Source organism: Geotrypetes seraphini, chromosome 11 (genome assembly GCF_902459505.1).
Source record: "Geotrypetes seraphini chromosome 11, aGeoSer1.1, whole genome shotgun sequence".
Taxonomy (NCBI): domain Eukaryota; kingdom Metazoa; phylum Chordata; class Amphibia; order Gymnophiona; family Dermophiidae; genus Geotrypetes; species Geotrypetes seraphini.
The window spans coordinates 5,513,587-5,617,631 of NC_047094.1; the positions used below are offsets into that span (position 1 = coordinate 5,513,587).

Genomic DNA, 104,045 nt, shown 5'->3' on the forward strand with positions numbered 1-104,045 from the left:
CCTGATGAACACTCTCCCTCCGAGAGGAGAGAGTCCTCCGAATAACCCCACAGATCAGGGTCCCTCATCTGAAAACTGCGGTCCCGGGAGTCCGGTGTGGAGGGTTCTAGGTGTCGAGTTTTATGCATCGACTTACCAGACCTCTGTGAAACGGTACCGGGAGATGTTAAAGGCTGAGTCGGCGCCGAGGTTTGAACAGCCTGGTGTAAGGATCTCGGTTCCGGCGCTAAGACCGGCATTGATACCGAGGAAGTGGTATGCATCGGTACCGACAAGGTGGATGCTGATAAAGGAGGCTGCTCCACTGCCGGTACCAGCGGCTCAGATCGGACCGGGACTGGAAGGCTCGGTGTCAAAAGAGCAGGGAGCAGCTGTTGGAGTTGTTCTTTGAGCTGGACCTGCAGGACAGCGGCAATGCGCTCGTCCAGTGAAGGCACCGGTACCGCTTTTTTCTTCTGCGGTACCTTGGGTGCTGCTCTACACTCCGAAGAGGAACCCGATGTCGAGCGGGCGCCTCGAGGTCGGCAGGATTGGGCTCGCTGCCACTGAGACCGGAGGACGCTCCAGCGGGGAAGGCTTCTTAGCCGGCTTACCTGAGGGATGCGATGCCGGCGCGGTATCGCGCGGTGTCAATGAAGTAGGTGCCGACTGCGTCGGGGCCGAAGCCGGAACCGGTGCCGCTGAATCCGACATCTCGGTACCAAATAATAATCGCTGTTGGATTTGGCGATTTTTTAAAGTTCTCTTTTTAAGAGTGGCACAGCGGGTGCAGGTGGACGCTCGATGGTCAGGACCAAGACACTGTAGACACCAGTTGTGCGGGTCTGTGAGTGAAATTGGTCGAGTGCACCGCTGGCACTTCTTAAACCCAGGTTGAGGGGGCATGAAGGTAAAAACGGCTTCAGCCAAATCGAAGGCCGAGGCCTCGATGGTGGCAACAGGCCCCGCTGGGGCGAAACCGAAAAAATGAAAGAAAACACAAATTAAGTTTTTTGTTTTTTTTTAAACAAAGAAAAGAAAATAAAATGAGGGAAATAATATTTCGAGTTTACGCGAGCGGGAAGGTGAAAGAGAAAAAAGTTTTCAACAGCCGTTGAAAAGTGCGTCTTCTTAGCTCCGCGGAAACTAAGAAACTGGGGACCGCGCGCCTCTGTCGGGCGGGAAGGCACTCGCGCGTGCGCGGTGCGGCCTGCTAGAACTTTCCAAGTTCTTAGAGTGCAATCACTCTAAAATTGTTCATACCGGGGCTCCGTCGGTGCCGTCACCCATCAGTCAAGAATATGCTGCCTGCTTGTCCTGGGATAACAATCATATCTTGCACATGGAACTAACCACCACCCTGCATTCAGAATAGATCATGCAACCAAAATCAAGATGACAAATTGATACATGCCTGAGACTACAGATCTCAATGGTGGTGTGGATTGCAGTCAAACTGGACTGTAGGACCGAGGGGACTGCAAGATTCTGAGGTTTAAAGCCTGCATCCAAAATATTATGAACAGCCTATTACAAATCCCTCCATCGAGTTCACTTCTACAGAAACAGATTTCTTGTTTTTTGAACAGCATGTAATCTCCATATGGAGAATTAGGTTCTTACCTGCTAATTTTCTTTCTTTTAGTCCCTCCAGACCGTGCCACAAAGATAAGGGGGAGGGTGGGAGGGAGATAGATGCGGCGGCGATCAGTAGAAGGGAAGGGGCCACGCGCGTTCCCTCCCTTAACTGCAGAGACAAGGCCATTCACCGCTCCATGGGGCAGTGAATGGCCTTGTCACCGTACCCGCAGTGAGCACTTTCTTTTTCCCTACCGTTTCAGCGGGTTACCCGCGGCTAGCAGCCACTGTGTCATTCTCTACTGCTCAATGTCTCAGTCTCCACTTGCTGGCAGAGGAGTGTAAACTCATCCATTCTGTGCCAGTCTGGAGGGAAACTAAAGAATTTCCTATTTTTTTTCAACTTTACTTGTTTTAAATCCTGTTGAAAAGTTTCCAAATTTTGGTCAAAAAACCTTAGTACTCGATAACCCTTAATGGTTGAGAGATATTGATCCAGATCTTTGAGTCTCAGCAACCATCACAAGGGTAGTTTTAACTATTCAAATCATTGGGTCCACGTTGTTTGTATTTTTTCATGTCATTCCTTTTGTGTAGGGATGTTTTCTAGTGATTGTTACTACCCCAACCAACGTCACTCAGCAAACAGGACTGACCATTGACCATGGGAAAGGAGAAGGAAAAAGTTCAGGCCTCAAAACAGCACGAAAGCCTAACTGGTCAATGCAGAGCTAGGAAGCAGGATGCGTTTGGCAATCGGCACCAGAAGCTTGTTGTAAAACTTTATTTCAATAAAAATCCTTTTTATTTTTCAAAATCAAGAGAGAAAAAGTAAAGGGAGTTGTGTTTTGAAGCCCTTTTTTGGATATGTACAGTGAATAGTTTTACACAGTCCTCTTCTTTTCAACTCCAGGCCTTTGGGAAAGACTGAGCAGAAGACGCTGGATGGTGACTTCCGATTCTTGCTCTTACATAAGTCCTTATTTACTTCCCAATGGCAGGACTCGTTGCATTTTGTTTCTGGAAAACTGCAATTTTGTCCTTGAGTTCATGTTGCTCCAAAGGGGTCAACACACTGCAGGAAACGATTAAAACCTGTGCAGAGGAAGAGAGGTTCAGTCCAAATGAGCCCACATTCACAACTACCCCCAACTCCCTGCAATCAAAATGCAATCAGCAGCTGTCACCAGCGGCATAGGGAGGGTGAGAGGCGCCCCTCCCCTGCCCCATCCGCTTTTTCCCCACCCCCTTCCTGCTGTGCTTCTCTCTTCCCTTCCTCCGTACTTCGTCAACATTCCCAGCACGAACAGTAACCGCAAGCTGCTGCTTGGGCCAGCTCTTCCTGATATCACTTCCTAGGCACAGATCCAGGAAATGACGTCACAGGAACAGCCAACGCTGGCGTGAGCAGCAGCTTGAGGTTGCTGCTTGTGCCGGGAATGTTAAAGTGGTACGGGGAAGGGGCGCATGGTAGGGGGTGTGTGTGCCAGCATCCCCACCAAGACGGCACCCAGGGCGGACTGCTCCCCCACTCCCCTTACTATGCCACTCCATTCACAACATTTCTATCCCAACTCAGCAGTCTGAAGAACCAATCTGGTAATCAAACTAAGGCACAGCCCCTACCACTGAGCCAGAAGACTGGCTCAAAATTCATTATAAAACAGATGAATTAAGGAGAATTTGATAGGTCTAGTTTGTCTGTTGCTGCTTTTTTTGAGGGGGGGGAGGCAGGGAGGAGGAAAGGAAGTCAAATTTGCAGGTGATTAAGGGGACATTTGAGGATGCTGTCCCCCATGCCTCCTGCAAAGTAAACCTATTCAAAGTCTAGTATAACTAATGTCAGATCCTATCGGGTAAAACTCAAGGACTCTTGGTCTGGTCTCCTGCAGAACCTTCTAAGTTCAAATGTGCAGCAGGGAGATGTATGGAGTATGTTTTCCACAAAAAAATACTTGAAGAGAAATAAGCTGCTCTTACTCTCATACAATGCAATTATTTGTTAGCATAGAAATGTGAAACTTGGGTAGCAAATGATATCAATATTTGGTTCGTGCTCATTTTTTTCCAAAGAATCCCAGGTTTTTCCCTCATCTTTTTGGCACCCTTTGGACTCAGTCCTTGTGAATTTGAATGTGGTCATGAGGCATCAGTGACACCCTGCCAGTTATGAGAAGCAGGAACCAGATTTAGGAAGTGAACGTGGTCAGTTGTAGGGGAAAACACCCTCCAGGGTTTCAAGACTAAGCTGGACAAGTTCCTGCTAAACTGGAACGTACGCAGGTGAGGCTGGACTCATTTAGAGCACTGGGCTTTGACCTGGGGGCCACCATGTGAGCGGACTGCTGGACACGATGGACCACTGGTCTGACCCAGCAGCAGCAATTCTTATGTTCCATTGGTCATAAAGAGTGCCTGCGGGTTACATGGCAGCTTTGGCAACTAAGCCAAGCACCTGTAAGGCAAAGAATGTAATGGCTTCTAGCTACCTATAAGCATCTTGTAACCTGAAGGAGTTTTGTCTCTGCAATGTTTGTTCATCTCCTCTAACTATTAAGCACTTGTGAAAAGAATGGATTTGAGGACCTTTTGGGCTTCCTTCACCCACTATATTACTATACAAATCCACCCTCCTAGTCAGAGGATTAACACTGCAGCAGTAATGGAGAAAAGTGGGAATAAATCCCACTCAACCAATCTCTCCCTGCTGCCTGTTCTCTCCGGCTGTACGATCCTTTTATGTCACAGAGACCAACTAGAGAAAAGTGGCAAGACAAAAAGGCTGGTTTTACTGGTTAACAGGAGCAGCTTGCCACACTGGATTCAAAGATACGAGGGAGAGGAAGCACTTACTCTGTTCCTTAGAAAATTAGCAACATACGGTGTCCATGGACATCTGAAACACAAAACCAAAAACAGTTAAATTCATTTTCTGATGTGTCTGAAAGAGGAAGGCATAGAGTATTCTGGACCCTGGTGCGTTTACAAAAATTAGATCGCTCTAAGTCTAATAGATGTTGACATTGTCATCTTGAAGCTGGTACATTGGATCGTTTATTGTTCTTTTGTCCTCTAACACATAATTTTTGGAAATCTATTTGGAGTCAAATTAATAATTTACTTGAGAATCCGGTAGCGCTTTCATATATGATATGATATTATTTGGCACATCAATGAGGATAAAGAGTCAAATATCCTCTAAAAACAATAAGTTATTACTCATAATGACAGGAGTTGCTATTCAACAAATTACTAAAAATTATGATAGATTAAACTATAATTTCTGGTGGAATTCGTTGTGCCAAATCTTTAAAATGGAGAAAATATTAGCTATTCAACAGGGACGCTATAATAAATTTGATGATGTTTGGGAGCCATTAGCAAATTATTGTAAGGATTGATTATATTTAATAATTTTATTTATTTATTTATTCTTCTTTTATTTATTGAGGTATAGGGTGGGGGGAGGGTGGGTTTATTTTTTTAAATTATATGAAATTATTAAGTTATAATGAAGGGAGGGTGGAAGGGAGGATTTATATATTATATTTCAATATATGTGTGATAAAAAGTGATATTAAAGTTTGTATGATTGTATTGTATTATGAAACACTTGTTGGAAGTATAAAAATGAATAAAGATTAAAAAAAAAAAATAAAATTAAAAAAATCCCTAAATTCCCATCACTAGTTCCCAGATCTTTCCATTCAAACCTACTTTAGCATATGAACAAAATGACAAGATTTGACACAAAATAAAAGGAGTTTAAGGTCAAATAACTAAGTGTGGCAAAGCCAGAGTCTGAACATGGTGAATGGGTAGAAACTGCACCAGCTCCTGGACTACTGCGACAAGGAGGAGGAAAAAGGCAGACTGAGCTTTGCAAATGCAACACAGTGTAAGACAGGTGTGCATTCACAGCACCTGCTTCAAATCTCTCCCTATACATCCTTCAATAGAAGCAGAACAAACCAAACTTACTGGCTGAAATGATCCAGGATAATATTCATGATGACAAAGGCAGCAGAACGCACCACGGCATGGTTATGGGTTATGAATATGGTGATCAGCTGACTCACATACACAGGGCCCTGGTTATTCCACCTGGTCAGAATTTGAGGAAAAGGAAATGGATTTGGATTATATTCCAGCTTCCACATCAAACGCAATTGAGAGACAGTGATCCTGCTTTCTGACTGGTTGAGAGAGCAACCAGTCTTCCCCCTCTTTTTTGGTTCAAGGCTGCTTTCCCCCTCCCCTCTGTTCCCTCTGTCGCGGTCCCGCCCCTGACGTTAGCTCTGCAGGCTGCCGTAATTAACTTTCAACTGTGATAGGTCCAGAGGGAAGAACGGAGACGAGGACAGTTGCAATCAAGAGGTCTGAGGTCCTCACAGTCACTGTGTGCGGGAAGCAGCGGAGGTAAGGCTGTGCCCATCATGAGGGCCCCAGTAGGATGGGGGTTGCTTTAGAGATGCTGGATCGGGGAGGGGGAAGACAAAAGGACCTTAATGAGGGGAGGGGGAAAGCAGCCTTGAACCAAAAGGGAGGGGGAAGACAGGGCAGATCCGGGACTACTAGAGGGGTTAGAGAGGGGAAACACCCTGAACCGAGGAAAGAGAGATGCCAGACCCTGGGGAGTAGGAAGACAGAATGAGAGAGATAAAGACCTGAACCAAAGGTGGGAGGACTCAAAATGTTAGCAGAAGAAAGATGGAGAGAAGGAGAAACCTGAACCAAAGGGGAGGCAGAAGAGAGGGGGGCAGATGTTGACTATGGAAGGTGCAGACAGAGGGGGAAAGACCATGAGGAAGAACAGAGAGATGCACGATCATAACGGAGGAGGGAGATATGTTGCCAATAGGGGTGAAGGAGAGAGGAAGAAAAGTTGGACTCCTGGAGGGACAGAGAGAGATGTTGGTTGGGGAATGGAACGAGGTCTGGAGGACCCAATATATAATAAAGAAATATGGGGGTCTTTTAGTAAGGTGCGTTAGCCGATTTAGCGCGTGCCAATCCATAGAATGGGCGCATTAGCACTTGGAATGCGCTAAGTCGGCTAGTGCACCGTAGTAAAAGAGGGGGTATATGTTTCGTATTTGACTTGGTCATCTGAAAAGTAGCTCGCAAGCCCCCTGGTGTAGGGTGTCATCTAGACCCTTCTCCTGATGCTCTAGGGCAGAACAGCAGATGATTGAGAAAGTCTCGACAGTATTAGCCAGCGATGGAAAAAGAGACCAGCACCCAAAGAAGGGTTTTGCTGTAATTCATTTTGCCTTTCCTCTTCTCCAGTGCACATCGCAGCAAACACCAGCTTTCATTTCCTATCCTTGAATAGTCACAGAGACCCAGATTAAATTTCTGCACCTGGCTCCTGTATCTCATTCTGGCAGAGGTAGAAATATTGCACAGATTGGGGAACTAGTCAAACCAACCAATCAAGAGCAAGACCTAGACTGCCCTCTGGAGGGATCCACAGTTTGTGCCTCTCACATAGAGATCTGTCCCATTCCTGTAAGCTCTGCCTTAGCCGCACAAACCTCAAACACTTATGATTTTAAAGTGTTCGAGGCTTGTGCAGATGAGGAAAAAGCTTGCAGGAATGGGACAGGGACGGGACAAATTTGTCTCTGTGTCATTCTCTATCTCTCAGCCAGTATCCTATTGTAATGGTTGTGCAAGATGGAGGGAAGGGGCAGATAACTGCAAATAACAGGGAGAAATCATGAGGGGGGGTGTTGAACTTTTTCACATCACTCTATTTGCAGGGTAGTTTCCATATGTCTTTATTTGGGATCCATTTATGACATGAAGCAAGAAATGCACTCTTATAGTCAATAATGTTTCCGTTAACCCAGGTTGAAAAGGGGAGGACACAAAGGTGATGACTGGGTCAGGCAGTTCTGTTTGAAGGCTGGAGGGGAGGAAATCCTTGTGTTTTGTTAAAATGTGAGTGTGATTACAGAAGCTTAGTTGAAATTCAATAAAAATAAAGCAAACAGAAGAAAGAAAGAAAGAAGAGACAAGCTCTTGCTGGATAAAGAATACACTGAGTGGACTAACCCAGGGAAGGAAGCGCAGGCATATAATTGCATATTAAATTATTTATTTTAACGTAATATATTTATCTGACATTACTTGTGTGTTTAGTTAATTATTTGGGCAAAGGTAAGATGAGAGGTTCTCTGGGGAGGTAAATGGAGAAGGGATCGAGACATAGGGGATGGAAAAACAGACAGAAGTGAGGCTAGGGGAAATCAAGAAGCAAAGGAAGAGGGAGGGGATTTAAGAGGGTGGAAAGAGAAGGAAACTGAACAGGAAGATACTTCTTTGAGGGGAGGGAGAGTGAGATGATCCTCACTCTCCCCATACTCCCACCTTTTCTTGTATTTGAGATCCTGTCACTCCCTCACCCTCTCACTCTCTCTTTATAGCTTCTCACACACATTCTCCAGCTCCACCGTTTCACCCTGTCTCCTACATTAGTTTCTCAGCTTCTTCAAGCCAAGTATCCCCTACGTCTAACAAATATCAACAGACTACTCAAGCTCAAGCTCCACCCCAGCCCTCACCCCCCTAATCATAGTCCTAATTGTAATGCAATTTCTTCCATCCATTTTTCATATACACACAATATAATCTTATTTAATACATAATGGTAACTACAAAATTAAAAAACCACAAAGCACACTATATGCAGAGAAATTGTTAATTATCATTTATATTTGGGGGTTGTTCAAAGAGGTCAAGGCAGATGATGTTAAAATATGCAATGTCACCCCAGTAACAACTATAGAAAAATAGACAAATATAGTGCAAAATATAGACAGCAGATATAAATTCTCAAAACGGACACATTTTAAGCACTAAATTGAAAATTAAATCATTTTTCCACCTTTGTTATCTGGTTGCACTTCCTTCTGACTGTGGATCCAATATTTCTTTCTTTCTGCCTCCTGCACACATCCCCTCCTCTGGACCTCATTTCCTTCCAAAAACCAACATCTCTCTCTGTCCCTCCAGGAGTCCAACTTTTCTTTCTCTCATTCCCTCCCTTGCTGCAATGGGAATGGGAGAAGGAGAGGGAAAGCCCCCTCTACTGCTACATCCAACATTTCTCCATCTCCCATCCCCCAGATCATGTGCACAATTTTTCTCCACTGCCTACCAGCCCCATGCAAATTTCTCCTTCTTTCACCCCTCTCCAGCACCATGCCACAACTCTCCTTCCATCACTATGCCCAACATTCCTCCCCCTTGTATCCCCTTCAATCTGTCCCTCTGTTCCCGCTCCCTCCACCACTGTATCCAACATTTCTTCAACTCATCCTTCTAATTCCACAAGCATCTCTACCTCAGTCCTTTCTCTCTATGCCCAATTTTCCTCTTTCTTCCTTTCTCCATGTGCACCATCTCTTTCTCTCACTCACACACTCATGCCCAACAATTCTCCATTTCTATTCCCTCCCTCCCTCTTATGTCCCAAGTTAATGCCCCTTCCTCCCTCCCTTGTGTCCCAAGTTAATGCCTCCACCCTTCCTTTTGCGTCTCCTTCCTGCCTTCCAGCCTTTGTCCCAAATTCATGCCCCTCCCACTCTCCTTTCTCCCTTTGTCCCACTATCATGTCCCATCTCTCCCTTACTTGCTCGTTTCAGGGCCACCCGGCTGGGCTGCTCCTTCCGGCCTTCAGTCACACGCAGGCAGCGGCTCTTACATGTTGCACGTGGCTGACCCACAAGCCTTCCCTATGATGTCAGCTCTTCCCTATGATGTCAGCTCTGATGTTGGAGAGAAGGCTTCTGGGTCAGCCACATGTAGCATGTAAGAGCTGCTGCCCACATGCGGCTGAAGGCCAGAAGGAACAGCCCAGCTGGACTGCCTGAAGTAGGTAACTGGGATACCCCACTGACCCGGAAGGTTTCCCTCCGATATTAGCTCTGACATCGGGTTGGCTTTGCCTGAGGGGGGGAATGCAAGAAGGAGGGCATGGGATCCCTGGCGGTGGCTTCAGCGGAGAGGAGCAGGCAGGAAGGAGGGCATGGGATTCCCTTGGTTGGTGGCCGTTAAGGAGGAAGGGGGCAGTAGATCCGTGAAATGCTGTGTACCCCCAACAAGCGGCTCAAGTACCCCTAAGGGTACATGTACTGCATGTAGCGAAACTCTGTCCTACACAACTCACAGGGGCAGTGGTCCCACAAATGTTTTTAAAGCTGTGGCACACTAAACTTGGCATGCATGGAAGCCCTCCAAACGGGGCCAAGTCAGCAATTACAATGCCGGTGGGGGGTGCTGGAGGAGAGGTGCCAGCAAGGAGGAAAGGCACCAGTTCCGACTGACTGCCTACAGGACGTGCCTCTCGCCGCAAGAGGCCCATCCTGTAAGCAGTCAGCCAGCGCCTCGCAGCAGGCACACAGTTTGCGATACATTGCCATAGGCTCTCAAATCTCTTCAATTGCTCTCTTCCCTCTCACAAATCATAGTTCATCAGATTCCATCACTTTCTCATCTCCCCACATCCATCCTCTCACTCCACCTATAACCTCTCTTCTTCTCCTCCCGATTCCTTTTGCTGATGCTCCCATGATCAGGTCAATTGTCAGGATGATAACGACAACAGTGGCAATGTAGCATCTCCAACCATGTCCTTCTCCTCTGCTGCCTAGGTCGCCAAAGTATCTTGAACTGCATTAATCACAGTAGTACCATGCATTTCAGAGTGCAAAACTCTGAGCCTGACAGCACAAAAGGAAAAGCAAGCCAAAACTGCTAGTGTCTTTCTCCTCCTTCTCGAAAGACTCATACAGAATAAGGAGGAGAAAGAAGAACCCACGCTTTGATACTTGGGGACCAGCAATAGAAGAGAGGGATGTAGCCTGAGGTGTCACACTGCTGCTGTTGTCATTGTAACCTTGGGTAGGAAGGACCACAAATATTGCCAACAATTCTGCACTCTGACCATAGGGTGGGCTAGGTAAAGACACTTGTCAGGCTGGAAATGGTCTTCAGGCCACATGGACACCAGTAGCAGCAAGTCCCCTCTTCCATATGTAGCACCGTCATCATGACACTAGCAGCAGGATGTACAGTAAATTTTAAACAAATTAAAGCACAACCTACTCACATTCTCTGTGCAAACAGGCTTTGGCTATACAGCTCTTGTTTAAATGCTGTGGAAAATTCATACAGCAGGTTTTCACTGAAACTAATACCTTCCAGCAGAAGCTTCAGGGCCCAGATATTGCTCTAAAGAAAGGAGAAGGCAAGTACTAGTGCAGGAAGTTTCAGACATGCCCTGCCCATTTCTGGCAATGCTATAAAATATCAACTATAGTTAACCCTCCACATCCACAGGGTCTAGTGCTGCAGATTGAACCAACTGCGGTTCTCTTAATCAGGACTCCACCCCTGGTATACCTTCGCACCCTGTCTTCGACCCTGCTGAGTCTCTGCAGCAACAGCTGAACTCAAAGGCTGCAATCTGCACCAGGCCTTTCCCTCTGACTCGGCTCACCCTTTTTGACACAACTTCCTTGATGGGCCATGTCAGAGGGAAAGCCTTGAGTATGGCTGCTGGCTTTGCTGCATGGATCCAGGATGCGAAGGTACACCAGGGGTAGGGGACCCGATAAAGAGTGAGCTACAAGATTCCAGACTATGCTGGGGGTGGGGGTGGAGGAGATGGGTATTGGGGGGGGGGGGGGCGCTGACTGTATAAGCTTTCGGGCTGAAGGCCTCCTACTCTCATGTAATCTTTAACCTAAGTTTATTTCTAGTTGACTAATATGGTCTTTCTCTTCTACTGAAGTACTGTCAGCTCCAGCCACACATATAAATACAAAATAACCTCCAGTGCTGGCCATGTACATTTTGTTGATACTTTTAAGTGTTATTTTAAAAACCAAAGATGTCAAATACAGTGCTGGCACACGTTATACAGATACTGATTTTGTACTCTCAAACAACGTTATATTCTTTCACAAGAGTGGAGGGGTAGCCTAATGATCTGAGAACCAGGGAAGCCAATGCTGACATTTTGGCCTTCCGAGTTAATCAAGAGATCCAATTGCTCGCATTCAGTCTGACAGGTTCCAGAAAAGAAGTTAAGATTTTGCAGTTGCTAGATGTCAGGATAGTTCTTCTCAGATACCTCAAAGTGACCAATGAGTTTCAACTATCCGATCATTTGTTCATCTTAACAAATTCGAGCTGGCGTGGAAGACCAGCTTCCAAGGCTTCCATTTCAAGATGGATTTGTATGACAATATCTTGTGCGTACATCGGGAGTGGATAATAATCCACAATCTCATTGAAAGCACACTCCACTAGGAGAGTGGCAGCTTCCTGGGCGGAGCCGCCCAAGGAGATTTGTAGGGTGGCGACATGGGCCATCATCCTTACTTTCACAAAGTTTTACAAGGTTGATGTAACAGCTCGCCTGAATACAGCTTTTGGGTCCTCAGTGCTTGCAGTAAGCTCATCTGTCCCACCCCAAGCTCTAGGGACTGCTTAGGGATCTGCTCCCATTGCACTGGAAAGAAAGATCAGGTTCTTACTGCGATAATCTTCTTTCCTATAAACGGGAGCAGAGATCCTGAATCCCGCCCTTCAGATATTACTGTCGCCTGGTTCCTGTTTTTGAAGAGTGCTGTGATAGACTGTTTGAATTCCCCTTTCAAGCAGGGTCACAGAATGCTGAGGCTTCTGAAGTCCAAAAGTCTATCCAGAGTATGAAACACCTTAACTGTTAGTGCAGGTTGTACTCAGGTAAGTGGCAAATGTTATTCCACCTAGTTTTGTGTTTAAATGTTTATATCATGTGGCTTATGCATGTTACTTACAGAGCAGAACAGAGTTATAACTATTATGCGGGGAGTTTCACTGTGCCCCTCTGTGTGTTATTTGTTAGTTAACGCAATATCCAACAAAGATCTCACTCAACCATGTAAAAATGGAGGAAAAAAAGCCTGAGAAGTCCTGGGGTGAAATCATGCTGCATGGCACTATGTGTTAACACTTCATCTTTAGGACCAGAAAAACCCACCATGTACTTAATTAAACATAACGTGTGATTTGGTAAATATTTTTACATGATAAGATTTTGTTGGATATTGCTGTGCAATTTTCAGACTTCATTTGCTCATTACTCTGTGGAGTCCCCCAAGCGTCTGTCCTGTCTCCGCTTCTTTTAATCTTTTTCTAAGTCCACTGGCTCTTTTAATTCAGCTGTGCTCGTTTAGCTCATTTTCTTAGGCAGATAATATCCTTCTGGATTCAACAATCTCCTTTTTTCCCCAAATCTCTAATGTGATCAATACAGGTTTCTATTTTTTTCGTAAGCTTAGGACAGTTTGGAATTTGGCAAACGGAGAATCGCTTTGCACACTGTTTTATGCATTTAGAAATTTGAGAAATGATTACTGCAATTCTAGCTATGCTGGTATAACAACATCTAATCTTAAACGTTTACAGACTCTTCAAAATACTGCTGTAAGAATATTATGCAGTGCAAAAACGTTATGATCATGCCACCTCTCTACTAAAACAGTTTCACTAGTTACCTGTACAGTACAGGATCCAACATAAAATACTACCATTAGCTCTAAGTATGACACTCTAACATTCCTACTCATTTATCAACACTGATTATTCTATATACACCCACTCGTACTCTGTGGTCTCTGAAGGACAGTAGACTCATTATTCCCCATTCCTCTTAGGCCAAGTGGGAGTCCACTAGAAATTCAGCTTTTTATATAGTTGCACCTGCTCTCTGAAACTCTCTGCTCCACCATCTTCGAATGTAGCAATCACATTCTCTTTTTCATGCTGCACTGAAAACTTACCTGTTGGCTAAATTGGTTCTCCTGAGTGATGAGGGAAGAGGCACAGCGCTGGAGCACCAGAATGTAAGATGATTAGCTTATTTCTTTTATCAATTTAGTTTATTGTATACTGCCTTAACTTGTTCTACAATAAAGGCAGTATATTAAATCTAATAAACGATAATCAATGATTCTTCTGAAATCTCTCATATGGCCAACAAAAGGAAAGCAAATCACTACCTCTAAAAATTGGAAAAAGTTTGACTCTATCAGTTCAGGTTGGCTCTTAGGAACAGACTTGTTCTGTGTTGAAATTGTTGACTTACCCCAAAAGCAAACACCATTTCGAGAACAGAGTTCAGCATATAATGGCCATCAAGGTCCAAAAGTATCCGAACCACAGCTTGCACTGCAAGAATGAGCTCAGCTTCAAAATTCAGCTAATTAAGAAAATGTCAAACAGAAACAAACATGTTACTTATAGAAACCATTTTGGATTTACATATACTAGGCAAATGTTATTTCTCATCTGATGTGGCAAGACTGGGATTTGAACCCCATCCTTGAGCAACAGTGCCACCATTGTGTGGGTAGGACTTACTGAAAAGTAAATATAAACACGCCTGAACCAATGAGAGGCCAGTGATTAACTAGTGAAGATGGGGTAGTTCCTGATGATTAATTACATCTTGGCCCTGTGAGTGGCTGGAGCTAGCACCTTGCTCCCAAGGAAATGGACTTCAGATGAGAATTGTCACTACTGTCTTTTCATGTTATTTCTTTAGATTTAGCACATACTTTTTCAGAGGTACCTCAAAGCCAACTGCTTACCCTAGGGGTGCCCAACACGTCGATCGCAAAGGCAATGCCGGTAGATTGCAGAGCCAGTGTTCTCCCTAGCATTCCCTCAGTCACTTTCTCATCTTTAAAGTACAGTACTGTAATTACGGCAGCCTGCAGAGCAAACGTAGCAGGCTTTTGTCAGCCTCTGTAGCATGTTCCCTCTGTGGCGGTCCCGCCCTCGACATCAGAGGAGGAGCGGGACCGCGGCAGAGGGAATGTGCTACAGAAGCCGACAGCAGCCTGCTACGTTCGCTTTGCAGGCTGCCGTAATTAATTTTCAACTGTAGTAGGCCCAGAGGGAAGAATGGAGGTGAGAAATGACCTGACAGTCACTGTATGTAGGGAAGCAGCGGAGGTGAGGCCCCGCATGTCGGGGTAAAATTATGCCTGTTGCAAGGACCCTGGCGGGAGAAGGATTGCCTTAGAGACACTGGATCGGGGGGGGGAGGCAAAAGGATCTTGAGGAGGGGTGGGAAAGCAGCCTTCAACCAAAAGGGAGGGTGAAGACAAGGCAGATCCTGGACTACTAGAGGGGTTAGAGAGGGGAAATACTCTGAACCGAGGAGAGAGAGATGTCCCTGCCCTGGGGAGGGGGAAGACAAAGAGAGTGAGAGAGACAAAGACCTGGACCAAAGGTGGGAGGACTCACAATATTGGCAGAAGGAAGAGAGAGAGAGAGAGAGGGAGAAACCTGAAACAAAGGGGGAGGCAGAAGATAGGGGGCAGATGTTGGACTATGGGAGGTGCAGACAGAAGAGACAGAGGGGGAGAGACCCTAAGGAAGAACAGAGAGATGCAAGATCAGAACAGAGGAGGGAGACATGTTGCCAATAAGGGTGGATGAGAGAGGAAGAAAAGCTGGACTCCTGGAAGGACAGAGAGAGATGGTTGGGGAATGGAACAAGGTCTGGAGGACAGAAGAGATGCACTTGGTATATATATATATATATATATATATAAATAAATATGGGGGGGTCTTTTAGTAAGGAGTACTAGCTGATTTAGCGTGTGCTAAATGCTAACATGTCCATAGAATATAATGGGTGCATTAGCACTTGGCATGCGTTAAATCAGCTAGTGCACGTAGTAAAAGAGGGCGGTATATGTTTAGTATTTTTATTGTTGGTCGATCATTTTGACTTGGTCATTTTAAAAGTAGCTCGCAAGCCAAAAAAGTGTGGGCACCCCTGGCTTACCCTGTCCTCAGAGGTAGAAAATGACACAGAGCTAAATTTGTCCCTGTCCCGTCCCCGCATATTTTGTGGCTGTCCCTGTCCCATTTCTGTAAGCTCTGCCTTAACCGCACAAGTCTTGGCCACTTAGGATTTTCAAGCGTTTGAGGCTTGTGCAGATGAGGACGGAGCTTAGGCATTGGTGGAATGAGGCATTATGACATCACAGTCTGAGCTCTAGAATGTTGCCACTTAGGATTTTAAAGGGTTAAAGGCTTGTGCGGATGAGGACGGAGCTTAGGCATTGGTGGAGTGAGGCATTATGACATCACAATCTGAGCTCTAGAATGTTGTACTTAGGATTTTAAAGTGTCTGAGGCTTGTGCAGATGAGGACGGAGCTTAGGCATTGGTGGAATGAGGCATTATGACATCACAATCTGAGCTCTAGAATGTTGCTACTTAGGATTTTAAAGGGTTAAAGGCTTGTGCAGACGAGGATGGAGCTTGCAGGAATGTGGCAGGGACAGGAAAAGAACTCTCCTGGATGGGATGGGGAAAAATTTGTCCCCGTGATTCTACTGTATAAAAAGTGCCTAATCATTTTTTAATTAGTTCAATCGGCACTGTTAATTGAACAGCACCATTAAAAACCAATTAAAAATCATTTTCAGATAGGTGCCACGTAGGAGAGGTCAGAGGCAGAATCTGGGTGTGGATTGCCTTAGGCCAAGAAAACCCTGGTTTAACATTATGACGCCTACCTTGAACTAGGTGAGATTCTACAACAGTCCCTAGCAGTTGATTGACAACCATGCACCTAGCTGCTAGGCAAGATTTATAGAATCAGGCATTAATGCTATGCAAGTTAACGTACTCAGTACAGAGACTCCACCAAGTATAATAGGTAATGTTTTAAATACAGTGTATTAACTTGCATTAACATAAGCTAAGGTGTATTAACTGTGATAATATGTTAATTTAGGTTATTAGTTTGCATGATGCACTATAGCAAATGGAGGATGAAGTGACCTGTCATCTTTCTGTAATGCGATTTAGTATTGCTATTTTCAATGAAATTAAAATAAAAAGGTAATGTGAACCAGGCTACTTTTATTCCTGTGGTAAACGTGTATGGCAATAAATTTAGCCAACCTTAGGAATAAATAACCCTGTGTTAATGAAGGAGACTGGTTAGGTGAGATGACATCGATGTCAGTCACCAGAAATGACTCTAGCAGCTGTGCAGGCTCAGGGATTAGCCTTCAAAGACTGAAAGACCGTGGGAAACCACCAGGATACATTGTTCAGACAGCAGACAGCATGGGCCGAAGGAGATACACACACCACTGGCAGCCAAATAGAGGAACGAACCCAGTGTATATATAAAAGCTTACAAGGGAAAACTGAATGGGTAGTTTGATATGGATCTGTTGCTTCAGGTCTTCCAGCACACCAAGTGATAAATGTAGAATATCCTAGAAGAGAAACGCAACTTATTATTACAACACACTCATGTATTATTCTGAAATACAACAAAGTTAATCCATGGGTTCTATATTCATAATGCTGATTAACTTAAAACATGTGGATATACATGTGAATTTATGGCCCATCATATTTAATTTCGATCAAAATTTGAGTTTCACATCTTTGGTATATTAAAGTGAGAGAATTTGACCAATCTGGTTACCGACACCAACATACAATTTTGGTTTCCTTTTGGATTATATGCGGACACTGACATTATCATTTCATGTTCTTTGATGGCCCCCTTGGATCACAAAACTTATTTATAAGAACTGGCACGTTGTAAACTCTTTCCTGTGTTTATGGAGCTGGTACTTGTTGCTTTTAAGCATGGCAAAACATTGGAAGAAATAGATCTACTGCAATAAAAAATCAGCAATTGGTGATCATCATAAACGTGACGACACTAGAGGGACCAACGTGGACAGATCCCCAGACTCATCGCAAAATAACTACCTGAACAAACCTTTTGCAGTTCTTTTAATGGTTTATACTGGTAGAACGTCAAGGCCTGTTCCACTAAGATTAACACAGGACAGATTTCATAAGGTGAACAAGGCGACATCAGCACCATTAGTTCAACATTGGTTTGATAAACCTGAAATTTTAGATTTGCAGTGATGAATACTGGGCACCGTTTTAATTGGACAAGAGGGTGGTAATCTTGAATATGGTCGAATTATAGGGAATAACAATGGATTTACTATTTAAATTCTCCCTACAGGCTTAACGTCAAATTAGAATGGATGATACTTGTTCAACTCTAAGTTTACAGGCTGGTTATATGTCACCTGATTCTTTAAATAGTAAAAACACCATCACTATCTTTAAATCTCAGGAGGAAGAGATTATATTATATTAGAAAAATTTATAACCTGCATATAGTCTTCAATGTGAGTAACAACAACATATCTGGCAATTATTCCATGAATTCCAATCAAAATAATCATACTTAACACTGCAATCAAATTCTCAATTACAATTATGGGCGTTGCCAGCGGGGTGTAGCTGCACCCCCTGACCGAAAACAAATGCAATGCTAAATACTTGTAGCCAGCCCTGCCAAAAGCCTTTCCTCTGCCACATCATTTCCGATGGAAAGGCCCTGGTGTTGTAAGTGAAACAATGGATATAAGGACAGAGGATCGCTTGAATGGGCTGTGTATGTTGAGTGTGCATCGAAAGCTGGCTTGAGAAAGAAGAATAGAAAAGAAAGTTCTGGAAAGGTTTAGCAGATAGAAGAAAAATTGGATCATTTATTATACTATTGTCCCTTGATACTGCAGTTTTGGAGAATCCAGTGGCTTTATCGTATGATACTATTTTATTTGGTACACTTATGAGAGCTAAAAGCCAATTTTATCAATAAGAAATAATAAGCTACTTTTTGTAATGACAGGGGTTCCCTTGCAACTCATTTTAAGAAACTGGAAAAACTGGGACAGGTTGAGCTACACATTCTGGTGGGAATTTCTATGTTATACCTTTAAAATGGAGCGTTGCATGGCCACACAACGGGGACGTTACAAGAGCTTTATGGATGTTTGGGAGCCATTGGCTAAATTTTGTAAGGAGGAATAAATGAGTTTTATTTTAGAGACCTGTAAACATCCAGGGAGGGGGGAGGAGGAAATGGAATGGGAACTTGATTTAGGGATTTCATGAAGAGTTTTATTTTACTTGTATATGAGGTGGGAGGGTGGGGATAATATAATTGTACGTTGAAGTCTAAGTTCCATTGTTCTTGTTTTTAAGTATTCATATTTGTGAATCATTTGTTGCACAATTGTAGTTGAAAAACTTAATAAAGAATTAAAAAAAAAAAAAAAAAAAAGAAAAATTGTTTTAGTATACATTTTTTTTAATAGCTTATTTTGTCATGAACAAAATTGGTGAAGAGTATTTTTTCTTTTGGTCTACTTCTCTGTGCCAGAGCCAGAGAGAAGGCTGCACACAGCTCCTTCGAAGATGTCATGGTCAAAGCAGATGTTCTGTTTCTATCTGCTGGGTGAGGAGCACAAATTACACATCCATACTGGTCTGAAGGAAGATGTTATTTCCTTTTGGTGGATAGAGATTTTATGCTGCTCTGTTCTGCACAAAGAATTTGAGAGTGGGAAGGGGCAAAATCATTTCTTCCTGAATTAACTTTTTGCCATCTCAAAGAGACCTGTGGCTCTCTCCAACCCGAGCCTGGACTCTTATTCAGTAAAAGATTTCTTGGCTTTTCGGTCTAAAATGATTTTAGCATACCTTTTGGAAAACCACTGCTGGTTCAACACACGATAGTGGTTCTAGCTCTCCATTCTCTCCCAAAATGGTTTTACTGCACCAGGTCTGGATAAGACTGCTCCAACATTTTGGCTAAGACGCAAGACATTTCCATCATTAGAAACACAAATGGTCTCAAATCTGCAATAATAAAGATTTTTTTTTGGTGTGGCAATGAATTATAAAAACATTAGAAGCATTATGCTACAATAAAAGTGGAAGTATAATAAACTGTTCCTAACTCTCCCCCCCCCTCTGTCCTCAACACCCCCTTCTGAAAAGCTCCTCTCTATGTGGTAAAGGAGATAATTCAGGTGGTTCTATGCAGCGAAGAGAATCCCCCCAGCAGACACTGGTCAGTTTTATAGCAACTGCAGCAGTCACTAAACAGACTATTATTTTTCAGCAAAGCAATCTTCTGATGTTTCCAAAAGACACCTCAACAATGTGTCCTGGGTAATGCATGTGTCCTAAGCTCATACAGAAAATGCATATAATTGCTAGACATTTTATAGAATATAACCAACTCAATCTGAGCACTTCCAGAAAGTTAGTGGCATTCGCAAAGCACTTGCAGCCATCAAATAAGCTGAAACCATACTCCACAATCTGTCAAGTGTCTTGGGATCTCCAAACTTTAAGCCAGTGGGATACACCTAGCTAGTCAGGTTTTCAGGAGACACACAATTAATATACATGAGGTACATTTCTATGTTAAGGGGCAAAGGGGGAGGGACTTGTATACTGCTTTTTCTGTGCAATTTAAGTGGTTTGCCATATTTCTCGCTCCATAAGACGCACCTGACCATAAGACGCACCCACCTGTAGAGGAAGAAAAAAACAAGAAAAAAAATTCTGAACCAAATGGTGTGCCCTGTACCCTGTCTAGTGGTAGGCTGGGCAGGGTACAGGACACGTCTAGTGGTGGACACGTCTAATGGCAGCCAGCCAGCCAGTGCCAAGCCAGCCAGCTCCCAGCCAGTCAGCTAACCCCAAGTCAGCTAACCCCAAGCCAGCCAGCCAGCTCCCAGCCAGTCAGCTAACCCCAAGCCAGCCAGCCAGCTCCCAGCCAGTCAGCTAACCCCAAGCCAGCCAGCCAGCTCCCAGCCAGTGCCAAGTCAGCCAGCCAGCCCCAAGACAGCCAGCCAACCAGTCCCAAGCCAGCCAGCCCCAAGGCAGCCAGCTAACTAGCCAACCCACCTCAAGCCAGCCAGCCAGCCCCGAGTCAATCCGGCCAGCCCAAAGGCAGGCAGGCACCCCCCCAGTATCTTTTTTTGGCATCCTGGTGGTCCAGCGTGCTTTCTGCACTCCTGCCTTGATTCCCTTGCTGTCTTCCAGCAGCATCAGCGACACACGAGGCAGGCACGTGCGTTTTGCGTGCCTGCTTGGTCCCTCCCTACACTCCAAATGGCTGCCTGTCAGTTCTCGTCCCGCGAGAACTGACAGGCAGCCATTTGAAGTGCAGGGAGGAACCAAGTAGGCACACAAAAAGCACGCGCCTGCCTCAAGCACCGCTGTGCCGCTGCCGGAAGAGAGCAGGGGAACTGAGGAAGGAGCGCAGAAAGTGCACTGGACCGCCAGGATGTCAAAAAGAGGTATGGGTTCTGTTTTGGTTTTTTTTTTACATGCGATCCTTATTTCCACCCCCTTTTTGGGAGTGGAAAAAGTGTGTCTTATGGAGCGAAAAATACGGTACATATTTTAGACAGGTACTTATTTTGTACCAGGGGCAATGAAGTGTTAAGTGACTTGCCTAGAGTCACAAGAAGCGGCAGCAGGAATCAAACTCAACCTCAGGGTGCTGAAGAAGCTGCTCAAACCACTAGGCCACTACTCCTTAAAGTGACCAAACAAGTTGAAAAGGTGACAGCAGAAACCATAAGAATAATTGGGTGCAGAGAGAGAAAGGAATAGCCAGCAAGAAAAAAGGGATGCGAATGCTTCTGTTTAAGTCTCCGGTGAGACCTCAATTAGAGTACTGTGTACAATTCAGAAGATCACACCTTCAAAAACATATAAACAGGATGGGCTTGGTCCAGAAGGTAGCTGCTAAAATGGTCAGTGGAGTGAAGACAGATACCACCTCATAAAAACCTTTAATTTAGCTTTTTGCAATTTCATTGAAACAGAGATCTTATGAGCAGATTTCACAATCTCACCCCATTGTGTTTCATCCAGATCAATTCCCAAGTCTCTTTCCCAACCAGTCATATACTTCAATTTACCAAATGAGCTATTTGGAAGGATAAATTTTCTTTCTTTTAGTCCCTCCAGATCAGCACAGACGGATGGGTTTACACTCCTCTACCAGCAGGTGGAGACTGAGAACACATTGACTTCTGGCAGTTCCATCTACAATCAGTCTAATGAATAGCCAAGCAGGAACTAACCAAGAGCTTAGGAACTGTGAACTTATATATAAACACAACAACTCCACTCTCATATAGAGAAGACAAATTAATTGTCCGGATTGAACACCAAGGCACTGTTGGATACTGACTAGAACAAAAAAAACTTCAATGTCCCCAAAGTTTGCCAGCTAAACCAAATGCTGCTGCTCCTATTACACTCCCCAAAACCAAGAAAAGATACCGCAGAAAAAATGACTCTTCGCGAAAAACCGAGTAAAACAACAGGGAAGGCTCTGATCCAGGCTGGAGGGACGAAAAGAAAGAAAATTATCAGGTAAGAACCTAATTTCTCCTTATCATCCCTCTAGACCGGCACAGTTAGATGGGATGTACTAAAGCGGTACCAATCACGGCTGGGACCCCTGAAGAGCTGCCACAAGGACACTCACCAAACACCATGTTCCGACACGCCTGAAACATCCATGCGGTAGTGACAAAGAGAAGACAAACTGTAGCTTTACAGATATCCAATGGGAGCACAAGAGAACTCTCAGCCCAAGAAGCTGCCTGAACCCAAGTGGAATGAGCTTTGAGAAAAGCCAGAACAGTTTTCTTCTGAAGTAGGTACACCGAAGCGATAGTCTCCTTGATCCAGTGCGCAATCGTAGCTTTAGAAGTACTGTCCCCTTTACAAGGGCCCCCCTAGAAGGACAAAGAGACAATCCAACTGACGGAATACATAGAAACATAGAAATAGACGGCAGATAAGGGCCACGGCCCATCTAGTCTGCCCACCCCAATGACCCTCCCTACCTGACTCTGCGAATAGATCCCACTCTGCGAATAGATCCCACATCCCATTTGGCCTTAAAATATGGCACGCTGCTGGCCTCAATGACCTGAAGTGGAAGACTGTTCCAGCGATCAACCACCCTTTCAGTGAAGAAGAACTTCCTAGTGTCACCGTGCAGTTTCCCGCCCCTGATTTTCCACGGATGCCCCCTTATTGCTGCGGGACCCTTGAAAAAGAAGATATCTTAAGAACATAAGCATTACCTCTGCCGGGTCAGACCAGGGGTCCATCGTGCCCGGCAGTCCGCTCCCGCGGTGGCCCCCCAGGTCCATGACCTGAAAGTGTTCCCTACCTAACCTAAAATATCTATACCCTATTCGCTCAATGTCTTGTAAGGTACCTCTATCTGTACCCTGTAATCCCCTTCGCTTCCAGGAAGTCATCCAGTCCCTTTTTGAACCCCAGAATTGTACTCTGTCTTATCACCTCTCCGGGAAGCGCGTTCAAGGTGTCCACCACCCTCTGAGTGAAGAAGAACTTCCTTGCATTCGTTATGAATCTGTCTCCTCTCAGTTTTTCTGAATGACCTCTTGTTTTAGTTGTCCCTGCTAGTCTAAAGAATCTGTCCCTCTCCACCTTCTCTATGCCTTTCATGATTTTATAAGTCTCTATCATGTCCCCTCTCAGTCTCCGCTTCTCCAGGGTAAAGAGCCCCAGCCTGTCTAACCGTTCGGCATATGAAAGGTTCTCCATACCCTTTATCATCCTCGTTGCCCTCCTCTGGACCCTCTCGAGTATTGCCATGTCCTTCTTGAGGTATGGCGACCAGTATTGGACGCAGTATTCCAGATGTGGGCGCACCATTGCTCGATACAGTGGTAGGATAACTTCCTTCGTTCTGGTAGTGATACCTTTCTTGATAATGCCCAACATTCTGTTCGCTTTTTTTTGAGGCCGCTGCACATTGTGCCACCGGCTTCATTGTGTTATCCACCAATACCCCCAGATCTTTTTCTTGGCTGCCTTCCCCGAGTACCCTCCCTCCCATCGCGTAGCTGTACATGGAGTTCCCCTTCCCTATGTGCAAGACCTTACATTTCTCCACATTGAAGCTCATCTGCCATTTTTTTGCCCACTCACTCAGTTTGTTCAGGTCGCTCTGCAGTTCTTTGCATTCCTCAACAGTTCTGACCCTGTTGGAGAGTTTTGTGTCATCCGCGAACTTGATAACTTCGCACTTTGTCCCTGTTTCTAGATCATTAATAAATATATTGAACAGCAGGGGCTGTCACAGAAAAAGTGGAGGTGCGACGTGTGCCAATAACTTTTAAAGAAGGAATGTTAAGATTGTATTGAGATATAGATCTTAAAGATCTCGGAGGGTCGTATGGAATCAAAACTCTGTCTATGAATGCTGGTGTATTGGTCTGCATAGTTTTGAATGTCAGAAGGGCGATTTTATAAGTTACCCTGTGTGGGACAGGCAACCATTGGGCATTTTTAAGCAAAGGGGTAACACGATCATATTTCTTTGCTCCCGAGATTATCTTAATGGCCGTGTTTTGAATAAGCTGCAAGCGTTTTAAGTCTTTGTGATAGATTCCTTTTAATAGTGAGTTACAGTAGTCCATTTTTGATATTACGAGTGCATGGATCAGAACGTTCAGGGAATTAATATCAAGAAGAGGGGCCAATGATCGAATCATTCTTAATTTATAAAAACAATTTTTAACCAATGCACTTATTTGTGGTCGAAATGTTAGCTTATTGTCTATAAGGAAACCTAAAATTTTTGTAGTTGTGATTGGTGGAAGCGGGATGTTTTCGATGATGATTGGAGAAATTAATTGTGCTCCCTCTTTTCCGGGGAAGAGGAGAGTATTAGTTTTTGATATGTTTAGAGAAAACTTATTAATATTTAACCAGTCGTGGACTTTACTTAATTTATGATTAATTGCCTGAATCTCGGTTTGATTATTTGGATCAATGGGGTGCAATAATTGAAGATCATCGGCGTAGGCGTAAACCCTATTGATTGACAGAGGGTCAGAAGAGGGGCCAAATAGATATTAAATAATAGAGGTGATAAAATAGAGCCTTGTGGAATACCAAAGTTAGAATGATAGGATTTTGATTCTGAATTATTGAAATGTACTGTAGAAGCTCTTTCAGAAAAATAAGAACGAAACCATTCGAGGGCTTGATCGACTACACCTATAGAAGAAAGACGTTGCAATAAGAGATGATGGTCGATGGTGTCAAAAGCTGCAGCAAGATCTAAGGAGATTAGAAGGACGGATTTATGATGGTCAAGATAGTAATTTATGGATGTAGTGAGACCTAGTAATGAATACTCTGTAGAATGGTTTATACGGAAACCAGTTTGATTTGGATGGAGTACATGGGTTTTTTCAACATAATCAGCCAATTGTTGAAACACGATTTTTTCGGTTAACTTGGATAGAAAAGGTAAGTTTGCTATAGGACGATAGTTAGAGCAATTGTCTAGATTATTTTTTGGGTCTTTGATGATTGGAGATATGATAGAATGTTTCCAGTCTGGTGGAATATTAGCTGTAGATAAGCAAGTGTGGATAATTTGAAGAATATATGGCCCAAAAACTGTAAAGTGTCGTTTAAAAAAAAATGGAGGAATGGGCTCTAGTTTGGAGCCTTTAATATTAATGCAGTGTAAAATGTTTTCAATGGCTTTCAAAGATGGAAGGAGAAAATTGGATAGTGTAGCGTGAAATGTCTGGGTCCTAGTTATCATATTGTCATTTTCAGAAGGACTAGTTAAGTTGGTAATGGGAAGATATTTTGTTAGTGATTTTGGATCTGATCAAAGTAATTTTTTCTTGAAAATAATTTGCTAATGCTTGAGCTGTTGGAGATTCTTCAGTTAGGCTGAATTTTTCATTTTTGAAAACTGTTAGTTGCTTAAGAATTTTGAACAAGGTAGATGAGTTATTAGTATAAGAAATTTTTCTAGCATAGAATTGTTTCTTAGTATTATTGATTGATTGCCGATAATACTGTGAGTGTTTGTTATAATTGTCTAAGTTTTCCTGGGTAGGTTTGGATCGCCATTTGTGTTCCGCTGACCGCATTTGTTGTTTTAAAAGGCCTAAAGAAGCATTAAACCATGGGTATCTTTGTTTTTTTGAAGAAATTTTCCTAGTTACTAACGGCGCTATTTTGTCTAATAGAGATTTGCAAGCCTTATTCCACACGGTTACTTGTTCGATTAGAGTTTCAGAGCTAAATTTTTCTGAGTCTATTGTAAATGCTGTTGGAACAAGTGAATGATCTATATGTTGAAAGTCTCTTATAGTAATGATTTTAGGGGCTGGAAAAGCAGACTTAAAGGATGGCAATGATAATTTGGTTTGAATCAAGTAGTGATCTGACCAGGGGACTTGAAGTGAAATAGGTTGTGAAAAATTGGAACTTAATTTACTGGGAACAAGAATCGCATCCAAAGTATGACCGTGTTGAATGTTGTCGGGTTTGCATGCAAACTTGGCAGGGCATCGATCGCTCGGCCAGAATCAGTCACAGAATCAGCCAACAGTGATCCAGTCGGTATTACTGACTGACTTTAGTGCAGCTAGCCCAGTGGTCTCAAACTTGTGGCCCACCAGGTACTATTTTGAGGCCCTTGGTCTTTGAGTTTCTTGATCATATGTCTATAAATTACAATATTATTATTAAGACTTATTATTATCAAGGCTTAGCCAAAAGGATTCCGTATGACCCTTCGAGAGTTCTTAGATCTACTTCACAGTTTACCCTTAATGTCCCTTCCCTGAAAATAATTGGAACTCGCCGTGCTCTTATTTTTTTTTGTAACTGCTCCAATGACTTGGAATTCTCTTCCCCTATATCTAAGATTGGAACGAGATTTGCAGAAATTTAAAAGCAGTTTAAAGAGCTTTCTTGTTAAAGATGCCTTTAACTGAAAATAAAATGTCTAACTAAAATGTAATACTTATCAACTTTAGCAGTTTCCAAAATTAATAATTTTAGCAGTTTCCTAATTCGACCTTTATCTTCGCCAGCAATCCTCTTTTTCTCACCCCCCTTATGTACTTTTTCTTTAAAATTGTAGTTCTCCCCCTCTTTCCTATTATTTCCTGTGGCTTTATAAAGCAGTTACCCTAGTATGTCCTGTAATGAATTATGTACATTTAATTTCTTAAAATGTTAATGTCCTTTTATTTTTACTATTTGTACAACACTTTGTACTTCTGGATAAGCGTTTAATCAAACAATATGAATGAATAAACTTGAAAGATTTATAAAGTTTTACCTCATGCAAAATTATCATTTCTTTAATAAGACATTAACTATTTTTTCTGAGGCCCTCCAAATCCAAAATGTGGCCCTGCAAAGGGTTTGAGTTTAAGACCATTGGGCTAGCCCAATGTGTTCTCAGTCGCCACCTGCTGGCAGAGGAGCATAAACCCATCTGTTGGTGCCGATCTGGAGGGACAATAAAGAACGGCTCTATATACATGTGAAATCAAGCTCTTAGTCTCTCTAAACTGTAACCACAATTGCTTCAATGCATACAAAGATCTTTTCAGGAGAATATTTCAAGCTCCCATCAACAATCCATGCCTTATTGGGAGGAACTGAAAGAAGTCCGATTCACGGATACCATCATTTTGTTATAACTGTTCAAAGGTTTTTAATTGCTCTTCCTGAACCAGTTCATAAATGCCCTTTGGCCTTCCAAGAACCAAGTCTAGAGCTAGATTTATCATAGGCATTCCCCATCATTATATTCAATGGCACGAGCATCACTGCATCAGAACAGACAACCTCACTCCAGGTCATCACAAGATGCCAGACCGGTCCTGATTTTGTAACCCTTTGCTAAAGGAATCTGGCTCCTGTCCTTCAGAGTACACTGGGAGGAGGGTGGGGGGGATGTGTGTGCAGTTGATAACATGGAACTGGTTTTGACTCCGCTCAGTACAGCTTTGTCAGCATGCCCTGCTTCCTTCCCACCACTGTATAATACTCACATTCCTGTACAGCGTCTGGTTGGTATACAACATCTGTATTGCAAGTTTTATTGTAGTGCCACTCTTCAAGGCAGAGTCTATGGGAAAAGAATAAGCTTAATGACCTTTGAAGAAAAAGCAGAATGCTTGTAGACTCAATTAAAGCTGGCTTTCCCCCATTATTACCATATTACAAATCATTTTTAAATGTTTTAAAGCCTTTTCACTTGTTATCTGCATTTCTGTAGTATCTTTCTACTATATAATCACAACTCCTTATAGAAGTCTAGATACTCAAGCCATTGCTTCAACTAAAGTCCCCCCTCACCCGACACAATCTCTATATATGGGAGTACAGCTGGAGAACAGCATTGGTTACTTACTTGGGTGTATCAACCATTGCTCCTGACTGAGCAGCTCGTTGCCAGAAGGGTAGCTTCTCGTTCTAAACATCTTCAGATAGACTGCAAACTCTGCAGGTGTGATACGGCAAACGATACAGCAGTCAACTGACTTCCAGTTCAACAGCACTTGTGCAGCACCATCAAAATCTCCATATTTACACATATAAAAAGGAATTTTGTCTTTCAGTACTTTCAACCTTGAGAAATAAAATTTAACAGAAGTGTTACTTCCAAGACAAGTGATATGTGGCAGTTTATTTTTTGAGTACGGTATTGGAGTTCAAGAAAGGATTGGACAACTTCCTGCTGGAAAAAGGGATAGAGGGGTATAGATAGAGGGCTACTGCACAGGTCCTGGACCTGTTGGGCCGCCGCATGAGCGGACTGCTGGGCACGATGGACCTCGGGTCTGACCCAGTGGAGGCATTGCTTATGTTTATTCATTTTTTCATCTAACAAGTGCAACATAAAATAACAGTTAAACTTATACAATATCACTTGAGTATCTATTTTTATCAATTTCACAATTAAAAATAAAAATAAATCCCTCCTTCCCAACCCTATTATTACACATGTGATTACATGAGAGGTGATGCCTGGAATGCGCTCCCGAGAGAGGTGGTGGAGAGTAAAACTGTGACTGAGTTCAAAGAAGCGTGGGATGAACACAGAGGATCTAGAATCAGAAAATAAGATTAAATATTGAACTAAGGCCAGTACTGGGCAGACTTGCATGGTCTGTGTCTGTGTATGGCCGTTTGGTGGAGGATGAGCTGGTGAGGGCTTCAATGGCTGGGAGGGTGTAGATGGGCTGGAGTAAGTCTTAACAGAGATTTTGGCAGTTGGAACCCAAGCACAGTACCGGGTAAAGCTTTGGATTCTTGCCCAGAAATAGATAAGAAGAAAAAATTAAAAAATTTTAATTGAATCAGGTTGGGCAGACTGGATGGACCATTCGGGTCTTTATCTGCCGTCATCTACTATGTTGCTATGTTATTGTTCTCTATTAATCCAACCCATCAATATATAATTAAACGTCCTCCCACCCCACCCCCACCCCTGTACAATTATATCAGCTGGGGAAAAATGATAATTTATTCATTACAATACTCTATTAATGGGTCCAAACCTCCTGAAAATTATTAAAATTTCCTTTCTGCAACGCTAACATTCTGTCCATCTTATACATAGGACACAGTGAATTCCACCAAAAACTGTAATTTAATCTATTGCAGTTTTTCCAATTAAATGTAATCTGCTGAATGACAACTCCTGTCATAATAAGTAATAATTTATTATTATTTGCAGAAATTTGACTTTTCTTCCTCATTGACATTCCAAATAAAATAGTATCACAGGATAAAGCCACAGGATTTTCTAACAAAAAATTTATTTGGCCCCAAATCGATCTCCAAAAAGCCAAAACGAATGGACAGTAGAATAATAAATGATCTAAAGTCCCTGCTTCGAGATGACAATGGCAACATTTATTTGACTTAGAGCTATCTAACTTTTGTAAACGAACAGGAGCCCAGAAAGGTCGGTGCAACAGAAAAAAACAAGTTTGTCTCATAGATGCTGACATTGTACAACTCATCCTCCAAGACCAAATTTGTGGCAGTTTTATAGGAAAAGAATACCATTGGTATTAATTGTCTAGTATCAAATGATAATGAGATAAAAGTTAACCTAACTGCAGCTAGTTATGAACAGGGAGAGCAAGGGCTTACCCAACATAGCCTAAGGTACTTTTTTCAATACAGATGCTAACAACTGGGATGGTTAACAAGACTAAGAATGTTCTAATGCCCTTGTATCACTCCATGGTGCAACCTCATCTGGAGTATTGCGTTCAATTCTGGTCTCCTTATCTCAAGAAAGATATAGTGGCGCTAGAAAAGGTTCAAAGAAGAGCGACCAAGATGGTAAAGGAGATGGAACTCTTCTTGTATGAGAACATAAGACTAGCCTTACTGGGTCAGACCAATAGTCCATCAAGCCCAGTAGCCCATTCTCATGGTGGCCAACCCAGGTCACTAGTACCTGGCCAAAACCCAAGGAGTACAATATTCCATGCTACCGATACAGGGCAAGCAGTGGCTTCCCGCATGTCTTTCTCAATTACAAACTAAGGACTTTTCCTCCAGGAACTTGTCCAAACCCCTCTTAAAACCCGCTACGCTATCCACTCTTACCACATCCTCTGGCAACACGTTTCAGAGCTTAACTATTCTCCGAGTGAAAATTTTTTTCCTCCTATTGGTTTTAAAAGTATTTCCCTGTAACTTCATCGAGTGTCTCCTAGTCTTTGTAATTTTTGACGGAGTGAAAAATCGATCCACTGTCTCTTTTCCAAGCTGAAGAGCCCTAACCTTTATAGTCTTTCCTCATATGAGAGGAGTGCCATCCCTTTTACCATCTTGGTCGCTCTTCTTTGAACCTTTTCTAGCGCCACTATATCTTTCTTGAGATAAGGAGACCAGAATTGAACGCAATACTCCAGATGAGATTGCACCATGGAGCGATACAGGGGCATTATAATATTCTTAGTCTTGTTAACCATCCCTTTTTTAATAATTCCTAGCATCCTGTTTGCTTTTTGGCCGCCGCCACACATTGGGCAGAAGGTTTCATCGTATTGTTTACAATGATACCCAGATTCTTTTCTTGGGTGCTAACCCCAAGGTGGACTCTTACATTACATTACATTAGTGATTTCTATTCTGCCAATGCCTTGCGGTACAAGGCGGATTACATCAAAGTTAACAAGAATTACATTAAAAGCTTGCAGGAACGGCATAAGCGATGTCATAATATTTACTTAAGAAGTACCAAAGAGTTGTCGAGATCTTAAGGTGATAAATGTTGGGTAAAAAATTACCAAAGAGAAGACAAGATCTTAAGGAGATAAGTATTGGGTAAATTAGAAGCATTTTAGACTATGTTGGGTAGATAGAAGAACATTAGAGAGTATTAAGAGTATAGAGAGGGTTGGGGGGTTGGGTAGGGACTGGTTGTGCTAGATGGGTTTTATGTATTTTTTTGAAGAGTATGGTTTTAATATCTTTCTTGAAGGTTTTGTAGCTTGTGGTCGATGATAACCGAGTGGTGATTTGTCTGTCCAGTTTAGCTGCTTTGGAGGCTATTAGGTTGTCATATAGTTTTTTTCGTTTGACATTTTTGGATGATGGGTGTGTGAATAGTGAGTGGGTTCTCCTGTGCCTGGTTGAAGAGGATTGAGTTAGTCGGTTATTCCAGTAGGTTGGACTTTCTCTGTTAATAGCCTTGAAAAGTAGGCAGTAGAATTTGAAGTGTACTCTTGCTTGTATTGGGAGCCAGTGTGAGTCATGGTATGCCTCTGTGATATGGTCAAATTTTTTCAGTGAGTAGACGAGTCTCAGGGCTGTGATTCAGGTTATTCTTCCCAATGTGCATAACTTTGCATTTGTCTACAATAAATTTCATCTGCCATTTGGATGTCCAGCTTTCCAATTTCCTAAGGTCTGCCTGCAATTTTTTACAATCCGCAAGCGTTTTAACAACTTTGAACAGTTTAAATGTCATCTGCACATTTAATTACCTCACTCGTCGTTCCAATTTCCAGATCATTTATAAATAAGTTACATAGCACCAGTCCCAATACAGACCCCTGTGGCACTCCACTGTTTACTCTCCTCCATTGAGAAAAATGACCATTTAACCCTACCCTCTGTTTTCTATCCGATAAGCAATTCACAACTGAACTTTGCCACCTATCACATGACACTTTAATTTTCTCAGGAGCCTCTCGTGAGGAACTTTATCAAAAGCTTTCTGAAAATCTAGATACACTATCAACTGGCTCACCTTAATCCACGTTTATTCACAAACCTTCAAAGAAGTCAAGCAAATTTGTGAGGCAAGATCTCCCTCGGATGAACCCATGCGGACTCCGTCTCATTAAATCATGTTTGTCTACGTGTTCCACAATTTTATTTTTTATAATCGTTTCTACTATTTTGCCCGGCACTGAAGTGTGGAGCCCTTTTTAAAAATCAGCATTAACATTAGCCACTTCCAATCTTCAGGTACTATAGACAATTTTAGCAACAGGTTATAGATCACTAACAGCAGGTCAGCAATTTCATGTTTGAGTTCTTTTAGTACCCTGGGATGTATACCATCCAGTCCAGGCGATTTATCACATTTTAACTTGTCGATTTGGCTTAGTACATCTTCCAGATTCACCAAGATTTCTTTCAGTTCCTCCACATCATCACCCATGAAAACCATTTCCGGTACAAGTAGATCTCTTACATCTTCTTCCATAAAGACCGAAGCAAAGAATTCATTCAGTTTTCCGCTATGGCCTTATCCTCCCTGAGTGTCCCTAAAAAGGTTAGGGCTCTTTAGCTTGGAAAAGAGATGGCTGAGGGGAGATATGATTACAAAATCCTGAATGGAGTAAAACGGGTACAAGTGGATCGATTTCTCACTCTGTTAAAAATTACAAAGATTAGGGGACACTCGAAGTTACAGGGAAATATTTTTAAAACCAATAGGAGGAAATCTTTTTTTTCACTCAGAGAATAGTTAAGCTCTGGAACGCATTGCCAAAGATTGTAAGAGCAGAGAGCTGGTTTTAAGAGGGGTTTGGACAAGTTCCTGGAGGAAAAATCCATAGTCTGTTATTGAGAGACATGGGGGAAGCCACTGCTTGCCCTTTATCGGTAGCATGGAATATTGCTACTCCTTGGGTTTTGGCCAGGTACTAGTGACTTAGATTGGCCACTGTGAGAATGGGCTGCTGGGCTTGATGGACCATTGGTCTGACCCAGTAAGGCTATTCTTATGGCTGGGAAGTGGGTAAAAGCCCCATGGTGAAGATTGTGATGAAGCACCATTCAGTCAAAGCCCAGTGCTTCCTTGTGTCCTAGAAAGTGGAAGCACCTATCGTTACAAGGCTTCAAAGAAGGTTTGGATAGGTTCCTAGAGGATAAAGGAATTGAGGGGTACAGATAAGAGTAGCGGTAGGTTATAGGGATAGTCTGGGACCATTGCTTAGGCAATGGGCCTGATGGGCCGCCGCGGGAGCGGACCGCTGGGCGAGATGGACCTCTGGTCTGCCTCAGCGGAGGCAACTTCTTATGTTCTTATGTTCTTTTCAAGGAGTCCATCATACATCCCGAGGGAAACACACTGTTCTTGGGTGACAGAGGGTACAGAAGGTTAGAGGGATCCAGAAACCTGTCAGTGCTTTTTGTTTTCCCCTCCCTCAACTCCCGGACTGCCAACATTCTTGGAAAAGAGCTGCTAGCTGGCACAGCAAAACGTGAGGAGAATGAGGAATTGGCAGCAAGAAGGTTTGAATACTACTACTAATAGTAATCATTTCTACTACTGACAATAGAAATCATCTCTATTGTGCTTTCTAGATGTACATAGCGCTGTACACATTATGTACAAGTACTTTCTCTGTCCCCAGAGGACTCACAATCTAAGGTGTTATTTGTACCTAATATGCTCATGGGAACTGAACCCAGCTCACTGCACTATCCATTAGATTAGACCTCCATTCCTATACTGGAAGAGAAAGCACAGTTACTTACCGTAACAGGTGTTATCCAGGGACAGCAGGCAGATATTCTTAACGTATGGGTGACGTCACCGACGGAGCCCCGGTACGGACACTTTTAACTAGAAAGTTCTAGTTGACCGCACCGTGCATGCGCGGGTGCCTTCCCGCTCGACGGAGGAGAGCGTGGTCCCCAGTTAAGATAAGCCAGCTAAGAAGCCAACCCGGGGAGGAGGGCGGGTCCTAAGAATATCTGCCTGCTGTCCCTGGATAACACCTGTTACGGTAAGTAACTGTGCTTTATCCCAGGACAAGCAGGCAGCATATTCCTAACGTATGGGTGACCTCCAAGCTAACAGAGGGGGAGGAGGGATGGTTGGCCATTAGGAAAATAAATTTTGTAACACAGATTGGCCGAAGAGCCATCCCGTCTGGAGAAGGCATCCAGACAGTAGTGAGTAGTGAACGTGTGAACTGAGGACCAAGTGGTAGCCTTGCAGATTTCCTCAATGGGCGTGGAACGGAGGAAAGCCACAGAAGCAGCCATAGCTCTGACCCTGTGGGCCGTGACAGCACCTTCCAGTGAGAGACCGGCCCGAGCATAACAGAAGGCAATGCAGGCAGCAAGCCAGTTGGAAAGCGTCCGTTTAGAGACAGGACGACCTAAACGGTTAGGGTCGAAAGACAGAAAGAGCTGAGGGGATGAGCGGTGAGCCCTGGTGCGGTCAAGATAGTAAGCAAGGGCATGCTTACAGTCCAGCGTATGTAGCGCCTGCTCCCCAGGATGAGAGTGGGGTTTGGGAAAAAAGACAGGCAAAACAATGGACTGGTTGAGGTGAAAATCCGAGACCACCTTGGGAAGGAACTTAGGATGGGTGCGCAGAACCACCTTGTCATGGTGAAAAACAGTGAAAGGTGGGTCGGCAACCAGTGCATGCAGCTCACTAACCCTCCTGGCAGAGGTGATGGCAATGAGGAAAAGCACCTTCCATGTGAGAAATTTGAGTGAAGTTGTGGCAAGAGGCTCAAACGGAGGTTTCATGAGGGCTGATAAAACCACATTCAGGTCCCAGACGACTGGAGGAGGCTTCAGAGGTGGTTTGACATTGAAGAGGCCTCTCATGAACCGGGAAACCAGGGGATGAGCTGTAAGAGGTTTTCCGAGGATAGGCTCATGGAACGCAGTGATGGCACTGAGGTGGACTCTGATGGAGGTAGACTTGAGGCCAGCGTCGGACAGAGAGAGCAAATAGTCCAGGACAGTTTCCACCGCCAGCGAGGTGGGATCGTGGTGATGCAGTAGACACCAAGAGGAGAACCTGGTCCACTTCTGATGGTAACATTGGAGGGTGGCCGGTTTTCTGGAGGCATTCAAAATATGACGGACAGGCTGAGACAGATTCTCTGGAGAGGTCAGCCCGAGAGAAACCAAGCTGTCAGGTGGAGCGAAGACAGATTGGGATGTAGTAGAGACTGATGCTGCTGTGTAAGTAGAGTAGGAAACAAAGGAAGAGGAATGGGCTCCCTGGAGCTGAGCTGGAGCAGGAGAGAGAACCAGTGTTGGCGAGGCCACCGAGGAGCGATGAGAATCATGGTGGCATTGTCTCTGCGGAGTTTGGACAGCGTCCGCAACATCAGAGGAAGTGGAGGGAAGGCATAGAGAAACCGACCCGTCCAGTTGAGCAGGAACGCATCTGGGGTCAGACGATGAGGGGAGTAGAGTCTCGAACAGAAAAGGGGCAGTTGATGGTTGTGAGGAGCTGCAAAGAGGTCTACCTGAGGAGTGCCCCACCGATCGAAGATGGAGTGGAGTGTGGTCGGATCTAGAGTCCACTCGTGAGGTTGAAGGATGCGGCTGAGACTGTCGGCCAGGGAGTTCTGTTCACCCTGGATGTAGACAGCCTTGAGGAAGAGACTGCGGGCCGTGGCCCAGGTCCAGATGCGGATGGCCTCCTGACAGAGGAGGGAAGAACCGGTGTCGCCCTGCTTGTTTATGTAGTACATGGCGACTTGGTTGTCTGTGCACAGGAGAAGAACCTGAGGGTAGAGAAGGTGTTGGAAAGCTTTGAGTGCATAGAACATGGCCCTGAGTTCCAGGAAGTTGATATGATGTTGACACTCCTGAGGAGTCCAGAGACCCTGGGTGCGAAGTTCTCCCAGGTGGGCTCCCCATGCGTAGGGGGAGGCATCCGTGGTGATGATCATGGAGTGAGGGGGTAGATGAAAAAGCAGACCCCTGGAAAGATTGGAGGAGTTCAACCACCATTGAAGAGATTGCTGAAGAGACGATGTCACACAGATGGGATGAGAAAGAGGGTCTGTGGTCTGAGACCATTGGTTGGCTAGAGTCCACTGAGGTGTTCTGAGGTGGAGTCGTGCCAGAGGAAGCACATGGACCGTCGAAGCCATGTGGCCCAGGAGGACCATCATCTGGCGAGCTGGAATGGAGTGATGAAGGAGCACCTGATGGCAAAGATGGAGCAGGGTCCGTTGACGGTCAGAGGGGAGAAACGCCCTCATCAGAGTGGTGTCGAGAATGGCTCCAATGAACTGAAGTCGCTGTGTGGGAAGCAGATGCGACTTGGGGTAGTTGATCTCGAACCCCAGGAGATGGACGAAGGAGATGGTGTGTTGAGTGGCTTGCAGCACAAGTGGAGACGTAGGTGCTTTCACCAACCAGTCGTCCAAATAGGGGAACACCTGGAGGTTGTGAGATCTGAGAAAGGCCGCCACCACAATCAGGCATTTGGTGAACACCCTGGGCGATGATGCGAGGCCAAAGGGTAGGACCTTGTACTGATAGTGGCGGTGTTGTATCTGAAAGCGGAGGTAGCGACGGGAAGACAGATGAATTGGAATGTGAGTGTAGGCCTCTTTGAGGTCTAGGGAACATAGCCAGTCGTGTTGAGAGAGAAGAGGGTAAAGCGTGGCAAGGGAGAGCATTCTGAACTTTTCCTTGACCAAACACTTGTTGAGGTCCCTGAGATCGAGGATGGGACATAGGTCTCCTGTCTTCTTGGGTACCAGGAAGTAGCGGGAGTAGAATCCCTGACTCCTTTGGTCTTGGGGAACTTCTTCGATGGCATTGAGAAGAAGGAGGGATTGGACCTCCTTGAGGAGGAGGAGGGTTTGAGAGGAGTGAGAAGCAGACTCTACGGGAGGATTGTCTGGTGGAAGAGTATGGAAGTTGAGGGAGTAGCTGTGGCGAATGATGGTGAGGACCCACTGGTCTGATTTGATGACCTCCCAACAGCTGAGAAAAAGTTGTAGGCGTCTTCCGATAGGCTGAGGAAGAGGTAACGCTGGTGAGAGACTGGCTATGTCCTGGAGAAAGGAGTCAAAAGGGCTGAGAAGGTTTTGACTGAGGGAGAGGCTTGGCAGGTTGATGAGATTGGGAGCGAGCCTGAGTTTGATGTTGCTGACGAGGTCGGCGAGGTTGTTGCGGAGGTGGATGGAGAGGTCTGGCTGAGAATCTGCGCTGATAGGAAGACTGCTGTCTGTAGGGGCGAGCAGGCGGAGTCTTCTTCTTCGGTTTGATGAGAGTATCCCACCTGGTCTCGTGAGCTGAGAGTTTCTGGGTGGTGGAGTCTAGGGACTCACCGAAAAGTTCATCACCAAGACAAGGTGCGTTAGCCAGGCGGTCTTGGTGGTTAATGTCGAGGTCAGAAACTCTCAGCCAGGCCAGACGTCTCATGGCAACCGCCATGGCAGATGCTCGAGAGGTCAGCTCAAAAGAATCATAAATGGAGCGCACCATGAATTTGCAGAGTTGGAGTAGACTGGAAATTTGTTGTTGGAAAAGAGGGACCTTACGTTCAGGAAGATACTTTTGTAATGAAGAGAGTTGCTGAACCAGATGCTTCATGTAGAAGGAGAAGTGAAAGGTGTAATTATTAGCTCTGTTTGCAAGCATTGCATTTTGATAAAGGCGCTTGCCAAATTTATCCATCGTTTTGCCCTCTCTGCCAGGAGGGGTAGAAGCATAAACACTGGAGCCCTGGGTTTTTTTCAAGGTGGACTCGACAAGAAGAGATTCATGGGGTAGTTGGGATTTGTCAAACCCCGGGATAGGGATGACCCTGTAGAGACTATCCAGTTTTCTAGGGGCCCCCGGTACCGTGAGAGGGTTCTCCCAATTCTTGTAGAAAGTTTCCCGTAAGATGTTGTGGACGGGTAACTTTAGAAATTCATTGGGGGGTTGCTCGAAGTCCAGGGCATCTAAGAAAGCCTGTGACTTCTTAGAGTCAGATTCTAACGGGATAGAGAGAGCCGCTGACATTTCCCGAAGAAATTTGGTGAACGAGGATTGTTCAGGTTTGGAACCGGTATCGATTGTCAAGGGTTCCTCGTCGGCTGATGAAGCCTCATCGTCGGTACCGGGTTGGGATTCTTCCCAGAGGTCCGGGTCCCTGACGTCGGTGTGTATAGGACGGGACGGTAGTGTGGATGGTTCTGTGTGGCGAGTCTTAGAGAGAGATTTGCCAGAACGCATTGAGACGGTACCGGGGGAAGAAGAGCGGTGCCGTCTCGGTCTCGGGGGGCTTGATGTCGTTCCCGATGTTGGGGAGGATCGGCATCAGAGTGTAGTTGCACGAGAGGATTGATTGGTTCCGTCGAGAGCACCGGCATGGACGTGTTTAATGGTAACGATGGAGTCGACTCCGGTGGTATGGTGCGAGGCTCGGGCCAGTCCAGTACCGGAAGAAGCGGGGCCAATATTGTTGGCAACAGGTGTTGTAGTTGTTGTTGTAGCTGCTCCTGCAATTGGGTTTGGAGTATGGCCGCTATGCGGTCGTCCAGAGGAGGCACCGGTACCGCTTTTTTCTTTTTTGGTACCATAGGTGCCGCTCCACGCCCCGGCGATGAGGAGGCCGATGACGAGGCACTCACCGAAATCGGGGTGGAGCGTTTACGGGGTCGGCGTGATGCCGGGAGGACCGGCGTCGCCGCTGTGGCAGGAGGGCGCTCAAGGGAAGTGGAAGGCTTCTTAGCCGGCTTACCTGGCGCTATCGATCCCAAGGAAGGATCAGGCGGTGTCGAGGTAGTCGGTGCCGACTTTAGCGGCGCCGTCGATGGTGTGGCAGACCCGGTACCGAAAAGGATATTCTGCTGGATCTGCCTATTTTTTAACGTACATTTTTTAAGAGTGGCACAGCGGGTGCAGGTGTCAGCCCGATGCTCTGGACCCAGGCACTGTAAACACCAATTGTGCGGGTCAGTGAGAGAGATCGGGTGTGCACACCGCTGGCACTTCTTAAAGCCCGGCTGAGGGGGCATGAATGGAAACACGGCCTCCGCAAAATCAAACCCGGAGGCCTGTATGTTGGCAACAGGCCCCGCCGGGGCCGGCCAGATAAATAAAGGAAAAGACAAAATTAAGATTTTTTTTTTTTTTTGAAACAAAAAAGGAACCCCAAGGGAAAAAAGCAAAAAGGAAGAAAATTACGCGAGCGGGAAGGCAAAAGTAGGATATTTCAACAGCCGTTGAAAGCACATGCGTCTTCTTCGCTCCGCGGAAACGAAGAAACTGGGGACCACGCTCTCCTCCGTCGAGCGGGAAAGCACCCGCGCATGTGCGGTGCGGTCAACTAGAACTTTCTAGTTAAAAGTGTCCGTACCGGGGCTCCGTCGGTGACGTCACCCATACGTTAAGAATATGCTGCCTGCTTGTCCTGGGATAAAGGGATCACCTCTGCCAAAAACTTCAGTAGTCATGCAATGCCTGCTGGTTAGCCCTGCTGATGTTAGATTAGTGTAAATTTGTTGGTACAGAGCCAAGAGTCATTCCAAGAATAACAGATGTTTTTTTTTCTGCCTAAGCCTAGGCAGATGATACTCTGTACATACTGTAATTATATAAAACAGAAATCCACAATTTAATACAATTTTAGAAAAAAATATGTACAGGAGATTAGGGCTATTTATTCCTACTTGCTCATTTTTTTTCATTGAATTCTGCTAGACTAGTCCAAACATGTGGGTTTGTCATCCTGCCAGAAGATGGAGACAGAAAACATAGCTTTCCCTGTAATAGTGCAGGAGAGAGAGAACATAAAAAGAAAATGGCCACCGTTCCCACCAGCATGTAGTCTATCACAGAGGAAGGAGCTGTATGGACCCTCCCATGCCACACTTGCAGCTGGAAGGACGCTGCCTGTTTACTTTTCATGCTTCCTTTAATGATGCTGGATTGCTCCCTGCCCTGACATGACAAGTGAGATCAGTCAAACTGCCCAAGTGCCGGCTCCCCTTCCAGCATCAAAAATTTAGAGGGACCTTCCTCACAGTTGTCCTTCTATCCCAGCATACTGAGCTTCATGACTGTAGAAGCTTCTGCAACATGGATCCCCCTAAGGTTCAAAAGAGGAAGATGAAGGGAAACATGGGGGAAATCTGCTAAACCACCTAGCCACTAGGGACTAGAGCCTACTAGGGGATGGATAAGACTTGGCACCTTACCACTGTTCAACAGGGCCCCTAGGACAGGCTTTGTTCCACTAGAGAAGCTTGTGGCTGATGAACTGGAAGATTCTGCACAGGCATAAGGAGAACTCAAAACCTATTCACTTACCCTCCTCTCAAAGGTACACGACGTAAGAAACTATACGACAGCCTTCTAGCCACTCAGGCAGCAAGAATTGACACTACCATTTCCAATCTACTGATCAAATCAATAGACATAAAAGAATTCCGAAAAGAAATCAAAACTCATCTCTTCAAAAAACACTTTCCTTCATCTTAACCTCAACATAGCACTAGAAATTACACACACGAACACCCCTCCATAAATATACCTAAACATTGTACAACTCACTTCATCAACCTACGATTATCTACTACATACTCCAAATTTCTCCTGGAAACTTCCAGACTAACAATTGTAACTTGATACATTCCTGATTCTATGTACTGTAATATTCCTGAATTTGTCCAGTCTCTTAAATTGTAATCCGCTTAGAACCGCAAGGCACAAGCGGAATAGAAATCTGTAATGTAATGTAATGTAATGTAATGTAATGCATAAAAGTTCAACGGCAATGACCTGGAGACCTGTCCTGATCTCTTAACCAAGAATACAGCCTGGATGTTGTGACTCTACAACCTAAACTGTCCCAGACACTAAAGCAGGCAAGCCGGCATCAGCTGTTGAAAAATCAGCTGAGAGGGAATCCTTTTTCCCCTACCGTCGGCGGTTCGGGGAATCCCTCCGGAGGTAGTGAGAGCAGACCTGGCTGCCTCACTGCCTTCAGCCGGCTCACGAGGCACTAAGGCCGGAGCTCTGGATGCCTGCAACCGCTGCCAACAGAGCTCCATGACCACACCGGCCCAAACTGCCTAGCGGCTGGACCAAATTGTATCACACTGCCCCGGAGAAGGGCACAATTGCTCCATACGCGACCTAGTTAGGAGAAAAAGTGCCGGTTAGTGCAAAAATACAGTCAAATACAGTAAACTGACAGGGAAGCAACCCTGCAGACCGGCACTACCTCAGGATTTTTTTTTTTACAGAGCAGATTCCACAGGCTCTCAAAGCAATATGCCTTGCTTGATTTAGGGGGCAAGGCTTACTGCTGAGGCTCCTCTAAAAAAATGTGGGGAGGTGGAGGAAGTGGGGGGAGGGACCCCGCTCGAGACCCACCGGGTTTGACACCCCTGAGGTCGGACGGACCCCCAAACAGGGCCCGCCCAAGCTCTGTCTGGCCAAAAACAGGGACTAGAAACCCCCTAAACAAATTCCAACAGCCCTACCAAGGGAGATGAGTACAGATCACTCAACACCTGCTGGAGACTGAAAGAAGACTGATGTAAATAGAAAAGGGAGTATCTATATAATAAAACCGTAGGCGGCGCATGCGCACTCTTATCCGCGTGCTTCCATGATCCATATGTCCGTGGCCGCCAAGAGTGCAGCATGCCCCGCTCTTACTACGGCCCCACGCAAAACTGACAAATTTAACAACGCGGTACTTCCCTCCATTTTCGCAACGGCGGTTTCCCAAGATAGGGGAAGCCGAACAGCTCACTCCCGCCTTCATGCCTCTGCTCGGCACGGCGCTTTCCCCAGATAGGGGAAGGCGAACAACTCACTCCCGCCTCATGGTCCTGCCGCTGCTGCCGCTCCTGTTCACAGCAGCCTGCACGTCGCCGACTCCACCCCCCTCCCCTCCCGCAAAAACCGGTGCTTGGTCCGCCAAACAATTCCTGCCGTTGACCAAATTTGCCCCACCGCTCCTTCCCTTCCTCCATCAGGTACAGTTCAGCTCCGCCTATGTTAAAAGCAGCTGCTTTGAAATTGGAGCCCTGCCGCCACCGTAACACGTTCCCTCTGCCGCGGTCCCATAAGTCAGAGAAGGGGCGGGACCAAGGCAGAGGGGAAAGTGCTACGGCAGTGGCAGGGCTCCGATTTCGACGCGGCTGCTTTTAACATTGGTGGAGCTGCACTGCACCTGATGGAGGGAGGGAAGGAAAGGTGGTTGTGCGCTGTTGAGCCCCTCTGCACGGGCCCAAACCAAAAAAGGAGCCAGGACTCTTCCCAACCCGGCGCCGCCAGACCCGACAAAACGGCCCTACACTCACAGACCCGCGAGCAGGGTTGCCATGGAAACCTAACCGGAATTACATGCAGTCGCGCAAGGGTCAGTGAGAGGGGATCAGGAGCTAAAGAGAGATTGAAAAAAACAAACAAACAACAGTGCACAAGCAGAGAGAGACACATAGACCGTCACAGAAGGACAGGGGGCTAAAGAGACAGATTGAAAAAATAACAAAACACAGAGAGAGACACAGGAAAAAAAATGACAAACAGACATACAGCAGCCAAGGAGACAGACATACTTACATACAGCCTCCAAGTAGACAGACAGAGAGACAGTGGGCAAGGAGACAGCAAAAAAATAAAAAATACAAACAGCCAAGGAGACAAACAGAAAAAAAAATAAAAATACAATGCCCAAGGATAAATTCAGGAAAAAAAACCTTCCAGACATACATACAGTGGCCAAGGAATTAGACTGAAAAAAAGGCATACAGACATACAGCAGCCAATGAGACAGACAGACTGACAGCGACCAAGTAGACAATCAGCAAAAAAACACAAACAAACACACAAAGCAAAAAAAGAGAAACATACAGCGGCCAAGGAGACAGGCATGCAACAAATAGGAAAAATAAAAAAACTTTTAATAAATCAACCATACATGAAGAAGGAATAAAAAAAAAAAAGGAAAAGACACCTACAGGGAAACACAGGATCAAGAGCATACAGAGAAAACAGAAGTTTGCAGGAATCAGGAACATATAGAGAAAGGAGAGCAGAGACCCCTGCAAGAAGAGAAAAATAGCAAAGAGACTGGGGATGAGAAAGAGAGCAGAGATGCTTGCAGGGAGAAAAAGCTAAGCAGTAATGTTACAGCTTGAGAGTGCAGACTGAGGAAGAAAGCAGAGACAGCGCTACACAGGGAAATGGAGGGAGGAAAGAGACAGAAAGAAAAATACAGACAGACATAAATTCTAGCACCCGTTAATGTAACGGGCTTAACGACTAGTATTATATACTGTCCCACAGTTTTGTTTTCAGTCTCCACCTGCTGGTCATGATTGGATATATACCCATTCGTAAAGATTAACCTCTACTGGTCTGGAGAGTGCTAAAGAATTAACATTTTCTCTGCGTACAGTGTGCTTTGTGTTTTTTAAAATTTTATTGTTGGTAGATCATTTTGACTTGGTCATTAGCCAAAAAAGTGTGGGCACCCCTGGTTTAGATTTTCATTGAGGGGAAAAAAGAAAAATCTAAGAAATACTCACAGAAGTGAATCGTTGCATCTCACTGCTTTTAGGTAACGAACCAACGGTCTATACCTAAAAATAAGAGAATCACCATAAGTGTAAAAAAATCCATCCAAGCAACTGCGAAGCCTCAGGGTGCAATCAAACCTCTCAGCCTTTCACTAGCTCTGACAACTAATATAAACAGCACAGTAATCCTCAGCTGCTGGATAGGGCAGGAGTCCCAAACAGTACTTACATATAAACTAGAGAATGACATGGGGATGGGCACCGCAGGAAATCCACAGGAATGGGTAAAATTTTGTCTGGTTTACCCTGGGAACAGGAGCAAAGCTTTTTACCGCCCTATGGGAGCGGTTAAAAGCCTTGCTCCCATGGAAAATAAAATTGCGCCCTCGGTCAACATCTCTGTGCCTTCCTCCCCAGACCTATTTTACCTTAAGGAGCCTCAGCCCCACTAAGGAAAAGAATGTTCAAAGGAGCAGCCCCCTTAGAGTCAGCTCCCTGAATAGTCAAGCATCCGTTGACACCACTGTCCCTTAAGAGGAAACCAGCCTGAATCAACTATTCTCTTTGAGTGACACACTCGAATGCCTCATACTAAGTTATATTAAGGTTTGATCAATTGATAATATTTATATGAAATTTTTGATTGAAATGTTTGTGGGAGGGGGGGGGAGGGTATAAATGTGTTTTTAAGAAAATGTTAAAAGAAATACAAGAGATGTTTACAAGGTTTTAATGATGTAATATTTTGTTCTTGATGTTAGATGGAAAAATGAATAAAGAATTTGAAAAAAAAGAATGCCTCATACTGCTGCCTTTATTACTATTTTTCTCCTCTTTTTTTTTTTTTTTAGCTGTCACTTAAGAACTATCCAAGCCAGAATTTCCCATACAGTAAAATCATCCCCTTGGAACTTCAAACACAAAACCCCGAAGGAAAAGAGAAAACTAAGCTTTCAAAAGGACAGACAGAACAGAGATGAAGTGGGTGGGCTGTGTGCCACTGCCTATCCCCTTCAATTTAAACAAAGCTGCACAGGCTTACCGCCTCCACCTGCTGGAGACTGAGAACAGACTGATCTCAAGAGGACGGCACAGCCTATTTATACTACTCATACAGTTCAGTTTGTTCTCCGTTGCCATCTGCTGGCAGAGAAGCATAAACCCATTTATCTGTGCCGGTCTGGAGGGATGCTAAAGAATATTAAAGTGGTGATCACTAAGGATAGGGATCCCCGAAGACCTGCCTCTGAATGCCAAAGGCTGCATCCTGACATGTAAATGTATACAAAGAGGACCACACATCCCCTTTACAAAAGTCAAGAGGGGACATGAATGAGCTTTTTGCTTAAGAGGCAGCATGACTCCTAGTGGAATGAGTTTTAAAAAATGGCGGGATTGTTTTTTCTTTGAATTAATATGCCTCTTTGATCCATCTGGCAATCATAGCCTTAGAGGCTGCTTTGCCTCCCTATGGCCCTCTATTAGCATGAATAAGCGGTTTGTTTAAATTTACTACTTAGTACCTTCATTGCATGTCCCCTAGTTCTGGTATTTTTTTGGAAAAAGCAAACAAGCAATTCATGTCTATCTGTTCCACTCCACTCAGCATGTTACAGACCTCTAACATATCTCCCCTGAGACATCTCTTCTCCAAGCTGAACTGCTTTAGCCTTTTCTCAGAAGGAAGTCATCCCATCCCCTTTATCATTTTTGTCACCCTTCTCTGTACATTTTCTAATTCCTTTTTTTGAGATGTGGTGACCAAAACTGCATACAGTATTAGAGTATATGAAGATACAATATCATTCAAACACAAATGCACAGGTTCTTACTTGGCCTCATCTTTCAGTCTCTCCACCCGAGCCTGCACCACAGGTAAGGGTTCCCAAAGAAATTCCTTTTTTCCTTTTTTGGTTCGCTCCCCAGTGATATTCTGACCCATTAACACAGACGTCAATAAGTAGTCATGCCATGGTAAAATATTAAGCCTAACAAGAGAAGGAGAATGTTAACTAGACATTTTCATGCTTGCCTGGAAGACACTATTAGTATTTACCAGTGCTGATATCCAAGAGTTTACCTATTTGCAAAGCAATAGCAGTGAGGTGGAAACACCAGAGCCTTGAAGAAATCGACAAATTTTCGATAGAGATTGTTAGGAAAATTATGCAACACCAACATCTTCTGAAGGGTTACGGTAATCCTATAATGAAATGAAAAAAATCAAGTAACTCAGATGTGTGACTGTGTCTTGAAGCATGCAGATTTACTGTGGATATCAGACTGGAACAAACCTCTTAGCAAAATCAGCTCTAAATCTTATCTTTTCGGATGCATTACGCCCTTTACTAAAGTAGATCAATATGGCTATTTGATGACAAAATTTAATTCAAATACTTATTTTCCACTTAAACAACCATGAGCTCAAGGCAGATTACTTAACACAGCTACCTACAATGAATCTGATTAATCTTTCCTGATGCAAATTGTTTGGGTGAAGAAGAGTCTAAGTTAAATACATTAAATGATGATCAAAATGACTAAAGTTTTTGTTTTATTTTTTTAGGGCTAACTTTTTATCAAACCACAGTACAGCTTTTTACTGTAGGCCAGTGAGATAAATGCTCTGATGTTCATAGGAATTGAATGAGAATCGGAGTATTTACCTCGCTGGTCCACAGTAAAAAGCTCTACCACGGTTTGATAAAGGGGGCCCTAAAAATGCTGGACTTAAAATGGTGCTTTTAAGTCCATTTTTAAAGGATGCCTAAGTGCACTAGGTCATTATTAAGTTGTGTAGCATCTTAAAAGCATCATATACAATAAATCCAACCCTCCATGGCAAACAGGCTACCAGCCCTTGCTTCAGAACCTGGCCCAAATATGCTCCAGCTGGTCCACTGGCATTGATGCCATGACAGGGACACACTTCTTTTTTGGGCTTCTGACTGCTGCACCTGAGACCTGTTTAGCCTCAAAATTGGAGACTGGATCCAGGAGCTAAACCCAGGTCTCTGAAATGGAAGCAGTATTAGGCCACTGGGCCACTCCTTATCAGTCATTTAAACAAATTCTACCTAGGGTAGCTACAGCATAACATTTCTTTTTGAAGGCCCTGGTTCTAGTTTATTATTTCACAAGCAGAAAACGTCACACCTGAATTTTCGTAGCTTCTTACCTTTCCATTAACTGGACTACAGCACTCTTTAGCACTTCAGTGGGATCCTGAGCCTGACCAACCCTGAAAGACAGAACATAAAGGTTGTCCTTTTAAATCCTTCCACTACAACTAAACTAAAAGAATTTCAAGGGTATGCAGTTTACAGCAAAAATGCATTTCAATTATGGCCTGCAGCAGAATTAAGAGTCTCATCCATAAAGAGAGTTATTTTATAAAGCATTTTTTGCACTTAACTGTGAATGAAAACACTAAATTTAAGAGAAAATAAACACAGTCTGGCTTATAGGAAAGAAACTGGCTCTTGAGGGGACAGGGCTCAGGTAAGAAGTGGAGTTTAAGACTCTGAAGTTTGAGGCTTCATACAAGTTCCGGTGGGTACAGGAAAATAATCCATTAGTCCTGGAATAAAGTGGGATTGTACAAGAATTATGGCCTGCAGCAGAATTAAGAGTCCCATCCAGAAAAAGAGTCATTTTACAAAGCATTTTCTGCACTTACTGAATGCTTTATACCAGAGAAATGGCTTTTAAGAAACAGTGGAGGGTATACTAGTACATTTGCAAAATGTTGTTATGGAGAACACAGTATCTACATTTATAACAAGCACATAAACATTATCAAGGGTGTCTAAATCTCATTTAATCTACTGGTGCCATTAAATGGGATTATTTAAATCTGATAAAGACCTTTATTGTCTTTCTCTAGATTACACTCTTCATTGCAGATTACTGAAACAAGACTGATATGTTGATGATTTCTGAGAAGTACTTCTGTATTTAAATTTATCTTGTGAAACAGAAGAATTTAGGTCTTACCAGCAAACATTTTTGCATTGCTTTTGCAATTTTTAGTTTTTGGCTGACAGCAAAGACCAAACTGTTTTTGCATTATTACTTTTACCCTTGTGGCCCATAGTCATACCGGATCCCAGAAGAAGGTCATTGTCACAACTGAAACATGGCCCGTGTCGGGTCTATGCCACTATTATACTGTGTATTTCGTGTCTTTGTATATTTTATTGTGTTTTCCCTGCTCCATTTTTTAAATAAATCGTATATCAAGATACTGGTTCCACTTTCTTTTTCCAGAGAAAAATACTGAACATTTCAGGCTGCACGATACCTTTAAGGGTGAAGTTATTGGGACTATTTTTCCTCTGTCTCCATCCATTGGTATTTGGACATAACCCATTCATTCTGGACTGGTCTGGCATAGAAGTAATGGAATTACCATTTTCTCTCTAGTAAACTTTAGGAAAGGCTCCCAACAAGACAAAGCTGACAACTCCAACATCCTCCTTGCAGAATATACAGCTACCACAAACACTGAGTTTTTTAAAAAGTTTTACTTTCCAAAATGATATATACAAAAAAATCTTTGCAAAAGGTACGTGAAAATGTAACATATTACCAACAAAAGGGTTCTTAATCATACCTATCTTAATAGAATTCTAAATAATACTCTAATACATCACCAAGGTAGGCCACATTAGGAAGGAAAACCAAGTGAAGAACAGTTAAAGTAGGAAAAAGGAGAAATTAGGTTCTTACCTGCTAATTTTCTTTGTTTTAGACTCTCCAGAACGGCACAGTTCACTGATAGGTAATAGCTCACCATGACCAGCAGGTGGAGACTGAGACAAACTTTTGGCTGTAGTACAAGTGGATGTGCAGTCTCCCAATACAGTTTGCCGAATAGCCAAGCAGAACTAATAAACTAAGAAGTGCTAAACATAATAGCAACAACAGCTCCAACAGGAGCAACAACTAACATAGAGCCATACTATTGCAAATTGCATAGAAGAAGCCACTTCAGCATACGTTCCCAAAGCTTGCCAGCTACGCCAGCTGAGCCAAAAGCCGCTGTTCTTTTAATCTCCCCAACCCTACTAAAAACACGAGAACCCGCAGAAAAAACACACACTCTTCACACACATCCCGCAAGAACAACAGACAGACAGACAGACAGGTTGGGGACTGTGCTGGTCTGGAGAGTCTAAAAGAAAGAAAATTAGCAGGTAAGAACCTAATTTCTCCTTCTTTAGCACCTCTCCAGACTGGCACAGTTCACTGATAGGACGTACCAAAGCAGTACCCATCATGGGTGGACCCCCGTAGGGATGCCACTAGAACACGCTCACCGAACACAGTGTCCCGACACGCCTGAACGGCTACACAGTAGTGCTGCACAAAGGAATGGAGAGAAGACCAAACTGCAGCTTTACAGATATCCACTGGAGGCACAAAAGAAGATTGAGCCCAAGAAGCTGCCTGACCCCAAGTGGAATGAGACAGCCTTGAGAAAGTCTGGAACAGACTTCTGTTTTAACATTTTTATTCATTTTTCATATAACAACAAGTGTATCATAAAAATTCATACAATTGCATTAAGTATACACTTGATATTTCCATAACTTACTGTAAATACAACATATCATTATATAATCCTTACTATAATTTTAGACATCATATAATATTTAATAATTATATCAACTATTATTCAATTATAATTCCTTTCCCTCCCCTTATTTTGATAGTTGCATACAATATAACAAATATTATGATAATTTATTGATATTTTGTGATAAAGAGAATAAACCTACCCCTCCCCCCCTTTATCAAGTATTAAGAAGGTATGTGGAAGCGATAGTCTCCTTGATCCAGCACGCAATGGTAGCCTTGGAAGCACTGTCCCTTACAAGAACCTGCTAAGAGGACAAAAAGATGATCAATCTTCTGGAACTCCTGGGTAGAGAATGACATGGTGACAAAATTCATCACAGTTCCCGTCCCTGCGGATAACCGCAGGAAATAATCCCATGTCATTTTCTAGTGTCTATTTCAACCTCGGTCCTTCTACACCAGCATTCTTCAAAGCAAAGCTTGTGGGTCAATGGTTGTGCCCAATTATACTCTGATTCTTTCCTCTCTCCTTAAAGAATGACATGAAGATGGTTTCCCGCGGTTATCCACGGGGACGGGAACGGTGATGGATTTTGTCATCGTGTCATTCTCTACTCCTGGGTCTGCTGAACATAAGAGCGAAGGACCTGACAGACATCCGATAAAGCCGAACTACTGAACAAATACTTCTGCTCAGTATTTACCTGTGAGGCACCAGGATCCGGCCCACAGCTGCAAACAAGAGAGAGTTCAGAAGACCTGTTCAGGAATTTTGAATTTCCCACCAGCAGTATCTACCAAGAATTGTCAAGGCTCAAAGTGTATAAAGCCATGGGACCAGATAATTTGCACCCCAGAGTGCTTAGGGAATTGAGAGATGTCCTGGCAGAGCCATTAGCCGTGCTCTTCAATCTTTCTCTGAGCACGGGAAAAGTTCCATTAGACTGGAAAACAGCTAACGTCATTCCACTCCACAAAAAGGGATGCAGGTTAGAGACTGCAAATTACAGACCGGTAAGCCTCATGTCAATAGTGTGCAAGCTTATGGAAACATTGATTAAACACAAATTAGACATGGTTCTGGACGACGAGAGACTGAGGGATCCACACCAACATGGATTTACAAATGGGAGATCCTGCCAATCCAACTTGATCAGCTTCTTTGACGGGGTAACAAAAGAACTAGATAAAGGGGAGTCCCTAGATGTGTTGTATCTGGACTTCAGCAAGGCTTTTGATAGCGTCCCACACCATAGACTTTTGAACAAGATGAGTTCATTAGGACTAGGAGAAATATTAATTGCATGGGTTAAGGACTGGCTCAGTGGCAGATACCAGAGGGTAGTGGTAAACAGCACTCCCTCTGAAAAGTTGGAAGTGCACAGTGGAGTACCACAGGGCTCGGTCCTGGGTCCAATCCTATTTAATATCTTCATACAAGATCTGCCTCAGGGACTTCGGGGTAAAATTGCATTATTTGCCGATGATGCTAAATTATGCAACATAGTGGGCGGAGATACCATGCCCGACGCTATGACACAGGACATACTTTTTCTAGAGCACTGGTCTACTATTTGGCAGCTGAATTTTAATGCCAAGAAGTGTAAGGTTATGCACCTTGGTAGCAGAAACCCATGTAGAACTTACACTCTGAATGGTGAGACCTTAACCAGAACTGTGGCAGAACGGGACCTGGGAGTAATCATTAGTGAAGATATGAAGGCAGCCAATCAAGTAGAGAAAGTCTCATCCAAGGCTAGACAAATGCTGGGTTGCATCTGGAGAAGCTTTGTCAGTCGGAAGCCCGAGGTGGCAATGCCGCTGTACAGGTCCATGGTGAGACCACATCTGGAATACTGTGTACAATTTTGGAGGCCACACTACCGGAAGGATGTGTTAAGATTGGAATCGGTTCAATGACTGGCCACCAAGATGGTCTCAAGGCTTAAGGATGTCCCATATGAAGAATGACTAGGTAAGTTGCACCTTTACTCTCTCGAGGAACGCAGAGAGAGGGGTGACATGATAGATGTTCAAATACGTTACTGGCCGTATTGAGGTGGAAGAAGACGGCGACAAGAGGGCATCCACTAAAAATCAGGGGCAGGAAATTCCATAGTGACACTAGGAAGTACTTCTTCACCAAAAGGGTTGTTGACCGTTGGAATGATCTTCCACTTCAGGTAGTTGAGGCCAGGAACGTGACTGACTTTAAGATCAAATGGGATCAACATGTGGGCTCACTTCAAAGAAGAACTTAGAGGGGAGGGTTATTTGAGTGGGCAGACTTGTTGGGCCAAAGGCCCTTTTCTGCCATCATATTCTATGTTTCTATCCAACTTGCACTACTACCTCCCGACTATCCAAGACCAGGAGAACCACAGATTGGATGACATGAAAAAGGTGAAACCACCTTCGGCAGAGAGGAAGGAACAGGCCGCATCATAACATGCTCCCTAGAAAATTCCAGGAAGGGAGGCTTACAAGAGAAAGCCTGCAGCTTAGAAACGCGTCTTGCAGAAGTAATGGCCACCAGGAATGTCACCTTAAGAGTAAGGTCTTTCAATGAGCAGGAACCCAGGGGCTCAAAGGGAGGGCGCACGAGCATGGACAGGACTAGATTGAGATCCCAGGCTGGAACCGAAGGCCACACTGGAGGCCAAAGTAATTTGGCCGCTCTTGAAAAGTGAATCACGTCTGGAGAAGACGTTAAGTGCTTACCCTGCAGTAGCACGCGAAAAGCAGACAAAGCCGCCAGCTGCACCCGGAGAGACGACCAGGCCAGGATCCTGTCCAGGCCATCCTGCAAGAACTCTAAGATGTGAGGCAAAGAGGCACAACCAGAAACTACCCCACGCGTGGCACACCACTCCTCAAAGATATGCTAAACCTGCACATAAGCCTGAGAAGTGGAAAGTCTCCGGGACAAGAGAGTGGAGATCACCTTATCCGAATAACCTTTCTTACCTAGGCATTCCCTTTCAAGAGCCAAGCCGTAAGACAAAAGGGACCTGGGTTGAACATTGGAATGGGGTCCTGTCAGAAGGTTGGACGAGAGGGGTAGTGGAAGAGGGTCTGCCATGAGATGACAAACCAGATCTGCATACCACAGGCCCGGGACCAGTCCGGGGCCACTAGGATCATGCGGCCGGGATGCCGAGCAATGTGAACAACTCTGCCCACCATTGGCCATGGAGGAAACACATACAGAAGGTCCCCGGCTGGCCAAGGCTGTACTAGCGCATTTAGCCCCTTGACCTGAACATCCCTGAGCCAAATGAAGAATCGTGGTGCTTTGGCATTGACACTCGTAGCAATCAGGTCCATGACCAGCTGACTCCAAGCCTGCACAATCAACTCGAAGGCTGCGTGTCCGAGACATCACTCTCTGGGATCTAGAATGTGACTGAGGAAGTCCACCTGGACATTCTCTACTCCTTCTATGTGGGAAGCTGAGATGTCCAGAAGATGAGACTCTGCTCAAGCCATGAGCAGAGCCACCTACTGTGCCACTTGGCGACTCCTGGTTCCCCCCTAACGATTGATGTAAGCCACTGCTGTGACATTGTTCGAGAGAACCCGAACAGACTTGCCTGTCAGCAAAGACTGGAATGCTAGGAACGCCAGCCGGATGGCTCTGGTCTCCAGAATATTGATCAACCACAACACCTCCTCCAGAGACCAGCTGCCCTAAGCCGAGCAACCGAGACACTGAGCTCTCCAACCGAGGAGACTGGCATCCGTGAGAAGCACTGTTCACTGGGGCTGATCTAGACTCACTCCCTGCACCAGATTGGAAGACTGTAGCCACCAAAAGAGACTGCGACAAACTAATCCCCGAAGAGAAACGGGAGAGTCCATATCATGCAACTGGGGCGACCACCACATACTGAAGTGGCTGCATGTGAGCCCAGGCTCACTTAACCATATCCAGGGAAGCCGTCATTGACCCCCCAAGACCTGGAGAAAATCCTGTGCCCGAGGACATTGGGAAGCCATCAGAAGGCGAATCTGCAACTGCAACTTGACCACTCAGGCCTCTGGCAGGAAGATCTTCCCCAAGCTGGTGTCAAAGAGAACCCCTGTGAAAAGACTGCATGCACTGAAAGAAACGGCCACAGGGAGACCCGGAGAAAGGAAAGGAAGCTGCCCCTTGACCAGGATGGTGTCTGCAAAAATCACACAAACACCCCTAAGCAACGCCACCCCACGGAGGCTGTCTCCATTTTTATTTCTTGATGCCTTTGAATCATAAGAAAAGATGCTGTTCTCCTTAGCAGCTACCCTTTCTATTGTACTTCCCCTATTTGTACTCTCTTTCTCTCAAGAATATTGTAGTTCTTACCTTTTTACCTTTTGTTCCTGTTTGTCTATGGTTTAAATGTCCTTGGATATTAATTACCCTTAAAGATGTTTAGTAAAGATGTATGTTTTTAATATTACTGTACACCGCTTAGAAGTTTGATTAGGCGGTATAAGAAATTTTAAATAAACTTGAAACTTAAACTTGATGATGGCGGGGAGGGGGGTGGTGGGGTTGAGGCAAAACTCCAAAATAATGTTTAAAAAAGTCAATGGTAAAGGGGAAGCAAAACCAAAACAAACAAACCCTGAACTAACATTTAACATGCTTTACTGCATATGAAGAAATACTCCGCAGAATAGCATTTGGTCCCTCTTCAATGAAGGCTCTTAACAAAGCATTCAAAGGCAAAGAAATAACACTCCAAATAAAGATCAGACTTGAACACGCACTCATTTTCTCAGTGGATGTAAAAGTTGGACACTACGGAAACAAGACAGAAAGAAGATTGACTTAATTGAGCTTTGGTGCTGAAGAAGGATTTTATGCATGCCATGGACCGCCAGAAGAAATAACAAATCGATTCTGGAAGAGATCAAACTGGCTATGTCACTCAAAGCCCAAATGATGAAGTTACGACTGAAAGATGATTGGAGAAGGGCATCATTTTTGAGAAGATCTAAACCATGCGAAGAGGGTGACCTGCAATCAGATGGCGATGATGCTGGAAAACCTTACTGGACTAACACAAAATCAATTTCTTTTTAGATAAGAACATAAGAACATAAGCAATGCCTCTGCTGGGTCAGACCCGAGGTCCATCGCGCCCAGCAGTCCGCTCACGCGGCGGCCCAACAGGTCCAGGACCTGTGCAGCAATCCTCTATCTATACCCCTCTATCCCCTTTTTCAACAGAAAATTGTCCAATCCTTTCTTAAACCCCATTACCGTACTCTGCCCTATTATGTCCTCTGGAAGCGCATTCCAGGTATCCACCACCCGTTGAGTAAAGAAAAACTTCCTAGCATTTGTTTTGAATCTATCCCCTACCAATTTTTCCGAATGCCCTCTTGTTCTTTTTTGTCTTGAAATTTTGAAGAATCTATCTCTCTCTACTTTCTCTATGCCCTTCATGATCTTGTAGGTTTCTATCATGTCTCCTCTGAGTCTCCGCTTTTCCAAGGAGAAGAGCTCTAGCCTCTCCAGTCTTTCAGTGTATGAAAGGTTTTCCATGCCCTTAATCATTCGTGTCGCTCTCCTCTGGACCCTCTCAAGTATTGCCATATCCTTCTTGAGGTACGGTGACCAATACTGAACACAGTACTCCAGGTGCGGGCGCACCATTGCCCGATACAACGGCAGGATGACTTCTTTTGTTCTGGTCATAATACCATTTTTAATAATACCCAACATTCTGTTTGCCTTCTTCGCGGCTGCTGCGCATTGCGCCGTTGACTTCATTGTTGTATCCACCAGTACACCCAAATCTCTTTCAAGGTTACTTCCCTCTAATACTAATCCCCCCATTTGGTAGCTGAACATCGGGTTTTTTCTCCCTATATGCATGACCTTGCATTTCCCTACATTGAATTTCATCTGCCATTTATTCGCCCACTCCTCCAGTTTGTTTAGGTCCCTTTGTAGATCCTCACACTCTTCCGTAGTTCTAACCCTTCTACAGAGTTTAGTGTCGTCCGCAAATTTTATAACTTCACATTTCGTCCCCGTTTCCAGGTCATTTATAAATATATTGAACAGCAGCGGTCCAAGTACAGACCCCTGCGGAACTCCGCTCGTGACTTTCCTCCAGCCCGAGTAGTGACCCTTCACTCCAACCCTCTGTCTCCTGCCTGCCAACCAGTGTTTGATCCATCTGTATACGTCCCCTTCCACCCCGTGGTTCCACAGCTTCCTAAGCAGCCGCTCATGGGGTACCTTGTCAAAGGCCTTTTGGAAGTCAAGGTAAATGATGTCTAATGGTTCCCCTTTGTCCAACTGGCTGTTTACCCCCTCAAAGAAGTGCAGTAAGTTTGTTTGGCACGATCTTCCCTTGCAGAAGCCATGTTGGCTCGCTTTCATCAGCCCATTTTTTTCGATGTGCTCACAGATGCTGTCCTTTATCAGTGCTTCTACCATCTTGCCTGGAACCGATGTCAAACTTACCGGCCTATAGTTTCCCGGGTCTCCTCTTGACCCCTTTTTAAAGATAGGTGTAACATTTGCTATCTTCCAGTCCTCCGGAATCTCTCCAGTTTTCAAGGATAGGTTGCAAACTCTTTGGAGTATTCCCGCTATCTCGTTTCTTAGTTCTTTTAGTACCCTAGGGTGGATTCCGTCCGGGCCTGGTGATTTGTCGCTTTTCAATCTATCTATCTGTTGGAGGACATCCTCATGGCCCACCTCTATTGCTGACAGTTTTTCTTCTTGGTCACCATGGAAGATCACGTCGGGTTCCGGTACACTGGATGTGTCCTCGCTTGTGAAGACTGACGAGAAGAACTTGTTTAACCTGTCGGCTACCTCTTTTTGCTCCTTTATCACTCCCTTTTTGTCTCCATCATCCAACGGTCCTACTTCCTCCCTCGCTGGTTTCTTCCCCTTAACATATCTGAAGAATGATTTGAAGTTTTTTGCTTCCCTGCTAGAACTCGAACATGAGTTGATGGCACTAACTACTGTATATGAAATTACTTCCATTGTATTAGCATATATAGTACACTGATATCAGCTCTTTTATATTTGGCTTTTAATAAACTTGTATTAAAATCCCCATGACACCGGAAGTGGATGCTACAATCTAACTTGAAGACACCTTTCTATATCATCCCATTTGTAAGGAAGGAAGGGACAGAGCTGGTTATTTTAGGGAGACAAAGTCAAGTCAATTTAAGCTTAGGACAAAAAGAGTAAAAAATTCATGCTCTTTACTGACTCCATGTCCTAGAAGCAGGTTTTGCATCCTTCCCTGGAGGATGAATACTTACTGTGGAGGCTCCTTCTGAAGCATCAGTTCTTTGGCCACTCCGAGAAGCATGACAGCTGCTGTTTCTGGATTTTCTTGCTCCGCTTGAGTTACAAACTTGCTTACAAGATCATACACTGCAGAATACCTGGAAGGGCCAGACGGAAGGACAAATAACTCAACAGAAAGCCTTTCATAGGCTGCTGCTGTAACACAGCAGCTTCTATGAGCACCTCTCCCGCATTTAGTTATTTCTTTCATTACTTTTCTATCCCATTCTCCCCAAAGAGCTCAGAACAGGTTACAGGTTCACATACATAATAGATTACAAGTTGCCATAGTTACAGTACAAGTTTTTATTCTAATGCGACACATACCGAGGATCTTGTATCAATATACATTTCTTTGTAATCTATCAGTCGTGGGGGGGAGGGGGTGTTAGGTGAAGAGGTATATTTTTATTGCTTTTCTAAAATGGAGGAGTCCTTCAAGGGATCTAATCTGTGGGGGCAGTTGATGCCAGTGGCTTGGTATGAATCAGATCTACACCCACCCAAACTAAGCCCGATTCTGTAACCGATGTCCTTGTTGCAGACGCCGGTTACAGAATTGGGTTTGTTTAGACATGGCCGCTATACTTAATCGCGGCAAGGGATCTCCCTGCTGCGATTAGTATAGTGGCCGTGGCTATGGCCACCAGTCTCCCACTCTACTAGGGAAATGCGTAGGGAGCCTAGGTTTGCCTAAGGCTACCGCCTAGCCTTAGGCGAGCTTAGGCGGGTTTGCGGGCCTCCCTAGGCTCCCGGAGGCGCCTTCAATATAGGTGGCCTGCCTGGGAAGCATTTTTTTTAGAAAATGTGCCTCCTGATTGGCTGATTAGACAGCTGTAGGATGCACTTTGCAGAATCGGGGCCATAGTGCCTACTTGTTCGCTGTTCCATCCTTGAAAGGCTGTATCTACAAGTGATTCCTTGATAGAACGTTATCATTCCAAGTAGGCAAACTGAATAAATGTTTAACCAACTTTATTTCAAACACACTTTCTTACCAAACTTTTAGGAAGTCAATTAAAACATCTCTTTGATAAATTTCTCTAACCCCTTGATGTATTTCTAAAACACTTCCAGACAAATTTGATCAACCTTAACATGCTAATGTAATTTCGTAATTTCGAAAGTTTTCTGTAATATCACTGTCTGTATACAGTCTCTTCCTCTCTAAACCACTCTGAACTGTTTGTGGTATTGTGGTATATAAAAATAAAGTTATTATTATTAATCGGCACAGCAAGTTAAATTAGTATTCTGCATTAACTGATTGTCCCCTTGGAAGATAGTCATTGCAACACCTTCCTGATCTCAAAACACTGTAGCCATGAACTTTCCTGCTGACTTTGGGGTCTTAAATTTCCTTGGCCTTGGCTGTTGCATAGACTGTTGTTTTGTCTCAGGATCATTGTGGTGTAACCATGTTTCATAAGCAGTAACTAGTCATTCCAAAAAGTTGGTACCAGCTCACTGAAAATGCTGCAAAATCAGCTTGGAAGTGTCCACTTGATGTCGTTTCTCGTCAGCATTAAACACTTGGACACTTCTGCATACCCAACTGCTCATGGATTATACACCCCACACATTCCCTGGATATCTGTAGTGTCTCAGCAATTCGACTCCTATACAACCTCAGCTACCATTGCCCCATTACTCCAGCGCTCTATGCAGCTCACTGGTTACCAGTCAAAAAGCGATGCATCGTCAAAGCCCTGGTCATGACACACAAGAGATTCTACCAAAAAAAACCCAGCCTACATAGCATCCAAGCTACGCCTATACACCACTAATCGTCCCCTCCGCTCCAAAGCAGAACAAAGACTCAGCATTCCCGCAGGGAGATCCCTCCGAATGAGTACGGCGTACAAAAGATCCTACCGCCATTTCCTACCTCAGCTATGGAACCAACTACCCACACAGATCAGGTCACTAGACCCACTAATGACCTTCCGCAGAGCAGTAAAGAACTTCCTCTTCCGCCAATCGGGCCATTAAAAACTGCCTCCCCAATATACTTCTCCTAGTACTCTTTGCTATGACTAGTCTGGTCTCTAGAATAAGCTCTGTTATTGTCTACTGTAACCTATATGTTGTCACGACTAGTCTGTCTTCAAACGATTGTGAATGTCTACTTGTAACCCGTTCTGAGCTTCTGGAAGAACGGGATAGAAGCCGAAATAAATAAATAAAATCTGCCGATCTGCCAAAATCGGGTCATGGACATGGTCAACAATTTCTTGAATTGACACTATTTGAGGTCTCTTAGACCTTGCTGCATCTTCGGTCACAAAATCTCCACACTTCTTTACTGGGGAGTATGATGGGTATTTGTCACTTAAGTTCACATCATACATTCATGGATTTCCTTTGCAGTTTTCTTCTGTAGCAATAGGAACTTCATGACGGCTCAGAGTTACACACTTAAAAATTCCACACTTTTCATTGACATAAGTACATAAGTACATAAGTAGTCGCCTCCGCCGGGGCAGACCAGAGGTCCATCCAGCCCAGCGGTCCGCTCACGCGGCGGCCCATCAGGCATATTGCCTGGTCAGCGGTCCCTGACTAATTTTATTGCCTACCTCTACAGTTATCTCTAAACCTTCCACTGCTCTTATCTGTACCCCTCAATCCCTTTGTCTTCCAGGAACCTATCCAGGTCATCCTTGAAACCCTGTACTGTGCTATTTCTTATCACGGCCTCCGGAAGGGTGTTCCATGTGTCCACCACCCTCTGTGTGAAAAAGTACTTCCTTGCGTTTGTTTTAAACCTGTCCCCCTTCAATTTCATCGAGTGACTCCTTGTTCTTGTGGTTTCTTTCAAATTGAAAAATCTGTCTTTGTCAACCTTTTCGATGCCCCTCAGGATCTTGAAGGTCTCTATCATATCTCCTCTGAGTCTCCGCTTTTCCAGGGAGAACAGCCCCAGCTTCTTCAGTCTGTCAGTGTATGTAAGGTTTTCCATACCCTTAATCAGTTTAGTTGCTCTTCTCTGGACTCCCTCAAGCATTGCCATGTCCTTTTTGAGGTACGGTGACCAGTACTGTACACAGTATTCCAGATGCGGGCGCACCATAGCCCGGTACAGTGGCAGGATGACTTCCTTCGTTCTGGTCGAGATACCCTTCTTAATGATACCTAACATTTGGTTTGCTTTCCTCGAGGCTGTGGCGCATTGTGCCGACGCCTTCAATGTCGTGTCTACCATCACTCCCAAGTCTCTTTCCAGATTACTGACCCCTAGCATTGATCCCCCCATTTTGTAAGTGAACATCGGGTTCAGTCAATGATCTGAAACAATGTCGCTCTCAGATCATGTATCCAAATTAGAGTCTTCATCTTTTTACCACCTCCGCCAGCTAAACTGCATCTGAGCTTACTTCTCAGAAACCGATTTCGCTCAACTACTGTACGTGTTTTTATTATCCTGCAACGTGCTACTAGTTGGCTAAACCCGCTAAAACCCTCTCGAGTCTCCAAAGCGTGCAAAACACTGCAATTTGACTCCTGAAAAACCTGGGCTTCCATGACCATGTCACTAACATCCACGCACTGGCTGCCTAAGAAAAACGCTGCGCCTTTAAAGCCTTGGTTCTAGCCTTCAAGATCTTCCACAAGATGATAGCAAACTACATGACTTCTAAGGAGAAATTAGGTTCTTACCTGCTAATTTACTTTCTTTTAGCTTCTACAGACCAGTAGAGGTTAATCTTTACAAATGGATATATATCCAATCATGACCAGCAGGTGGAGACTGAAAACAAAACTGTGGGACAGTATATAAAATACTCCCTTCTCTATTTACCTCAGTCTGCCGAATAGCCAAGCAGAACCAAGAACTGGAAAACAGAAAGAAAACAATACTCCAAACAGGAATAACAATTAACATACCCAAGTGCTGTTGGAAAATACAGAGGAGAAATACCCGAAGGAAAATGTCCCCACAGCTCGCTAGCTAAGCCAGCCGAGCCACAGCCGCTGTTCTTCAATTCTCCCCGGCCCTAGAAAAATACTAGAACCCGCAGCAAAAAACAAAAACTGCCCGCGAAACAGCCCCAACAACAACAACAACAACAACAACAACAACAGACAGGGTGGGGACCTCTACTGGTCTGGAGAAGCTAAAAGAAAGTAAATTAGCAGGTAAGAACCTAATTTCTCCTTCTTTAGCACTCTCCAGACCAGTAGAGGTTAATCTTTACAAATGGGATGTACCAAAGCAGTCCCTCTCACGGGTGGGACCCCCGAAGGGCCGATACCAGAACACGCTCACCGAACACCGCGTCCCGACGCGCCTGAACATCTACTCGATAATGTCTAACAAAGGAATGCAAGAAGGACCAAACTGCAGCCTTACAAATATCCACTGGAGGCACGAGCGAACACCGCGTCCCGACGCGCCTGAACATCTACTCGATAATGTCTAACAAAGGAATGCAAGAAGGACCAAACTGCAGCCTTACAAATATCCACTGGAGGCACGAGCGACGACTCAGCCCAAGAAGCTGCCTGACCCCGAGTGGAATGAGCCTTGAGAAACTCCGGAACAGGCTTCTGTCTCAGAAGATAAGCGGAAGCAATCGTCTCCTTGATCCAGCGCGCAATAGTAGCCTTAGAAGCGCCAGCCCCCCGACGAGGACCCGCCAGAAGGACAAAGAGATGATCGGATTTCCGGAATTCCCAGGTCCGCTGCACATAAGAGCGGAGGACCCGACTGACATCCAACTTGCGCAGCTACCGTTGCTCAGAAGAGCCCTCCCGACTACTCAAGACCGGGAGGACCACCGATTGATTGACATGAAAAGGAGAAACTACTTTCGGCAGAAAGGAAGGAACAGGCCGCAAGACAACCCGCTCCCTCGAAAATTCCAAGAAGGGAGCCCTACAAGAGAACGCCTGTAGCTCAGAAACACGCCTAGCGGAAGTAATGGCCACCAAAAAGACCGCCTTCAGAGTAAGGTCCTTCAAAGAACAGCCATCCAACGGCTCGAAAGGCGGGCGCACCAAAACAGAGAGAACCAGATTGAGATCCCAAGAGGGAACAGAGGGCCGTAGGGGAGGCCTGAGCAACTTGGCCGCCCGCAAAAAGCGAATCACATCAGGAATGGCCGACAAACGCTGACCTGTCACCAACCCTCGAAAAGCCGACAGGGCCGCAAGTTGAACCCAGAGAGAAGACCAAGCCAGGCCTCTATCCAGGCCATCCTGCAAGAACTCTAGAATGTTAGGCAGGGAAGCGCGAAAAGAGACCACTCCCCGCGCCCGGCACCACCCCTCAAAGAGACGCCAAACCCGCACATAAGCCCGAGAGGTAGAAAGCCTCTGGGACCCCAAGAGTGTAGAGATCACCTTATCTGAATATTCCCTTCTTACTAAGGCTACCCCTTTCAAGAGCCAAGCCGTAAGACAGAAGGGAGACGGGTCGAACATGGGAATGGGACCCTGCGTCAGAAGATCGTCCAAGAGAGGTAGAGGAAGAGGATCCGCCACCAGATGCCTCACCAGATCCACATACCACGGACGTCGAGGCCAATCCGGAGCCACCAGAACCACCAGACCCGGATGGTGAACAATGCGAAGAAGTACTCTGCCCACTAATGGCCAAGGAGGGAACACATACAACAGCCCCTCCGTTGGCCACGGTTGGACCAGAGCATCCAGACCCTCGGCCAGACCGTCCCTGCGACGATTGAAGAAGCGGGGCACTTTGGCGTTGCCACTCGTGGCCATCAGGTCCATCAGGAGCTGCCCCCAAGCCTGCACTATCAACTGAAATGCCACGGCGCCAAGACACCACTCTCCTGGATCCAGGAAGTGACGACTGAGGAAGTCCGCCTGAACATTTTCTACCCCGGCTATGAGAGAGGCCGAGAGGTCCAGAAGATGGGACTCCGCCCAAACCATGAGCCGAGCCGCCTCCTGCGCCACCTGAGTGCTCTTGGTGCCCCCCTGACGATTGACATAAGCAACCGCCGTGGCATTGTCCGACAGGACTCTGACCGACTTGCCCAACAAAAGGGAGTGGAAAGCTAACAGCGCCAGATGGACCGCTCTGGTCTCCAACACGTTGATCGACCAGGAGGCCTCCTCCGTGGACCAGGTGCCCTGAGCTGAGTGACCCAAACACTGAGCCCCCCAACCGAGGAGACTCGCATCCGTAAGGAGCACCGTCCACTGCGGGAGACCAGACCCACCCCCTGGACCAGGTGAGGGGTCCGGAGCCACCAACGCAGACTGCAGCGCGCCATGCCTCGCAGGGGAACAGGAACATCCAAACCGTGCCTCTGGGGAGACCACCTCCGGAGCAGAGCATACTGAAGAGGACGCATGTGGGCCCGCGCCCACCTCACCACGTCCAGGGACGCCGCCATCGACCCCAAGACTTGGAGGAAATCTCGCGCCCGAGGACACCGGGACGCCAAAAGCAGGCGAATCTGAGATTGCAATTTGCTCACCCGGGCCTCTGGAAGGAAGACCTTCCCCAAGGAGGTGTCGAACAGAACCCCAAGGTACTCCAGACGCTGAGCCGGGACCAACCGACTCTTGGAAAGGTTGACCACCCAGCCCAGCGACCGGAGAAACTCCACCACCCGAGCCGTAACCCGGGAGCTCTCCTGCAACGACTTTGCCCGAATCAACCAGTCATCCAGATAGGGGTGTACCAGAATGCCCTCCGACCGCAAGGCTGCCGCGACGACCACCATCACCTTGGTGAACGTCCGGGGAGCCGTGGCCAGACCAAAGGGAAGCGCACAGAACTGATAGTGCCGACCCAAGATCGCAAAGCGAAGGAAACGCTGATGAGAGGCCCGAATGGGAACATGCAAGTAGGCCTCCGTCAGATCGAGAGAAGTGAGAAACTCCCCCAGCTGAACCGCCAGAATGACCGACCGCAGAGTTTCCATGTGGAAAGAGGGAATCTTGAGAGCCCTGTTGACCCCTTTCAAATCCAGGATGGGCCAAAAGGTCCCCTCCTTCTTGGGCACCACAAAGTAAATGGAGTACCTGCCGGTGCCCCACTCCGGAGGGGGCACTGGAACAACTGCCTTGAGATCTAGCAAGCGCTGAAGGGTCTGGCGAAAAGCCTGCGTCTTCCAAGGAGTCTGACATGGAGAGGCGAGGAAAAGGTCCGGCAGAGAGCGGGCAAACTCCAGGGCATAACCGTCCCGCACCACCTCCAGGACCCACTGATCGGACGTGATCTCGGCCCATTTGGGGAAAAATTTGCACAGTCGGGCCCCCACCGGAACCATAGGGGGCGCCGGCAAGGAGTCATTGTGCAGGACGGGAAGCGGGGGAACCAGCGGAGGGATTCCCTGCCCCCCGACGGGCCCCCCGAAAGGGCTGCAAGCGCTGGAAGAACCGACCCCGGGAAAACCCTGGAGCCGGGAAAGAAGCAGCCCCACGCCCAGGGCGATACTTGCGAAACTCCCGCAAACGCCCCCGGGCAGCGCCACCCCAAGACGCAGGGCGGGCACGGTCCTCAGGCAGACGGGGCACCTTTGAGTCCGTCAGAGTCTGAATCAACTTATCCAATTCCTCCCCAAACAAAAAAGACCCCCGGAAGGGAAATTTAGTAAGCTTAGCTTTGGACGCAGCATCCGCCGCCCAAGCGTGCAGCCACAAAATACGCCGCGCGGCCACGCCAAAGGCCATAGACTTAGCCGAGATCCGCACCAAGTCATAAAGAGCATCTGAGAGGAACGAGGCAGCCATCTCAATCTTCGCCACCTCCTGATCCACCAAAGACCAGTCATCAGACTCCCGATCCAGGACACGCTCAGCCCACCAAAACACGGCGCGAGCGACCAGCCCCCCACAAATAGCCGCCTGGACCCCAAAGGCAGAGACTTGAAAATTTTGCTTAAGGATGTTCTCCAACTTGCGCTCCTCAGAGTCCCGCAAGGCAGAACCGCCCTCAACAGGCACGGTATGCCGCTTAGAAATCGCCGAGACCACCGCGTCTACGACTGGCAATGCTAAAGTAGCCCGATCCCCCTCTGGGATGGGATACAAACGAGCCATGCTGCGCGCCAAACGAAACGGCGTTTTCCACTGTTCCAGTATAATATCCCGAATATCCTGATGCATAGGAAAAGAGCGGGAAACGGAACGGATCCCCCGTAGCAGAGGGTCCCCCACACACGGAGTCTCCGGCGGCGCATCCTCAAAACGCAACACCGAAGAAACCTGTTGAATCAGGTCCGGCAGCTCATCTCTCTGAAAAAGGCGCACCACTGACGCCTCTTCGCCGGAGGACGGGAAACCCGACAACCCGCCGCCAGCGGCCGTCCCCTCGAGAGGGTCCTGGAAATCCTCAGAAAGGTCCAGGTCCTCATCCAGACTGACACGCTCCTCCGACCATAAATCCTTGTCCCACGACACCCGCGGACGCTTGGACAAGGGAGGAGGAGGAGGGGATGCCACAACAGACGAGAGAGGCAAAGCCGCAGGGAGCGCGGAGGAAACCCCACTCACCGAAACCCCCTGAGCGCAACCAGGACCCCCAGCCACCTGAAAATAGGCTCTGCACAAGGAAAAAAAGAAATCAGGAGAAAAACCCCCCGAGGGTCCCAAGGGACTCCCTGCCACAGCAGGGAACCCAGCAGAAACCTGCCCCTGTTTTTCCAATACAGGGGGAAGGTCACCTGAGGTGGAAGACAAAATGGAGGGGCCAGACTGAGAAGATGGCGACTTTCCCGCCAAAAATGCTCCCTCCATAGCCTGTAGCGGCTGAGAAACCTGAACAGTCCCAGCCGCTAAAACAGGCAAGCCGGCATCAGCTGTCAAAACGTCAGCTGAGAGGGAATCCCCAACAACCCGACCGTTGGCGGCTCGGGGAATCCCTCCGTGGGCGGTTGGGGAAGACCGGGCTTCCCCACTGCTCCCAGCCGACTCGCAAGGCACCATCGGCGGGGAGCTCTGGGCGCCTGCAGCCGCTGCCGACGGAGCTCCTCCACCGCACCGGCCTGAACATCGCAGGGGAGGAGACATAGGAATCCTGGGACTGTCTGCCAAGTCTCTTCCCTGAAGAAGCCCTTTCTGGAAACGTCAATCGCTCCTCCTAAACTTACTTGCTCCACTTCATCACTGACGCTGAAACCGTGGATTGAAGACAAAGTTTTATTTTATTTTTCTTTCCAGCTTATGAATTATCTTTAATCTTATCTATTGTTTTGCCTTTTGTCTTTGTTTTGTTCTATTTCTATCATTTAAATTTCTCCAGAATTCTACTGTTCAACGGCTCCCCCTTCTGCTTCTATTCCTTTCTCTCCTCTCTTCTACCTTCCAAAGTATTTAGATCAATGCTGTCTTGTTAAAATGTTTATTTTATTTTTATTTTTCCTCTAACTCTACTTTTCACTTCTCTATTACCCTCCAGGTACTTTAGTTAGATTGTGAGCCTTCGGGACAGTAAGGGAATTTTTCAAGTACCTTTCTTATTTCTAATCTTAATGTATATTTTCTGTAAACCGCTTAGAACCTATCGGATGTAGCGGTATATAAGAAATAAATTACATTACATTACATTACATTACAATGAGCACTTTTTCCCTTTAGAAGTGCTCATTGCTCCATACGCGACCTAGCTATAAAAAAGTGCCGGTTAGATGAAAAAATACAGTAAAATACAGTTTTCTTAAAGGGATACAACCCTCCAGACCAGCACTACCTCAGGATTTTTTTTTTTTTTTTTTTTTTTTACAGAACAGACTCCACAGGCTCTCGAAGCAATATGCCTTGCTTGATTTAGGGGGCAAGGCTTACTGCTGAGGCTCCTCTAAAAAAATATGGGGAGGTGGAGGAAGTGGGGGGAGGGACCCCGCTCGTGACCCGCCGGGTTTGACACCCCCGAGGTCGGACGAACCCCCAAACAGAGTCCGTCCAAGCTCCGTCCGGCTAAAAACAGGGACAATAAACCCCTAAACAAATTCCAACAGCCCTACCAAGGGAGATGGGTACAGATCACTCAACACCTGCTGGAGACTGAAAGAAGACTGAGGGAAATAGAGAGGAGGGGCTAGGATATACTGTCCCAAAGTTTTGTTTTCAGTCTCCACCTGCTGGTCATGATTAGATATATACCCAATCGTAAAGTTAACCTCTACTGGTCTGGAGAGTGCTAAAGAATCTTCTTATTTACAAACCCAGCTCCTTAACGAATGACGCCTCCACCCCTACTAAGTGGAACTCAAAGGCTTCTCTTAGTACACCAAATGGACTCCCACTGTAACTCAAAAGCCACTACAAATATAACTTAAACAGTTACAAATCTTTCTAAACACTCCAAGCACAGCCAAATTGTGCTACATACTAAAATCCAAATGTTCATTCCCAGTAAAACTTATCTGTGCTACCCACTAGAACCCAAATGCTATACTATCAACCACGTACACACCTGCAACGCAAAAGCTATATTACCTGTCTGTCTGTCCTGTGAAAGCTTCAATATCAACTATGCTATGTCCTCCAAGCCTATACTCACACTTAAGTCTGTCCTATCTATTACTGTGAATGTACTCTTGTAACCTGTTCTGAGCTGAATAAATAAATAAATTAATTAAATGTCTAAACATAGCATTACAATTCTGCAAATTGGCACGTTGCAAAATAAAATAACACTCTTTTCAGCTACAGTGGCAAAATAAGGCTCAGAATTTAGGAAATTGGTTGGACTGAGAACTTTTCAGCACCCCCTCGTATAGTCGAATGTAAACTGCGGTAACCTTTTTCCCCAAAAAAGGGGAAAAAAATATTGACTCAAATATAAACCAAACTCATGGCAGTCTTGCAAGGTTACAGTTTAGTGATTAGAGTTGCTGCCTCAGCATCCCCAGGTTGTGATTTCAATCCTTGTGATTCTGGGCAAGTCACTTAGTCCTCCACTGCCCCAGGTAGCAGAGTTAAATTTTGAGCCTGCTGGGACAGACAGGGAAAATACTTAAGAGTACCTGATTACTATTCAATGCATTATAACTGCTTTGGATGAATCTGCTCCTGAAAAGATGATAAAGTGAGATTGCACGGGGCTGAAGCATAGGATTGCTCTTGCCCTGGTTCAACACTGGAACAACAGAGCATAAGGTAGGCCCAGGGAGAGAGGCCTGCGACGGGTCTGAGAGAGGGAAGACTCAAATAGAAACAGAGACCCCCGTTTTTGCATATATACAGTAATTCCCTTCAGGCTCCCTCTGCTTACACCGATGCAGCCATTCACACATCAATATAGCACACCACCTGTATATTCTTGTTTCTGCATGATGGTAGTTGCATTTATTGCATCCCATGCTTTTCCGTCTTTGTCCTTGATGACAGTCGCACATGCAGGGATATAAATCCTCTCGAGAAATCTCCTCTCCTACCAAATAATTGTTATACTGCACGAAGAGCTCCTGCATAAATTTTAGCAAGTGATTTCCTAAAAACAAAAATTCACAAAGGTTTTTTCATGTTAATGAACTTATGAATTTTAACTGTAATACAGAACACCACATAGTCTGTAAAACAATAAAGTCACACAACGCAAAAGACAATTGGATTTATGTACAAATGGCCCCGATGCTGGAAGTTCTACTCCTGAGTTATAATTGTAAATATTGGCATTCAAACATATACCTCAAATAAGCATAGAAAACCCAATTTTAAAAGCCAGAAATTACACAATGTAAATCTGCACTACATGCATATGGAGGATAGAGTGGCTCCAAACTCTACATTAGAGAATGACACAGGGACAAAGCTCTGTCCCTGTCCCATGGGTACCTGCAGGTACCCATCCCCATGTCATTCTCTACTCTACATGTGTATTCCCATTACAGGAGGAGAATGCTTGGAAATGAATTCAGAAATCAGCATCAGAATTTACAGCTGCTCCTGGGTATCTATAGGTTTTGTAAAAGTACTCATTTTGGGTAGCACTTTTTCCCCCTCAGAATTGATCATCCCTGTAGCTAGTTAGAAGCAAATACACATCTGTTTCTATAAGTGGCAAATGCATAGGCTCTGAATACATTATTGCACATTAAGGTCTGGTAACAAATTTGACTGCCCCGTTTGTAATGCCAGGATTCAATCATGAAGGAGTGTAGCCTACACAAAGTGGCAAGTGTGGCTCTGGTGGTCTTGCTGGCCAGACTGGTAACTGTCTAAGTGCCAATGTGTGAGTTGCCAGTGGCTTCTGATAATGTTTTCAAAGTTGACAATGCTTAAAGTATCATGTTTGATCATATTACCTCTATATTGAAGAAATTGCATTATAAGATTCTGAAATTGTTTCAGCAAGGCATCTATGGTAAACTTCCCAGATATTTCAGTAAAATTTTACAGATTTAAAAGCCAGGGCATACATTAAGAACTGAGAAATGCATGTTGTTGGTATGTGGGGCATTATGTGAATACAGCAAATCTTTTTCAGTGGCTGGTTTTATCAAATGGTATTCCTGGAAATTTGTGCTTCTGTAAGAATGTGCTTGGTTTTAAGAAGCTACTAAGTCAAAAGCTTTTTATTCAGCATTTCATTGAAACAAGGACATTTTGTATTTAAAAAGACTTGTGTATTAGATCATAAAGAAGTTCTGCTAAATTTATTGATGTAAATGATGAATTTTTAATTTTGTAAATGTTTTTTGGTGACTGTGCATGTTTTAAGACGCGTGGAGGGGCATAATTAAAAGATATGTCTAAGTCCGTTTTGGGCCCACATCACTAGTCGCTCAAAGTCAGCAGCATTTAAAGTCCATTCTCGAAAAATACGTTCCCCAATTTTTTTTTTTTGAGAATTGTCAACTTATACGTCCAGCCGTTTCATCGTCCGGACAGCTAAATCGTCTTATCTTTTTTTTTTTTTTTTAATTCTTTATTCATTTTACATCTTACATCAAGTGTATAAATAATTGACATATTAAAATTGTATACATCACTTGAATTTCTTAACAAATTAACCTTTAATACATAAGATTTAATCCCTTCCCTCCCATCCCTCTCCATCTATATGCCATCAAATATACCGTATAAGAATTCTTATCTAATGAACTAAATATTTAATCAAATTCAGAACCCCCCCACCCTTCATTAGTATTAGTATTCATATTGGGAAAAATGGTATTCTATCTTTGTACCCCATTCTCGTCCAAAAAATCATCCAAGTCAAAAATGCCTAGAACAAGACTTTTTGGACGTGGGAGGAACCAGCAAAGTGATGGACTGGCCACCCAGACATGGCAACAAAGTAGTGGGGCACCTTAGAGGGCACTGCTGTGAACTTCACAAAAAGCATGCCACAGAAACATCTCACCACAATTTCCTTATAGGTCATGGTGAGCCCCCCAAACCTACTAGACCAGGGATCTCAAAGTCCCTCCTTGAGGGCCGTAATCCAGTTAGATTTTCAGGATTTCCTCAATGAATATGCATCGAAAGCAGTGCATGCACATAGATCTCATGCAAATTCATTGGGGAAATCTTGAAAACCTGACTGGATTGCGGCCCTCAAGGAGGGACTTTGAGACCCCTGTACTAGACCCACCTGTCTACCACCCCAATAGCCCTTATGTTTGCAGGTGGCACCTATATGATAGTACAATAGGGTTTGGGGGGGTTTTGGTGGGTGCTCTGGATCTGTAGCACGGAATATTGCTACTCCTTGGGTTTTGGCCAGGTAGACCTGGATTGACCACAGTGAGAACGGGCTACTGGGCTTGATGGACCATTGGTCTGACCCAGTAAGGCTATTCTTACGTTCTTATGTTCACACGTTTCACCATGAATGAAGTGGCTTATGGGCCTGGGTCCTCCTATCTATGGTTCACTAGCTCACCCTCCAGGCTACTTAAGCCACTCTGTGCAGCTCTATTAGGCTTTCCTATGCCAGGTGCTGATGTTCTGAAGGCAGGTATGTACGTTTTTCTTCTGATTTTTATGGTGGTGTGAGGGGGGTCAGTGATCACTGGGGGGAGTGTGTGGGGGGGGGGTCTGTATTTTGTGTCTGCTGTGGTTATCTGGTCACTTTGGATACCTTCTGGGCACTTACACCTGTTTTTAGATCGCTTAAGTCACTACATATAAGTTCAGTCTAGGCCATGGATAGGCAATTCCGGTCCTCGAGAGCCACAGGCAGGTCAGGTTTTCAGGATATCCACCATGAATTTGCATTCACTGCCTCCTTGAGATGCAAATCTATCTCATGCAAATTTATTGTGGATATCCTGAAAACCTGACCTGCCTGTGGCTCTCGAGGACCAGAATTGCCTACCCCTGGTCTAGGTAGTGTCATTAAACTTTCGGTTATACTTGCAGTACGACCAAGTCTAGGTCTGTCCACGTCTCACCCAAATCCCGCCCTCACCACTCCTCCTAAAGCACCCCTTTCAGCTCTGGGCGTACAGCAGCACTGAAAAGGCCTAAGCTGTTTTTAGATATGTCTAAAACCCATTTTGATTATCGGCACTTGGACAACCTGTCTTTTAGATCGTCCAAGTACCGATTTAGGCGGGTTTTTAAAAAAAATTATCAGCCCTTTAGGCAGATAACAAATATTTTAATTAAATTGTAAACTGCTTGCTCCCACAGCACAGAGTCAGCGTCTTCTTTGAAGCTGTTTTCAATTCCAAACTCCCACCCACCTGCTAAGCACCGATATCTGTCTTCTCATTCCTCCACCTGACCACAGTGCATTGCTGCACCTTCTTGTCCAGTTTGTCTTCCTTGACTAGACTGTGAGCTCTTTGAGCAGGGACTGTCTCGTCTGTGTTTTCATGTACAGTGCTGAGTATGTCTACTAGCACTATAGAAATGATAAGTAGTAGTGGTATATTCCTTTATATACAAACATAGAAACATGACGGAAGATAAAGGCTAAGTGGCCCATCCAGTCAGCCCATCCGCAGCATCCACTATCTCCTCCTCTCCCTAAGAGATCCCACGTGCCTGCCCCACACTTTCTTGAACTCAGAGACCACCACCTCTACCGGGAGACTAATTCATGCATCTACCACCCTTTCTGTAAAAAAAGCATTTCCTTAGATTATTCCTAAGCCTCTTAACTTCATCCTATGCCCTCTCATGCCGGAGCTTCCTTTCAAATGAAAGAGATTTGCCTCATGCATATTTATGTCACGTAGGTATTTAAACGTCTTTTATCATATGTCCCCTCTCCTGCCTTTCCTCCAAAGTAAACATAGAGATCTTTAAGTCTGTCCCCATATGTCTTATGATGAAGACCACCAACTGTTTTAGTAGCCTTCCTCTGGATTGACTCCATCCTGTTTATATCTTTTTGAAGGTGTGATCTCCAGAATTGTACACAATATTCTAAATAAGGTCTTACTATAGTCTTATACAGAGGGTATCAATGTCAAAAGTTTTGCTAAAATCTAAATAACACCACATCTAGCGCTCTTCCTCTGTCCAATTCTCTGGTCACTCAGTCAAAGAAATTGATCAGATTTGTCTGAAAGGACCTGCCTCTAGTGAATCCATGTATTTTAGAAATGGCTCTACATCTGCAGATCATTTCCTAAAATACTATCTGAATTGGACATATCAATTCCAATGTGTATGTTCTATCTGAAATAGGGGCTCAATCTATGGAACATCTAACAGACTTCACCTTAAGTTTATCTGAATTAAAAATATTGAGTTCTTGTAATTTGAACAACCCTGAAGCAGAAAGCATACCTCCCTGACGCAAGTCCACATCTATTTCCGTGAGATCGAAATTGAACATGGTAAGTACACCCACCAGGGCAGTGTCTCTTGCGGCCTTCCAGTACTTGCTCTTGTTGTGTGCATTGCAATGACAAATAGATGGAGATGTCCAATATGGACACTGTTACAATAGAGATAAACAAAAAACATACTTTCTATTAGTGGCATATCATTGTTGAGACACCTAATCAGAGCAGGTGGGAGAGAGCATGCAATATCTGTATTTATGTTCTATTTTTAAATACATACTAACAAAATCCCCAAGCTTTGCTCCATCTGGAACCCTCCCACCTCCTGTCCCAGCCGAGTCTAAGAATTCTTACCTCCCTCCCGCCTCCCCTGTGCATAACTTTAGAATCCCTGGTGGTCCAGTGGTGAACAGTGTCAGGAGCGACCTTCCTTCGCTCCTGTCTGTGCTTAGCCACTAGCTGATTGGCTGCTGCGAAACTGGAAGTTACATTGGAAGGAGGGACTCGCCCGGAAGAAGGTCCCAGAGCACCCATGTGTGCAATGTTGCTTCTTCTTCCACAAAGCTTCTAAGAGACTGGTGAGCCTGCCCTTGGAGGCGCAAAGGGGCCAACCCAGGGGCATCGCAGATTTTTTTTTCCAGTTTTGACCCACGATTGGAAATTAGGGAGGAGGGGCTGCTGCACCCGTGAAAGGGGGTTGCTTGGACTTCTGGACTGGCTGGAGCTGAAGGGAAGGGACACTGTTGCTGGATCTGATCTGGGGATTGGGGGAAGGGAAAGAGGTGCTGGGCTCATGTGGTGTGTAGAGTGGAGCTAGAGGGAAGGTAGAGGTGCCAGTCTCATACGTGGGTGCTGAAGTGAGGGGATAGAGGTGTTGGACCCATTGGGAAGGGAGAGAGGTGCAGGACCTGCAGGGAGGAAGAGAGAAGGGAAGGGAAAGAGAAAAGCTGAACTAAGGGAATGAAGGAAGAGTGAGTGAAATATTGAACATAGCAGAGAGAGACAGGAAAGAGAGAGTATGAGAGACACATTGGCGTAAGGGAGTAAGAGAGGGGAGAAGCTGAACACAGGGAGATATACAAAAAGAGGAGATATTGTGGGCATGGATGGGAACAGGGACAAAAAGGGGAATGCTGCATGGGGGTAGTATATAGACACAGAGGGGTAATGGACATGGGAGTAATGCTAGACATAGGAGGGTATATGGACAAAGAGGGAAGATGGCTAGACCTGAGGAAGAATAAGAATGCAGAAGGAAGATGCTGGACACGGGGGCATAGGGATATAGAGGAGTGATATTGTACACAGGGGGAGGGGATCATAGAATGGTGAGATGATGAAGGCAGGAAGATGGGCACAGGGGAAATACTAGAAAGGGACATATAGGAGACATAGAGAAGGGAGATGCTGAACATGGGGAACAATGCATACACAGAGACAGATGGATGGTGAGCATGGAGAAAGAAGAAATGTCAAATGGTCAGGAGACCCTGGCAAATGAGTTAAAAGAAGACAAAAGAAGAGACCAGTGCCTGAGACCAACATGATTTGTATAACATGAGGCAACAAAAGGTAGAAAACAATAATTTTATTTTCCGTTTTGTGATTAGAATATATCAGATTTGAAATATGTATCCTGCTAGATTTAGACATAACTGGGGACCGCAAAGCCCAGGCCTTGCTTCTTTAGCTTCCAGCTGGCTTAGTGCTCTCTCTGACAGGGGGCAGTTACCCTAGTTGAACTCCTGTAACACTATTCATGTCATGTGTGACTGCAGTATTTTGTTAGCATTATTTTTCTGTGTAGCATTCTGTAGTAATTTGGCTTATTCAGTTTTCTTGGTTGTGGAGGGGATATTTGTGAAGGGGAGGGGAGACAGGGGTTTTGTTGATCCTTGCTCTGTATTATTTTTGTTTATAAAATGACAATTGAACAGAATATTTGTTTCTTTTTATACTTTAATAAAGTTCAATATAAAATCATAACTATTAGAGGCTTGTGCAGATGGGATCAGACGGTTTGCGGGGATGGGGACCGAGCTCGCGGGGACAGGGTTAAATGTTTTCCCTGTGTCATTCTCTAAGTTAAACCTTCGGATCCTGAATTATCCTAAGCTACTTAGAATGACCCCAGGGGATGCCTTTAAGTATTTGCAATACTCTTCTGATTCTATTCCTCCTTTAAATAAATTGCACTATTTACCAGTTTCCCCTCAAAACTCCTCTGGTGTTAATGCTAGCGGGCAAGGACAAGAAGCAGGGCTGAACTTAAACAATTTGACCAATTTACTTGAATCTTCAATGCTGGAAGTCACTGGAAGATCAACATTATTGGTTTCATTTGTCTTTGAACAAAATCTTATTCTGTTTTCCACTTATATTTTGTCATTCTCAAGATATTTCTAGAACACAAGGAGAAAAGTATTCCTAAGCAGTGGCGCATTGAGGGTGAGAGGCGTCCGGAGCGGTGGCTCCCCTCCCCCTCATTCCCCACCCCTCTGACATCACTTCCTCCTAGGCACAGGACCAGGAAGTGATGTCAGAGGACGAGCCGACGCTGGCACTAGCAGCAGGTTGGGGTTGCTGCTCGCCTCAAACGTTAAAGAGGTATGGGGAAGGGAAGGGGTGCATGTGTGGGGCAGGGAAGGAGCAGGGGAGGCAGAGAGGAGGATGGGTGCCAGTGTCCTTACCAAGACGCCCCCCCTTCCTTACTGTTCCTAGGTTTGAGACAGCAAACTAGTGAATTAGGTGCTACCTTTCTACTGAGTTATCTGTGCAAATGTTTAGTGCATTATGCAGGAGTTAAATATGTGGTTTTTGTTCCCAAGCAATTGAAAACCTTTCTAGACTTGAAGAGGATTGTTGGAACATCTTCCACTTAGACTGAGTTGTTAATTCAAGATATCTAGATCTAGTTAGGTCTTTCTTCAGGATATTACCTAAATCAGGGCTGCCCAAGTCCGGTCCTTGAGATCTACTTGCAGGCCAGATTTTCAGGATATCCACAATGAATATGCATGAGAAAGATATGCCTGCACTGCCTTCTTGTTATGTAAATTTCTCTCATGCATATTCATTGTGGATATCCTGAAAACCTGGCCTGCCAACAGATCTCGAGGACCGGACTTGGGCAGCCCTGACCTAAATTCCTGGCATTTAGAGCTTCTTCCTACTTAAATCTGTAATCTAAGTAAGAGGTCATAATCTTTTTTTTTTTTCTTTCTACAATTAATACCCTATAATCAGGGGTGTCAAATTCCCTCCTCGAGGGACGCAATCCAGTCGGGTTTTCAGGATTCCCCCCAATGAATATGCATGAGATCTATTAGCATATAATGAAAGCAATGCATGCAAATAGATCTCATGCATATTCATTGGGGAAATCCTGACTGGATTGCGGCCCTCGAGGAAGGATTTTGACACACCTGCCCTATAATGAATGTTAAGATTGTGCTCTGTTTCTTTAAACAAATTTATCTTGTGCAAGCGATTTTCAAAATAATTTAAAAAAAAAGGATCTGAACAGGCTTCTGGTATAAAAGCTACTGGTTTTCACAGGAATGAGGTACTACATCCTAATGACGTACTGGTCACCACCAAAAACCAAAAGCTAGGCTCAGTTGACCTATGTTCTGACCCAGCAAGGCACTTCTGTATTGTTTTAAATTTCTCTCATTATTTGAACACAAATTTATGTTGAAAGATTAGGTTTTGACCTGGATAATCTTTCTGTTAATTTTCACAGGAGTCTGTACATTAGGTGATCAATCCCCAGCTGCAAATCAGCTTTGCAGAAGTGTGTCACTCACAGCTTTCTCCCTCATTCTCAGTGGAGTGCAGTGCCCCTTCAGTTTATTCCAAAGCAATCGATCTCTACTGGAATAGAATACAAAGGAGGAGGGATACAAGGAACTTCCCCGAAAATATCAAACATATTTGTTTTGATCTACAACTTATAAGAAGAAGAAGAAGAATTATTAAGAAGCATTTATAACCTAGCAGCAACAGTGAATCAACCTGCTGTATGCAACAAGCACTAACATCAAAGGAGTCAGGAGTTCAACAAGTCACTTACTTATACAGGATTTCTTAAAGCTTAGCCATCTGACTGACAGGGAAGAACTCTAGTTCTGGAAATTAGAAATATCCGAGGCAGAAAGCAGGCAAATCAGGAATACTGAGGGCAGGCTGTATGAACTCCTATGAAGATTAACAAAAAGATTATCCAAGTAAGAACTTAATTCTTTCATTTTGTTACATCTGCACAGGAGTATGCATTTTAGGTGATATATCAAAGCAGTAGCCGACATCTAGGGAGAGACAGAAGAGCCTGCCTGCAAGACCAAGGACCCAAAGATGGCATTCTCTCGAGCAGCCACATCCATTCTGTAAAACCTCATAAATGTATAAGGGTAGACCAAGTATCTGCTCTACAAATCTCTCTGGAAGGAACTGCCCAAGACTCTGTCCATGAAGATGTGACACTCCTGGTTGAGTGCGCCTTAAGAGAAAACAGTGGCTGCTTGCCACAGGTGACATATGCTGATAAAATGGCCATGTGAATCCATCTGGCTATAGGAGCCTTGGACGCTGGTTTGCCCTGAATGGACTGGTTGGTTAACACAAACAGATGGTCTGAAAGATGAAAATCATTGGTCTTTTCCAGGTAGTAAAGTAAAACTCTTTGCACATCCAGTTTCTGTAAAAACCTAACCTGCTTACCTGAGCCTGTGGCTTGAAAAGCAGGCAGATGAACCTCTTGGTTGATGTGGAAATCAGATACTAGAGCTTGCAGTTCCGATATTCGTTTCTCTGAGATGATTACCCCCAGGAACATCACCTTCACTGTGAAACCCTGTAGTGGCTTCTCCCGATCCCTTTCACATCAATGTTGAAAAGCCTTCCAAGACTTGGCATAGGCCACCATAATGGAAGGCTTTTTACCTCAGAGTACAGTAGCAGTAACTACATCTGAAGAGCCTTTGCGAACTAGGGCTGTGCACTTGAGTCATGCTGTAAAACCAAAGCCGTAAAACCGTGGATTCTCCATGGGAACTGGTGCCTGACTGAGAAGCCCCGGATGAAGTGGGAGCTTGATGCTCCTGTCTTTTTGAAGATGTACTAGAAACATAGAAACATGATGGCAGATAAAGGCCAAATGGCACATCCAGTCTGCCCTTCCACAGTAACTATTACCTTTTCCTCTCTCTAAGAGATTCCATGTAACTATCCCAGGCTTTTTTGAAATCAGACAGTCTGTGACTCTACCACCTCTACCGGGAGACTATTCCAAGCATCTACAACCCTTTCTGTATAAAAGTATTTCCTTAGATTACTCCGAAGCCTATCACCTCTTAACTTCATCCTATGCCCTCTCATTCCAGAGCTTCCTTTCAAATGAAAGACTTGACTCATGCGCATTTACATCACTTAGATATTTAAACATCTCTATCATATCTCTCCTCTCCCGCCTTCCCTCCAAAGTATACAGATTGAGATCTTTAAATCTATCCCCATACGCCTTATGAAGACCACGCCTTCTTCCAGACCAACTCCATCCTTTTTATATCTTTTTTGAAGGTGCGGACTCCAGAATTGTACACAATATTCTAACCAGAGTCTTATACAGGGGCATCAATACCTCCTTTTTCCTACTGGGCATACCTCTCCCTATGCACCCTAGCATCCTTCTAGCTTTTGCCATTGCATTTTCAACCTGTTTGGTCACCTTAAGATCATCACATACAATCACACCCAAGTTTTGCTCTTCTATCATGCACTTAAGTTCTTCACCCCCTAAACTGTACCGTTCCCTCGCGTTTTTGTTGCCAACTGCATGACCTTGAATTTCTTAGCATTAAATTTTAACTGCCAAATTTCAGACCATTCTTCAAGCTTCGCCAGGTCTTTCTTCATGTTATTCACACCATCTGGCGTGTCTATTCTATCGCCTTCCACTCAACTAGTTCTTGACCCAGCTTGTCACTTTGGGACTCATCCTGAGAGCACCGAATTTATTTATTAGACATCTGTGTGGAACACTGTTAAAGGCTTTGCTAAAATCTAAATACACCACAACTAGCACACATCCTCTATCCAATTCTCTGGTCACCCTGTCAAAGAAATTGATCAGATTTGTCTGACAAGACCTACTTCTAGTGAATCCATGCTGCCTCCAGTCCTGTAATCCACAGGATTCCAGAAACTTCACCATTCTCTGTTTTAAAAGCGTTTCCATTAATTTGCTTACCACAGAAGTCAGACTTACTGGCCTGTAATTCCCCACTTCTCCTTACTTCCACTTTTATGGAGAGGGACCACATCTGCTCAGTACCTCCGACTCTAGAGACTCGTTGTAAAGGTCAGTCAGCGGAGCTATCAGAACTTCCCTAAGTTCCTTCAGCACCTTTGGATGTACACCATCTGGCCCCATTGCTTTGTCTACCTTTATTTTAGCTAGCTCCTCACGAACACAACCTTTCGAAAATTGATCAGGGTCTATTACTCCTCCATCCCTAATCATGTTTGTCTTCTGTGGTCCCCCTCCTGACGCTTCAGCTGTGAACACAGAACAGAAATATTTGTTTAGCAATTCGGCCTTTTCTTTATTAGCTTCTACATATTCCTCCCCTTCACCTTTGAGTCTCACAATGCCACTTTTGCACTTCTTCCTATCACTAATATATCTAAAAAATGTCTTGTCTTCCCATTTTACCCTGTCAGCTATTTTTTCTTCCATTTGCATCTTTGCTTTCCTGAGCCTTCCTGACTATATGACCAGCCTCTCTTAACTCTTCCAGATATTTTTGCCTGTCTTCTTCTTTTTGCAATCTTTTGTAGTTTATGAAAGCTAACCTCTTATTCCTTACCTTAGCTACTTTTGAGAAACAAAGTGGCCTTCTTTTCCTCTTACTTTACTTACTTGCCTCACAAAAAGGTTTGTCGCCCTTATAATCGCTCCTTTCAGTTTTGCTCACCGCATTTCCACTTCTTCCAGACGTTCCATCCAGACAGTAATTCCTTGACGTAAACCACCATCCGAACAAAGTTAGTTTTTTAAAAGTCTAGAACCTTTGCTTTTGAATGAGCCCTCTCTATATCCATCTTATTATTAAAACATACCATGTAGTGATCACTGGATGCCAGATGATCACCCACTGTAACATCAGAAACTTTCCCCGTTTGTAAGCACTAAGTCCAATATGAACCCTTCCTGCAGGGTTCCATTACCAACTGCTGGCACAGTTCTTGTAGAGAATCCAGAATATCCCTACTTCTAGAAGACCCCGCAATAGGGATACCTCAATCAACATCCAACATGTTAAAATCACCTATTAGTAAGACTTCCCCTTTTTTAGATATATTCTGAATGTCTGCTATTAAATCACTATCTCCTTCTTCTGTCTGTGAAGGAGGTCTGCATATCACACCAATGTAAAGATATTTACCATTCCCTTTTTCCAGATTGATCCACAGTGCCTCTTCCTTGCCCTGCAGATCCTGTAATTGTGTGGCTTTAATAAGATCTTTAACATACAATGCTACTCCCCCCCTCCTTTTCTTTCTACCCTGTCTTTCCTGAACAGATTATAGCCCAGTATAACTACATCCCAGTCATGGTTCTCTGTGAACCACGTCTCTGTGATTGCCACTATATCCAATGCCTCTTCTTCCATCACAGCTTCTAGATCCAGAATCTTGTCTCCCATACTTCCAACATTAGTATATACTACTTTCCAGATGTTGCCCCCTTTTCCCACCCATGTAGAGGAATTCAGTGATTTACTTACCTGAGGGCTTATACTTACCCGGGAAGCTTTGATCACCCTGTCCCTTCACTTCTAGTTTAAAGCCCTCTTCAGTAGATTAGCCAGTGTGCTGGCAAAGACACTTCTTCCCTTCTTTGATAGATATATACCATCCCTGCTCAGCAGCCCTTGGAAAATCATCCCATGGTCCAGGAAGCCAAAACGTTCTCGATGACACCATCCACATACCCATGCATTCATCTCCAGGATGCGAGCTTCTCTGCCTTGGCCTTTACCCTCGAAAGGGAGGATGGATGAGATTACCACTTGTGCACCTGATTTTTCACCTTCTCTTGCAGAGCCACAAAGTCACTTTTGCCACGTTCACAGGGGTACCTGGCAGTATCATTAATGCCAATGTGGATGAGCAACATCAGATAGTAGTTATCAGGCTTGATGAATCTCAGCAAACTCTCTGTAACATTTTGGATTTTGGCATCAGGCAGACAGCATACCTCTCGTGACATCATTTCTGGTCTGCAGATGGACACTTCTGTACCCCTCAGAAGGGAATCACAAACTACCACTACCTTACGCTTCCTAGTGGTCAGAGATCCAGTAATTTTTTGGTCCTTCCTCTCCTTGGGATGCTCTCATCTCCTCCACTTCCAGGACAGCATACCGGTTCTTCAGTTCAAGGGCAGGGGGAATCACAGTATCAATCTTGGAGTGTTCCGTAATCTGAGTCCAGCTACCTTCCCTCAGCACAGCCTCTTCTTTCCCACTGCTGGAAATCTTTGACGCCTCATAAACCATTTCATCGATGTACCTCTCATTCTCACAGATGCTTCTCAGTTTTCCTTTGTAGAAGGAAAACTGGATGGGGCATTACACTCTGCTGGGAATGAGGTAGGTGCCGAAAGCTGTGACACACACTTCTGCAATGCTGGTTTGCAGCTGGGGTCTGATAACTTAACGTATAGGCTCCTGTGTAGATGTAACAGAATATTTTATTAACACACCTACAAAGCAATTTTTAGCCATACTTATGCCTAACTATAATTCAGACTTACTCCTTGCTCTTCCACTATTAAAGTTTTGGCTAAATTATTACTGACACCCAATTCATGCATCACAAATAAGAAATATATAAATGGTTGTCAAGCGTAAGATCCTCTAGAACAACCCAAAACAGTCTAACATCTTGAACAGGCCCTTATTCGAGAAGATACAGTAATGTGCCAAAGTGTGTATTAGTGAATAAGCCCACTGAAAATAAGAATAAACATGTTTTGACACATTAAAAATTAACACATCTGAAATGGGCCTAGGTTTAAAAAATATACATCCTCAGCATACTGTACAACAAAACTGTGTGCTGTTTGGAAAAATGGTTTCTAGAATTTAGGGTTCCAAACAGATGAAGCTAGCACATAAGTAATTTGATATTTGTATATTTATATATTTCTTGGAAGAAAGATTTGAAATACCACAATTTTACATTCTAAAAGCATCTATTTTTGGTGAAGGGAGTATTTAAGGATACAAAATTCAGTTCAGACATATGATTATATTTACAATGTGTACACAAGTTCTTGATAATTTTGCAAATCCATATATAATGTTCCAATTGTCAAACTACAGTAAAACCTTGGTTTACGAGCATAATTCGTTCCAAAACCATGCTTGTAATCCAAAACACTCATATATCAAAACAAATTTCCCCATAGGAAATAATGGAAACTGACAATTCGTTCCACTACTCAAAAACTTTAATAGAAAATACTATACGTACTTGTATTGGAAGACCTCGCTTGTTTAGAATAGTCACTACACTCCCGCAGTGTCAGAGAGAGAACTATTGGCTCAGTTGTGATGATGTGACGCTCGTATTGCAAGACTTTTGTTTGTTTAGAACAGTCACTATACTCTTGCAGCGTCAGAGAGAGAGAGAACCATCGGCTCAGTTGTGATGTGTGTATACTGTATGTACTGCTCATATTGTAAGACACTGCTTGTATATCAAGTTAAAATGTAATCAAATGTTTTGTCTTGCAAAACACTTGCAAACCAAGTTACTTGCAATCCAAGGTTTTACTGTATCTAACATTCAGGACACCAGTCAACATAGTATATTCTTCTTTTCCCCCTCTCATGTCCACTACTGGAGTGATATTTGGTCCCACTTACCAGGGAGGTGAGCTTATCACACAGATAGCAGAAGCACTGCCCACATGCATCAGAATTTTTCCCTAGGGGAGCACTCGCGTCATTTTCGCTTCGCCTAGAAAAAGTAAGAACATAAGAATAGCCTTACTGGGTTAGACCAATCTAGCCCAGTATCCCATTTTCATGGCAAAACTGAGTTTAAAGATACTGCACATTGCAGATATTTCTCAAATGTTGTTCCTGAGATGATGACCTTTAAAACACATATTTTAAAAAGCTGGAAAGGGCTCTAAAGTATGTTTACTAGAGCAATAAAATATAGAGGCTAATCAAATTTCAGATTTGGTTATGGTGCCAAAACAGGTCCAAAATACTTCTGTCCTGTCTCAATTTCGTCCAAAAGATTATTTTAATTTTTGGCTATGTATTTTTGGTGAAAGATGAAAATTTGTGCTTTATTCCATTTGTCTCCCTCCTCTCAAAGATCCCTGGTGGTCTAGAACTGTAGCCGGAGCAATAGCGATCCCAGTTCCTCTTGATCAACTCTGCTCTCAAAATGGCTGCTACGAGTGGAGCATCATTCTTGCCGTGACTACTCCACTAGCACTAGACCTCCAGGGAACGTAATCTAGTCCTGGTGGGGGAAAGGGGACAGACTATTCATTGTATTCTTTCCCCAGATATTTTATTGAGTTTTATTTTTCTTATTGTAATTGTAAGTAATGCAGTTATGATCTTACACAATAGTTTATATGGTAAACAGAGTGCTCCAAATATATGTTTTTGATCAAGGCTGCAAGTTAAATGCAGTTAACTCTGTAATGCATTAACTATTAATCATGATTACTAAAAAAACTTTTTTTTCTGTTTTATAAATCTTTATTCATTTTGACATCTTAAATCAAGTGTAACAATAATCAACACTGAAATTGAATACATCACTTGAATTTCTATCATATTCAACATTAAAACATAAAGTTTTATCCCTTCCCTCCCACCCCTACTATAATATATATAATCAAATATATTTTATAAAAATTCTTTTCTAATGATCTAAACATTTGATAACATTCAGAACCCCCCCAACCCATCCCCGTGTTGCAATGTTCTTATATTGGAAAAAAAGGTATCTATTCATTACAATAATTTATCAATGGCCCCCAAATCTCCTTAAATTTATTATAATTTCCTTTTTGTATAGCTATTGTTTTTTCCATTCTATAAATGTGACAAAGTTAGTTCCACCAAAAACTATAATTAAGTCTACTCCAATTCTTCCAGTTACTTGTGATATGTTGTATGGCGACCCGTCATAATCGATAAAAGCCTATTGTTTTTAGATGAAATTTGGCTCTTTGCTCTCATTGACATTCCAAATAAAATCAAGTTGCGTTTCCTATTTCCTCAAAACATCTCTTCTGCTCTCTTCCACTCCCAACCCGTCCTCAGAACAATTTGCAATCTTTTCCCCCATCTGCATTTCAATATCAACCCACTGCTCCGGTCTACTTTAAAGGTGATCTTCATTGGTCTCCAGCAATACTGCACATATGCTACCTGTGGTCTGGTCTTGAAGCTTTCCCTCTGGTCCAGCCCATCCATCTCAGCTGACATCACTTCCTTTCTCCATGAGCAGGACAGGCCTGGGGAAAGATTTGAACCTGGAGTGTAACACTGCTGCTATCAGGGACCAAAAGAAGACACGGTGGGGAGGAGGAGGAAAAATGCTGAACCTTGGTGAGGACAGGGGAGTGGGCAGAGGACCTGCAACAAGAACTGGAGGGGCCACTGGTGGATGCTATGACTGAGGCAGTGAGCTCTAGCAGTCACAAGAACAGTTTGGTGCTGCTCCCACCAAGTCTGTGTCACTGCTCATGGGATGGAGGAAAGGAAAAAAAAAAAGAGAAAGATAATGGACAACAGGAAAGAGAGATAAGGGACCTAGGGGAAGAGGAGGGAAGACCGAAAAAGGGAGATATGCTGGATCTGAGGGTGGGAGGGAAGATATCAGATATTTAGGGAAGAGGGATGAGATTTGATATACTGCCTTTCTATGGTTACCATCCATGTGGTTTATGAACTACACAGGTACTTATTTTGTATCTGGGGCATGGAGGGTTAAGTGACTTGCCCAGAGTCACAAGGAGATGCAGTGGGAAATAAATAAATAAATATAAACTAGACTTTAAGCCCCTTTACATTAATGGGTGCTAGAGTAGATGCGTGTCTTTCTTTCTCTCTCTCTCCTTGGCTGCTGTCTCTTTGTCTCTCTCTTTCCTGAGCTGTCCACCACCACCACCCCTTCACTGCTCCCCCTGTCCAGCAGTAGCTCTTCTCCCTTCCTTTTTTTTTTTTTTTAATTTGCAATGAAAGGTTTTTATTGAAATACACTCCAAACAGTACAATTTCACAGGAAACGCAGGAACAAAGATATATAGAGCAAAATACCTCGCTCGAAAATAACAACAGAAACATGTGCAATTCCCACAGACTAATAAGAGCAATCAAAAATACCCACCAAATCACAGCCCATACCCCCCCACCCACCCCCCTAGGGACAGAGCACAATACCAACATCTCTCAATAAGATTGAGAAACAATCTATTCCAAACAGAAACCAAAACGTGAAAAGGAATATGGTTATGGAATCCCCCCAAGTATCGCCCATCCAGTCCTACTCCAAAACAAACCCAGAGCCCCTAGCCACCCTACCACAAACCCCCACAGAAGCCCGAAAACTACGCCAAATATGAGCATAGACATGTAATTTACCATGACGCAAAGCTGTTAAGTGATAAAGGTTCTGCCAATTAAGTAAGCGTTGCTCCACCAGGGCCCACGTGGGAGGGAGCGCCTGATTCCACAGAGAGGCAATGGCCAATCTAGCAGCAATGAATGCCAACTTACAAAATAAAGAGTCACCCCAAGCCAAATCCAATTGATGCCAAAACAACAAGGCGTGTCGCCAATCAGCCGGTATCTGGACGTCTAAGATCCGGGACACCCGAACAAAAACCTCAGTCCAGAATCCACACACCTGCCCACACTGCCACCACATATGAAAGTATGTACCCACTTCCCCACAGCCCCTCCAACATAGGTCACTCGCACCTCCCTGCCAACGAGCCACAACCTGAGGGGTATAGTACCACCGAAAGAGGACCTTGCAACCATTCTCGATTAGCAAAGCAGCTATACCTGCCGAGGAGATCTCTGACCATATGTCACCCCAAGTGTCCCAGGAAATAGCTGAACCACAATCATCTTCCCAAGCCCTCATGTAGGGAAGGGGAGCCCCCCGACAATTAAGGCACCTATATACTGCAGAGAGAGCTCCCTTCCGAAGCACTGGACCCAATAGCAGCTCAAAGGGCATCTTACCACCCCTCAAGTCTCCCAAAAGACCCGAGGCCCTGATATAATGGAGAACCTGCTGGTAGGGGAACAAATCCCTTATCCCAAACCCATACTTGCCCCTGAGTTCCGTAAAGGGTCTAACACCGCCCAAAACTGGGTCCCACAACTGTCCCACACAAACTAAGCCCCGTGACTCCCAATCTGCAAACACTCCCCCATCCCTTCCCGGTGGAAAGTCAGGGTTGTGTCTCAACGGAGTATACCAGGAATGTCGCCTACTCCCCAATAAACAAGCTCTGGTCTGATTCCATACCCTCAAGGAAGTCACTACCGAGGATACCCCCCCTACCAGGCGCGCCCTACCAGGCACCCACGGCCGATGTAACAAAGGTACCCCCTCACTTAACCTTTGCTCAATTTCCACCCACGGTTTCGGCGTCTGCCATTCTAAAAGGGCGCGCAGCTGAGCAGCCTGATAATATTTCACCACATCCGGGACCCCCAACCCCCCGTCTCCTCTCCCCATACATAAGACCTTCCTACTCACCCTTGGCCGTCGACCAGCCCAAATAAAATTAAAGATATGCCTTTGAACCCCCTCTAATGTTTTTCTGCCCACCCAAAGAGGCAATACCTGGAATAAGAACAACAAACGAGGCAGAATCATCATCTTCACAATGGCCACCCGGCCCAACCAAGAGAAATACAGATCTTTCCAATTAAGCAAATCTTGGCGAATGCGACGTAAGAGCGGAGGAAAGTTGAGTTCTCCCTTCCTTTTACCTCCACCCTGTCCAGCAGCAGGCCTTCTCCCTTCCTTTTATCACCCCCCTATCAAGCAGCACCCCTTCCCTGATCCCCCTGTCCAGTAGCCCTTTTACCTTCCCTGTGTTCAGCAGCACCACTTCACTGCTCCTTTTGTCCAGCAGCAGCCCTTCTCCCTTTGTTTAACCTCCCCCCTGTCCAGCAGCACTTCTTCCCTGCTCCCCTTGTCCATCAATACCTGTCCAGCAGCACCTCTTCACTGCTCCCCCTGTCCAGCATCAGCCCTTCTCCCTTCATTTTACCTCCCCCTGTCAAGCAGCAGGCCTTCTCCCTTCCGTTTACCTCCCCCCCGTCCAGCAGCATCCCTTCACCGCTCCCCCTGTCCAGCAGCAGCCCTTCTCCCTTTGTTTTACCTCCCCCCTGTCCAGCAGCAGCCCTTCTCTCTTCATTTTACCTTCCCCCTGTCCAGAAGCACCTCTTCCCTGCTCCCCGTCCATCAATACCTGTCCAGTAGCACACTTTCCCTGCTTCCCCTGTCCAGCAGTAGCCCTTCACTGCTCCCCCTGTCCAGCAGCAGCCCTTCTCCCTTCGTTTTACCTCCCCCCTGTCAAGCAGCAGGTCTTCTCCCTTCCTTTTACCTCCCCCCGTCCAGCAGCATCCCTTCACTGCTCCCCCCTGTCCAGCAGCAGCCCTTCCCCCTTCCTTTTACCTCCCCCCTGTCCAGCAGCAGCCCTTCTCTCTTCATTTTATCTTCCCCCTGTCCAGAAGCACCTCTTCCCTGCTCCCCCTGTCCATCAATACCTGTCCAGCAGCACCCCTTCCCTGCTTCCCCTTTCCAGCAGTAGCCCTTCACTGCTCCCCCTGTCCAGCAGCAGCCCTTCTCCCTTCCTTTTACCTCCCCCCTGTCCAGCAGCAGCCCTTATCTCTTCATTTTACCTTCCCCCTGTCCAGAAGCACCTCTTCCCTGCTTCCCCTGTCCACCAATACCTGTCCAGCAGCACCCCTTCCCTTCTTCCCCTGTCCAGCAGCAGCCCTTCTCCCTTCATTTTACCTCCCTCCTGTCCAGCAGCAGGCCTTCTCCCTTCAAGTTTCAAGTTTATTAAAAATTTTTTATACCGCTTATTCAAATTTCTAAGCGGTGTACAGCAATAAAAAAAGAAATCTTTAAAAGAAACAAAACCAATTAGTGTTAAAATATTGTACATTACAATATCAAGTTAGTAGACTTTAACATAAACACATATACTAACTGGACACAAATGGGAAAGTAGGACTGAACTATAATAATTTAAGATAAAGCACACTTAGGGATAAAACAACAGGTAGGGAAAGGGACTGTAGTTAGTTTAGTCCTACTTTATCCAAAAACATCCTCAAATAAAAATGTTTTGAGTTTTGCTTTAAACTGCTTTATCGAGGTTTCCATACGTAAGTGACTGGGCAATGAATTCCATAGGGTGGGTGCAGTAACAGCGAAATTATTAGATCTTCACTGCTCTCCCTGTCCAGCAGCAGCCCTTCTCCCTTCATTTTACCTCCCCCCCTGTCCAGCAGCACCTCTTCCCTGCTCCCCCTGTCCAGCAGCAGCCCTTCTCCCTTTGTTTTACCTCCCCCTGTCCAGCAGCAGGTCTTCTCCCTTCCTTTTACCCCCCCCTGTCCAGTAGTACCCCTTCTCCTTCCTTGCTCCCCTTGTCCAGCATCCGCTAGCCCGGGCAGCCTCGGGACTTTTGATGGGCCGGCCCACCTTGCATTATCGAAGTGGGCCGGCCTAGCAAATGCCCCGCAGCTGCAAGATGAAACCGCAGCTACTGCGTTTGCTGGTTCGGGGATGAGAAGAGGTGTCCCAGCAGCAGTAGCGCAGGAAGTCAGTCGGCATCGGAGATCGGGGCAGACAGTGCGCATGTGTGGCACGGAAGCACACATCACAGCGGCAGGGATCACGGCATTGTAAGTGCGCATGCGCGCTTAGGGTTTTATTATAGAGGATATTTTAACCATGTGATTTAAGTCCTATAATAATTTTAGCAGTACTTGAAGTCTGTAAATATGAGATAAGCTCCTTAGGAATTAGCCTCTCTGTGGCATTATGTCTGAGTGTGGCCCAAAGTCAGCCACTGTAAAAGCACTGTGACTTTTAGTTTCAGTTTTCATTAGCTGTGGTCCTTGTATGTGGAGTAGAGAATGACACAGTGGCAAAATTCATCACTGTTCCCGTCCCCGCGGATAACTGTGGGAAACCATCCCCGTGTCATTCTTTAAGGAGAGAGGGAAGAATCAGAGTATGAATGGACCCTCAAGCCTTGCATTGAAGAATGCTGCTGTAGAAGGACTGAGGTTGAGATGGACACTAAAGGACACGGGATGATTTCAGCCACTGACCCTCAAGCCTTGCATTGACATATGCTGCAGTAGAAGGACAGAGAGACACTAAAGAATGATACAGGATGGTTTCCTGTGGATATCTGTGGGGATGGGAACAATTATGAATTTTGTCACCATGTTATTCTCTACTGCAGAGCTCAAGTTCCCACTCTGCAACTTTAACAAGTCATTTAACCTCTCTGTGGTAACTTACTCAGCTACAGCTGGACTATAAGACTTTCCTCCTTGGTTTTAAAGAATATGCAGCCATAGGGAGGCTGCCCTAGCCTTTCACCCAAAGAGGCACTAACCATGTCTTAAGTGCTACATAGATAAAATGTGTCATATGGATGACTGGTTCTACTGTATGTAATGCCACTGTTACTCTGTGGTGCTGCCCTGACTGCTTACACAAATGGATGTGTTGTACAGTCATATCTGGCATGGGGCAACACATTCCCTTTTCTGCTGAATGTAACAGCTAGTTCATCATCCAGCACTTCTTCAGGAGTCTTCTCTTCCGAAATGGATTGCTCTGAAACATAAAATTAGTCATTTATCCATTTGTACTTATTTAAGTTTATCTTTTTGCTATAATACAAATGCCCATGGAACCCCTGCAGGACAACTATGTATCTAAATAGATTGTGGACTCTGTGCTTTTTAATTTTCTGATTAATATCATACAGATACAGTGTTCTGGGCAGGGACTGCAGGGAATCCTAGTCCAGTGAGAGACAAATGATGAACTTACCCAAGCACCCAATGATTATTACTGAATCACCCAATGTGTTCTCTGCTTCATCATCACTAATCACAACCACACTGTTTTCTGTTGTGACAGCTGCGATGCTTGACTCCTCCACTGCACTCTCAGACAGCATGTTAACTGAAAACTTCAAGGAAAAGCACAAGCTTTTTATTGATTATGAAACTTACACGCCTCTTGCAGTTTCACTGCTTGACTGCTCTAATGGCTTAATCTTTGGAAAGTAATCAGCAAATATTTTTTTTTTTTAATTCTTTATTCATTTTTAAAACTTCAATTGTGCACAAAAGAGCCTACCACCCCTCAACCTCAAATTATGCCCTCTGGTTTTACCATTTTCTTTGGAAAAGATTTTGTTCTACGTTAATAACCTTCAAGTATTTGAATGTCTGAATCATATCTCCCCTGTCCCTCCTTTCCTCTAGGGCACAGGTGTCAAACTCAAGGCCCGCAGGGCAAAATCCGGCCCACCTGGTCATTTTATGCGGCCCAATGCCCCAGTGTTACCTTGTGGCTGGTTCTCTCCTCCTCACAGCCGTAGTGTGCCCGCTAAATGGTCGAAGTCAGCTCTCGCGGGACTCATAACAACTGACGTCACTCAGCAAGCGGTGTGGTGGCAGGCCGGATGTTGAAGAGTTCGTGGCTGCCCTGCACCGCTGGAGATTTGCTGTTGCCGTCCAGGGGGCTCCGATAAAAATACCAGGGATGATTTAAAGTCCGTACATAGGCCGCCCCATATAACTAGGCAGCAACCCATGTATAGACCGTGGCCTATATATAGGGAAATACAGTATAGGGCAGCTGCCTCCAATGCACCTACCGTGTTTCCCTGAAAATAAGACCTACTTCGAAAATAAGCCCTAGCATGATTTTCAGAGTAGGTCCTAATAGGCATAAGCCGTACCCCCAAAATAAGCCCTAGTTAGATAGATCCCTCGCAGCCACTCTCGAATGTCCCTGACACCATCCCTCCTTACAATAGATCTGCCCAATTTGACGCAGCTAGTGCGGCAGTGCTTCCCCCCATCCCCCATGTGCAGCAGCTTTCCTCCCCTCTCACCCATCCCCTTAAGAACATAAGAATTGCCGCTGCTAGGTCAGACCAGTGGTAAATCGTGCCCAGCAGTCCACTCACGCGGCGGCCCTTAGGTCAAAGACCAGTGACCTTGCACATCATCTTTCCCTCCCTCCCACGGATATACCATACCTCCACTCTGTTCAGCATCAGTGGCAGCACTCTGAACCAGGGCTGTGGAGTCGGTAGATAAATGTTCCGACTCCGACTCCTCAGTTTTTTGTACTTCAGACTCCGACTCCAGGTACCCGAAATTTCCTCCGACTCCACAGCACTGGTTAATTTTCAGATCGTTAAAATGGAATGTAAAATTGAGAGAAATGAGCATTTTCGACACCACCTTGCTTTTGCTTTTAATCAAGGTTCTAAGGCCGCAGAAGCTGCTCGCAACATTTGTGCTGTGTATATAGTGGGTGCTATAGCTGAAAGAATCGCTCGTGATTGGTATGCCAAGTTCAAAAATGGAGTCGGTAGATAAATGTTCCGACTCTGCAGTTTTTTGTACTTCTGACGCCGACTCCGTCTCCACAGCACTGGTTAATTTTCAGATCGTTAAAATGGAATATCAAGTTGAGAGAAATGAGCATTTTGGACACCACCTTCTTTTTGCTTTTAATCAAGGTTCTAAGGCCGCAGAAGCTGCTCGCAACATTTGTGCTGTGTATATAGTGGGTGCTATAGCTGAAAGAATCGCTCGTGATTGGTATGCCAAGTTCAAAAATGGAGTCGGTAGATAAATGTTCCGACTTCGACTCTGCAGTTTTTTGTACTTCTGACTCCGACTCCTCGACTCCGTCTCCACAGCACTGGTTAATTTTCAGATCGTTAAAATGGAATGTCAAGTTGAGATAAATGAGCATTTTGGACACCACCTTCTTTTTGCTTTTAATCAAGGTTCTAAGGCCGCAGAAGCTGCTCGCAACATTTGTGCTGTGTATATAGTGGGTGCTATAGCTGAAAGAATCGCTCGTGATTGGTATGCCAAGTTCAAAAATGGAGTCGGTAGATAAATGTTCCGACTCTGCAGTTTTTTGTACTTCTGACGCCGACTCCGTCTCCACAGCACTGGTTAATTTTCAGATCGTTAAAATGGAATATCAAGTTGAGAGAAATGAGCATTTTGGACACCACCTTCTTTTTGCTTTTAATCAAGGTTCTAAGGCCGCAGAAGCTGCTCGCAACATTTGTGCTGTGTATATAGTGGGTGCTATAGCTGAAAGAATCGCTCGTGATTGGTATGCCAAGTTCAAAAATGGAGTCGGTAGATAAATGTTCCGACTTCGACTCTGCAGTTTTTTGTACTTCTGACTCCGACTCCTCGACTCCGTCTCCACAGCACTGGTTAATTTTCAGATCGTTAAAATGGAATGTCAAGTTGAGATAAATGAGCATTTTGGACACCACCTTCTTTTTGCTTTTAATCAAGGTTCTAAGGCCGCAGAAGCTGCTCGCAACATTTGTGCTGTGTATATAGTGGGTGCTATAGCTGAAAGAATCGCTCGTGATTGGTATGCCAAGTTCAAAAATGGAGTCGGTAGATAAATGTTCCGACTCTGCAGTTTTTTGTACTTCTGACGCCGACTCTGTCTCCACAGCACTGGTTAATTTTCAGATCGTTAAAATGGAATATCAAGTTGAGAGAAATGAGCATTTTGGACACCACCTTCTTTTTGCTTTTAATCAAGGTTCTAAGGCCGCAGAAGCTGCTCGCAACATTTGTGCTGTGTATATAGTGGGTGCTATAGCTGAAAGAATCGCTCGTGATTGGTATGCCAAGTTCAAAAATGGAGTCGGTAGATAAATGTTCCGACTTCGACTCTGCAGTTTTTTGTACTTCTGACTCCGACTCCTCGACTCCGTCTCCACAGCACTGGTTAATTTTCAGATCGTTAAAATGGAATGTCAAGTTGAGATAAATGAGCATTTTGGACACCACCTTCTTTTTGCTTTTAATCAAGGTTCTAAGGCCGCAGAAGCTGCTCGCAACATTTGTGCTGTGTATATAGTGGGTGCTATAGCTGAAAGAATCGCTCGTGATTGGTATGCCAAGTTCAAAAATGGAGTCGGTAGATAAATGTTCCGACTCCAACTCCTCAGTTTTTTGTACTTCTGACTCTGACTCCGGGTACCCAAAATTTCCTCAGACTCCGACTCCTCGACTCCAACTCCACAGCACTGGTTAATTTTCATATCGTTAAAATGGAATGTAAAATTGAGAGAAATGAGCATTTTGGACACCACCTTCTTTTTGCTTTTAATCAAGGTTCTAAGGCCGCAGAAGCTGCTCGCAACATTTGTGCTGTGTATATAGTGGGTGCTATAGCTGAAAGAATCGCTCGTGATTGGTATGCCAAGTTCAAAAATGGAGTCGGTAGATAAATGTTCCGACTTCGACTCTGCAGTTTTTTGTACTTCTGACTCCGACTCCTCGACTCCGTCTCCACAGCACTGGTTAATTTTCAGATCGTTAAAATGGAATGTCAAGTTGAGATAAATGAGCATTTTGGACACCACCTTCTTTTTGCTTTTAATCAAGGTTCTAAGGCCGCAGAAGCTGCTCGCAACATTTGTGCTGTGTATATAGTGGGTGCTATAGCTGAAAGAATCGCTCGTGATTGGTATGCCAAGTTCAAAAATGGAGTCGGTAGATAAATGTTCCGACTCCGACTCCTCAGTTTTTTGTACTTCTGACTCCGACTCCAGGTACCTGAAATTTCCTCCGACTCCGAAGCCCTGCTCTGAACTTTGCGGTCTTCCCCACCGGGGCCTTCCCTGTGTTGCCGTGTTACTGATGACATCATCAGTGATGCGGCAGAGGTAGGGTTACCAGATTTTCTGTCTGGAAAATCCGGACTCTAGACCCAACCCTCCTGCCGCCCTGTCCCTCCCCGTCACGCCTCCCCCCCCCCCCCCCGCCTGTTCTCATCGGGCAGCACATCATCGCGCCATATCCACGCACGCGTGGATGTCCTCTTGCACAAAGGAAAGCTTTTCGAAACCTGGACAAAGTGCCGGGTTTTGAGAAGCTGTCCGGACGTGTCCTCAAAAGGAGACCATGTCCTGGGAAATCCAGACATCTGGTAACGCAAAGCAGCCAGTAAAGGGCGCGGAGGTACGGTATGTCGGTGTTGCGGTGGGAGGGTCAGTGGGGTTCTGCTGCACAGGGGGGGATGGGTGAGAGATGATTGTTATACACACAGCAAAAAATAAGACATCCCCCCCCCCCAAATAAGCCCTAGTGCGTTTTTGGGACCCAAAATTAATATAAGTCAGTGTCTTATTTTGGGGGCAAGAGGGGAGCAGTCCGCATGTCACGTGACCTCCCTCCCCCCCCACCCCCCGTGTCCTACCTTTCAAAGTTTCGCCAGAGAGAGCGCGCGCGCTGCCAGCAGCCCCGCCGATTTCTCCTCTTCCGGCGCCCCGCCCTCTCTGCCGGAAACAGGAAGCTGCGTCAGGCGCCGAGGAGGAGGCGGAAGCCGCCCGGGGCCGCGAGTCTGTGGTGAGTGGGTTCGGGGCGCGCTCGACCTTGTCTCTCCCGGGGGAGGAGCGTCGGCCCGTCTCGAGCCGCGGCGTTGCCATGGCGTCCTGCCAAGCGTCTCCTGCGCGTGCGCCGTCTGGACGTTCCCACGTTGCCTGCTTTGGCGCGTGCAAGACGTTGTCATGATCCCTGCTTGCAATTTGGGGGGGGGGGGGGGGGGGGGAATATCATTTCCCTAAAGCGTTTTCTGCATGTGGAAAATAATAATAATACATTTTATTTATAGCATAATATAAATAATATTAAATATTGAACTAGGCCAGTATTGGGCAGACTTGCACGGTCTGTGTCTGTATATAATAATAATAATAATAACTTTATTTTTGTATACCGCCATACCCAAGGAGTTTATCAAAAAAAGATTACAAGTGGTTCAAAGCAATTGAACAATATTAGAAGCAACGAAGTAGTTAACAACTTACTTCTCATCAACATCTTATGTTATCTTTTGCTCCTTTGTAACTCAAAGCGCAATCTCCTTTCTCTTCTCCTACTTATGCTCTGAATATCGTCGACTGTATAATGCTACTCATTGTGAAACCCTGTAACTCTCCTGTATCTATCACTAGATGTTACATAGTAACATAGTAGATGACGGCAGATAAAGACCCGAATGGTCCATCCAGTCTGCCCAACCTGATTCAATTTAAAATTTTTTTTTTTTTTTTCTTCTTAGCTATTTCTGGGCGAGAATCCAAGGCTTTACCCAGTACTGTGCTTGGGTTCCCACTGCCAAAATCTCTGTTAAGACTTACTCCAGCCCATCTACACCCTCCCAGCCATTGAAGCCCTCTCCTGCCCATCCTCCTCCAAACGGCCATACACAGACACAGACAATGCTATACTCTGTAATTCGCTGTCTGTACAGTTTCTCTTCATTGTAAACCGCCTAGAAATCGCAAGATTGTGGCGGTATATAAGAATAAAGTTATTATTATTATTATTATATTAGTTGAGGTTAGAGAGAGGAGGGAGTGTGTAGGTCAGGGGGGAAGGATTGAGGTGGGTAGGCTGGGTAGGGAGGTGGAAGGGGAAAGGGGGAGGTTGTGGTTCATTGGAGGGGGGTGTTAGGTGTCTTGACCATGGAATAGGTGAGTTTTGAGAGATTTTCTAAACCCGAGGGAGGTGGGGGCCTCAAGGACAATTTGGGCTAGCCATGGATTCAGTTTGGCAGCCTGGAAGGCGAAAGTTTTGTCAAGGAATCTTTTGGCCGTTTGGTGGAGGATGGGCTGGGGAGGGCTTCAATGGCTGGGAGGGTGTAGATGGGCTGGAGTAAGTCTTAACAGAGATTTCGAAAGTTGTTAAAAAAAATTTAAATTGAATCAGGTTGGGCAGACTGGATGGACCATTCGGGTCTTTATCTGCCGTCATCTACTATGTTACTATGTAACATTTTATTGAACAAATGCAATAAATACATAATAATATAATACAGTAAAATAGTCATTACATTTAAATTTACCATATTAACTTATTCCTTCAAAATAAATTTTTCAAATTACCTATTACATCTCTCAATATATTCCCTCAATTTCTGACCCCCCCATATTCCCCCCATTGTTTTAATATTACAACATTATAATAAATGAATTAAACAGAAATACAGTTCAAGTAATTCAACACATATTAAAATCATCCTTCCTATTTCCCCCCTATCCTAGAACAAAAGGTGACATGAAATACCAAATATATAAAAATGCAAAGAACATTTACATAGTTTTAATATAAAGTATTAAGAATCATACTTCTTGCTTTCGAGGATAATTTTTGTATATAATGGTCCCAAATTTTTAAAAAATAAACGTGTTCTAGGAAATTTACGAACCTCCCAAACCTCAAATAAAATTAAACGATGGAATTGATTCCCCCAATGCCAATAATTAGGAGGATCTTTCTGTAACCAATATTGCAATATCCATTTATGACCAATCATGCATGCCTTTTGAAATAGAAAACATTTATATAACATAACATAAATTTTTATTTATATAACCAACAAAAGCCTTTCGGTTCTACAGTTTAGAAAATTAATGCAGTAGGCCTATAGAACTACCCTCTCTGTCCCAGACGGGTTTACAATCGAAAATAAGGGCTCCTTTTACTAAGGTGCATTAGGGCATTAACGCACGGAATAGTACATGCTAGACGCTAATGCCAGCATTGAGCTGGCGTTAGTTCTAGCTGCTCAGTCTTCACCTGCGAAGCACCGGGACACGGACCACAGTTGAAGATAATACAAGACGTGGATGACCCGTTTCAGAACGTTGAGTTCACTCCTGGGGACGTCTACAATGAACTGGCAAGGCTAAAGGTAAACAAGGCCATGGGACCGGACAATTTACACCCAAGAGTGCTCAGAGAATTGAGAGATGTCCTGGCAGAACCGTTGGCGGTGCTCTTCAATCTCTCACTAAGTACGGGGAAAGTTCCGTTGGACTGGAAAACAGCCAATGTCGTTCCTCTACATAAAAAGGGTTGCAAGGCTGAGGCTGCAAACTATAGACCGGTAAGCCTCACCTCAATAGTGTGCAAACTCATGGAAACACTAATTAAGTATAAATTAGATACGATCCTGAACGAGGGAAATCTCCGGGATCCCAGCCAACATGGATTCACCAAGGGTAGGTCATGCCAGTCCAATCTAATAAGCTTCTTTGACTGGGTAACAAGAAGACTAGACTCAGGAGAGTCCTTGGACGTCGTGTACCTGGACTTCAGCAAAGCGTTTGACAGCGTCCCACACCGCAGGCTGCTGAACAAGATGAATTCTATGGGATTAGGAGAGACTCTAACTGCATGGGTTAAAGATTGGCTTAGTGGCAGACTTCAGAGGGTGGTGGTCAACGGTACCCTTTCTAAAATGTCAGAGGTGACCAGCGGAGTACCACAGGGTTCGGTCCTGGGCCCACTCCTCTTCAACATATTCATTAGGGATCTGACTCAAGGGCTCCAAGGCAAGGTAACCTTATTCGCTGATGACGCCAAACTATGCAATGTAGTAAACGGCTATAATCTTCAGGATGCTATGGAGCAAGACCTGCGTACTTTAGAAAGTTGGTCCTTGATCTGGCAGCTGGGCTTCAACGCCAAGAAATGTAAGGTCATGCATCTCGGCAATGGAAATCCTTGCAGAACTTACACCCTGAATGGAGAAACTTTAGCAAGGACTACGGCAGAACGAGACTTAGGAGTAATCATCAGTGCTGACATGAAAGCAGCCACTCAAGTGGAGAAGGCTTCATCTAAAGCACGGCAAATGATAGGCTGTATCAAGAGAAGCTTCGTCAACAGGAAACCTGAAGTCATGATGCCACTGTACAGAGCCATGGTGAGACCACATCTGGAATACTGTGTTCAATTCTGGAGGCCACATTACCGTAAGGATGTGCTCAGAGTCGAATCGGTTCAGCGGATGGCCACCAGGATGGTCTCGGGGCTAAAGGGTCTCCCGTACGAAGAAAGACTGAGCAAATTGCAGCTCTACACTCTCGAGGAGCGTAGGGAGAGGGGAGACATGATTGAGACATTTAAGTACATCACGGGACGGGTAGAGGTGGAAGATGAGATCTTTCTTCTCAGGGGACCCTCGACCACAAGAGGACATCCGCTCAAGCTCAGGGGAGGGAAGTTTCGTGGAGACACCAGGAAATACTTCTTCACGGAGAGAGTGATTGAGCATTGGAACGAGCTTCCAGTGCAGGTGGTCGAGGCACGCAGCATCTCAGACTTCAAGAACAAATGGGATACCTATGTGGGATCCCTACGAGGTCATGCCAAGGGACAGGGTCACTAGGACTGAATGAGCGGGTCAGCAGAGTGACAGTATAATTACAATTATTCTTTAGGGGGTCAGTAGATTTAAGAGGGTGGGTAAATAGTGTGGGCAGACTTGATGGGCTATGGCCCTTATCTGCCGTCATCTTTCTATGTTTCTATGTTTCTATGATTAGCACACGCTATTCTGCTGCGTGCGCTAAAAACACTAGCGACCTTAGTAAAAGGAGCCCTAAAGGTGCTAAAGAAAAAACAACATTTGGAAAATAAGGATAAGATAGAAAGGAGGAAAAAGCAAAAAAAAAAAAAAAATCCCTAGCAGAAAAATCAAATAGAATAGAATTGAAAAGAAATAAAATATAGACCAATCTAAAATCATAGTATCAGTCCAACCCAAGGCCGTTGCAACATCGATGTCAGAGGCAGCACAAAGCCAAATCGTACCAGGCAAGGCCACACGCCACGTACCGCCATATCTCACAGTTCAGTGCAGTTTACAATAAGAGGTATAACATTAAGAAATGATTAACTTATCTAAATTCTACATATTTATCAAACAGGCACTTTTTTAACGGGGTGTCCAACCTTTTGGCTTCCCTGGGCCGCATTGGTTGAAAAAAATGTTTCTAGGGCTGCACAAATGCGCAAACCCTGCAGCAAGACAGAGGAGGAAGCTGGCAAGACGGTAAACACCCGGGGGCAGCAGAGGAAAACACTGCATTGCTCTCGACGGGGGCCACTCAAAATACTTCACTATTATATGCACGTGTAAGCGCACATGCCAACAGTATGTAGATTTTTAAGGGGTCTGCATTTGGCTGGAGCTGTGTATAGGTATGTGTCGGCGTTAGAATTGTAACCAGTTCTGAGCTCGTTAGGGAAGACAGGATATAAAATGAACCAAACAAATACATAAATTCACACATAATTGCACTTTCCTTGAATCGGGAATAATTTTGTGTGAAAGCATTTGTTCATTAGTAGAAATTATTGTGGGAGCCTCTTGAATAAAAGCTAGTTACGCATGGAACAATTTATAAACCGCATAAAACTATGCGATTTACACATTAGCTTCATACATATTATTCTGATCGCCCTTTAGTCGCTAAACGTATGATACAAACAAAGGACAAACATAAATTTCCCATCCTCCCCAGGCAAAAGTAATACAATATCAGAACAAACATTATCAAATCATAATGTCAATGCAGATATTATCAAATCATAATTTCATCAAATAAAATACAGAAAAGCATTGAATATTATATTCAGGCAGGAAAATTCTTAACATTATATCTTAAGACTGAAGATATAAAACAGAAGTCTGAGTTGGTTTGTTTTTGTTCAAATTAGTCCGCTTGGAACTGTTGGAAGATGAAATGGTATATCAACTTTTAATAAAACATCTCTTTTTTTTTTTTTTTTAAGAAATCAAAATCATTTTCTCTACTTTTATCTAATATGGTATCATAATCTGAGATACTGCAGCCTACATGGATTACTAATAATGTGCTCCTTTTATCAAACCGCATTAGAGCTTTTTACCGAGGGCCAGCAAGGTAAATGCTTTGAAGCTCATTCAATTCCTATGAGCATCAGAGCATTTACTTTGCCAGCCTGTGGGAAAAATCTCTACAGCGGTTTGATACAAGGAGTCCAGTGTTATCTATAAGAGTCGGTTCTGCCCTGACGAACACTAGATGGAGTTAGACATCTGTGCTAAGTTATCACCTTCTACGTAGACTGTATGCTATAACAATAATTCCAGTCAATGCCTCAAAAAGTCTCTTGAGAACTATGTCCGCTTGGCAATCCTGCATATCTTTTAGCACCACACCGCCCTCACTCGGAAGAGAGGTGCAACTAAGGAATCCACCTTTGACTGAGTAAACAGCTGCCGACACTCTTGTACCATAGGATATAGCTGACACATGTCTCTCGCCACCTTGAGAAACCCCTCTGGAGAATCCCACTGCTCTGCCTACTAATATATTAATGTCAGGATGCCAGGGAAACATAGAAGACTGAACCCTCACTCTACTCATAAGGGAGGAGGAAGTAGAGGGAACCAGCTGGGAGTCCAAATTTAACTCATGAAGGGACTCAGAAATGAGATCCAGCAGAGCCGAGAGCTTGAACAAGTGCAGAACTATGGGATCATCTCCAGGATCCAGGGCCACCACAGGATCCAAAGTGCCAGACTTTGTCCTGGGATTCCCTGTCAGGGTGAGCGAATCTTGAGACGGAACAGTGAGAGCTCTATCATCATCTATGCCCATCAGAAAGATCTCCCAAGCCCTGGTCAGTGGTAGATGGCTAGACAAATTCCCTCTGAGAGGTCTGACTCTCACATGCCCAAAACGCTGCCTGCCTTCACTTTGTTAGGACTACTTTCCTGAAAGGCTTTCCACATCAAATTGACAAATTCAGGGGAAAAGGCCATACTAGGCAGCATGGAGGTACCAGCAGATGACTCTAATTTGTGCTTCTTGGGCCCTTCCACATAGGACGGTTGCTGTTTCTGGGTCCAGAAGAGAAAAAATCCCAAACTACTGGGCTTGCCGCCTGTTCCGCAGCCCGAGAACACAAAGGGGAAGCTAAGCCTAATGCTCCCTCCTCTCCTTCCCATGTGGCACAAGAATGCTCATCTGGTGCACAATTTGAGCAGATCTGGCAGGACTCCATTCCCATAAGAACATAAGATTTGCCGCTGCTGGGTAAGACCAGTGGTCCTTTGTGCCCACCAGTTCGCTCACGCGGCGGCCTTTAGGTCAAAGACCATTGCCCTTTTTTAGTCTAGCCTTACCTGTGTATGTTCTGTTCCAGCAGGAACTTATCCAACCTTTTCTTGAATCTCTGAAGGGTGCTTTCCCCTATAACAGCCTCCGGAAGAGCGTTCCAGATTTCTACCATTCTCTGGGTGAAGTAGAACTTCCTTACGTTTGTACGGAATCTATTCCCTTTTAACTTTGGCGAGTGCCCTCTGGTTCTCTCTTTCTCTATTAAGTCAATTCCTTTCAATATCTTGAATGTTTCGATCATGTCCCCTCTCAGTCTCCTCTTTTCAAGAAGAGGCCCAGTTTCTTTAGCCTCTCATTCTATGGCAACTCCTCCAGTCCCTTAACCATTTTTTTTCCGCTCTCCTCTGGACCCTTTCGAGTAGTACTATGTCCTTTTTCATGTACGGCGACCAGTGTTGGACGCAGTATTCCAGGTGGGGGCATACCATGGCCGGCATGATAACCTTTTCAGATTGGTTTGTGATCCCTTTCTTAATCATTCCTACCATTCTGTTTGGCCTTTTCGCCGCCACCGCTGCCGCACATTGCGCAGACAGTTTCATTGATTTGTCTACAAGTACTCCCAAGTCTCTTTCCTGGGGGCTCTCTCCGAGTATAGCACTAGACATCCTGTATTTATGCATATGATTTTTGTTACCGACATGCATCTCCTTTCACTTATCCACATTGAATCTCATTAGCCATTTCGCGGGCCATTCCTAGAGTGTGTTTATGTCTCGTTGTAGGTCTTCATAATCCTGTGTCCTGACTACTCTGAATAACTTTGTATCATCCACAAATTTAATCATCTCACTCATCGTGCCTATTTCTAGATCGTTTATAAATATGTTGAAGAGCACAGGCCCAAGCACCGAACCCTGCAGCACTCCACTTGTGACGCTTTTCCAGTCCGAGTATTGTCCGTTTATCCCCACTCTCTGTTTCCTATCCGCCAACCAGTTTTTAATCCACGTGAATATATCACCCTCGATTCCATGGCTCACAATATTTCGAAGTAGATGTTCATGCGGTACCTTGTCAAGCGTCTTCTGAAAATCTAGATATACGATGTCGACTGGGTCACCCTTGTCTATCTGTCCATTTACTCCCTCAAAGAAGTGCAGTAAGTTTGTCAATTAAGATCTTCCTTTGCTGAAGCCGTGCTGGCTGGTCCTCATCAGTTTGTGTCCATCAAGGTGATCAATGATGCGGTCCTTTATCAGCGCCTCTACCATCTTTCCCGTTACCAAAGTCAGTTTTGAGGCAAAAAAGAGAAGATTCAAAACTGCAGGAGACTTTTGAAAAAAAGATCACTAAAATCCAAGATGGCTGCTGGCAGGATTTTGTCACCAAAAAACACTGACAACTCGGCAAAAGAAAAGGTAAAACCCGGCAAATTTAGCATTTTAGGGGACCAAACATAAACCATTAAATCTTTGATTTTCAGACCCCCTCCTCCCCCCCCCAGTTCACCTCATAGGCTGTAACAATCTTACTCACTGTGACTTGTGCTGGCAAGTGCTTCAGCCTGCGTTAGCTCTCAACAATAGCTGGAAGGGAAAAGAAATCACTGCCTCATGAATAACGTCTCCTCCAACACTGATCTTTGGGCTGCAAGTCGGACATGGTGACTGACAACCCCCATGGACCGAATGATGCACAAAACCAGAAGGAGGGAGGCAAAAACGCAGCCTGCACCCTGTGAGACACCGCTGAGTCTCTTGTAAAAGCCTAATTGCCTGCGCTCCAACCTCTGCAAAGCAGAAGGTGAGCAATTCTAACCGGGTACACAGATGGTCCCTGAGATCCAAAAACACTTCTGCAGGCTGGTTAGCAGGTACCACAAGGGTTTGGCCTGTCAGCTGTAGACCACAGTCTGCTTCTCTATGCAGTCTAACCTGTAAATGGGAAGCACTAAGCACTGAAACTCGAATTAAAAAATGAAAAACCGACTAAAATAAAGAAGAAAAGGCAGAACAGAATTGCGTGCAGAAGGGAAAAACTGCAGGTAGCAGTAGAGCTCTCAGTAAGAGGGATACAGAAAAAATCCAGAGTGGATTCCTTCTGCAGAGGCTCGTGGCCATCAAGAGATTACCCGCTTGTCCAGAATGATACACCTATCTACTGGAAGAGATATTAGCAACGTAACAACCTAATCTTTTTATATTAATAGTACAGGGGCGAGCAACCTTGGGCTCTGAGAACCGCAATTCAGTTGGGTTTTCAGGATTTCCCCAATGAATATCCATAAGATCTATTTGCATGCTGTGGAGACAGTGCATGCATATTTATTGGAGAAATCCTGAAAACCCATCAACAATCTTGTTCTTTCGAGTGTGTTTGTGGTCACTAAAGTTTGAAAACACTGATAGTTGAAAAAAAATTTAAGAAAATACTTTTTAGTGAAGAAACTTCCCATCCAAAGTATAAAATGGAACTACTCAGACCTGTCCATTGCCTGTGGACCTTACACGGAACATTTTTGAGCTATTTAGGTGGGGGCCCTTGCTGTTAGAATTTGCAGTGAGAAATCCGTGCTTTCTGAACGGGGATTTACTTGGTGTTCTCTGAATGTAAAATATCGGAAAGCAGAGGATTATGAAAAAGAGAGATTTATAACAGAGGCTCAGCGGTCTGAGTTTGCACAGTGCTGATAGGGAGGAAGCTGCCTCACTGACAGGGTAATAAAGTCGCATGTTCATGAAATCCCAGGTGGTGCGCAATGCCTTCTAAAACCCCTAAGTCTGAGATTTGAGCCTAACCTTTCTTTTAATGAATAGAGATACTGTGTTTAATGCCTCTGAGGTCAGTTGTTGCCTTCTAGTGCCTTGACAGAACCAGTGAAACATGAATACTCAGAGGCCTCAGGCGCTGCAGAAAGTGGCTGATGCAAGCAGGCAGTCAGCTGGGGTGAGTTGTACTGGGCAATAGGCCTATAAAGACATGCGGATCCAATCCTGCTTGTAATTCTCTTAGTCCCTAACTGTAATGGGGCAGACCCAGGAGTGGCTTGGACATGGAGTGTGGAAGCACCGCTAAGCTCAGCTTCTCACCCCAAAGCCTTTTCCTGCTTTTTGAGTTACTGGAGCTGGAAGCACAGGACAGCCGGAGCTCCAACTTGCCCTCCACAGAGTGCACTGTTCTTTAGCCGGGCAGCCTGGAATAGTGTTTGTGCTACTTAGGAAGGTTTATTCAAATTTGATATCCCGCCTTATCCAAATTCAAAGCGGTTTTAAGTAAAATAGCATGTTTACAGCAAAAAAAATAAAACATATGAGAGACCATAAACATGAAACAAATTGGAAAGAGGGGGAAGAACTACAATATATGAAAAGTCAAGAACAATTATGGGAAAAGTACAAAAAGGATCCGCCTGGAGGCCAGCACTAATACTGATTTAACATGTCCTTAAAAGGACGGTCAAATTTCAAAGACGTCCTTGAAGAGAAAAGTTTTTAGACTGGATTTAAATTTATCTAGGGATGGAGCCTCTCTTAAATGACTTGGGCCAAATTGCAAAGGGAGGGAGCAGTAACAGAGAATATGGTAGCTCTCATAGTATTAATGTGCCATCCACAACACCGCAACCGGAGATAGGAAAACTCACACCCCATTCTCATACCCCCGGAGGTCAAATGGAAAAACCTATACGATGGCCTCCTGGCCACTCAAGCAGCCAAACTAGACAACCAAATCGCCAATCTACTGACGGCATCCCTCGACTACAAGACTTTTAGAAAAGAAATAAAGACCAAACTCTGAAAAAAGAAATAATACCGCAAGTCTTAAACTCCACCTCTCACTAAAGCCAACTACCCCAAACAAATAACCTTACCCATTTCTCACTCTTTTTGAAAATGATCAATTTTTTTTTGTAAGTTCTTGTTGTAATACATCTTGGATAATTCTTTTGTAACCCACCTTGAACTGCAAGGTAATGGCGGAATAGAAATCCCTAATGTAATGTAATGTAATGTAATAATGATGGAATGGAAAGCAGATTTTGATTAGAGGATCGGAGTGAACAATGAGTGGAA

General features: G+C 44.7%; 1 protein-coding gene across 5 annotated transcripts; it reads right to left on the minus strand.

The window, feature by feature from the left end:
• Positions 1 to 2,285: 2,285 nt before the first annotated feature.
• LOC117369443 lies at positions 2,286 to 93,444 on the minus strand. 5 transcript variants are annotated; one of them, XM_033964033.1, is made up of 20 exons: positions 89,349 to 89,827; positions 88,827 to 88,968; positions 88,484 to 88,607; positions 81,611 to 81,704; positions 71,674 to 71,824; positions 67,237 to 67,417; positions 55,974 to 56,099; positions 46,282 to 46,344; positions 45,184 to 45,306; positions 44,936 to 45,091; positions 43,113 to 43,166; positions 27,731 to 27,948; positions 27,369 to 27,445; positions 19,174 to 19,284; positions 16,788 to 16,868; positions 13,703 to 13,816; positions 10,676 to 10,797; positions 5,539 to 5,661; positions 4,411 to 4,453; positions 2,287 to 2,652 (listed from the first exon to the last, which is right to left on the minus strand). In XM_033964033.1, exons 2-20 carry the CDS (start codon positions 88,954 to 88,956, stop codon positions 2,542 to 2,544), a joined length of 2,202 nt encoding a protein of 733 aa, XP_033819924.1. In that variant the 5' UTR covers positions 88,957 to 88,968; positions 89,349 to 89,827; the 3' UTR covers positions 2,287 to 2,541. The 5 variants fall into 5 exon arrangements, with proteins under 5 accessions (XP_033819925.1, XP_033819924.1, XP_033819928.1 ...); XM_033964032.1 differs by lacking the exon at positions 89,349 to 89,827 and adding an exon at positions 93,267 to 93,442 and having other exon boundaries at positions 2,288 to 2,652; XM_033964037.1 differs by lacking the exons at positions 88,827 to 88,968; positions 89,349 to 89,827 and adding an exon at positions 75,748 to 75,872 and having other exon boundaries at positions 88,484 to 88,512.
• Between the last annotated feature and the right edge of the window lie 10,601 nt (positions 93,445 to 104,045).

Excerpts from the sequence above, each read along its gene's own strand:
- LOC117369443 (XM_033964033.1), bottom strand. The coding sequence starts at position 88,956 with ATGCTGTCTGAGAGTGCAGTGGAGGAGTCAAGCATCGCAGCTGTCACA. Across the intron at positions 81,705-88,483 it reads TGTACAACACATCCATTTGT|GCGAAGCGAAAATGACGCGA; the intron begins GTAAGCAGTCAG and ends TACTTTTTCTAG. Across the intron at positions 43,167-44,935 it reads AGACTGAAAGATGAGGCCAA|GTATAGACCGTTGGTTCGTT; the intron begins GTAAGAACCTGT and ends TCTTATTTTTAG.